This window comes from Mizuhopecten yessoensis, unplaced genomic scaffold, assembly GCF_002113885.1.
Source record: "Mizuhopecten yessoensis strain PY_sf001 unplaced genomic scaffold, ASM211388v2 scaffold3459, whole genome shotgun sequence".
NCBI lineage: Eukaryota > Metazoa > Mollusca > Bivalvia > Pectinida > Pectinidae > Mizuhopecten > Mizuhopecten yessoensis.
Window position 1 is genome coordinate 1,052,361 of NW_018405055.1, and position 124,881 is coordinate 1,177,241.

General features: G+C 35.2%; 5 protein-coding genes and 1 long non-coding RNA gene across 15 annotated transcripts; 1 reads left to right on the forward strand and 5 right to left on the reverse strand.

The window, feature by feature from the left end:
- Positions 1–42,107: 42,107 nt before the first annotated feature.
- Positions 42,108–49,042, reverse strand: LOC110447582 (BTB/POZ domain-containing protein 6-like). 2 transcript variants are annotated; one of them, XM_021493366.1, is made up of 4 exons: positions 48,965–49,042; positions 47,033–47,300; positions 44,644–45,239; positions 42,108–44,610 (listed from the first exon to the last, which is right to left on the reverse strand). In XM_021493366.1, the coding sequence occupies exons 1-4, from the start codon at positions 48,981–48,983 to the stop codon at positions 44,045–44,047; spliced, it is 1,449 nt and encodes a 482-aa protein (XP_021349041.1). In that variant the 5' UTR covers positions 48,984–49,042; the 3' UTR covers positions 42,108–44,044. The 2 variants fall into 2 exon arrangements, with proteins under 2 accessions (XP_021349041.1, XP_021349040.1); XM_021493365.1 differs by having other exon boundaries at positions 42,112–45,239.
- Positions 49,043–54,953: 5,911 nt separating this feature from the next.
- On the reverse strand, positions 54,954–61,573 carry LOC110447585 (vesicle-trafficking protein SEC22b-like). The gene is made up of 5 exons (XM_021493375.1): positions 61,397–61,573; positions 59,568–59,683; positions 58,827–58,987; positions 58,296–58,442; positions 54,954–57,875 (listed from the first exon to the last, which is right to left on the reverse strand). The coding sequence occupies exons 1-5, from the start codon at positions 61,469–61,471 to the stop codon at positions 57,721–57,723; spliced, it is 654 nt and encodes a 217-aa protein (XP_021349050.1). The 5' UTR covers positions 61,472–61,573; the 3' UTR covers positions 54,954–57,720.
- Positions 61,574–61,606: 33 nt separating this feature from the next.
- On the forward strand, positions 61,607–97,773 carry LOC110447583. 8 transcript variants are annotated; one of them, XR_002462614.1, is made up of 29 exons: positions 61,608–62,003; positions 62,830–65,705; positions 66,130–66,255; positions 66,975–67,125; positions 68,276–68,317; positions 71,406–71,510; positions 73,569–73,699; positions 74,366–74,573; positions 74,847–74,985; positions 75,176–75,421; positions 76,167–76,349; positions 76,832–76,949; positions 77,381–77,492; positions 78,316–78,421; positions 78,809–78,862; positions 79,370–79,456; positions 79,785–79,889; positions 80,157–80,565; positions 80,798–80,938; positions 81,631–81,839; positions 82,547–82,690; positions 83,620–83,706; positions 84,466–84,577; positions 85,165–85,242; positions 86,135–86,260; positions 86,958–87,061; positions 89,133–89,192; positions 93,320–97,463; positions 97,504–97,773. XR_002462614.1 is itself a non-coding variant. In XM_021493368.1 (28 exons), the coding sequence occupies exons 2-28, from the start codon at positions 62,831–62,833 to the stop codon at positions 93,464–93,466; spliced, it is 6,402 nt and encodes a 2,133-aa protein (XP_021349043.1). In that variant the 5' UTR covers positions 61,607–62,003; position 62,830; the 3' UTR covers positions 93,467–97,773. The 8 variants fall into 8 exon arrangements, 7 of the variants coding, with proteins under 7 accessions (XP_021349043.1, XP_021349042.1, XP_021349044.1 ...); XM_021493368.1 differs by having other exon boundaries at positions 61,607–62,003; positions 83,623–83,706; positions 93,320–97,773; XM_021493367.1 differs by having other exon boundaries at positions 93,320–97,773.
- Positions 97,774–99,004: 1,231 nt separating this feature from the next.
- LOC110447533 (P2X purinoceptor 7-like) lies at positions 99,005–100,831 on the reverse strand. Of its 2 annotated transcripts, none has more exons than XM_021493304.1 (3): positions 100,664–100,831; positions 100,034–100,273; positions 99,005–99,713 (listed from the first exon to the last, which is right to left on the reverse strand). In XM_021493304.1, the coding sequence occupies exons 1-3, from the start codon at positions 100,691–100,693 to the stop codon at positions 99,432–99,434; spliced, it is 552 nt and encodes a 183-aa protein (XP_021348979.1). In that variant the 5' UTR covers positions 100,694–100,831; the 3' UTR covers positions 99,005–99,431. The 2 variants fall into 2 exon arrangements, with proteins under 2 accessions (XP_021348979.1, XP_021348978.1); XM_021493303.1 differs by having other exon boundaries at positions 99,005–99,716.
- A 2,220-nt stretch (positions 100,832–103,051) lies between these two features.
- LOC110447545 (FMRFamide receptor-like) lies at positions 103,052–105,103 on the reverse strand. The gene is made up of 2 exons (XM_021493317.1): positions 104,178–105,103; positions 103,052–103,244 (listed from the first exon to the last, which is right to left on the reverse strand). The coding sequence occupies exons 1-2, from the start codon at positions 105,101–105,103 to the stop codon at positions 103,052–103,054; spliced, it is 1,119 nt and encodes a 372-aa protein (XP_021348992.1).
- Positions 105,104–109,795: 4,692 nt separating this feature from the next.
- LOC110447534 lies at positions 109,796–111,738 on the reverse strand. Its single transcript, XR_002462605.1, has 2 exons — positions 111,485–111,738; positions 109,796–111,073 (listed from the first exon to the last, which is right to left on the reverse strand). It is a non-coding gene; the product is annotated as an uncharacterized LOC110447534 (long non-coding RNA).
- Positions 111,739–124,881: the final 13,143 nt, after the last annotated feature.

The following is a 124,881-nucleotide window of genomic DNA, read 5'->3' on the forward strand; positions in this document are numbered from 1 at the left end:
TGAAATCGCAATTGCTGAGTCGCTTGCTCCTTTATCAAGACATGTACAAGAGACAAAGACTAACTATTCATTACAAAAATAAACATTAAAATATTAAGAAAAAGAACAGCGAGCTTTAGCAAAACAATGTAAGTCTGTTCACCAGGGATGAATCCGGGAATTCCTACGAAAAACTGGACGAGTCGTCCAAAAAAGTAAAACTCGTTAAATTCCGTGACGTCCTCGTTATAAATACAGGTAAGGGAGTCACACAAAAATGTAGTACTAGATATGAAGTAGTATTCAAGAACTGTTTAAAATTGTGTTCATTATGAATATGGTTTAGGTGGTCAATGGTGAAATAATTAGTCGAACGAAGTGACGAAATGATAAGTAAATACACATACAACTTCGTCCTTTGAGTCAGCCTCTGCCACATAGTCATGGGGTATTGAAGTATATACATATAACGAGAGATCACCTTTATCATGAAATCCCCTCTCCTAAGTGACTGCAGCTCTTTTTAAAGCAGTATACTGTTTATTACCGCTATATGGAGAGACCACTTTGGAGCCTCGTCTAAACTTAGACGTTCTGAATCAGCTACCGTAGATATGGGAAGTCCGGAACAGCTAATCTGTACGATGTTTTACGTTCGCTTATCACTACAGTATCTACCTGTGAGGGGGATAGCTATGTATTGGATCTATATTTCACCTATACAGGTGTGAAATCGCATGCGTTTATGTCTCTGCACCCGCGGATCTCTACCCCAGACAATGGAGATATGGATAAGTATGGGAGATATGTAGGTAATTTCTACATCGACTGCCTCGGATGAAAGTGAAATGAATGTATTTTGTAGCTTCAATAGGAGTGAATTAGGCGAATATGCCGTGATAATGATCATTGTCGGCCAAAGCATGGTTAGCTTTGTATGTTATCTTTATTTGTATATCCCGTCTAAAATCATCTTTATCACACGAACTTAAAAATCATTATATGATACTAAAACTAATGTATACGAGAAGTAGTGTAAAAGCATATACATATATTACATTTTATTACGATGTTTAGGAAGATATACCCTACATGATAATTACGTAACTGTATTTGAAGCTGTCAGGTCTATACCGCCGAGTCCCCGTCCTCAATCCTACTATAAATTATAATTTTTGGTCTCATTTTGTTACTTTATGACCTGATTTATCATCATGGGTTTTTTAGGTGTATAGACACCAGATTATGTGAATGGATTTTATTGTCATAACAGGTAAGGTTTCTATTATAACAAATCGGCATGCATCGTAAACCTTCGGATCGTGATGCCGCACAACAATGGGCGCCCGTCCTGTGACATCACCAGTCGGCCATATTGAATTAATTTCCATAAACTATAAATGTTTCCGACTTCACAAGATGCATCTTTTCGAATGAACATAGTCAATTAAAAGGTGAAGTCTTCTTGGATTTGAGGTAACATGGAAACGACGAAGTAAACACTGGATAGCAATAGTTTGGGAGATTTAATGTCAGCAATAAAAGAAGAAGGATAGAAAAATCGTTTCAGAATTTTAATCATTCACAAATAGTCGATAGGTGTTGTACTGGACGTGTCAATTGGTCGTCAATTGCAGATTTCATAAAAAAGGAGTAAACATAGTTTCGTTGTATTTTACAACATTCATGAGGTTTATAACAACATTGTCTTTCTGGACGTATTCCATGGATTGCGTTAGCGATTCTTGGTAAATAGTCCAGAAAGACAATGTTGTTACGACCTCATGAATGTTGAAAAAATAAATTTCATTCCTTATATTTACATTTTTAATTGCTTTGAATTTTCCGATGCAGGCATAAATAAAATTAATACCGGCATTTCCCTCTATTAATACATGGGGGCAACGCAGTAGAGAGAACAGCGTGTTTTCGCGGGAAAATATAAAAAAAAAATCCTGAGGGTCCTAGCAACAGCATGACAACAAAACAAACAGAATATATTTCCATTTTCAAAATTTAATTTGTAGAATTTACGCGAATCGGATATTATTATCATGTACCTTACACACCTCATTTAAGCCTATCATGTTAAATGTTAATCATTTAAGCATAACTAAACTACACCGGGGGCTGTTTCACGGTGGACGTGGACCAAGTACGCCCTGTGCTACGTCATTAAAGAGTACAATACGTAGTGATGAGGTCACCTGTGTTATGCAAAAATGTATGTCATTTTGCCAATGGGTCCAAGCATACAGAAGGATTATGTATAATTGTAACTGTGCCAAATGTGCCATAAGTTAAACATATGTGTCTATTTTATTTGTCATACACAAGATATTTCTGTGTATCAAGAACGGAAGCTGTCTTGATGTCCCTTTATAAAAACAGCACGCCTATGAAAACGTTACCACTGAACAAAAAGATTGTTTCATCAAACGTCAACACTTTGCACAGTGTTAACAACTGTATAACAAAAGGATCGCGTCATCAAACGTTATCACTTTATACAGCGTCAACACATAACCATAGGATCGTGTCATCCAACGTCATGACTTTATACAGCGTCAACATATAACCAAAGGATCGTACAAACAAACGTTATCATTTTATACAGCGCCAACATATAACCATAGGATCGCATCATCAAACGTTATCATTTTATACAACGTCAACATATTACCAAAGGATTGTGTCATCCAACGTCATCACTTTGTACAGCGTCAACACATCACCATAGGATTGTGTCATCCAACGTCATCACTTTGTACAGCGTCACCATATAACCATAGGATCGGGTCATCCAACGTCATCACTTTGTACAGCGTCAACATATTACCAAAGGATCGTGTCATCCAACGTCATCACTTTGTACAGCGTCAACATATTACCAAAGGATTGTGTCATCCAACGTCATCATTTTATACAGCGTCAACACATCACCATAGGATTGTGTCATCCAACGTCATCACTTTGTACAGCGTCAACATATAACCATAGGATCGCATCATCAAACGTTATCATTTTATACAGCGCCAACATATAACCATAGGATCGCATCATCAAACGTTATCATTTTATACAACGTCAACATATTACCAAAGCATCGTGTCATCCAACGTCATCATTTTAGACGGCGTCAACACATCACCATATGATCGCGTCATCAAACGTCATCATTTTATACAGCGTAAACATATAACCATAGGATCGCGTCATCAAACGTCATCACTTTAAACAGCATCAACATATAACGATAGGATCGTGTCATCCAACGTCATCACTTTGTACAGCGTCAACACATCACCATATGATCGCGTCATCAAACGTCATCATTTTATACAGCGTAAACATATTACCATAGGATCGTGTCATCCATCGTCATCATTTTATACAGCGTCAACATATAACGATGGGATCGTGTCATCCAACGTCATCATTTTATACAGTGTAAACATATAAACACAGGATCGTGTCATCCAATGTCATCACTTTGTACAGCGTCAACATATTACCAAAGGATTGTGTCATCCAACGTCATCACTTTGTACAGCGTCAACACATAACCATAGGATCGTGTCATCCAACGTCATCATTTTATAAAGCGTCAGCATACAGCCATAGGATCGTGTCATCAAACGTCATCAATTTATACAGCGTCAACATATAACCATGGGATCGTGTCATCCAACGTCATCATTTTATACAGCGTAAACATATTACATAGGATCGCGTCATCAAACGTCATCACTTTGTACAGCGTCAACCAATTACAAAAGGATTGTGTCATTAAATGTCATCACTTTGTACAGCGTCAACATATAACCATAGGATCGCGTCACCAAACGTCATCATTTTATACAGCGTCAACATATTACAAAAGGATTGTGTCATCCAACGTCATCACTTTGTACAGCATCAACACATCACCATAGGATCGTGTCATCCAACGTCATCATTTTATACAGTGTCAACATATTACCATAGGATCGTGTCATCCAACGTCATCATTTTATACAGCGTCAACATATAACCATAGGATCGTGTCATCCAACGTCATCACTTTGTACAGCGTCAACATATAACCATAGGATCGCGTCATAAAACGTCATCACTTTATACAGCGTCAACATATTCCCATAGGATTGTGTCATCAAATGTCATCACTTTATACAGCGTCAACATATAACCATAAGATCGTGTCATCCAACGTCATCATTGTATATAGCGTCAACATATCACCAACGTCATCACTTTATACAGCGTCAACATATAACCATGGGATCGTGTCATCCAACGTCATCATTTTATACAGTGCCAACATATTACCATAGGATCGTGTCATCCAACGTCATCATTTTATACAGCGTAAACATATTACATAGGATCGCGTCATCAAACGTCATCACTTTGTACAGCGTCAACCAATTACAAAAGGATTGTGTCATTAAATGTCATCACTTTGTACAGCGTCAACATATAACCAAAGGATCGTGTCATCAAACGTCATCATTTTATACAGCGTCAACATATAACCATATGATCGCGTCATCAAACGTAATCATTTTATACACCAACGTCATCACTTTGTACAGCGTCAACATATAACCATAGGATCGCGTCACCAAACGTCATCATTTTATACAGCGTAAACATATTACATAGGATCGCGTCATCCAACGTCATCACTTTGTACAGCGTCAACACATCACCATATGATCACGTCATCCAACGTCATCATTTTATACAGCGTAAACATATTACATAGGATCGCGTCATCAAACGTCATCACTTTATAAAATCATTTTATAAAGCGTCAGCATACAGCCATAGGATCGTGTCATCAAACGTCATCAATTTATACAGCGTCAACATATAACCATGGGATCGTGTCATCCAACGTCATCATTTTATACAGTGTCAACATATTATCATAGGATCGTGTCATCCAACGTCATCATTTAATACAGTGTCCACATAATCCCATAGGATCGTGTCATCCAACGTCATCATTTTATACAGTGTCAACATATTATCATAGGATCGTGTCATCCAACGTCATCATTTTATACAGTGTCAACATATTATCATAGGATCGTGTCATCCAACGTCATCATTTTATAAAGCGTCAGCAAACAGCCATAGGATCGTGTCATCAAACGTCATCAATTTATACAGCGTCAACATATAACCATGGGATCGTGTCATCCAACGTCATCATTTTATACAGCGTCAACATATACCCATAGGATCGCGTCACCAAACGTCATCATTTTATACAGCGTAAACATATTACATAGGATCGCGTCATCCAACGTCATCACTTTGTACAGCGTCAACACATCACCATATGATCACGTCATCCAACGTCATCATTTTATACAGCGTAAACATATTACATAGGATCGCGTCATCCAACGTCATCACTTTGTACAGCGTCAACCAATTACAAAAGGATTGTGTCATTAAATGTCATCACTTTGTACAGCGTCAACATATAACCAAAGGATCGGGTCATCAAACGTCATCATTTTATACAGCGTCAACATATAACCATATGATCGCGTCATCAAACGTCATCAATTTATACAGCGTCAACATATAACCATGGGATCGTGTCATCCAACGTCATCATTTTATACAGTGTCAACATATTACCATAGGATCGGGTCATCCAACGTCATCATTTAATACAGTGTCCACATAATCCCATAGGATCGTGTCATCCAACGTCATCATTTTATACAGCGTCAACATATTCCCATGGGATTGTGTCATCAAATGTCATCACTTTATACAGCGTCAACATATAACCATAAGATCGTGTCATCCAACGTCATCATTGTATATAGCGTCAACATATCACCAACGTCATCACTTTATACAGCGTCAACATATAACCATAAGATCGTGTCATCCAACGTCATCATTGTATATAGCGTCAACATATCACCATAGGTGTCATCCATCGTCATCATTTTATACAGCGTCAACATATAACCATATGATCGCGTCATCAAACGTAATCATTTTATACATCGTCAACATATTACCAAACGATTGTGTCATCCAACGTCATCACTTTGTACAGCATCAACACATCACCATAGGATCGTGTCATCCAACGTCATCATTTAATACAGTGTCAACATATTACCATAGGATCGTGTCATCCAACGTCATCATTTTTTACAGCGTCAACATATAACCATAGGATCGCGTCATCAAACGTCATCACTTTATACAGCGTCAACATATAACCTTAGGATTGTGTCAGCCAACGTCATCACTTTGTACAGAGTCAACATATAACCATAGGATCGTGTCATCCAACGTCATCATTTTATACAGCGTCAACATATTCCCATGGGATTGTGTCATCAAATGTCATCATTTTATACAGCGTCAACATATAACCAAAGGATTGTGTTATCTAACGTCATCACTTTGTACAGCGTCAACATATACCCATAGGATCGCGTCACCAAACGTCATCATTTTATACAGCGTCAACATATTCCCATAGGATTGGGTCATCAAATGTCATCACTTTATACAGCGTCAACATATAACCATAAGATCGTGTCATCCAACGTCATCATTGTATATAGCGTCAACATATCACCATAGGATCGCGCCATCAAACGTCATCACTTTATACAGCGTCAACACATAACCAAAGGATCGTTTCATCAAACGTCATCACTTGATACAGCGTCAACACATAACCAGAGGATATCACTTTGTACAGCGTCAACATATAACCAAAGAATCGCGTCATCAAACGTCATCACTTTGTATAGCGTAAACACATAACCATAGCATCGCGTAATCAAACGTCATCACTTTATACAGCGTCAACATATAACCATAAGATCGTGTCATCCAACGTCATCATTGTATATAGCGTCAACATATCACCATAGGATCGCGCCATCAAACGTCATCACTTTATACAGCGTCAACATATAACCATAAGATCGTGTCATCCAACGTCATCATTGTATATAGCGTCAACATATCACCATAGGATCGCGCCATCAAACGTCATCACTTTATACAGCGTCAACATATAACCATAAGATCGTGTCATCCAACGTCATCATTGTATATAGCGTCAACATATCACCATAGGATCGCGCCATCAAACGTCATCACTTTATACAGCGTCAACATATAACCATAAGATCGTGTCATCCAACGTCATCATTGTATATAGCGTCAACATATCACCATAGGATCGCGCCATCAAACGTCATCACTTTATACAGCGTCAACACATAACCAAAGGATCGTTTCATCAAACGTCATCACTTTATACAGCGTCAACATATTACCAAAGGATTGTGTCATCAAATGTCATCACTTTGTACAGCGTCAACATATAACCATAGGATCGCGTCACCAAACGTCATCATTTTATACAGCGTCAACATATAAACATAGGATTGCGTCATCAAACGTCATCACTTTATACAGCGTCTACATATAACCATATGATCGCGTCATCAAACGTAATCATTTTATACAGCGTCAACATATTACCAAACGATTGTGTCATCCAACGTCATCACTTTGTACAGCGTCAACATATAACCAAAGAATCGCGTCATCAAACGTCATCATTTTATACAGCGTCAACATATAACCAAAGGATTGTGTCATCTAACGTCATCACTTTGTACAGCGTCAACATATAACCATATGATCGCGTCATCAAACGTAATCATTTTATACAGCGTCAACATATTACCAAACGATTGTGTCATCCAACGTCATCACTTTGTACAGCGTCAACATATTACCAAAGGATCGTTTCATCAAACGTCATCACTTTATACAGCGTCAACATAAAACAAAAGGATCGCGTCATCAAACGTCATCACTTTGTATAGCGTAAACACATAACCATAGCATCGCGTAACCAAACGTCATCAGTTTATACAGCGTCAACACATAACCAAAGGATCGTTTCATCAAACGTCATCACTTGATACAGCGTCAACACATAACCAAAGGATATCACTTTGTACAGCGTCAACATATTACCAAAGGATCGTGTCACTCATTTCATGAGTCGTTGACTATCTTATTGAAGGAAAATATGGAGAGAAAAAATCAGTCAAACACTGTGCTAAACCTTGAAATCTTACCCTCGGGTTTATAGGTCTCTGTCTACACCAATCAGGAGCTATACATTCTTTTGGTCTGCTACGTTTACGACATATGTCGGTGTTATATGTTTCATTTACGACAAATACATCAGTTAAATGTATGATGTATGACATGCATCTTGAACTATGTCTCCTACTGTTTTCGTTCTTTTTTTTCCAAAATATATTTACATATGCACTGCAACCCACTATATGAACATTAACAGCAGAAGTGCGTTTCATTTGAGTATGAAACAAAAAATCTCGTGACGTAACACGTGGTTTACTTATGACGTCATAGATTAACCTTATTCAATGAGAGTGTTGTCGCGTCGCTTCGGATAACAAAGAAACACGCTCAAATGACTACGGTTAATTATTGGCGCCAATTTTAGTTAAATAGTGCTGTTCCGCCAATGTCGTGCAAAGGACGACGCATATACTAAACGCGGTAAATAAAAAAAATAAAAAATTTCTAGCGGGCTTTATGCAATATGGATGTAACCGATTTGCGTTCATACCGGCATGAAAGTTAATAAACGCCGTTCAATCCCTATATGTAATGCAATCATGTGGGGAAGATTCCAAACCGTCAGTAAATCGGACGGCGGGAAACCACCCATATATCTTCGCCATTGTCTTTCCATTTACAGGAATGTAGTCTTCCAGCTTTGGATTTGTCTATGTGCAGAATGTCTGTCACTTCCCCAACGATTACATAATAAAGTATATCAGACAAATCCTTCTAATATGAGTTTGAGAAGCATATTGTAGAAGTCGTTGGTATCGATTTATGGAGTAAATAAATTCAAACAAATAATAAATTTACGCCCATTAAATAGCCATCAATAAGATCATGTTATATACAGATTCGAATACAAATGCCTTATCAATGTTTAGATAATAGTCTGCGTTCCAAATTGGATTGTTATGTTTAAAACTTACGACAAGTTTAGGATTGCACCATTGTAAATTGTCAAACACTCTAATCACCATATGTTTTACACGACACACAATGTAGAAGTTTCATCAATAACTCAAATATGTAAATTTATTTGTTTCACATCCTGAGAATTATACCTGGAGATGGCCGATAGAGGTGTCACGCAGAAAACAATCCGGGCTTTAGTCGCAGCTATGTTCGTCGTATGTTGTTATACGGTTGCAGTCTGGTGTTCCGTTGATCTCGCGAGATAACGCCGCTCGATGAATTTATAAATAATGACCTGTACAAACAAAAACTGCCATATTAGATATGTGATATTTGTTCTGGTTAATTGGGCCATGAAATGTGCCAGATGTCATGTGAACGGTGTCGGTTATGAATCACTGATCACATGTCAGCTACGAATGTGTGTGAAACAGTGTAGCGCGAAAATGAGAGTCCATCGAACTGTCGCTTTCCAGCGATGATTCCCAAGGCGTTCACAAGTATATGACCAATAATAATAATAAAAAATACCATGTGTTTCCCTTTTGATGAAAAACCTTTATCCTAAATAAATTTTGTATTTTCAGAAAGCCCGGAATGGACCATTAATTTTAGAAATAAAGATTTTTGGTCCAACTAAAATATGATAATTATTTTTCAAAAACCGATTTTGATTTATATTAATTTTAGCCAATTTGATCAAAAACATTTCTTAAATATGAAAAATGTTAACTCGTTTTATTTACATGTATTATGTTTTTATGCCCAAAGTTTTCAAAATCAAAATACGTGGACGTTTACAGAAGAAACTGAAAGTGATATGTGAATGATACAGCGATGCCAATTTGCCTATTAGATGAGGAAGCACTGTTTGTACTTTTTCACCGTAAGGCCCCGAAGCCACACACATCATGACTACATCACCCCCCTAACCAAATACAGATAGTATGCCTGTATACGCATCCCGACATGGGGCAGGTATACTTTTGGAAGGGTTGAGCGCAGGGCCCCGGGATACGTACGATTCCTGCATCCTGACTATACCCGCCAATGTTTCCCTACCTTTCGATTCATGATGTTAACTCATTGTTTTCTTGAGATACTTATTTCATTAATTTTATTCGAGGTAATGTATCTTGATTGTTTGAATTGTCAAATGTCTCAAAATCAAAAACGCTTAAAAATGCCTTCATATTCAGTAAGCTAGTAATCGAATATCTACAGAAATTAAGTCAAAATATTCAAATGAATTTAGATTTTAGAGTAGTTTTATTTTTTGACTAAAATTCTAAAAGTCACAAGTGGTTATACATCTTAGATATTTTAGAATTTACTTGTAAAACTCATTCTATATCTATTGTAAACAAATCAAAAAGGTCTTTAATTGCTTTGCTTGTACCGTACAAAATTACAAAAATTACAAAAAGTTTAAAATATGCCTCGAATCGATTCATCTTGATAAACTAACTAAATTTCTTGTTTTATTTAGGAAAGACAAATACAACAGCAACATTCTACTTGGCTGATTAAATTTCACGATGTTAATTTAAAAAATGTCGCAAAGAATTAAATATGTCTCTAAAAACCGCAGATTAAAGCGTTTTATTTTGACGATATTTAGATTTTTGCTCATGCTATTTTCTTTGGTGGTTGTGTAAGATCAGCGGAGTTACTTCCCTTCCATAGAAAACTCTTTAGTTTGCAGAAACATGTTAGTCAACATCAAATGCTACAAAAAAATATTCGTGCCGTTATTTTATGCATGAAAAATATGAAGTCGGACGTACGTGATATTGAGAAGTACGACCAAGTTAATAAATTAGATAAAAAGTGGAACTAACGAGATAAAAAGTCGTACGTACGAGAAAAAAGTCGTACAAACGAGATAAAAAGTCGTACGTACGAGAAAAAAGTCGTTCAAACGAGATAAAAAGTCGTACGTACGAGAAAAAAGTCGTTCAAACGAGATAAAAAGTCGTACAAATGAAAATAAAAAGTCGTTAAAACGAAAATAAAAAGTCGTAAGGCCTATTTTTTTTCTTACTTGAAATAACACAAATAAGTTTTATTTAAATACAGAGCACCAAGTCATTGTTAAATCAGGGGTTCTTTTGGTGATTTTCAAATGAAAGGTGTTTTGTTTTCATAATAAATTCCTTTCTAATTTATATTTTGAGTTGAAATTTACAACTTTACCCATATTCACTACACTCTTTCCTTTATGTTTTATACTGAGTTATTGCTTCTGGACACATCTTAAACTTGGCAATTTCAAATACCTCTCTATCTTAAGCGAATTGATAGGTGTAAGACGCCCTTTATAGGATATCAAAATAAGATATTAATAGGTAATATTGTATATTGTATATATCTAATAATATATGCTGAACTTCTTTGGCTGATGTGAGTTCCGGGTCCTCGTTTGTTTTCTTACTTATCAAAGTTGACTTACAAATAAAAAATGGCATCTGCCACCACAACTACAGTAAAATGATTAATTTAACATATGAAGTTCGATTTGCTGGTAATTTTAGGTCTCCTAGTTTCAAGGAAAGGATATGTTTTAATCATTTATGTTAACCCAATTTATCGTTTATCAATTGTTCTGCCTATTTCCAGAGTTTATGCGCTGATTGTACAAAAAAGTCATTTTAGAATAAGCATGCAAATTGGCATATTTATTAGTTATTTGATAAAATTTAATTTGTGAAAGTTTCATACTTATCCCACAATGCCTTTTTACTTAAAAAAATCACACTTTCCTGTGTTGTGGAATGCAAGGACTAAAGTGCATCTCATTGCCCAAGACCAAATATTTCCTTACAATACAAGTCTATATGAATGTATGTAGATAACACAGGCTCAGTAGAGTGATTATTGTAGTCAGAGGTGCGTATGACATGCTAGGCTGACCAAAAAGCCAGACATTTCATGCTTTGAAAACGCCAAGAGAGGCTAAGTCATATAAACTGGTCGTTTTTTCATTTCAAAATATTTTATTAAATCAATCAGATTTAATTGGAATTGGACAACAGGCGAAGCCTATACAAGCCCTCTCCCAGGAGGTACATCTCAAACAATAGCAATATAATGAACTATGAATATTTACATACATGCTTTAGGAACATAAGAATTAGATCAGTGCCAATGATGATAGGAGACACCTTACATACACACATGCATGTATACATACACATACATACATACATACATACATACATACATACATACATACATACATACATACATACATACATACATACATACATACATACATACATACATACATACATACATACATACATACATACATACATACATACATACATACATACATACATACATACATACATACATACATACATACATACATACATACATACATACATACATACATACATACATACATACATACATACATACATACATACATACATACATACATACATACATACATACATACATACATACATACATACATACATACATACATACATACATACATACATACATACATACATACATACATACATACATACATACATACATACATACATACATACATACATACATACATACATACATACATACATACATACATACATACATACATACATACATACATACATACATACATACATACATACATACATACATACATACATACATACATACATACATACATACATACATACATACATACATACATACATACATACATACATACATACATACATACATACATACATACATACATACATACATACATACATACATACATACATACATACATACATACATACATACATACATACATACATACATACATACATACATACATACATACATACATACATACATACATACATACATACATACATACATACATACATACATACATACATACATACATACATACATACATACATACATACATACATACATACATACATACATACATACATACATACATACATACATACATACATACATACATACATACATACATACATACATACATACATACATACATACATACATACATACATACATACATACATACATACATACATACATACATACATACATACATACATACATACATACATACATACATGCATGGGTGCATCCATACACATAAACATACATACATATATACATGCATACAAAACATTCAAAATCTGTTGGTTGATTCTATATATCTCTGAACACACACAAATAGCAGAGTTAAGATCTTCACTAAGGAAACTACTTCATTGTAAGATGTTGAGCAAGGAGATACACTTTATTCCAAGAAAAATGTTTTTGTTTTGTTTTTGTTTGTTTTTAAATGAAAAGGTATTGTGGGATAAGTAGGGAACTTTCACAAATTGAATATCATCATATAACTAATATAATATAATTAGAAAGAAAATTCTTGAGAAAACAAGAAACTTTTCATTTGAAAATTACCTAAACGAACCCCCTGACTTAATCCTCCGTTAATCTTAATTTTCTTTTTGCCGATGCAGGGTTCTTTGCCAAGTGCATTACGTGTCGTGTTTCTGATATCACTAGTTGTTAATTATTGAGGGCATGATAGGTATTATGATATTTATTTATTTTACTAATTATGGTTTGCTGAAAGTTCGAAAGAATTTTAACAAACTCCCTCGGCTTATTTCCACAAAAACTATTTTTTTCTATCCCCCCACTTTTCGAAGAAAATCGAGGGATATTAATTTGGGCCCGTCCTTCTGTCCGTCTGTCACGTTTCAATTCCCTGCAGTAACTACGCTAATATTGATATGATTTCAACACAATTTGGTGTGCACATACATATTAACATGTCTAAGACTAAATTTGGTGTGCACATACATATTAACATGTTTAAGACTAAATTTGCTTGTCAATATCCTTCTCATTGCTGAGGATATGGGCAAAGGTTATGATCAAAGGGAGATCACTCTTGTAACATACCCATTTCGTATGGAAAATAATGTTTTCAGAGACCCTAAACTTTTCTCCTGTAATTGATTTCTATATATCAAATAGATGAGGACAAATAAATACACATTGTCTTATTCCCAGACTAGCGAAGCTCAGGATATCAATCAGTCAAATCTATATATGGTATCCAATGAAATTGTTGCTTCCTAGTCCAATGAAAAGTTTCCATAGTGACTTATCTCTTGCGATTTTTTTTTTTTATACATATCATGTCTTTATATTTGACAATAGTCCCCACATCATGTATCTCAGCCTTCTATTTCAATAGACAAACAAATCGAACGCGTTATCCACTGCGCTGCCCGACCACCCATTAAGAGCAAAAGAGACTTAAAGTTGCCGCTTTGAACTACATTATATGTATCCCCAAAGTCAGTCACATCCCATTAAAAGAAAAAAAAAAGAAAAAGAAATTAAGTTGAAACGACACGGTCTCATCTATTAATTGGAAGAGAAAACTAGAGTAACCGGAGAAAACCCAAGTGGTCGGGCAGATGACCCCATATCTTTTCCCGGACGCGAAAAGGGAAAGGGAAACGCGAACCCTGATCGCCTTGGTGAAAAACAAGTGCGTTATCAACTGCACTACCCGACCACAAATGAAAAGCATAATAGACTTTTAGTAACTGTATCCGCAAAGTCCCCACACTTACACTAAAATACAAAAAAGTTGGAGTACAAGGATTTGAACTATTGGAAGACAATGCACACAGGACAAACAACTTTAGTTTGAAATCAAAACATATCCAGTACAGTCGAATCTGCTCAAGCGACCATCTGTATTAAACGACCATCTGTTTAATGCGACCGCTTTTCATTCCTCCCGACCATTTTTACTTTGTAATTTAACTGTATTAGGCGACCATTTGTCTAACGCGATCAGCGACCTCAAAATTACTTGTATTTATAACTAAGACCATGAATATGAATCCCTTACGGAAACCATGGACAGAACCGAATAACAATTTTCTCATGGGTCAATGGAACTAAATAGGAATTCGATGTGAACAGTTACTCTAGACCCGAGCTTTTGGCCTACAGTGTTTACATGTATCTTATTAAGGATTGTATGGTCCTCGCCGTTATTACATCCACGTTTCCTTTATACGATATGGATGTGGTATAAAGGTGAGGATCATTTAATCCCTGATGAATTCCTCAGTCTGAAAACTTGGATCTACAGTGACTGTTGATATATATTTAATTACATTCTCTGTAGGAACATACATCGTTCACACACCGTCCGCACATCGTCCACACATGGTGCGCACAACTGTGCGGTTTAACAATCGTTCGCCCCGTAGTGCGCTTCTCTCCGCACAACAGTGCGATTTTGTAGAACTGATTGGTCAACCCCACGTATTGAATAAGAAACACTGCATATATAAATTTCTCGTCAAATTATTTGGGATTATGTTTAACTTTACAATGCGTGTTTCACAGTAACAGAGTGACCGTTAGACTGTCAAGAATTGGTTTGGCTCTCAGGTAACAGAACAGATAAATAATATTTTGATGAGTGACCGGAGTTTTAGCTGACGCCCTGTGTCTGACATAGACAACCGATATATGATATCGTATGACTGTTATGAAAACACAACTGGACGTGAAGTATTTGTTATTTGTATCCATTTGTGTCTATAGCTCCCCTTCACCTGGATTTTCACACATTAGTGAGCTACTTAAGTGCCCCGGATGGTGGGGAAAACTACGGTCCAGGTGTAGGTACACGTACAGTGGCCATAATTACCTGTATACGTGACCGTGTCGATATGTCTTATTTTAAATGTGTCGATTTGGGTCATTTAAAAAACATCGAAAACACCATTTATAAATTTAAGAAAGTATGGATAAAAAGATCACATTATAAATGTAGCTGGAATATGGAAATATACTTAAAAATCAAGTTTATTTGTTTAAACACGAAGCCGTACATAAATTGTTAGTAACACCCACCACGATATCATCGCATAACGTTCGTCCATCGTCCGCACAAATGTACGCAAGCAATAATCGTCAAGCTTTCAACCTTTCGCACATCGTGTAACGTTGTGCAAGCCCACAAATGTAGTCTTTCAGCAGCTCACACATCTTATTTTGAACAGTGGTTGTGAAGTAGTAAAGTTGTCGCCTCAATACTATACGATATTACAGCAAGACATATCGTTGTGGAAACTAAAGTACATGTTTGGTTCTCTCTACCTAACGATCCAACTCTCCAGCCGGACATTAAAGGAAGAAAATTAGTAAAAAATAAAATGTGAAATGTTGAGTGAAATGCTTTCCATTTAATATCTATCGGGAAACCCATATATTTTGAGGAAAACACAGACTAAAATGACTTGATTTCCGTTATTTGTCTTCCTTATGCAACGGTTTAGTTTCACATCGAAGCAAAACGAATGTTATAAACATGCAGATGACGGAACTTTTCCGACGTACGTTGGATGTTGAAACAAGTAATGTCTTTATTAAAACTTCTCCCATTAACACAGCACTTAATTGCTCAAGGATTCATAGCGTAAATGAGAAGAACAAGTATTGAAACAGCCATATTTGCCTTACCTAAGTACTCTGGTGATCCACTGAAATCAGTTGAAGTGTGTTGCTTTACACATCTACTCCTTCTCGACATACATAATTAGATTATTACATATACTAATGGAAAGCAACTATCATATATACGTGAAAAAAGCTTCAGTGTTCATACAATGTTCTTTCAATTCAACTTGTCATCCAGCAAAAGGCATTACAAAGTACCGAACCCGTGATGTTTCATGAGTGTACTGAACGTCAATGTCAATCAATACAAAGGTGTCGAATCTGGCTGACATCATTGTTGAAGAGGATAACATTTTTAACTCGTATGGCGTAGTGGCCCTCATTACCAATACACTAGCGGACAAGGCGGCCAAGGTCATACGGGATACTAGTATTTAAAAGGAGACACAACCCTAAAGAAGAGATCAAGTCTTCCTATTGAGTTCCTTTATCATTGAGTTTATACTCAACACCACCAATTTCTCATTCAAGTGCACAATTTACCAGCAAAAGATAGGGGCATCCACGGGGACACCAGTATCATCTATTGTTGCTCATCTTTTTATTGTGCATATGGAGCGGAATGCCATCACAACCTCTCCGATGGAATGTCGTCCCAAACTATAGAAAAGATATTATATCTTTGAAGTAGTCCAGAAAGTTGAGGTAAACAACCTATCAACTAACTTAAATCAGGTTGATGAATCATGCTCCATATTTACACCAGAAGAAAAGGCAAACATCACATCATACGTTGGGGGTTGTTCGCACTCTCCTGGATTGATGCATAACCATCCTAACTGAACAGAAAGACATGGATATTGAAAAGCGACATATCAAACAGACCCTGAAAACATGTGGATAACCCGAATGGTCGTAGGCAGAGTCTTTTATGGTGTGTAATCCACCAATCTTATAAATATCACGCCGATTTCTAGTTATACACAACCGATACCGATTGTGTTCTTAACACGAGGTAAGAACACAACAAACCCCACACCGACGTGAAAATCACAGCTACACTAATATCATTGTCACTTCTTCTCTTCTGGGCCACACACAGGTCGAATAGCTTCCACAGACATAGGACACAAATACACAACCACACATTCGGCCTCGACGAAAACAGACTCGCCCAACACGAAGAACACGACACACCACTCACACTATGCCCTGCATTATCCACACGTCTCAAACACAAATACACAAAACCAAGCAGTTCTTACATCTTCATTCTCCTACTCGCAATATCGTCAGACACTGAACTAAATCCAGGACCCAGAGCACCCAAATACCCATGCGGAACATGCAACAAAGCCGTCACATGGCAAACAAATGCTATATGCTGCGACACATGCGATACATGGTACCACACCAACTGCCAAGAAATGAAAACATCCTTCATTAATACTACACTGACATATCACGGGAATGCATTCAATGTGGCATGCCAAATTTTTCATCAACACATCAACACTATTGATACCACATCAATACACTCCACAAACAGATTTTCGGAACTCGACTCGAGACTCAAGAGACGACCCTACAAGCCCAGGACCACCAACAGCATAACTGTGTTTATCCTAAAGCAAATAATAAAAATAAAATAAAAAATCACTGTGCATAACAACGCACTACAGCACAAGACCCGTCGATATTGACGGAGGAAGGTTTATAGATGAAGAAGATGTAGATGAAGATAGTGGGTTAGCGTTTTGATGATGATGTCATACATTTTTGCATATGGTTTTTAAATATATTGCCATGAAACAATACTATGCTTGTTTGTCACTATATTCTATATTAAGATTGATTAAAGCTAAATTCCAAAATGTCCCCATAGCTTCTCATAGGGTAAAATATGGATGGAACGTGAAGTAGAACACCTGCAGTGCCGGAAAATGTATATCTCAATTGACGCATGTCTAGTGCTAACAAGACGTTAATACATTCACGTAGCATTGCGTCAAGAATGCTTATGAACTTTCACAAATGAACTGAAAACATTTTAAAAAAGAAATGGGATGGGACTGGTAAAGTAATGACATTTCAACGGTTTTGTTATATAGTACCAAATGTGTAAACTATTTTCGTCTAATCATAATATGAAAAGGCAAAGCCTTAAAAGAGCGTAGGTTTGGTTGATATTTACTGATTCAGAATACAACTTTCAGAATGAGATAAGATAAACTTTATTTAAAGTCGGCTAGTCGAGGAATAACAATTGAACACAAGTTCTAATGAGATTAAGACCGACATAACAATAGGGAGGCCTTTTTTTTTAAAGTTCGTTCTAGGAAGTATGGCAGCACGTCCGTTTTTGAACATTTTTTAACTTTTCCTGTCGGTAGATCGGATGACCGAACGAGCCCCGCCATGGGTCATTCAGGTAAGTTCGACCCCCATTAGAATCAGCTTAATTATGACGTCATAAAGCATGCAACGTCAGATTTTACCGCCAATTTTACGACTTTGTATGTGTTTACTACATGGGCCGACCTTGCCACGGAATTATTGGTCACCCTGTTCGGGCCCAAATTGATATTTCAATAGATTCATCGTACAGCAATATGGTAGTGAGTGATTGGCTAGGCTTTATGCATTATCATTTGAAGTTGTCAGTGTGGTACACGTTTGACTGTAAAAAAGTAGCAATTTCGTTTTAAAAAGTTCGCATAACTAGAAGCGAGATCATGATTTTCTTTCTACCCTCTTAAAAGTAATTTTCTCCTGTTAAGTCATTTTACATTAGAGTTTTCCTTGCTATTTTTTCGTCGTTGAATGCCCAGCCAACTAAACTGCTAAGATCCTCAAAGTTGTAAATATTAGCTCAAAAACTAAAAATATCAGGGATGGCCGATTTGCCCCGGTCTCCCGTATACATTTTTTTTTGTATATCATTGATGATTGGTAAAAATTGTATTCACATTATAATGTTTGCATCAATGACGCCTTTTTCTTCCAGTCAAAGCTTAAGTAGATATTTATTCTTGTGCGTAACGTATATGATGGGTTGGGTGGCGCAGTAGATAATGCGCTCGTCTTCACCAAGATAGCCGGATTCTATCCCTGTCACCTGCCCGACCACGCGAGTTTTCTCCGGATACTCCAGCTTCCTCCCATATAAAGAATTAAAGCCTTTGCGTGCTACCGTCAGGGCACAAAAAGAATGATTTAGATAAGCTTGGAGAAAACTGTTTGGTAATTGTTATAGAAAAAAGTGCAAAAAGTGCATATTACATATTTGACGATTAGTCTAAGTAAATGTATAGAGATGCTAGTTGATATTAAATTAATATGAAGAAAACATTGTAATTCTTTGATGTAATTGAAATTGTCTTATATCTTTATATATGTAGTCTCAATTACTGTTCCATCCTGAAACACAGGATTGAATTTCAATTTTGTAACTGTCACCGAGGTTTGACAGGTAACGATGCCAAATAAAATTACAGTTTCTTTCTGTAACTAGTAATAAATCGGCACGCGTAAGGTAATACGTTGCTGAAAACGGGCGTTGCACTTGGGTTGGTTGTCTGTAAAATTAGTGTTAATTTCGTCATAAATGCATTTTCCATTGCTTCTTTTACGAGTGGTGATGCATAAATAATGTAAAGATTATATACAGACTTTCAAAAATGTTAATTATTTCTTTCATATTTTCAACAAATGGAAATCAAAAGCTGATGAAATTTTAAATAATCTCTTTTTGAAGATAGGCCTATCTCCCGGTAGAAATATCAACAGAACCGGGTTGATGACAAAAAAGATCTTCAGAAAATATCCGCATTTTTACTTTTTGTGCCAGTGGAAAAGTCTGAAATAAAAAAAACGTCTTGAAGCACCGACAAAGAGATAAATCCTTCCGGAAATATCCGATGAAGGCCGACGGATTGTGATGTGCTTGTGACGTCATAGTATGATAATCTCTGAACGAAGTTTCATGCCTGTTAGTATCACATTTTATGTCATAAATTTTTTTCACTCAGAATGTATATTATTTTTTATCTAAATAAACAAGTAATAAAACATGAAGATTGTTTTCACTGTATGAAGATATTCATGTATGGGTTGAAACACAATTGTCTTTGCTTCAAGGATACACATCCTGTGTCCCACTGGACGTCTACTTCCGGACGATTTTTTTAAAGGCAAGGTGTAGAAAGGGGAAGCAACTCTGTTTACGCACGCATGTGTTACCCTTAAAGAGCTTCGTACGGGTGCCTTCGGCTACGCTCTTATTATCCAACAGTCACTGACCGGTACCCCGACCTTATAAAAAGCTACACATATACTTTTTATTTTTATTTTACAACAAGAATGGAACAAGTTATTTCACATTGTTTGGCCGGATGTTAGCGCGCAGTGATCTGAATATGGGAGAAAATTGGAGCACATGAAGAAACCCCAAAAGGTCGGGTAGGTGACCCCATGTTTTTTCACGTCTGCGAAAGGGGAATCGAACCCTGGCTGCCTACGCCACCCGACAACCCGTAAAAAGCAAAAGAGACATTTAGTGGCCACGTTGAATGATTATATGCCCAAAGTCACCACACTTCCAATAAAATGACAACAGAAAGTTGGAGTGACATGGTTTTGAACTATTGGTAGACATAAACAATATGCCACTCTTTTCCAAGCTTTCGGGCTTAGCCCTTCGTCAGGGATACTCATAGTCATAGTAATAGTCTTAGTTACTCATCATGTTTGTCAAGATGGGTGTGACATATAAGTCCGATGACAGTTAATCCCTGACGAAGGGCTAAGCCCGAAAGATTGGAAAAGAGTGACTTTGAAGTTTGTTAATAATATTTCGTTCCCTATATGAACATATGTTTATAGACAATTAGTATTGGTAGACAATAAACACAGGGCAAACAAATTCTGTTGGGAGATACGAGTTCGAATTATGTCCCGTAATTATAACTCGGATGAAGAATATGAATCCTTTACTAAAACCAAAACAGAACGACAATCTTCTAATGGAAAATCACTATCTTCTGCTCGTCGTCGCAATAGGAATTCAATGTCAACAGTCACTCTAGACTCAAGCTTTTTGGTTTATATCAAGTCGTTATTTACTCCTCTTTTACCAGTAAATTTCAAAACGACAACTAGGAAAGAAAAACAACAATGCATGCATTGACCACTGTTAATACCGCGAGACTTTTGAATTATCTATGTTCTGATGATAGCGAACATGTGTAAACTATCTTCTTAAGAACTTTATTTCGTTTTTTACACGACACAATGCATATAAAATAGAGAGAGTAGCACACTAATTCCATTCTCATTAATTTTGGATAAGGAGGGTTATTTCAATGTCCAAGCATATTAGCCAGTGATAAATCATCGACCAATTGCCTTTCTACGCAGCTCAGAAAAAAGCTGGTCGTTGACCTTTTTTAATTAGGGGGCAACTTCGAATATATTCCTAGCTTGGTCGCAAGAACACTACTTATTTCACCTCTTTTGAGTATTGCCAAGGTTCATGATATACAGTCTTCTAATGACCTAATTTGAAATAAACCAATACAATAACATTCTCAATTAAAGGGTTTTACGCACTGCCCTTCTGGTTTTACAGTGGAGTAGACGATTAGGAATTCCATCTTTTTGGCCCCTAGCATCACCGATGAGTCGGAAAAAGGCGAAACAGCTGTATAATACAGTGTAATTCATTTTTTGGCATACTGTATTTATTTCTAAATTCCAATGGTACCTCGCGTGAGTGTGTGTCACGTTCATTCGTCCACAAGGTCACTACACTTTCATGATATTCAGCATTTTGGTAAAATGAGTGTTTGTTTAATGAATGATATAGCCATCTTACAGTGAGCACTAGTGGATTACAACATTACAATAATGAGGCCATGATAATGATAACGTCAACAATAGGGTCACTTCATTTATAGTTAATAGTAATACCACCCAAAGTTAATAAGGCTTTACAGTGTCAATGGTATAGAGGGGTAAGTATAAAATGATAAGGATATAAAGTCACAGACAATCGGATTGTAGTGTGATGTTACGATGTAGACAAGAGATCTAGAGCAAATAGGAATGAACTTTAAATTTCCAAAACTGACTTCGAAAAGCGTGTTTATACATATGTATATTGTTTTTGTATTAGCGAACACATATTGGTCATGTGATGCAAAGACAATTTTGTTAGTTTTCATTTCATATGGTTGATGTCATCCGCCACGAAATTTGCATTATAGCTCGTTAGAGGCTACCTGAAACGAAAAGCAAAAAGTACTTAGTCTTGTTCATCAATCTCAAACGAATTGGAAACTGCAAATTTTAAAAACTGCAGATTTAATACAAAAGAATGAACACAAAGGGTTTCCTAGTAATTCCCTAGTTCATTCACCTCTTTAGAGAGTCTTCAAGGGATGTGTTTATTTCAAACAAATGAATAAAGACATCATAGAGCCATTTCTTTTATAGTTAACCATCACAAGGACTTTGGATGGTTTTTGTTAAGATTTGATATATATGTGTTTATATTATAATATTTATTCGTTTCATTACAGAGGTATTGATTAATTTCTGGTATGAAGGTTGGGAAATGTTCCATACCGTTATGCCTGTGTAGGTATACACGAACATTGTAACTAGCGGGCGCACCTAATTCATATCGATTGTTTTATATTGCCATATAAGACATCATACAGTCTCATTTCAAAGCCAACTCTCGTAAAAAACAGAAAAAAGAGCGGGGTTGTAAAATCTATATAAAGCGTAGAAAAGATTAATACTGTTGAATTAAACAATAAAAAGAGAAAAGAATTCAAATGTCAATCATTGTCTAAGGACACACTAAATCAATTATTGCTTAGTTTTAGTTTTTTCTTTCAACATTTTAAGGAATTCATTTTGTAATAAAATTGGTTAGCGTTAACATCGGTATTTCCTTACGCATGCTCTGTGGTCAACATGCTGGTGGAGGTGATTGCCACCATAGTCGGCAACACACATGCAGAAGAGCTGCCCCATAGTTACAAAGGAAACTGCAAGAGCAATACTGTTGGGTATATAGCATATATAGGTTAGCGTTCGAAGGCCAAAACACCTCCTCCTTTCAACGCAATATCCCTGCCCGATGTAGAATAAGACGAATATAGAAATAAATAAAAGGCAATTTATTGTAGTTGAAAATGAGGAAACTGATATCAAATATAAAATAACTTCACTTGTATTTTTTATAATCTAATTTAATTCTTAGAATGTCAAAACTTTTGCAAAATATGTATATTTTTCGACTCCCATGGCTATCATGGATCACCAAAATTGTACGTTCTGGATATAACTTAAAATGAATGAAAAGAAATATACACATTTTATAGTATATATGTATGTATATCTATATTGGTACATACATATGAACCGTGTTAGTGAGAAAAATCTATACAATTTCAGGTGTCGTCATCAACAAACCAATCTCTTATTAAAATGTTGTATAACTGCTTCGCCATACACACACGATAACTGTAGGCTAGCGGCCAACATCCAGACATTATCATGTTAATGGACTATCCGTTCCACAGTGGAGTAAACTGGATTTCAAATGAATGGTTATTTATTTTAATTCAAGCAATGCTAGGATTGCCAATGCCATCCAAGCGACACAATATGACGAAATTTAATGATTTCCGATGTTACACTTGTATAGCTAATACACGCAGTCAGAATTACGTTAGCCGAAGGTGAAATTCATTTTCTAATAACTTCTTACTCATTTCATTGATTGTAACTCACTGCCTATTTTTTCATGACGTCATTTACAAAGGTTTTTAAAACCGTGAATCCTTACGTTGTTCCGTTTTTTGGGTGTTTTTAAAAAAATGTTTCGATCTAATTATTTAGCGCCATTAAGGCTTATTTAAGTCATTATAGTTTTCAATTTTTCTCTTGTAAACATAAATAAATAAAAGCCATGACGTAGTTGTGCCATTATATATATCAGATGGTTAACGTAATATCTACAATGGTCTACCCTATATATACAATGGTTTAAAATACACACATTATTCTAAACTGTACAAACAATGGTCTAAACAATATCTACAATGGTCTAATCTATATATACAATGGTTTAACATGCAAACATGATTCAAAACTGTACATACAATGGTCTAAACTATATATACAATGGTCTAATCTATATATACAATGGTTTAAAATACACATATTATTCTAAACTGTCCATACAATGGTCTAAACAAAATCTATAATGGTATAACCTATATATACACTTGTTTTAAAATACACACATTATTCTAAACTGTACATACAATGGTCTAAACAATATCTACAATGGTCTAACCTATATATACAATGGTTTAACATGCAAACATGATTCAAAACTGTACATACAATGGTCTAAACTATATCTACAATGGTCTAACCTATATATACAATGGTCTAACATACACACATTATTCTAAACTGTACATACAATGGTCTAAACTATATCTACAATGGTCTAACCTATATATACAATGGTTTAACATACACACATTATTCTAAACTGTACATACAATTGTCTAAACAATATTTTAATCTGACTGGGAGAATAGGAAGAAGAAAACAAAGAAGATGTCAGGAATGTATGCAACATGTATTTGTGAACGGAAATTTTATTTTCTGTTAGTTCTCTGATGGTTTGCAATATGCTATCTCATTTTCAATGACGACTGCTTTTGCTGAGTAATATCATTTACAAACAGTATCCTACTTAGTGAATGCAATTCTTTCAAATCACTTTACGTTAACCGCTACGTAAAGGACATCCGACTCCCTTTCAACGTACTCTGCAGGCTAAATAGAATATAATGTGTCTCTTTCGAGTGAAACAATGTCCACAAGCGCCAACTCGATCTGATAGTTGGCGTCTGATGACGGTAACAATTATCATTAGGCCCCAACACACTGTAACGGTAGTTGTATCCACGGTTTTAACATTACACGATGTATGAAACCTCTAAGGAACACAACACAAATTCAGTAAATAATTAATTTTATACTTTTCCGACAGAATTTTCGACATTATGTAAGAATTGTCTTTAGATTTTATCGGCAAAATGACATATCCGTAATATTACATTTTGTACGTGTATACATATATATCAAATGAACTGAGATGAAGAACATTTTGACTTTGGTGTCTGAATGGTATATGCTCTTGCCCCTTGTAATGGTCTAAGTGGCAATTGCAGATTTAGAAATTTTGATATGAGAGGAACTATGATTAAACACCCCATCCTTTTATGATACCTACACAAGGAAAAAATCCGAGTACAATGTCGACACGAAAAGAAGTTAGGATCTGAACAGGCACCACGTGTGGGCCCGACCACGAAATCCCTTGATCTTTGTTTGTTAGAACTGGTATGTTGACAACATTATATTTTATTGTTTGATGTAATGCATTTCATTGGTTTATAATTTTGTCAAGTAATGGTACGATTGTATGATAAATACCACATTAATTACACTTAATACTGTATGATAGTTGTCTATTTCAAATTAGACGGTATTGCTATTGCATTTATTAATTGGATGGAATATTAAATGTTTCATAAACTAATGATCATAATGGCAAAAGCATTAAAAATAAGTTAACTCTACAGTTTTTAATCTTTTAATCAGACATGTACATTTAGTGTTTGTACCTGACTAAGGTGTATACTAAAGCGCTGCATAGTCTTTTTGGTATGATAAAGTTTCTTTCTCTAAATGAACTGGTCTTTTGGTCTAGCCTGATTGGTCTGATATGGCTACTTGGCCTGCTATCGAATTTTAAGTATGGATTTTTGGTCTTGTCCCAAAATGTTGGTCTTTGCTTATTTGATAATCATCCTTTAAGATCCTTTTCTTTTCATCAGGTCACATATTTTTGACAGGGCTTCTTCACATCGGTTCGAGACTCCCCATGTGTCATTTGATTTATGCAGTGCAGACGTGAATGATGTTGGAGTATACAATTATGTAAGACTTTTGTTTCAATAGAATGTGAACTAAGATATATCTAATGGAAAGAAAGAAGATTCGGTCGTTATATTGTTTGTGATAATGCCTACTTCCTGAGTTGGTGAATCAAGCGCACGCTATCAGTTTAGATAGTTAACGGAATAACAGAGATCCCTGTAAATGATGACCCATATATAATCACTTTCCGCTTTGTTGTATTTCGGACTGTTCCTATGTCGAAATCTCGGTTTCATTTCGGTTTTGTTTTTTATGTGAAAGTTACTACGTCATATGATCTGTACAATTTTATGTATATACTGTGAAAAGCAGGCGTATTAATGAATGAGTGAAGATGTCCTAAACATTAACAACAGGAGACCTATTAGTGAAGATGTCCTAAACATTAACAACAGGAGACCTATTAGTGAAGATGTCCTAAACATTAACAACAGGAGACCTATTAGTGAAGATGTCCTAAACATTAACAACAGGAGACCTATTAGTGAAGATGTCCTAAACATTAACAACAGGAGACCTATTAGTGAAGATGTCCTAAACATTAACAACAGGAGACCTATTAGTGAAGATGTCCTAAACATTAACAACAGGAGACCTATTAGTGAAGATGTCCTAAACATTAACAACAGGAGACCTATTAGTGAAGATGTCCTAAACATTAACAACAGGAGACCTATTAGTGAAGATGTCCTAAACATTAACAACAGGAGACCTATTTATGCCGACAAAATGTCGTTTGCTCAATTATTATTTCGATCCTAACAATCTTTTAAACGTAAATGAGCAATTAAGGAGGTAATGATAATGCTTTTTCAATGAATATACGACTGTTTTCAGATTAATTACAACCAAGATTAAAGCCGTTTATCTATTCTAAAAGATATTTTTGTTTTGCACCAAAGTATGTTATGTTCTTCCTTATAATATAAGCATTGGGAACGGTGGTGAGGTGAGGAAAAAAGAAACGGAGATTTCTCCTCTTCGAGCTTCTTCTTTTCAAAAAATACCCTATACCGTGCTCATAACAAGTATACTGAATAACGTGATTTTATGACAGACATTTGTTCAACACAATTACTTGTTAACGGTTTTGAAAAGGCTTTACATCGTGGCAATTAGTTTGATTTTAAGAATCAATAAGGTTCTTTACACATAGATATACATATTTGTGCTATTTCGTTGTTTCGTTATTTTTGCTTCTGCAAGAGTAGATTTAGTAACTTTCTTGGTGAAAAGACGAAACAACGAGAACAAATGTAAGTTAATCTCGTGTGTTTTGGGCGAAAAACGAAACAATTAGAACTCAGGGTTGCTTAATTGTTTTTATCTATGGAATCTGATTTGCATTAGAAGGAGTCTAATATAAAAAAAACACACGCGGCCTTCAATAATTACGGTTGCAAGGTTGAATGATAAGATATATATATATTGTGTAGTACAAATGCTCTACACCTGACGAGACCCGACTGATGAGACCAGAGCATTTCATAAATGTTTGTCAAGTTACCAGTTGTGGAAGCAGACGTAGCGTGTATTAATGTGATCGTCGTACTGTGATCCGCGTACAAATTAACAAAGTACTATATGCGAAACTACATTGGTAACTCGCTATCTTGGTTGTGCGTAATGTCTTCCTACACTAAAGGATTAGCACTAATTGAAATGTGCGCACCACCTCATTGACAACACCACCTCTTCGTGATCTGTAATAATCGTGAACATATGTATACGCCGGGAAATAACAGCGACAGTTTAACAGTTCATTGTTTTCTCTGAAGAAGGAGAAAAGGAAGAGAAAGAAGACAAGGAAAAAGAAAGGTAAGTAGGTTTAGACACATTTGTTTCTCAGCTAATATCCATATATATATATAATAACATAATAATAAGTTTTAATTTGAAAGGGACAATCAATGATGATGCATATAACAAAGAGATTATTTAAGAGAACATGATAGAAATAGGTGCATTTAAAATAGGGATACTATTGATAAAATTAACATTCTTATCAACTTAGCGTTTGCTGCCTATCATTAAACAGTGTACAGACAAACCATCGTACACTAGTTCCCTTTACTAGAGAGATCCTTTGTAAGTAAACACCTATTTCTGTCAATATACCGAGACACAACTTCATATCTGCCCCTTAATTTTATCACACAACACTGTGTTTTAAAGGGAACAAAATCACGTTTTTTTAAACAATTTAATGAATTACATGTATATTAGAAGGTGTATTATAATATAGTGCAATAATGAATGTTTCATATAGGTAAGGATTAAATTATGACAAAATGAGGACAATATACACGACTTAAGCAATTCGAAAGGGCGACGTCACAGGTTGGGAGATTCATTGAACAAAATACAGCTTGCGTCAGTTTTGCTTATGTTATTTTGAAAGAATCCTAAATGAATTCGAATTACTATTTATTGGCGAAGTATATGAAATTTGTTCACGATTTTTATATCTGCTCATCAAAGGATGGCAATGACAAATATATTTTACTTGTTTAAATAAAAGAGTTGAACTTTTAATTTTTGGTTCCGATCATGGTGATAGTAGTTGTTAGAAGCTACATATACATTCTATGGAAGATGAAAATAAAACAGAGGTAACTGCACCTTTAAAATGTGCTAATAGATACAGTATGACAAAAGTGAAATATGTTTCATCATACAGCTGTTTTGTCCTTCTAGGACTCATCGGTGATGGTTTATTTGGTTTGGTTTGGTATTGTTTAACGTCCTATCAATAGCTATGGTCATTAAAGGACGGCCTCCCCTGTGTGCAAGCTGCATGCGTGTAGTGTATGCGTGTGTGATTTTTGAGGCTGCGATATGTTCGTGTTTGTCTCCTTGTGATAGCGCGGAACTGATAGCGACTTTATAGTGCTACCTCACTGAAACATACTGAAAAAGACACCCAGCAGGACACCCCACCCTGTCACATTATACTGACAACGGGCGAACCAGTCGTCCCACTCCTAGATTGCTAGGCGTTAAGCAGGAGTAGAAACTACCATTTTTCCAGACTCTGGTATGTCTCGGCCAGGGGACAGAACCCAAAGCCTTCCTCACAGGGGCAAAAGCTCAACTAAAGGCCATAAATGAGGCATTGTCAAGAGAGACATTAAGAAGAAGAAGGTTGTTTGGAAAGAAGAGAAAAAGATCCCAAATTTAGTCGCCTCTTACGATTATGGAATGGGGCAGCAGGTACAATTCTTACGTCCTATAGCTACCTGCAGGGACTCATCGGTGATGCTACCTGCTAATAGGTTAGAAATCTGAATGTGTCTAAGCTACTGTTGACACATACACGGAGGTGCATACTTCCCGTTAACTTATGAATTTCAAATTAATTGTTAAATTTCAAAATTAAATCATCAGTAAATATCTTGTTTGTATCTTATTTCACCAACGACACCATGATAACAGAACATCAGGCGTTAGGTTTATCATTGTCGTCAGGCGCGTAGATGAGCCTAAAGCCTTGTGTAAGCCCAGGCGAGGGGTCTGGAGGCCGATAAGGCCCCCATCAGTTTCAGAGCAGGGCCCTGGTAGGGGTTCATGGGGTGGGTGCGAAGCCCCCAGACGGAAAAATGATTTGTCATAGACGGTTATTTAAAGATATATTTTAAGTGTTCAGTGGTTTAAATGAAGCACATGACATAGCTTATTTTCGTTATTACGTTTATTTGTATGTATCCATTCTATTCGCTATATATTTTTTAATCACATCAATGATTTTTAGTAAGTGTATGTAGTGTATGTAGTGTAACTGAACTGGTCGATCGATCGCCGGCGACTTGGTAAAGGGTCATTCTAGAGTTCATAGATCCCAAAATCGAAACCCTGTCTGACCCGTTGCATTTTCCCTTTCTTACATGAATTTTACCGACTTTTCAACACATTTCTCAACTTAACAAAATCACTTTTTTATTTTATTTTTTGAACAAAAGTTTTTCAACTCGATGATGTCATGTGAACTAGTCAGCAAGGGAGGTTACCAAACTCTACGTCACCTAAACCGACAAATGAACTTCAGAGAATGTGCCATTTCATAACTGTCTGTGATGTTGTGAATGCACTAGATTTGTTATAAACATTGAAACTGAAAAGTTTTTTAATGTTTATATCAAGTCTAGCTATTTTATAAAAACGTTAAGAATTAAGAAAGGACACTTTATAGAAAGTGTATGTGTTCAAAAACGGTCACACATGACCCTTGGTATTACATAAATATACCGGTAAAAATGTTACTCGGGCATTTTAGTATGGTTTTTGTGCATGTTTAGGCCGGTATGCCTCCCCACAGCAGCTTGTTTTAGAGAAATTAAGCTCCACATGACCTAGGTGTTTACATGCACTTTAAGAATGTCTTTTCATAACATTTAGTTGGGCTTCAAACGAGATTGACATGTTATAAGTCCGATGAACTATTTTGAAAAGAACGTCAGCCTTAATGTATTACATATGTATTATTGACTTTGTTAAGATCGCTATGGAAGATTTTAATAGCTAATGTAAAAGTCCAATATATTTAAATTACATACACTGTATATTAGTTCCATTTTTTAGTTTGGGTCTTTGAATATGCCCGTTCATGTAGTTGGAATATACGGTGACTATAACCGCTTTCAGGGAGCTTGTTGTACCTTAACTAAGATAAGCCGAAAACTCGATAACACCAAGAAAAATCGCCCAAAAGGGAGATAACCCACTCTTACATAAACCGAAAACTCTAAACGTCATGGCAAAATCGTCCGCAAGGGAGATAACCCACTCAAACATAAGCCAAAAACTCGATGACGTCGAAAAAAACTAATATTCCACAGTCTAACATGAGAAGAATCCTAAAAAAACAAAACTCTTCAACTGACAGACCACTTCAATCTGAAATAGACAGAGGTTACTAATTTTAATAATTCATAACATTCTACAGTTCCGTCACAGGGACACCCGCTACGCATGTCACAGTACCAGTACGCGGATACGGTCAACGCTTAGCGGTCTCGTGTCACTCCACTGTTAACCCTTAGCGGTTAATCCATTAAAGGACGTCAAAATGATGTAACAACAATCCACGTTGCTAAGGAAAACGCCATCTTGCAACGCCGTTACACCCCCCTCCCGCGTTATTACCAATATACATTAATGACCTGATGACGTGAAACATATTGAAAATAATAATAATAATAATTCGAGGTTCTTATACAACGCTTTATCACAATCTAGTTCGCAGGTCGTCTGAAAGCGGTTCACAAATTTTTATCCGTGGTTATAGGGCCTTTGCAACCAGCCAATATCTTTCTCAGCTCCCTGGGGAGCATACAATCGGTGCTGTCATTTCGGCGCTCACAGCTAGCATTCTACATTTCTATCACTGCCCAACCACGTACTCATTTACAGCTGAGTAGACTGGAGCAAGCGGAGTAAAGTATCTTGCTCAAAGATACAACACAGTGCCGTGCCGTGCCGTGACTCGAACTCGCACCCCTTCGGTCACGAGCCCGGCGCCCTACCACTAGACTACCGTTTTATAGCGTGATGTGTAATCGAAACGTAAGTTTAATTCTCACGATATCAAAATTCATATAAGATGTCTAAACGAAACATATGAAATGTCTAAATGGGAAATGGTGAAGTCATACATAACACAGATTCGAGCATAACAACTTATAACTTGCAACCTTCGTTCTTGAGTAGGTAACCACGCGGATTAGAAGACGAACATTGGCATTACAAGGCTAGTAACAATACCAATACAGAACGTAATGAAACATGATCTCGCTAGTCTTCCTGCCATAAATATATATCAGAAACGTTCTGTAGATTTTATGGTTATATTTAAGGTCTAATTCGAAAATGACGTCTTTTGTCACATAGCAAAAAGACATTTGATTTAAGAGATAGTACAACGTTATGTAGGCTTTTTTTCCGGAGACGATGATACGTCACAGCACCGAATCAATAAAATAGAATGAGGCCTCTGAATTCTGACATCAATATAAGAGACATTACAAATGAGTAAAAATATAAAGGTAAATAATTTTAAACTAGTACAATACATGTATATCTGATATTCAGCATTTTGACGTTCTAATTAATCTGTTGTAGTCTCGACTGGTGTGAATATCATCTATTTATTCAAGTTTTTACTGTTTTTCTTTCACGTGATTTTGTGTTGTCCATATATAATCTACAAATCCCCCATCCCCTCCGTCCCTCCGTAATCGAATATGGCAACTGATTTACGTCCTGTCTATATCGCATGATCACTGTATAGAAAAACGGGATTTGTAAAAAGTCTCTTTCGTGGTGTTTCCAGGCATGGAATTTCAGTATCAGATTGAAAAAAATCTTTGGTGCATATTATGATTTCATAATACATCAATATTTTTACATATACTACATTTAAAGGTACCTTCCTTTCGCTCTTCTTTCTTATCAGCAGTATAATGCTGTCATTTCTTAGTTTTCTTAAATAACAAAAGTGATTTACTTGCTGTTAGTCGCACACTTAGGGTGTGAAACGTGTCAAAGATATGAAAGCCTTTTGCTTGATTCTACTCTCGTGACATCTCGTGAATTCACTTAATATCGTTTGGTGAGATAAGTAGTAGTTTTTTTAGTAGAAAGCGTATATTTGACATAAAAATATGTCACTTGAATTTTAAATCTTGCATAACGATATAATCATAACAATTTTTTACCTCAGTTTTCTCGACATTTTGCGGCACGGTAATTGTATCGAATTGATATAATATTATGCAGTAGACATTAGTTATAAAAATAAATTGAAATCAATCAGGATTGTGTTTTTTAATTCTTGTATATAGAACTGGTAAAGGGTTATACTATAAATATACAATACTACCTTTTACTTATATGTTATCTTCTTTTGCATTGTTACGATTAATCGATAAAGAAGCATATTGTGTTGACGTAGATGGAAAGTTGTCAAAAGGATAGCGCAACAGGCATAGCCTATGATAGCTTTCTCTTTAAAAAAATATATAGATGGCTATAAATATACATATAATTGAAATATAAGTATGGATTACAGTAGGCAAATAAGTCCATATAGATAAGACTCATTAAGGATTACAATGAGTATATATATATTTTGAAAGGAAAACTACAATCTATAGATCAGCAGCTCCGGCATATCAATATGGAAATATACTTATTCTTTGAATTAAATTAATTTTACCACAGATAATAGTCATGTTCCCCTTGGATTTACCACAGATAATAGTCATCTTCGCTTTGGATTTACCATAGATTCACGCCAACTCTTTACAAATCAACTTGCTTTGTCTTACCTGTAGTGATAATTGGTTATTTTCCTTTCGGTATATTAGTGGATTTCTACCCTGATAAAACGTGGTGTTTTAAAGTTTTAGGGTCCCTTTCATTGACTACTAATAGTGGTAATATTTATTCGTCTGGAATGATAACGACTTTTAGTTATTTTCTTTTGATAAACTATATATAAAATACATAATATCTAAAAAAATATATATAAACATATTTATGGTGATATTTCAACGCAGCGTCGTGACTCATGTGAGGTTTGATGACACAAAGGAGTAGCTACATCCTATACAATTATTGTTTCCACAATTCTTCCTATGGGGTTGTGTTTAAAGATGATGTTTTTCACGGATATATGCTAATGCTAGTACTACGCAGTTTATATACGTAGTTGTTCATAACGGAACAGTAACCTCGAGATGTATGGCTATTTCAGATTTTTCCAATCACAGGTAATTTTATGGAACATATGGAACAACGTCGATGTTTCGAACTGGATACCGAAACATGTCTGTGAATGCGTTAAAATGACTGCGAGGCCTATTATTTTTCTCGTTCAGATACATTTTTAACATCGATTTATTGGTTGTTATTTCGAATGTTTTCATAACGAAAGGACGTTGCTTATACTTCGAAACAGCGAGAAATTCGACTCATTAAAGTTCGATTCGTGAATAAAATGTTAGTAGTGTAATATGAGGGAAAACATCGGGACTTTGCTTGCAGAAAAAAAAGAAAAACCGTTTTGATGATTTGATTTTGTTCAAAATAAATGTACAAAGAATTATAGAATAAATGTTTTCCACAAATAATGGTATCCCAAAATTTTATTTGTGTGTGGGTTGTGTTAACACATGCGTCATTGCAATAGTGTTACCCTTTAGTTTTCCGTCTCAGTTCAACACCGCGTGTGTCAACTACGTGTGGCAATCACTGGCTCGGCATAAACATCTCGCAACCGCTTTCTTACTGGGCGCGGATACAGTGGGCGTCTAAACCGTTGATTGGTGCGCACAATATTGTTGGACGGCGTGCTGTTACGTTTGCCTTTCTATAGGCAGAGCAATAAACCTTCCTCTATCTACTTTAAACATTCGCGGCATGTTTTTGTGCAATATGTGTGTACTGATCAAAACATCGTTTTGTTACACCTAAGAGTGTACGGCAAGGTTCCCTGATTAATCCTTACGGAGTTATCAGTAGTATCTCCTAGACAGTACCAGGTGCCAAGCATACTGCCAAATTACAATGAATTGGTTAACAAATAGTACATTTATACAACCAAAACATATTTGTGCTACTTTTGTTTTTGTATACTTATCAGGGGTTGAATGTTTGGAAACAATAGCATTGTTAGCATTAGCAGGTTGTTGAACCTTGACTTCATTACTTGCTGCATCCTATTGTTTAGGGTTTTAGTTCTTGTTTATTCGTGTTGTTCTGTAATATGAATTTTGACCGAATTTGCTGAATTTCATTATTTTGTTTTGTTTAGGGTATGACAAACCATCTCATACGGAAAATAAATGTTGTCCTCGTCATCTTCGTTGTCATCACTCATTCTTACTCAGAACACGTTACCAGGTCGTTGTGTGAGGAAAGATGCGAGTCGTCAATACCCCACTTCCGGCTTCTCAGGATTGTTTGGAAGAGAATGTCAAAGCGGATCGGCGCATTAGGCAAACAAGGCAAGTACCCATCATTACAAAGTCAAAATAATTAAAGGACAATTCCCTATACCAATGAATACAAGCCTTATAGATTACCTTTTAGTTGAGGGGGACTATTTTCAAAATGTAAAAGAATTTAAGTCTGGTAATTTTGTAACTATGTCTGATCACTCACCTTTATCTTTTAAAGTGAGATTAGATATAAATTTTTATGAAGAATTACCTGGAAATCAATCTCATGCTAGATGCGTTGGTGAAAATGTAAAGTGGAATGATGATAATGTAAACTCCATTAGACAGAATCTTAGTCAAAATATCAATGTATTAAGTGAACTCCTCGTTACACCTTTGTTAAACAAGTCAGATGTCGAATTATGTGTTGACAAACTTTGTTCTTTTCTAAATGAGATGTGTTTACCACTGTGTGATGTACATAGATGTAAGTCAACTATAACTGATAATGTCTCAAAGAAAAAAAGTATTCAGCATGAGGATAAACCCTGGTTTAATCTTCCATGTAAGCAGATATATAAGATATACAAAGATGCCTTACATACATTTAACAATTTTAAAACTGCTGATAATCATAGAATATTAATTGAGAAAAAAACTGATTATAAGAAATTTGAGTTAAGACTGAAGAGAGAATATCAGCGACAGGAGGGAGATATGATGGAGTATCTTAGAAAACACAACCCGAAACATTTTTATAAATACTTTTCGAAACGAAAATTTAAAGTTTCTAACAAAATTTCTCTTGACAAATTCTACAATCATTTTAAAGATTTAAGTTGTCAAGGTAATCCAGTTCACGAGATAGGCGAAACAACTTTAGATGAAAATAATATATCATGTGTATTTGAAGAACTCGACTCCCATATCACAGAAAAAGAAGTTATTTCTGCAATACATAAGTTAAGTAGAAATAAAAGTTGTGGTGAGGACAAAATGCTGAATGAACTTTTTATTGATTGCAATGATATACTTGTTCCATATTTAATCAAACTTTTTAATTATATTTTTCAATTAGGGATTTTCCCTGAAGCTTGGTCTACTGGGAGTATTACCCCCGTATATAAGAAAGGCGATATAGAAAATACAAATAATTACAGGGGCATTACTCTAGTCAGTTGCATGGGGAAGTTGTTTACCTCCATTTTGAATGAGCGACTAGTTAATTGGGATGTTAAAAATAATGTAATAACAGATGCTCAATTTGGTTTTAGACCCGGACATTCAACCGTTGATGCAATATTTGTACTTCAGACTTTAATTAATAGATATTTAAGTAAAAAAGGTGGTAGACTTTACTGTTGCTTTGTTGATTACAAGAAAGCTTTTGACTTAATCGACAGATCTCATATGTGGTGCAAATTGATTAAGCAGGGTGTTAGAGGGAAAATGTTACGTATAATTCAATCGTTGTATAGTTCAGTTAAGTCATGTGTAAAGCACAATGGTTTGTATTCAGATTTTTTTTCAAATACAATCGGTCTATTTCAGGGTGAAATTTTGTCACCCATTTTATACTCCATGTTCGTCAATGACTGTGAAATTCATTTTATAAAAGAAGGTTGTCCATCTATTGAAATTAATTTAATTAACATTTTTCTTTTAATGTATGCTGACGATACGGTGCTATTTGCAGAAACGCCAGAAAAGTTACAACATATTCTGGAAGCTCTGAAATCATATAATAACAAGTACAAACTCAATTTGAACACTGATAAGACGAAAATAGTAGTTTTCAGGAATGGTGGCGGGATACGAAACAACGAAAAATGGTTTTACGACACTAAAGAGCTCCAAGTCGTCGACCAGTTTAATTACTTAGGCATGCTCTTTAATTACAATGGTAAATTTTATGTCACTCAAAAGCATGTTGCAGATCAGGGTAATAAGGCATATTATGCGCTTTGTAATAAGTTCAAAAATCATAATTTTAGTATCAAAACACAATGTTCTGTATTCGACACTTATATAAATAGCGTCTTAAGTTACAGTGCAGAAGTATGGGGCTTTCATAAAGCTCTTGATGTTGAAAGCCCCATACTTCTGCACTGTAAAAGGCTACTCGGAGTTAAGAAGAGTACGTGTAATAATTTAGTTTATTGTGAGTTAGGAAGATTACCATTGTCTGTATGTAGAAAACTGAAAGTTTTTAAATATTGGTTAAAATTAAATACTTCGAATAATTGCATTTTAAAAACATGTTACGAGGAAAGAATTTTATCAAATGATAATTGGATTCTTGATATCCGCACAGAACTCAACAAATTAGGTTTAACTTACCTTTGGGAAAATGTTAGAAATGATAGAAATATCTATTCTTTTTATAAATACCATTCTATAAGTAATTCGACACTTACAACACGATACACGTTTTTTATTCTGCAATTGTTCATGGACAACAAATGGTAAATCAGAATAATCTTTTGTGTATGGACAATAAATCAATACAGTTTTCCTTTCTTTTCAGATATATATTTTTTCTTTAATAAATAACTCAACGGAAACATGTTGCAATTAGAATATATTTATATATATATATTGGATGAGGCAATGTAACCCAATTTAGACTTTGTTATTTTTCCCTATTTCAGATATGTCATTTGAGGCGTTTATAAAATCGCTGGTGGTGGCATCGGAGCGATATCCCTGGCTGAAGACAATTCGTGGTGGCGTACTCAGCATGATATCTAGTTACCATCACTGTGCCAAATCATGTGAGCATCAGCATAGCAAGAGGACTTCCGAAAGGTCATCGTATCCATACCTTCGACTATTGATATGTAGGTTGTCTGGATGTGTTTTAATATGACTACGGTTTATCTATAATTTGGAAGATTCCTTTCAGTACAACATTCTGTCGTTATCACTCATCACTCATGTATGCGTGGCCTTGTATTAAGACGTATTGCAATAACTCAGCAAGTAGGCTGCTGTTCAAAAATCTGTTGATATCCATACGTTGCGTTTTCAGTTGTGATAAATGTCATTTATATACATGTTGCCACTCTCATCTTATTTATCCTGATATCGTTTTGGTTTTCCATAATCAATTATAATCTAATGAATAATTTACAGGAAATCTTTATGCGAGTTTTGATCAATTTTACGTTTTTATATATACAGCAAATCTTTATTAAATATTCAGTTAATAATCAAATATATATATATATATATATATATCGCGAGGTTCAGTTAAGACCTTAGCCGATAATTCGATGATATAACTGATCGTCGCTATTATGATTACACTGTACTTCTATACATTTCCAACTTAACAAAATTCCTAAATATGTCCTTACGTGAGATTTTATGCAATACTATATATATATATATTTATTAATGGTGCATACAATGAGAGGGAAAAAACGAAATAAGAATCATTTTCTTAATGCTCGAGCTGTGTTAATTGACAGGAATACATAGGTGCTTTGATTAACAAAAGGGGATTATGTATGAGCCTAGTTCAAATCACATTTCAATAAACAGGGACACAATCTGAACTCTGGAAATAAACAACACGAACTGAGGAGACAACAATACGAACAAACAATAAAATTGAAACAAATAGTTTCATGTATCCATCAAATGAATTTATATAAAACTTTCAAGATGTTTGATATTTCATTTCGCTTCCGAATACTCTTCTGAATAAAAACAAAAATATAAAACGTGTACGATTATCGGATAACCTACATGGACCTACCTTTGATATAAAATAACAAAGCCGATAACAGCGAAGGAGTCTTGTAAGTTATACTGCTATTGTTTTTTGCTGTTTTAAACGAATCGATCATTTTACAGAAAGCTGTACCTAAGTAAACAATGATTATACAATGAGAAGTCGGATACATGCTGCCTCCAAGCCTAAAGCACTGTAGGCTCCAAACGCCCAATATCTTTACCGACTCATACTGGTTGGGTGTGGATTCTTTATCATAAGCGTAAGGTACTATGCTTGTTAACAATAAATAAAGATAAGATTCTTGAGAAGTATTTCAAGGATGACTGATGCATTACTTTATTTGTATTTGCAGGTTTAACGAAGGACTTCTGTTTATAACGGCCAATAACACACGCAAGTGAAGGATTTAGGATTGGACAAGTTTTAATTTATTGATATCTGTCGTCACCACAGTATCTATTTGGATGTACTGCTAGTGGAAGAAGATAAAAAGTTGTGATGAGTCACAATGTTTGGTTTGAGATTTAACGAGATTGCAAAAACAGACACAATTATTTCTTTTTTCATCAAGTTATGCTGGTTGGAATGTATACGTTCAGTTTCTTTCAGCTAATATTTCCCAATCTATTTTATTTGTAGTCTGGCATGTAATTATCTGTCTAATGATTTCTGTATGAAGAATGCTAATAATTTTGTATCTTTACCGTGGGTATTCTGCATGTGTCCTGTCCATTAACCTCCTCAATTGGAAGGGGTAACCAACACATTGGTGATTTCCATCGTTCCCTGTTGGCTCACTTATTTACAAATGTTATTGGTGAACGATTATGTTCGCTTTTTTCTGGTAAAGACAAGTTTCAAGTTTTCGATACATGAAATTTGTTATTAAACGGATTATTACCTATATAAGTATTGCCATGTAAATGCTAATAGCAATTTTTTATCATTTATATTGGAAAATAGGTCTCAAGAACAGAACATTGCGGAATTCCTGTATTTACGAAATGAAAGTTGAATTGTATCCATCTGTGAAAAAATATTTAATCTATATCAGAATTCTGGTACGAAAGAAATACTTTTGTTACAAAGGTTCGAGTTTGTATCTGAGGCTAACATACCTTGTCGAAGACATTTTTCGTCATTGTTTGTCACAAAATACAAATCTCAGTATATTCCCATGAGTAGATTTCTAACTGTCGTGTGATGTCTTGAGAGTTGATTAATTGTTAAGACAACTGGATGAAATATTACACTAAGTGAGAAAGTTACATCCATTTCGACTGACAGATATAAAACTACAGTCAAATTAATTAATGCGATTTTGGCAGTTCACTGATCCTTTTTTGTCTTTAAACTGTTGCAACACAGTCAAAATACTGAACTAACATTATTAATATAATACTAACATTTGGAAAAAATTGACATCAATTCTGTAAATAAAATGTTATTTTGACAAAAACAATTTGTTTATTTTAACTTGAAAGTAACAACAAAAGCAATGAATCATTTACATACTACTTGGGATTATCCTGAAAATGGTAGGATCATGGAGATCAGATCTGTGAAAGTAAGAACCAATCTCGTATCCTCCGTTGTGGCCGCTTACATGATCATATACTATAGAGCAAGCTTAAGGACACAATCAAATCTGCTGGATATATTATCATTTTTTATGGATATCTGAAGTAGAATCCTTTAAACCCTGCAATACGAAATGTTCTAACTGCAGTAAGCCAACTTTAAAAGAACCTGCACAGTTTTTTTCCATTCTCGGATTTACGGATACTACGTTCATTCACGTTCTCTGCTACCCTGGAATACGTGATGACAGGAGCGAAGTTATGTTTAAAAACTGACCAGTCGCTCGACTGATACTTTTCCTTTGAGAATTACAGAGGAGCGTCAGCCGATTTAGTTCAATGCCGATCAGTTTAAATGCTATATTGGTGAGACCGAGTTTGTGCCGACACTGATAATTAATAACGAATCGATCGCTAAAACGCTTTGTTTTTCAAAGAATGAACTAATCAATTCAAGTCCTAGAGAGATAATGGCCTCTTCACGTAAACAGTGCTATCGTGGGGATAAGTATGCTTCTTCCACAGAAAAAGTGTGGCTTTGGTATTCTATTTAGTAGCCGGCTACCAAATTAGGATCTTTCGATAGTTATTCCAATGGTCTGGTCAGAGGCGTGAGTTGTGACTCAATTATTTCCTGGAAATGATGTGTAGTAAGCCGTCAACAAAACCACAAATTAAGATTTGCCATGCTTTTGGTACATTTTATGTATCATTTGTATGTGAAAACCCATAACCCATAACGGGCCTCTTGACATTTAATAACATTATCTACGGTAATAACCGTATAGCAACTGCAGTTGAATGAGAGGTTTTATACGACTCGGGAGTTTTACTGTAGGATTAGTGAGTGGTCCGACGCTAGAAGATATCTAGCTAATATTTTCAGGGGCGTAAGAAATATTTGCTCTGCGATACTTACTATGTTAAAATTGACAAAACCTAATGTCATTGTTTATGAAAAAAAATACTAACAAACCAATAACATTGAACAAACTATCAGCTGAGATGTAATTTTATAAAACCAATGCCATTTTATAAATAGTCACTGTATACTTTATAAACTATTGTCAGTTTATATCAATTTGGCACTGTGCCGTAAAACAGTGACAGTTTATATAATTTTGACGCTTTAAGTTAAAACCGACATACAATTTAATATCACTTTGACTCTAGTATCAACCATATTTTTAAATTTGCAATTACAATATACAGGACATTTAATTATTACATACATGAAATAGGATCCAGAAACAAGTTATTAAACTTATATCAATCTGTTTCCTTAGCAGAAATAATAATTGATAACAGAGACTTGGAGTAGAAGAAAGAGAAGAAGAAATAGGAAGAGAAGAAAGAATAGCATTGGATGTATGAATTAAATAGTTAATAAACGTTTTGATTTAGTAATAAAATGTTGTACACAGTTAAATATATTTCGATTTTGGGCAGGTGAAAGATTGTTGTCACCAAACAGGAAGGTTTCTACTGAGGTATGATTTTGTATTGGCTAGAAACATATTTGTCTAATGTGTTCATAGTTACGACAAAATAATAGATAATGATCGTTTGTTTCGTTTGCCTCGCGGCTGGAACAGAGTGGACTCCCTACTAAATTTTTATGAAAAAGATGGCCGTTTAGTGAACCATTTCATTCTGAGCCTGGCATGGTATATTTGGCCTATTCTAGTACCACAGAAGTAATATGATTCTTTTTGTAGTAAGTTTCTGTTAAGATGTAGCTTTATTTTTTTTATGGATGCGTCATTCCGTTGTCTTCAGGGAGTTCATTCCATAGATTGACAGAAGCAGATAGGAAGGATTTTTGATATAAGTTTGTTCTACAACGTACAGGTCTAAATCTATTTGCGTCTCTAGTGTTATGTTGGTTTGACTCTGCAAATGGATAAATGAATACGTAAGACAACTTGATTATATAACTTATTCAAATGTGTATCAAAATGTTTATCAATCAATCAGACAAATTTTAATGAAACTGCATGCATGCTATTCTTCTTTTCACTGATTATGTTGTTGTCTACATAAACACTTAAATTAATATTGTTACACATTGCCGTATTATGAATTAAGAAACTGATTTGTAAGGGAGCCTATTTAGCCTACCGTGTTACTTATTCTGTATTTGATATCTAGCTCTTGTTTCTAGTCTCGAGCTCTAAGTCTATTTTCTTCTTACTCGTAAAGAGGTTTCCTCACGATTTACAATTTCGAATCATAATAGAGTAAAAGTGATGCATTTTTCTGAAGACTTTTAATTACAGCAACAAATACTGTTTCCAAGGATAAAATTTAATCGAAGATTTTAAGCCCGAGGCTTGAAATGTAAGATGACAATCGGGAAATGTGATCGTATTACGTTTCTCGCATAACCTGCTACCATATGCTGTGTCATTTAAAGAGCAAAACAAAAGTGATATTATGATTCAAAGTTGTGAATATCCATTCATTCATTCACTCATTCAAAGTGTACACATTTTCATTGACATTTTCATGATCAGCGGAAGCAGTTGAAAGTTTCAGTTTGCATATATATATAAATAACTCCTACCCGTGAAATAATATATCAGTACTGAAATATGGATATCTGTTAAAAAGATTTCGCCAAAATTTGAATAACAAGAGGACACTTTCTACGTAAAGTATACAATATATGTATATGTGTCTATGACTATTCAATGCTGTGTTTCAGACTCATATTTTTGAGTATTGTAGCTTGACCCACACATGCTAGGACAACAGTTAAGGTTCATATGTTGAAGCCAAACCTAATATTTATAAGGAAATGGTTTTATGTGCACTTCCTCTTGTCACTGGGTTCGGCAAATTAGACATAGTAACAATGACAATAAAGAAAAGAGCCGCCATTTAAAAAACATGGCATCAATAATGTACAACATCATGGGAAAATAGTCAACCTATTGTCTGATGTAGATTTAACTTTTAAACATATATCATTTACAATAACGATGTTATACAATATATATTACTAAAATATCAAAAATGGCGATCATCTTGGAAAAAACTCTACTTGGCCCAATATCCAAAATTTATCAGTACACCATTTCCTAAATTCATGCCAAGTTGCATGCTTTTACTAAAAAAAACACTATTATGAACCAATCTTCCGGACTATAGGTTACCTTACTCCGTATTTCTAGTGGTTACTTAATCTTTTATTTTGACAGTAATAACCCAGACACATACCCGTTGCAGTCGTCACTGAAGTTAATATTGACGTTATCAAATTTTAAAACCTTAGTAAACGTAGGCATTATCACGTTTACCTCGTTGTTCACATCAACCTTTATAACATTGTTTTCACATGGATTAATTGGGATGACTTTCCTAAACAGGACTTTAGTTGGATTATCACCAGCAACCTCAGAGCGGACAACTTCACCATTTACACTAACAATGATCTGGTCCGCTCTGAACGGAGTTGTGATTCCGTGAAGATATACACGAGATGTAGTTTGGAAATGTTCACTTACTACGATGATCTTAGTTCCTATGACGCAATTTGTTGATTTCTGACGAGTTGCAAGGGTATATCTACCCTTTCTATAGCCCACACGATAATTGCATCCAAAGCCACATATGCGACCACTTTGATGATGTTCTTCGGCATCTATTCCCTGTTTTAAATTACTCTGATTTATTTCATCCATATGATCACACTTCTTGGAGGATTTGTCATGGTTTGATTGTATCGAACAACAGCATTCCTTGTGTGTGATATGTGAGTGACTACAGCATTCCTTGTGTGTGATATGTGAGTGACTTCCAGATACCCCACCGTCTTGATGCACCACAGTTACTTGACTCGGGTTTAATTGTCCCTGGCTGTGGATGTATCTGTGTATTTCTACCAGTTCGTCGTTGCTCAGAACCGACTGTTGGAAAACATGACTACAAAAGTATTCAGCATTCATGACTGGAAATCTGACATGGTAAATGAGGTCACCCAAACACATCCGTCTGTTTTCGTCCGTCACCGCCACTTTTTGTCGACCGCATTCCGCTTCAGCCCACCGCGTCACCGCCTCGTAAACAACTTCTTCATCTACGGCGAGGTAATCAGATGCAATCAGCTCATGAACACAACCCTTGCAGAGATATGCGAACCCCGCTGATTTAAGCACATCAGAAGCAGATTCTTCTTCGACACGTTGACAATCTGCTAACAGTTTGTCGTTAGGAAAGCTATGGCACCGCTCCCTCATATAACAAACGTTATCTGGAGCTAGATGTTCTTCGATAAAATCATAGCATTTCTGTTTCAATATGTCCACCAAGTATTTGTCAGCAACTCTAAGGATGTCGGCTACATTATCGATATTGATATCAATGGTGTCTGTGTACATATATCTGTAATAAAAGAGCATGCAAAAGTAAAATACTCAAGTCATATCGCATTTGGAGCGTTTTTCAAATGGTAAGTACACTTGATTGATTCGGACCTATTTATAGCATTTTTTCAACCGACTCTTTTCACCCAAAATATAAGTATAACCTTTCGACATTCTGGCCACAAGAAAAACTGTTTCTTAAATAGTATTAAAATATTGAAAACACGTTATATTGTGGTGATATTTACACTGTTAGAATTACTTCCTTGTCCTGATATGATTCCATACATATATGCCAGAGACCAGTTCTATCAACTTATATATCACCTCATTAATACATCAAGTTAGGACCAAGGAGTCTTATAATGTTTCATTTCGTGATGTTTGTTTTATAAGAAATTTGTATATCTCCCTTTTAAAAATCAATGCAAAATTATTATGGTAGCAGTATACAATAACGTACAGGGGTCATATGTGATCTTTTTTGAAAAATGAATAACCCCTGTAATATAACATGTATATATATATTTTAAATCAGCACATACAATTGTCATATATATGATGAAGTGAACTTTGTGGGTTTCATCATTTTCAAGAAAAAATGCATTTGGTTTGAAAATACAGTTACGGCCATATGCAAATCAGTGTTTACACAACAAAAGCTGTTTTTTCATGTAGTCTAATTTTGAACTCTGGACAGGAAATAATTATTGTGAAAAATCAACCAGAAGAGGCTATTCTAAAACGTGAGTATTTCTGCTACTGAGAAGGTGATATTTGGTTTAAAACAGGTTTTAAGAAAACACTGCTATTTGCAGTGGTAACATGTTGGGTTTTTTTCATGTTGGGTTAAAAACTAAGTTTTGTTTTCATTTTTTTGACTTTGGTCACCATCGTTTTCACCAGACTGAAAGGAGAAACGCTTCTTGAAAAAAAATCATGTTTTCTAAACAAATGTATTTATCTAGTTTATATATGTATTTAGGTGTGATGTGCAAGATGAGCTCACTAACTACGTGTATCTCAGACAGATATACCTTTTAGGATCAGGCCATTTCTACCGTACACTGCTACAGTGTACCTATGCCTTTACTACAGCGGTAACTACGGAAGATAACCTTCGTTGTCACCTACACTCTATGAATCCATTTGTACAGATTTCAACATTGCGCTTATTTTTCGTTCTAGAATCTATCACAATATCATTTGTTAATGGTTACTTTTTCTATAGAACGTATGTGAACTACTTGCTCAATATCTGTAAGTCATATAGATCTAGTATAGTTTTTAATTTTATATGTCGGAAAAGACATACAAATAAATATTACTTGAATGACAAGACTCGAGGTTCGCTAAAGTTACAACAACCCCATCGTTGTTTGACTTGGCGTCGATTGATTGTAGGTGGTAGAAATATGGTGATTAAAGAAGTGCGGTTAAAAGTTGAGTGTATAGTAGCAGAAATTAAAAGGACAATCTACTGTCTAACAGATTTTTTCTCGTTGTGTAAAAAAGTTCGTAGTTACGGTACGATGATGGTCAGTAATATACAGCCAACATCTAACTAACTAATACACGATAAAATAACGGTCAGTAATATACGGCCAATATCTAACTTACTAATGTACAGCCAACATCTAACTAAGTAGTATACGGCCACTATTTAACTGTAACTAATGCACAATACAATGGTGCACGGTACAATGACAGTTAGAAGAATACGGCCAACCTCTAACTAACTACATGTAATGCTAACACGTGGCTGCGGTAGTGATAGTGATTAATAGTCAGGAAAAAGTATGATAATACAACCTCAAAAATGCATTAAAAGTTTCCTTTGATACATCAGTCATAGGGATATCCTTCTGTCCGGACATCTGGTTCTCTTGTTCAGACATTGGACCACAGAACATGGCCTCAAATGTAGGACTCCTGCTGATAAGGATGAATTTGTGGGCTTTTACTTTGCTGTCTTCTACAACAAAGGTAACGTCTGTGGCTACTTCAGTTCGAAGCATGTGAGTAATGCACTCGGAGAGTGTTTTCCCGCTTTGCCATGGTGTTTCATTAGCCATCCTTGCTACAATAGGTAAAACATGGTTACATTCTATAACTACCCTGTACTTCACCAGGAAATCACAACGTACGAAACAACACTCAGTATGATTATACTTCGTTGTTATATAACATATGCAATTATAACACACAGTGAATCAATCTTACTACATAAAAGTTGTTTTTGTTGTTTTGCTGGGATAAGTACAATTGATCAGGATTTAGGCTATTTAATTGAACAATCAGTCAGTTATGAAAAAAAGTTGTTAAGTCAGGATGTTCTTAATTGTAGATATCTCATTATTGTGCCTTGACGCCATTAAAGAACGGGCATTGATAATAAACATCAAACACATCAAAGGCATAGAAATGTTAACATATGAGAAAAAGTGAAGGAATGGAAAACGACATGGCTCTGAATTATTCCGTTAGGACAAGTGGTTTCGAATTCCTACATATGCATGATTTACGGTCACAGACAAACACATTACAAAGTTGTTCGTTCTTTGTAAAAAAAGGTGTCATCTGCATGTACGAATTTAGAATATTTCTTGGTTTAATAATTTGTCATTTTTCTTTTAAATAAGAAAATATGTATAAATACCTTTTATAATAATATTTTCTTAAACTAAAAATGTTATTTGGATTAAGAAGCAAACTCTAGCCATAATCTTGTTGTTATTATCAAATCAAAAAATAAAGCAGTCATGAAAAAGACTTTTTAAAATTACTTTTTAGTTGGAATGAAATGTTCATAAGGTTAAAAAATATATAACAAAAATTGACAAAATAAATAATTTCTAAATGTGTAATAAATGTGTTATTTTCTGCTGTGTGAACTTACGAGTTATAGTAGAACTTATTGTTATTGTGTTTAAGTCCAAATATATATTTGATATAATGCTATCAAATACCATCCAACATATCTATATATTATTCCAGGCACACACGAAGATATATGTATACCCCTTATTGGACCCCGTCGATAAGCCAACAAACGTTCAAATGAGTATGATTAAAGTCACGCTAAAAAAACATTAAGGCTACATTCGCGTATCCCGGTTGAAACGGTACGTGTGGCGCAGAAATTTTCCACGATAAACGAACACACTTGGACCGTTCTATAAGCAGAGCTAAAAATCCACAGTTTCGGAGAATAAAAAACAGTGTTTCAAGAATAGTATGACCTTCTTCCATCCGTCCACTGAATTACATAACGTAACTTAAAAACTACATGTGACTTGACATTGTTTTAGAAAGAAATAACGCAAATTGGCATTTTAGTTTCGGTCAGGCACGTCTGCACCCCTCAATCTAAACGTGCCAAATTTTCCTGAGGTCAGCCTCGGTCCAGATCTGTACCCTGTCGTTTTCTTTACAGGTTCAATCGGTTCAACAGTTTCAACCGGTAACGCGAATGTACCCCTAAGTGAAGTCCGGGCAGAGATTTCTAATAAACTAAAAATAAACTGCACATGACCATGTCAATAAGTTGGTATTTTGTTACATTGTGATTGTATGTACCAACACATTTATCTTGTGATACATAATGATATTACCCATGGCTGATTTTATTTCCAGTCTATCTATGTAATGTGGTAGTAGTGTCGAATTATATGGTCGGCATATTGATTATAACAGTGGATCTGCTAGCCGTATTGTGATAAAATCAGTTAGAATGATACTTACCGTAGGACTTTACGTCCATACACTTACTTCCTGCATACAGTCTGGTAACAATTCAGTGACCCTATTTGGGAAATCCATGTTATGATGTATAGAAACCGAAAGTAGAATCAAAATGGGGCCGTCGAAAGGGAACACCACTTACAACAATACAATACGACAACCGGATTTATTCAAAATTATATCCTAAATGTCAGAATAAAGCATGATATATTTATTAATCGTATAACATATATCATATAAATCAACTAAATTAAACATTAACTTTATAATAAAGCTTATAAACTATACACAAATGTAATATTTATTTAGTAAAATTTATTTAGATTGATTATAGTTTTCCATATATGTATATGTATGGCCTGTGCTCGTGGCTCTCTTGGTTATGATATCATATATGGGGAAATGCAGAACTTATTTCATCGGAGATAAAGGCTACAATTTAAACATTATTTCAATGTACTTTCATTTATTGTGTCCTTGTCACACTTTTTTAAATGCTGTTATTATCCTGTGTATATAGAGTATCATTATTTCCTGCTGAATAATTGAATAATATAACAAAGGATACTGTATCAAAATGTTACCATACATTTTACAATAATATTTGTTTTACTACAAATAGCATAAGCAACTCTAGGTCACAGGTCAAATTGGCCGAGACACCAGTCATTTGCACTCTTTGCTTGACAAGAGAAACAGACGTTTTCGAAAGCTCGCAATTCAACTTTCCAATAACTGTTTGTGTGAACAACAAACTGAGCATTTATTTCTCATTCCAAACTGGTCATTATTTTCAATCAGTGTGACATACTTTATATTTTCACACCCGATAACAATTTAAAGGTATGCCAGGTGTCAAGAAAAAAAGAGTAAACAAATGTAAAATGATATTGTTCTTTAAGTTAAGTTTTTGCATTATGAACCAAACATATCATCCACTTAATTGATGACTGCGACTTGATTAAGCATTATCTGTTGACTGACAATAACCTAATGGAAGGCTTCATGACACAGCTGTGGTGAAAGTCATATGGTCCCTATAGCAGCAAGAATCATGTAGACTAATAAATAAAATAGACACGCAGGTCTAAATATAGTCACATTAGCTGATCGAAAACTTAGAAATACATTACTTAGAAATATCACAAATGGATTTGAAGTTTTTGCTCTCATTGTACTATTGCTCAATTGAACATAAGCCACCAAAACAGTGCACTACAATACTATTACCTGTGACATCTAGCCGTGTTTAGTTTCTTTGCTCAGATTTCTCAAAAAAACACGCTAATGAATAAAATGACTCTTTCAAGACCGTACCAGTGATCGAGCGATTTTACCCAGTTTACAATTTAATTAATAAGTTACATAATCTATGTTCTAATAAACATATAGCCACGATCTCACGAGTAACCCACTTATGGTCAAGATATATAACGTACTGCTTGTTACGGGGGATGGGGATGGGGGTGGGGTATTATTGCATCGAGATTGCATTAAATCGTTCAAACAAGGGAAAATAAACTATGGCATACATAGATACATAAATATAAATACATAGAAATTTGAAAAGTAAAAGGAGAATAAGACCATAAGTTCAATGAGTGTAAGCAACTTCTGCTTCATCGACGGTATTGCCATGTACACTTATGTCTAATCCAAATAATATCGAACTCCCAAAGAGAAAAGCGGCGTAGAAACCACGAGGCACATAATTGGACGTTAATAATAATGTCGACCTTATCAGTCAGCATTCGATATCTATCACGATATTCAAAGTAAGTCTGGAAAATAAAAAATGGTCCCGGTTATCATACAGCTTAGTAGTACTAAGCCGACCATGTTTGTCATGTTAGTAAAGATTGGGTAAACACCTGACGCAGACGAGTCTGCAGTATCCATCATTTTATAAGGCATATACTATCGACGTGGCCCATAAAGTTTTAGTTATTTAAGATAACATATTTTGATATATCTAAAAGTGAAATTGAAGGCCTTGTCCTGATAAACTCTTCGATTGCAACCTGACGTGTGGGTCGACCATGATAGGAGAACAGCATAAAGTTACCGCAGTCTTCATTCTCATTATATTTAATCTCAATCTTTATTGTGTTACCACCATGGATTTGAAAGGCTTTTGTTAGAAAAGCTTTCGTGATAAGAGAACGAAGTCGTTCCCTATAGTTGGTGTGAAGTTTATGGGAGTGAACAAAAACGTGTATTGATCAAAAACATTTTAAATCCATTGTTTTCACGGTTATGGTATAAGGATAGCGATCAGTAGTTTTAATAATGGTTTAGAAGCATATTTAGTTGACTAGAACTATACAACATTAAACACGGTATCTAGATATCAAACTCTCGGGCATGTATCAAGACATACAAGCTATTTTAAAGTTTGGTTTTAAATACGGCGTAATGGTTAAACAGTTTGGTTCGATAACAATATATCAGACTTCACAGTAATAAAGTAAGATTTGTAGCGATCAAAAGCTAGTTACTTATCAGAAAGGGATGGCGAAATTGAACACGAGGATCTGAAAGGGTTATGGCTTTGTTCTACTCTTGCTTTGATAACATTGTGAATAATGTGATCATGGGAAAACGATTGTACAGGTAACATAGACGTTTTTGCATTTTTATTTAAATGTACTTTTATGGTCGCCATCGTGATACCATAGGTGAATACACAATTTCTCTGTATATTATGATAATTATTGTTCTTTGTCGTCATTACCCCAGTTCTTCATATGAGGACGTCACATTACCTGGATTTGACCCATATTTATATGACGGGTGTCGTCAATGAAACAGAAGACACTTACCCCTCCAGAACACCTGATCTGATCCTTTTTGTAACTTTGTTTAAGTGTATCAATGTAAAGCTTTCCTTTATTCATATGCCATAGAGTTCTCGTTACTGTTCTGCTGACACTTCGGTAATCTTTTGGGCTGTTACAGGTTAAGGAATACAATTGTAAGAATGTTTTTGTGAAGACGTGTGTCAGATATAATTATATTACCCGAAATTTTCACCACAAACAAAATGAATAGGCAGAGAAAAGTAGAAAACAATATATATCACCGTCAATACACACGGACAAGATGAGAACTCGGATTCGATTGTTAAGAGTACAACATGAACAGGGCTCCAACCAAACAAAACGACACCAAGCAAAGAGAACCGCTATATTAATGAACCGCCAAAAAAACCTTATATGAAAACAGGTGCTCTGGAAGCTAGTCCGAATTATTCTGATGTTTTAGCGACTTTTTTTTATATCGGTCTGTCGTCGATTAACCGACGACAGACCGATATTAAAACAAGAGGCCCAATGGGCCTGATCCGCTCACCTTGTATTAATCTCACACCTGTAATCTTAACCGTGGACTAAAATACAGCTAGAGGCAGAATGACAGTGTTTGATTCATAAGAACCTATTAAAAGATTTAAACATATGACGACTGTGACCTTGAATGTCAAACAAGGACATTAGGTTAAACAGATTTTACAGTCTTCCAACCCAGCATGCTTTTGCCAAAATATCATTACCCTGGACCTTTTGGTTATACAGAACAAGTCATTTAAAGATTTAAACATATATTGACCACTGTGATTTTGAATATGGGCGAAGGTCATTCATTTTAACAAACTTGGTAGCCCTTCATCCCAGCCTGATAATGGCCAAATATCATCACCCTTGGCATTTTGCTAATTGAGAAGTCGTTAAAAGTTTTTTTTTAAAACATATTTGACCCCTGTGACCTTGGATATACTTCAAAGTCATTCATTTGAACAAACTTGGTAGCCCTTTATCACAGCATGATACTGGCCAAATATTATCGTTCTATGGCTTGCGGTTATTGAGAAGTTGTTTAAATGTTTTAACATATTTGACACCTGTGACCTTGAATATAAGTAAAGGTTATTCATTTGAACAAACTTGGTAGACCTTCATCCCAGCATGCTACTGGTCAAATATCATCACACATTTGGTGCTTTGGTTATTCAGAAGAAGTTGTTTCAAGGTTTTAAACATATTTGACCCTTTGACCTTGAATATAAGTCAAGGTCATTAAATTGAACACACTTGGTAGCCCTTTATCACAGCATGATACTGGCCAAATATCATCGTTCTAGGGCTTGCGGTTATTGAGAAGTTGTTTAAATGTTTTAACATATTTGACACCTGTGACCTTGAATATAAGTAAAGGTTATTCATTTGAACAAACTTGGTAGCCCTTTATCACAGCATGATACTGGCCAAATATCATCGTTCTAGGGCTTGCGGTTATTGAGAAGTTGTTTAAATGTTTTAACATATTTGACACCTGTGACCTTGAATATAAGTAAAAGTCATTCATTTGAACAAAGTTGGTAGCCCTTCATCCCAGCATGTTACTTGCCAAATATCATTATACTAGGCCTCTCAATTATTCAGAAGAAGTTGTATAAAGATTTTTTAAGACAATTGACCCCTGTGACCTTGAAAATGGATGAAGGTCATTCATTTGAACAAACGTGGTAGCCCTTCATCCCAGCATGCTACTGGTCAAATATCATCACACATTTGGTGCTTTGGTTATTCAGAAGAAGTTGTTTAAAGTTTTTAACATATTTGGACCCTGTGACCTTGAAAATGAGTGAAGGTCATTTATTTGAACAAACTTTGTAGCCCTTCATCCCAGTTTTCTTCTGGCCAAATATCATCACCCTAGGACTTGCGGTTATTAAGAAGAAGTTGTTTAAAGTAAAATATTGACGCCGGACGACAGACGCTGGACGGACGGACGACGGACGCTGCACCATGCCATAAGCTCACTTGGTTCTTCGGGCCAGGTGAGCTAAAAAGTCGATAAAACGTCAGATTAATTCAGACTATCTGGAAGCGTGAACATTTCCTGTTTTGCACCATGTGTTGAAGTAACAGTGATGTCATCCGTTAAATCCAAGAAAGTGTGAAGCTTCTCGACGATTTAAGCCATAGTAAATATCATTTTAGACACTGAAATCTTATAGTAAGAAATCAGACCATGACGGCCAACTTCAGTGTTAACAACGTAGATTGAACACTCAATACATTAAAATAAACAATTGATCTCTAGTGTTGATTTAGAATTGTTTGCTTGAACTTGCAATGATTTTGCTTTTGTTATATAACATAATTTCCCAACGGAACGGTGAGTTTGGGTACTTACAGGCACTAGCCTTGTCTGTCAATACACCCATAATATAATGGGTGTAAGTAACAGATGAGGCTATAGTACCTGTGGGTTACTACCAATATTTCTCGGGTAAAATTGAACAATCCCATCCTTGGGCTAAGATTCTCATCATCCAACCTCGGCCTACACCTCAGATGGATTATGTTACAGAATTAAAGCCATCATCTGGGAGGTTCCAAATGAGCGTTGGTTGGTTATAATACCTATCAAGCTCGAAAAAAATAATTTTAAAATGCATAAATACATGAGGTTAATCTCTACAACCTTGAAATTAACTTGATAATAGTAAAAGAAACATGATAGCCAGCCATAACGAGTTTAGGGATCTTTTTCTGTCGTAACGTTATATCTAGAAAATCATGTATCCCTTGCAAATTACATTGAATCATGATGTAATTATGACAGATGGCAGTGCATATAGTGGTGTAACGGGACATCATTCTACTGTAAATGATTTACCAATGAAACAGTGTCCAGGCCCCGGTTGATCATAGTTTGGTACAGTAAAACAGTGGTTAGGGGGAATTTCAAATAAATAGCACAAAGCATCTGGTATCATTTCACTGCTATAGTGTTTTTGAGAAAGATCAGATCAGATGATTTTAAAACTTTAATATTTTGTTTAGAAAGCCCTAGTTTTTTAGTGGCAACAATTTCAATATTTTACTCACCGGGGAATAAAGTTAACCAACTTTTGAGCAACCAGGGCCATGGTGTTACCCACTATACTGGGTTACCAACAACGACATGACTTTTAACACTCTTGAAAGATTTTATAATGCATTTTTATTGTTTGAAATAAATATATATTTCTTCATCAACATACACAATCATTCAGTTATACACATGCATGGTTACGATAAATTATTTGTACATTGTTTGATCGGCTAAAACCATGAACTGCATTACAATGTAATTTCAAGGTAAGATAAGTTTCAATCTTTGGGATATCAACAATCCATTTAATTTCTACCTGTGTATTTATGCAAGAGACTTCCCATACTTAACAGATCATTTGACTGAAATGACAAAATAATTGGAATACATTCTCTTTTTAAAGTCTTAAAAATGACACATTTTCATTATTTTGTCATTAAGTAAATTGTACAAGAATATCTAAATTTTGAAATAATTAACATCTACAGATAACTATTGCTTGAACTGAATGTAGTTTTCTCAGAAAAGATACAGTTAGACTGAACACTTCACTTAACAATATCTTTTAACATTGAGTGCTATCTTTTAAACTATCAGGAGTCCACGACTGATCTATTGTGTAACACATCAAAACATTTCAACAAACTTCAATACAATTATCTATCTATCAAGAGTTTTAAATGCCATTACCACTTATCAACCCCGGCTGCTACAAATATATGCCCGTATTTGGAAAAATATGACCAGAATACTGTATTCAGTATGAACAACGACCGCGAAAGACCAACAAACAAAAAAACAAACAGAAACAAAGGACATTTTCCGTTTAATGTTTTTTTTATATTTTAAACAGAAACCTATAAATCATCTGATATTATGCTTACAGTCAATTGAATCGTAGGATTTTCTGTAAAACTAGATGACAGAACTAAATACACTTTTCCAGTATTGAGCTGTTAAGGTATTAATACCACATTTATTCAAACAGACTTTATATGATTTGCCTTTTCTTCAAACCAAATGTAATTGTTTTAAGCTGGTAGATGTATAGTGTATACCATGAAACTTTTGCCTACTCCAAAATTCACCTTTCACCAGTAAAAATCCACCTTTTGCCAGGTGTGAAATTTGCCATTCACATATAAAAACTATATCTTGTATACTGTGTACAAATATTAGCTGTCATGACAAATTTGCACTCATTATAGAGGGTGAAAAAGGCAAAATTAACCATGTTAAACTCCAGACAATTATCTTGTCTACTTGCAACCTTTTCTGGGATGTCAGATCGATAGAGTTTGTTTTTCAGCTCTTTTCTGATCTCAAATAGATTACTGTATACATTTAGTAAAAGGGAGTGTATGTCATAAAATTGTGGCTGGCAAAAATACACATGAATAATAATGAAATTCTGAAATATCAAGAGATTATAATACTGGATTGTAGTATCCACATCAATACATTGTATAGCGTTCAGATGAAATTTTAGCTGTGGTAATACTGTTTATGAATCTGTTTAACCTTAAATCATAGCAATAATCATATCTGTTGTAAATTACTAATAGCTTTATATAGAATCACCTGCCTATTAATATGGCTACAGCTAAGACATGAAGAAACAAAGTGTACAGCATGATTCAGGCAGCTGGAGACTCATTAAAGACTAGATAACATCATTTACCAACGGAGAATATATAAACATGTATACACTTAAGTTTAGGATACAAACACAACCAGTGTCATCCACGAAGGTTTCATACAAATTTATGGTTAACTTGTATACATAAATAATTCTACATTTTTAAGTAATTCAGAAATAATTGCAGGATCAGAAATAATGTTAAAAAGCAACACTCCACACATATCGTTGAAAAGTAGAATTTCAAGTGAGTTTTTTTTCCCCAGGCAAGTCCTGAACATTTTTTTCAAATGTTTATGAGTACCATTATAGTGGGCTTTCAAAATACTGATTAGTCTCACATGGAATGCACGAGCCCAAGACTCATATATCCGACTCCCAAAAATTACTGATCTTAAAATTGTACATTCTGCAATTTACCATATACATGTAGACATTTCAGTTGGGTGAATATATGTTTGTTTGCAAACTTGAACGATATTAGTTTCATACATAATATAATATACCATGAGAACAATGTGTTAGGTCCATGGAACTACGTAGTGTTATATGTTATTTAATAATTTATTGATCACGTTTCGATGTACAAACAATATCTATGACTTAAGCTAACATGTTTCAGCCATATTTATTCATCACTTTAATCAATGACATGCAGGACGTATCAGAAATTTAGATATCATCTGACAGCAATGGCACAGACTGGAACAAAAAGCATTTATCAGGTGTCATATTTCATACAACATCCGTACATTCTCTATAGGAAATGAATAGAGAACCAAAGAAGGAAATTTTGCAAGATTTGATGGTTCAATTCTACTTAGGGAAAAATTAAAAGCAGTAAAATGGTTGAGAGACAAAAGTTGGCAATTTGTAGGGTAACTCATTGGCCTTGTATAAAGAAGATGTTTCAACAATACATTGGTCACTGAGATGTGACTAATCTATTGACAGCTTTTCCTCATGACATATCGGTTAGCTCCATTGGCCCTGTTCGATTTATAGATCAGCAAAGATATTGGTTTAACCTGGAAGTCACTTGATTGGTGTCATTCTGTTGCTGATGTGGAAATCAAGAGCCTGTTTATCTCAGTCATTTGATCACACATCAAACGGAACACAGCCACGGCATCCAGAGCTCTTGCTGTACCCTTATTCCCAGGGAGAAAGGAAATGCAAGAGTCTTTGAAAGGTTCATGTCATGTTTCACAGATTGCACTAGCCTGGACGTCCTCCTTCACCACCACCAATACCGCAGGAATAATAAGAACACAATCACTATAATTAGTACTGCTCCTATCTTTGCATATGACGACCGCAAATTCAGATTGTGAGCATCTTTTCTGTAGGTCTTTGACATATCTGATAAATCGCTGGCTTTTGAATCCAATTCTGAAAGATATTTTTTAGTATATTACACACACATGCAATTATTTATGATTAATGACGGAGTAACAGAAAATATTATGTTAAAATGCAAAGGGACGAAGAAATCCTAGCAATATTACCAACAACTAAAGTGACACCAAGGACCTAAGACTATAATTGTAATACAGGTTTATAATAAAAATATTTAATATCAAGTAACAAGAATGAATGTTTATGTTAATAGCAAAGCAAACAAACCTTCAGCTTACAATTACAATTCATTACTTGTCAAGAAAATTCAATTGGAGTATCAAAAGAAAGCAATGACTGAAATTTTGCATAAACTTAATCCAAACTAAAACCGACTGTTCTGTCATCATGACTTGCTGTATTGACACCTTGAACATGTTTATAAATAAAGAGGGCAATCTTATAGAAAATTACCTGACAGCTTCTCTCCACGACCAAGAACGTCATCAATATTTTGGACCATGATTCTGTGAACATCTTGTAACTCTGTGTTAATTGAAGAAAGGTTTTTTCTTGCTCTTGAGTCCATGTATGATTTTCTAGCTTTCTGTATGTAAGTATCTGTTCAAGAAAGGAATTAGTTATAACACATCATACCAACACAAATTGATAATGTTTCTAAAATCCTCTTCTCCAGGGAAATGATCATGCATCAAATACATAATTGGTTATGACAACATTTACACCGGCTCTGACATAAAACCTACTAGTACAGGCTATGTTCACCGGCTCTGACATAAAACCTACTGTTACAGGCTAGTGAATGGGTCACCCTTGATAACAGAACATATGTAGGAATATTTTCCACTTAAGAGTTGATTTTACCTTTTAATTCAATGATGAATTGGGTGAAATATCTTCTTATCCAAATATTAATTTTTCAGCAGTTCAATTTCTGGCACTTTTCTTCAGGTGTCATCTACTTTAAGTTACAAACATACTTACCAAATTCAATAAAGCTGTAAGGCCTGGAAACAGTTTCGACTCTTTTACCATAGTGCGAATTAAACTCTGTTTGTAGATCCTCTAAGTAGGAAAACGCAAGTCTTTTCGAAAATGTTTTTTCACACAGAATGAGAAAACACACTCCTCTTTCAATCAGGTAGCTACAAAAGACAAAACATACCATAGTTAATTTTATTATACATAGTATCATGTCCTTTAAATATCACCCAAATGCTTTAAACTTATAAGATATATAAGATACGAGGAAGAAGAGAACACTCCATCTTTAACATTATTTCAGCTTTAACACTGTTACTCTACTTTGTACCAAGATTGTTAGTTAGCAGTGCACATTATGGAATTTTCTCCAATCATGATTTTGGTGTCATCCATAAAAATTGACATCAAAAAGCATGTTTGATGATGAATTTTGCAAAACATTATTATCAGCTACATCTTACAGATCTACATGTATATTTTAATATTTGATCATATTTGTGATCAACATTTATAGCATTTGGTATCTTCATATGTTCAGATTGAAGATTAAAACAGCGTTATTTTATCCCCAATGAAATAAAGAATGTAACCAGATAATTTAGGATTTGTTTCATTTACAGGTATTTTTATGTTTATAATTATAACAGCAACTCTGTATGTACATAAGCTGGCTGTATATAAATATAATGCAGGGATGCCAGAGTTCTTTTTGCATTGTAAGTGGACCACTGGACAACTTACTGGAATATAAATGGTCCTGTCTCCAGACTGCATCTAGCTGGAGGTTGGGGGTCTGACATTATTTTCTTGAATAACTGTTTAGACTGCGTCTGGTAATCCATCAAACTCCTTCCGGCCTGCAGAAATAAATCCATTTTGATGAAAACTTGACTAATTTAAACTTTTTGAAAAAGAGCTAATATATATTTATATATATAGTTACAATGCGCACCATAGAATATGTTTGTTGCCAACTGCATTCATATATTGTATATGCCGTCAAAATGAAGGCCATTCCTTACATAAATTATTTTTCATCAACCTAGGCTCTGTTTTCATGTTTAAATCATAATTTATTTAGAATAGTAGTTAGTTTGCTTGTGTAAGTTTTGTGAGTAAGACTTAATTTTTTGGAGTGATATTTGTTTTCCTTTACTTTGGGGAAATCTTTCTCATGTATTAGAGAAATGTTTCTTGATGGACATTGCTATTATATTTAAAGGTGAAAAGACAGGTGCTGGGGAATACATTTATGTATTGATCCCTGTAGGCAGAGCTCAGAATACATTTTTTTTTGACAAAAAAAAACAAAAGAAAAAAATTCTTTTTGCTATGCTCTAAAGTTTAGAACATTTCCTAAAATTAACTATTAATATGTAGCAGAAATGATCATGAACGGACAGGGGCAACGCTGACAAGACACCACTATAGATCAATTGGTATATATATAGTGTACATCTGATTTTAGAGGTCCCTGGTTCGAAAACCGGTCTGGCTATGCATTTCTTTTTTCCTGGAACAATGTTGTTATGATCGACCATTGTTTCAAGTACACCGGGTGAATACTTGGCAAAGGAATAGAAACTGGACTAAGTAAAATTGTTGATGACCAGCTGGTAGCTCAATTGGTAGAGTGTCTGTCTAGAGATCTGAGGTCCAAGGTTTGAACCACAGTCTGGCCTTGCATTTCTCTTCTCTTGTTACATTTATGCAAATATCAGATGCATAAAGGGGCCTGAATTTAATTTGAGACATATTTCATTTCGTAGCGGAACTGAACTGGGTCGATCATTTGGTGGACAAGGTACGTAGCTCAATTGGTAGAGCATCTGTCTTGAGTTAGTCCCAGGTTAGAACAGTATTACTGTGGAACAACCTTTCTCCAGATACGACCGGAGCGTCTACCTTGGATGAATTCAAGGCGATGTTGTCAACCAAACAGCAGTAGACAGACACTGGTGTGTACACATGGTTTTACTCAATGAACTTTTTTGACACTGTCATTATCTTAAAATTAAGTACATGCCACACATGTGCAATCAGCGTGATATCCAATAAGACTTTGCTGATTACTGACCAGAACCAGGTTAGAAACCCCAGTCTGTCTGTTGCATTTTACCATTTGAATAACCACGAATGTGTACACATCCCTGGAATAACTAACGAGCTGAAGTAAATTAAAGCAACTTTTGTATATCCATATTACAAACATCATTTGAATTTCTTATCTACTAAGTAGAGAAAGCGTTTATACTGTCTTTTATGGGATATGCTTATTGAAAATTAAAAAAGGTGGAGATAACTCTACTAATCTTCTTTTTATGGTACTGTCATTTTCCTTATCTCGCATATTGAAAGTTAAGATTTTAATTTCCTTAAATTCTTAAACATGCTCAATAACAAAACTTAGTGACACATATCACGTCCACATCGCCATTCAAATATACCGGATGGAAGGTAATCGTGTCAGTAAAATATCTTGAAAGAGCTGGACATTGTGAAAGTAAACACATTATTAAATGCATGTGGCAACAGAGTTAGGAAAATGTCCGACTCGTTGCCTTTTTTACCGTTTCATCTTCTTGCATGGAAGCAGCTAGGGGTAGAGCATCTGCCACCCTTGCTATTGTTGTCATAAGTACCATCTTCTCGCATCTAATGTTATTTTTTTAAAACGAAACGATAATATAGTCACTGATCATGTACCGATACACGTATATTGCTGTGACGTGTAACGTGACGAGTGTGGGCATGACAGGAAAGAGTAAAATACCACTTCCGGTCGGTATTTCTGTTTTTGGCTATTAGGCACAGGATTTAGGAATTGTTTAGCTATATAGCCATCTTGGAAAACCAAATTACTTAGTGTCGGTTAATGTAACACACTTCTTTATATGTTTATAAGCAGTTATATTTGAAGTGTCCCGAAACGTTCAAAAAGGGTCATAATATTTTATAATATGTGAGACGTTTCAGTGTGCGCAACGTCACACGTAACCATTACAAGCAATATGGCGGCGCTCTCTGGGTCTCTTGTGGTCGACAGTCTCTGATGTTTATCATCAATTTTCCTCATAATTGTTTGGCTACAACTTGTCTCAGTGGTGCAGAAGACAACACCCGATCATAGAAGTGGACGAATTCGTTCAACTCTTAATTCTGGGGTCAAATTATCAGGTAAATGAGAAGACATTGACAATCTCGCTGTTTATGACAGGATTTTAAATACCCGGTGTTATTAGTGTCAATCAGCTGTTACACGAACACAGACTTAATGTCCTCTTAATTGTTCAATTTAATCATAATGTTCAAGGCAAAACAGATTGAAGTAAATAATCTAAAAAGACACGTAACTGTCCAATATTGATCAGTGGTCAAATAATGATTGCTCATTTGTGACAATAAGAAACACTACACGGAGCATATTTTACAAATATATACTAATAACAACTTACCTTTCAAGTAGACCGATTTGTTAAAATAGTGTCATGATTGACAACAACAAACATCTAAGTACACAAATGGTTCAAGGTCTCAGTGTTGTTCCTGGAAATTAAGTTGTTATTTGCACATTTTATATATTCTGACACTGGCTTCATATTTTGTAATGCAGTGCTTGGGTTAAATGTATCATCACAATGATTACAGATATACTTAATCAATTAAATCTTTTTGAAAGCACACTCAACTGGAACTACCCCTTTGAAGTCAGTATGTTAACAACTTATTTTTCTACCTCCTTTCCACTGGGGCCTGCAACTTCAACTTTGGGAAAATATTGAACCAAAAAAAGGAAATAGGGAAAGGCCAAGGATACTGTGTAAGCTCCCAAATTTACCCTAAAATCATTGGTTAATGTATATGTGCGCGTATACCTAGTTTGTAATGATCATGACTGTGTGTTCATTATTGGATGTACATGTGTTCTGAATTGTTTCATGCACTGTTTATGACCATAAGGATACTGTGTACATTACTGATGAACCCCCTTTAATGATTTCAGTATGAGCAATTCCACTCCCTGGCAGTATCAACAGGGAGCACAGACAAGCACAGGAACAGGAGCTGGAGCAGTAAAATTATTTAACCCTGCAGGTTTTGGAGCAGCTACATCTCAGCCAAGTAACTTTGTCAACAATGCTGTTCAGGATGGCCAATTACAAGCCAATGGCCAAAAGGAAGCAAGCACCATGAACAGTTCATGGGACTGGAGCCCATCACAATGGCATTCTGGTGGAAATGAAGGACACAATAACCAACAAAGCAACGCTAATCAAGGTCAAGGCCATGATGTTCCAGGAAATGTTGACACATCAGTGTACGAAGGTCAGGCATATGACCAGACTCAACAACATCAACAATATTACAACCAGCAGCAGTACTGGGATCCTAACCAGCAGCAGAATCATCAACAAGTGCTGAATCAACAAGCTCAGGGACAGGATTTTCATGGTCATCAAGATTGGGCTAATCAACAGTATGACTATAATCAAACATGGAATAATACTGACTATAGTCAACAGCAAAGCCAGCCTTTAAATAATCATTATGATGGCCAACAAACCTTTCAACCACACCAGGAGAATAGTCAGCCTTACAATATTATCAATCAAGAGCAGACACAGGGACACTTTAATTTAGAACAAGATCAGGATCATCTTGCCAACCAGGGACCTAATCAGGAACATGTTTATAATCAACAAAAAGTAGAAAATGATGGTCTTAATTCATCTGCAGCTTCAAACTATAGTGGAAGTCTAAATCAGTCTAGCATCCATGAGGATCAAGGATCTACCTCAGGTTTCTACCAAAACACAGATCCTGAAGATGTAGGTTTTATGGGACAAATTCATGTAGGGGAGGAGCCTGTTGTAAGTAGTGGGATTGTAAATCCTCCAAATGTTGTACATTCCAGTGCCAATGACAATGCACCATTACGCATGGGTATGGTTGGTGGTGAACAGTTAGAAAGCACACAAGATAGAACTGATATGATTGATGTGATATCACAAGTCAATCACATGAGAATTCAAGACAATGAAAGTTCTGGTGGGGTAAGCTATAGTGCTAAGTCAGTAGATAGAGCACAAGAACAAGGGTTTGGTATTGGTCAGCCAGTTACTTCAAATGACCCACCAGCTAACCTTGTACAGACTAACAGTGGTATGATGGCCACTGCTGATGATCAGCAAAGCTTAGGGGACTGGGAGGTGGTACCATCCCAGAATCTTGCTGTACCTGGGAATCATAGTAGACAGAGTTCCACTGACAATAATGTCCAGTTTTTTATTGGCTCCAGCAGGAACTCTCCAGGTAGTGGGCGTGGCACAGGATCACCCTGCTCAGTTATACAGGGGCAGGGGGAGGAAAAGACTAATCTGTCTGTCTTCAACCCACAGCCCCCACAAGTATGTCAGCCTCCGAAACCATTCCAACCTGATTCTATGTTGCCAAAGTACACATCCTCCCCGAATATTACACCAGAGACTACTGTGTCAACAGAATTAGGAAAATCATCTTTATCAAACACAGGTCCACCCCCTTCCATAGGTACTCCACCATCGGGCAGAGGGGGAGATAACCCATTTAGAAAAAATGGTCAACAGCTAGCACCTACTGAACCCCAACAGGAATTAAGGCATGGAATTACTGGAAATGTGTCCTCCCTTGAAGGTAGCTCCTATTCTGAGGGTGTGTTGAGTAGCAAGGATAGTTCACTTGAACCACCTAGTCCAATTCTGAATACTGAAGACCCATCACAGACACTTGGCAGTCGTTTTGGCCAAAAGATGAAGCCACAGAGCCCAATCATGCCACGGAAAGAGAGCCCGTTTCAACCTCCAGCCAGACGCAGGAATATATCGGGGTCTAGTGAAACTATAGAGGAAAATGCTCGTATGGAGGAGGTTTCTCGACAAGACAGTCGAGAAAGTCTAACAAGAGGCATAGAACACAGTAAGTCAATGGGTTCAGATAGGTCATTTGGTGCAGGCAGTAGTAGGAGATCTTCAGGAAGTGATTCACAGGGTCAATCGGATCGTGACTCTTCTCACAGCCAGGACCCCCACTGGAAGACACGGACAAATCTGGACAGGAGATCCAGACCTCCGCCAGGTCCTAGTGGAAGCTCCAGAGCACGTGCAGTAATGTCCCCTAGGAGGATGGAAAAGCATCTCCAGCATAACCAGGAAAGAAGGGTGAAACACAACATGTCACCAGCAACAACTCTATGGGCAGACAGTGGTGAGCTGCCGACGGCAAATATTTTGCTTGCCCCTGCAGGTCCAATGCCTTCACTAATGTCACCTGTCTCGGTGTCTCTGCCACTGAAGGCAAAGGATAGCAAAGAGACGGAACAGGTTCTGTCTCCTGTAGAAAACTTGATAACATCCTTGACAGAACACATATCAAAGGAGAACACGCCAGAACCTGAAATTGTGACAAAAAGTAAACCTGTTGTGTTGGCTGATGCACTGAGTAAAAATCAGGAGGAAAGGAAAAGACAGGAAGTGGTTAAAGAACGGGACAGACATGAGCGAAACTCCTCTATAGACCGTGAGCTAGAGATAGTACGTAGACAGGAAGAGGAGGAAAAGAGGGAGTTAAAAAACAGAAAACACAATGATAACCATGGAGAACACTATAGTGTGAAGGACCAGTATCAAGACAGTCGGGGTCATGACCCTAGGGATTCTAGAGATCAACGTGAATCAAGAGATCATCATGATTCTAGAGATCGTAGGGATGATACTTATGATGCCTACTATGATAAAAAGGCCAGGTATGGCTATAAAGGAGCAGCACCTCTTAGAGATCCCAACAGGGATCAATACCATGGAGATGAACGATATGACAGGCCTAGGTCAAGGAACTCGCACTGTAAGTATTTTCATGCTTTAATAATTTATCTGATTTATGTTACAAGATAAGATAATGCCAGGCAGCATCTTTCCTTCTATTAAAGCTAGTAAATGTAAATTTTATTGTTGGCTGTACAAAATTCAAGTGAAATAATCATGATCGTTAAAAGTCGCAACAAAGTAAAAGTCTATTCTCCGCATTTCACTATGAGGTCAACTGATTTCACCAAATATCGGCGGCCTGTTATATTCAGCAGTTAGATGTATATTGTTTATTGAATTTTTCAAATAAGAGAAAATATAATGCTTCATTACTATAATATCTGAATTTGCCAAATTGCACAATATATTATTCAGTGTATTTTTATGCTAACACTGGTAATAATATAAGATGTAATATAAATTGTAATACAACAGGTAACTTGTTTTGATATCTACAATAGATGATGGGCGACCTTCATCTAGGCAAAGTCGTACTGAGACAGATTCTGAACGCCCACGTTCCCGCCAGGAATACAGTCGAGACCCAGCCTACAAGGACGGACGATATAGTTCTGCATCAAAAGGAGGTATATATGTGGTAGTTTTATATAATTATTAAGGGTCTAGAATGTTTGTCAATGTAAGCTCAAGAGGATTAATACAGTGAGTGTTTTTATGTAAACATATAAACTTTTACCTTTACCTTGTTATTGGGCATGGGACCTCATTTGTAGTACTTCAGAGGTAGAAATACTGCATGCGCCTTCTAATTTCGTGCAAAGAAACCTTTGATCTGTTCAGGAAAAACTGGTCAAACTTGCAATTACATTTACAAATTCAGCTCCTTTGCTTGTGATTTTTTATGCCTACTCTTTGTGTACCCGAGTGAGGGACAAATGACCCAACCTACGGCATCGGCTCATGGTTGACCACTGTAAAGGTCTCAGTATCATATAGTAAATGGTACAAAAATATCCAACAAAGATCCATTAGGTGTAGTGCAAGATTGCTTGCTTTAATCAGTTGGTTTAAAGTAATTTGTCCTTGACCCTCTGAAAGTCACAAAGGTCCAATGAATTTGCCTACAACATTCAACATATACTCATTTGCAATATATATACATATATATATAATTTGTTTACCAGTAATTGACATGTGCCGCAAAAATATAAATTTAAGATGCTGTCATATTTTCCATTTCTAATCAAGAATAAAGGGAATGCATTAAAACACTCAGATCATATATGACATGCTTTTGATTATATGTGTATACCAATATTGACCTAATCATGGTTTACTCTGACAGGATACGACTACGATTACTACAACCAGCAAGGTTATCATGACAGTCGGTATTACAATCAGGGCTACTATCATGACAGCCGGTATAATTCAGCTTACTATGACGAGTACTACCGTCAGGTCCAAGGACAGGATCAAGGACAGTACAATGAACAGTAAGATATCTAATGTTTCTCATTATGCTTTGCTACTCAAATGAGATTGAGGGGAACATCTCAGAAAATGCATGGGGCAATTCACAGCAAAGGAGCATGCTTTCTGCCACAATTATTTACTTGTTTATTCTCTTTAAGAAAATACACTAATGTAGTGTAATATGTATTGATGATGTGTTCTCTGGCTGTATGTACTATGGCCCAATATACTGGGGGAAAATTGTACCATTGCATGCCCAGAAAAAGAATCCTAGGTAAAACACTGCTAAAGCATCAGTTACATGTAAGTATTTCGTTAAGATCTGGGCCTGTATTTGGTACAAATTTTTCAATAGTTTGAATTTGATATAATTCAATAGAATATATGAAGTGAAGGTGCAGGCAGCTTGATTCACAGGAAATATTTTCAGCTTATATAACTCAGGTGATATACCTTTGATATGATAAATGTGGATGGATTAATCAGCAAGAGTTCTCCCACATACATTATGATCATGACTTTGTGTATATTTTCCACAAATATGTAATGTGTATACCTGCATGTTGCTAATCAGTTAATCCTATTCTTTACTCAGGTATTATTAATGAGATCACAATAGTGTCACTTTAACAGTAACTTCCTAGTAATATTTAAGTTATAACTGATTTGTCATGAAACACAAATGTTTGTATTTCAACTGGCAATACGTTGTACATATATGCGTGCATGCAACTTTTCATTACAAAATTTTAAAAAACCCAGAATTCAGTCTTTTATATGCAAACTTAGTCCAAGACATCATTTGTCAGTAATTTCCTTGACAAACAGCTTTGCCTCAATGCAGAACATAAGATGCTAGCTGTTGCAAGGACGTTAAATCCCAGACAAACTCATTATTCTAAAAAATAACTTTCGTTCTTTTAATGAGGTATTTATGATAAAATTCATATCTCAACAAAACAATTAATGGTCAAACATGAAACAATTGCATACTACATTAAGTTAACCTTGATTTTCCAAAGTGATCAGTAAAGTTATATTAACATGTACACATGAGGCATCCCAATTAACATGCTTCCCCTAACAATATACAAATTATAGGAACCCTCCCTATTAAAAAACATTACTTTGTCACATGTTCAATGTATGTATTTCAATGATGACTTTCAGCTACGATAAAATGATGGACCGGCACTACCATCCATACTACGGGTAAGGGAGATAACTCTTGTTTACTGTGTGTGTTGATATTTTTTCCATCATGTTTGCTGACTTTGGAATTTTTACCCTGCAGCCTTTAGTTTCCCTTGTTGCTGTTGTGCATTTTTCCTGTCTGTGTATAGCTGATCTATCACCAATGTCACCACAGTCATTTAGTTATGGATGAATCTTTACAATACTTGGTGGTAGCTCTATTGGTGTTTCCCAGGGTAGATTTAATTGCAAAACACTAGTTATTTCCTCAACATGATAATCGTATCTGCTCTTATTAATTATGTTTATTTACACTCTACTCCAAACCAAATACATTTAGTCAACTTTCTTTTCAATCTCTTTGATGTATAATTTGGATAAGAGTGTGATTAAGACATCAAAAAGAAAAATCTTTGGGAAGCACCAATTTAGTTTTTACGATGTTGTAGAATTTGAATTAAGACTTTCTGATTGTGTGCACTGCATATCTAATGAGCTCAATAACTTTCCTTCTATAAACTAATCTCAATATAATACATTTGATCTGTATATTGCTTTGTTTGGAATGAATTATTATTTCATTATTAATTCATTAAATACACTTTACTTTTGTGCTAAATTTAGATGTAATATTTAACATTTTAGATTTCTTTTTATTTCAAGACTTTGAAAAGACTGAACGCTGTTCATGAAAATCTTCATGTTTCCATTATCCGAGATATTTGTTGTGTGGTGGCCTGTTCCTGTTGAGACGTTTGCATTCCTTATCTGTTCTTACTTTCTCATCAACACCCTATTGCTTTGTGTTAAATCCAAATGTCTGTTCACTTCCTTACCTGTTTTTATTTCTACACATATTAAACAAATTCCAATAAGTGTCATTGTTCTACTCTGATAGTGATAATTTGGTTTCAGAAATCTGTTTAAAACTGTTCATCATATACATACAGTATTAATGTTCTACTGCAATAGAGATAATATGTAATAATGTATAAAAAATCTGTCTTAGCCTGTCTATACATGAAGGGGTTGTCCTTTGTATACACATGAATGCAACACTTAAACAATATCTGAACTTCACTATCAATCTCGTCTTCCATAAGATATTTACTGTTTAGTGGGTTAGCATTTGTGTGGACTCCATTTCATTATATTTAATCCTTTTACTTCCACATTATCCAATCTTTGTTAGGTTGTTAAACTTCCTTTTTATTTATTCACTCTTTTCAAAAGATAATTATATATTTGATTCAAAATTTGTACATTGCTGTCATTTTTTTTTTTTTTTTTTGAATATTTTGTACATTTATTAATTCATGTAAAATCTCAAATTCTACTCACAATTGTTATAATTCCTACACTAAGTAAGCAAGTTGTGCCAATTCTAGTACATGTATCACCCTGCTATTCTTACACTGTTTCCCAAAGCTTCACCTATTGATGACCACAACTTTCCCTTTGTACTGAAAAGTGTAAATGCCAAAGGTCCCAGGACATTCCTTTGTGTGCTGTTCTATATCTAGGTGCCTGATGTGTTTTCTACATTATAGGGCTTATGTATTTCCTTGTTTCAACTTTGTTTATACAGATAAACCACATTCCTTTCATTTTTATGTTGTGATGTTTTGATATTTTTCAAACCAAATGATCACACTATTTCTGTTTTTGTTCAATCTCATAAGAAAAAGTATTTAGCCAGCTTATAAATTATCTTTTTATAATGTACAAGCTTCAGGCTTTTTATGATAAATACTCAATTCCTCTGGATCGCTCTATATACATGTACCTTATGCTTTTTGAATTCCATCCTATAAATAATTATGACCAAGAATATACATATTTGTGCAAGATTAGATATTAATGTATATACTTACCTTCAGGTCTGTGTGAAATATATCAGTCAAAGTATTTCAAGATTATTGGATGGAAATTTGTTTGCAGTGATATTGTGTTGGTATATTGATAAAGCTATAGGGTGTAAGTTTGAGTTACTGACAGCAAGGAGGCTGTGGATTAGGAGTTGTTCACAGTTGCTACATGTATTTGCTGTGAGTCGCAGTCACTACATGTAGGTATATAGGAAGTGAGGTACTTGCAGTAACGAAAGACTTTGAGTTACTCACAGTAGCTTTATGTAAAGATGCGAGTTACAAAAGCTATTTGATGTGAAATACTCATATTGGCTATATGCTGTGAGTTACTTGCATAACTAAAGGTTTTAAGTTACTCTCAGTCAATTTTTTATTAAGTGAATTGCTTACCAGGGGCCTGTTCTTTTATCCGGAACAACCAGTTCGTCCGTTTTTAAAATGTAACAATTTTGGGTATAAATCCTTGCAGACCGGCAAATGTTTATGCAGGCCTGAAAGCAGCATCTGATTACTAGGTCCGACCTTATTTATTTAATAAACGAACAACTGTGGTCCGACCAGTTTCACCGCTGAAACGAAAAACGGCCTTAGTCTATACATGTATATGAATTGTACATTATACAGGTCACTCTAACTAGCTACGTTTTTTGAGTTATCCATATGACTATAGGTTTTGAGTTACTCTCATCATTAGATTTAGTAAGTGAGTTGTTTACTTACAAGCTATATCATGTAAAATGCAGGTCACTTTAACTGGCTATGTGTTTTGAGTTACTCCCAGTCCTAGTAACTATATGCTGAATTGCAGTTACTGCTATAGACTGTGAGTTACAAAAGGGCAGATATACTATAGGGTGTGAGTTCTAGTAGCTATAGGCTGTATATAATTCTTATTTATTACTGTGTCCTTTATTGATATAATGAAAATTAGTCTTCACTGTGACTTAGCACCAATGTTTATAGGCAACAATAATTTAACAAACGTAACATCTTTTGCACTTCCTTTTCTAATGGGAATAACTTTGCATCGTAAATGGCATAGGCTCTCAGGAAAATGTGTTGCATTATAATAGAGCCAAAAATCAAATATAGTCACCCACACAGTCAAGGACAGATGGAAACGTTAATGAATAGAAGTGTGAGAATGCAGTAGCTAGTGAAGGCGGTGTTCTGCATCATCACACCTAACCGCCATTCAGCATGCGTTTATGATGATGCATCATGGCCTGTTCCAGCTATCCATCCGAGTACTATAGCCAGGGTTATGAGGACGACCAGTACAGTCAGCGCAGTCAGTCACGGGGAGCTCACACCCCAGCCTCCTTACTGGAGGACCAGCCGTAAGTGTTAAACCTACCGCCCAAACAGTTGTCTCTAACTATGATCATTTATTGCAGTGATTTCAGAAACATCTGCAGATTTCAGTATGCTGCCATCGTTGTTATATTCCAGGCCATTATACCTTTGCAATGCCTTAACATGGATGTATGAACCTGATCTATACTGTATATGAAAGTTTATAGGTTTAAGGTTCAGTACATAGATAAGCACTTTCATGCCAGCAGCAATTATGATTCTGTAACAAGTCACTGAGCTGGTACTTGATTTTGAAGTCACTAGTTTGACATTTACTGATGTCATTGCTCAATATTTGACATTAAGGGTTTGACGATATTTTATATATTGTCAACATTTAACAGAAAAAAACATTTGTTTAGAGTATATTCATCGCATTTCAGATATGTGACATCTAAATGAAATTGAGTATGTGAAATCTTCAATAAAAATTCTAACTAAAAATCAATCAAATACCAGTTATGCACACAGTTTCAGTCAATATAATAGGTAACAAGTTTATTTTTCTTCTATATTTCATGTATCATTTACAGTGAATTTCTACGAAATCAGGTATGCCATACTTACTATTGAAACAAAACAGTTGCATATAAATGAGAATTTTCTGAATTTTTCTATCATAATTATTCCATAAATTTCAGTTATTCAAATTTTTACTTGAACTGACAAAAATAATTTCCTTTAAATAATTTGGCACATCTTTTAACCGCTCAACATAAAGAACTAAAAGTAAATCATGACAGCAAGTTTAGATACTGGAATTCTCATTTAGGATGCTTACCCAGGTAGTTTGTTTCAATAGCATCACCATTGATTTCAGCACTATACACTGAAAACATGTAGAATTACATAAAATACAGAAGAAAAACAAACATGATGGTGACCTTTAATTTGACACAGAACTGCATTTATCCTATTGCTGCTTTGAGAGCTAGGTTTTCTGCAGTTAGTCAGTTATACCACATAGGGTATTTGGTTTTTGGATTCACAAATGCCCATATGTACAATTATACAATATTAATATTGCACTTGGTTAATATGGCAACATGCTTTATGAACATGTTAATTGAAGTCATACTATTCATTAAGGTTACTTGTATTGATATATCATTTTTAATCACGTATTTATGTAGTATATTCTTGTTTATATCCTTACTAATATACCCAAAAATGAACATGGTATTGATAGATGAGTCCCTGTATAACACATAGGTGTACTAAGTTATATCTGCATACTACCATAACAATGGTATTGGCGTTAATGCTGGATGTGCATGAGGTGTACTGCATGGGGAACATGGAACTGTATCGTGTATCATAAATCATTTGATTCCAGGTGTTTTTTTCCAGCATATTTTTTTCTATTAATCAAGAAGTGATAAGACTCCTATTTTGGTTTAAAAGTAAACATGTTCGGGAATATATGTAGACATTTCATGGATTAGAGATAATTAGGGGACAGTAAATTTGGATATCCTCACTGTTACTATATATTATGCTCTGCTCTGCCACTACTCATGTATACATGTATGTAGACCTACCAAAGTCAGCTGTAAGTTATGATACCATGTATTGTTCCTCTAGAGTGAGGTTCATTACTTATTGCAATGTCACAATAATTAAAGCAATGGAGTGTCAGCTTGCAAATACTGGTTATAGGCTATATTCCATAAAATGAAAATTTACCTCAAATTTGAAGAAAAAAAATGCATTTTGAATATCAATTTAATTTCTAAATCAATGAAAAATATACAGGTATATATACAGGAAGGAAGAGACTAAATATGACCTAGGAGTTGACTTAGATTATGATGTTACAGGGAGTAAATCAGTGTTGCTATAGATAATGTATATATATATATATTGATAGAATTGTGTACAACAGAATCCGTCTAGTAATGTATTATATACTGGTTTGCTAAACAACATTTTAATAAGAAAGCAGATATATTATTCTGTATGAAAATATTCAGGTATATGAGTAAGAGTGGAGTTAAAGTAAGGTATCATTATTGAAAACCATCATTTTTGTATCTATCTAGAGATGCCTATGGATATGGGGCTAGGACCTCGAGTCGTGCTGGATATGATGACTACCACAGGAGCCATTACGACCCCTACTATGGGTACAGACAGGGAGGGTACCATTATCAGGACCAAGGGGTCACAGAAGGTAAGGCAATTTACAATGTCCCTATGAATTCTAGCCTAATATAGGGGCCACCATGACCCCTACTGTCTATATGGCAGTAAATCTAGATAATACGACAGTATAATTACCATAGTATGAGAACCTAGAGTGCACAGGAAGTATGGTGATCTATCTCTCTATACAGGGTCATTATGGGCCCTAGTAGAGGGCACAATGACCTCTATGTGTGGATGTATGTGTAAGTGGAAATTCAGACGTATCTAGTACAGATACGAGAATTGAGGATCCTTGAGGTCACTTCCAGATCTAATACAGGCCACTTTGACCCGCTGCTTTATGTTTGTACATTAAGTTAAATCTGGAGGTTTAAACACATTCCCTGTAAGTACATGGTAAGAAGAAGCAAAGGAAAGATGTCTCCTAATATAGGTTTAATTTACACTCTATCCATCTATCGGTCCATCAGTTGTTTTATATAGCTTGACACCTTGTATACAGTATCCTCAGGTATTGCTGCATCTGAACATGCAACAAAAAAAGAAATATGATTATGAGTTCAATGTTACCAGGTAGACAATTTATTTCATTGCCTACCACTATTTTGAAGCTGTAAAATGAGATATGTTTTTACCAAATGCTTATGAGTAGCTATAGATTGAGATATGTTATATCGTTTTTGTTGAACAGAGACAAAACCTGGCAGAATAACTCCCAAGAAACACACAATTCCACATATGAAGGTTTGCTTTGGCCCTGGAGGTCAACTGGTCAAGGTGCTGCCAAATAACCCAGTGTACGGTCAACCTGCAACAGTTGAGATTCACGAAGTAGATGAATTGTTACAAGAAAACATGGAAACTGAAGAGCTCAAATCTTTCCCAGGTCCTGTGATCAGGTCAGTACTCCTTCTCAGGTCCTGTGATCCTATGAGTAATCTAGATCTTTGTTCCATTTCCTGTGGTCCTATTACAGATCTAGGTGTTGTGATCTGATCAATACTCTCTGCTGTAGGTCCTGTAATCCTATGAGTAGTCTCTGCCCTAGCCCCTGTTATTTGATTAATAGTCTCTACCCTAGGTCCTATGATCAGGTCAGTTTTATCCATTCTAGGTCTTGTAAATATCAAACGATGCATAATATTTGAATTATCTCTTTATCTTTATCACAGAGGTGATACCCACAAGAATGATGTTCTAGCCTTCTGCCAACGTAAGGCCAGGGCCTGTGCAGAGAACATCAACATGATCGATCGTGAATCAGCTGAACTCATCTGGAAACTTCTGGAACTACTCATCAAACAAAATGGGGTAAGAGCAGATTATCAGTTATTGCCTATGATGTTATCTTTAAATTGAATTTGGTAAATGTCATGATTTCAGTTTGGCAATTTTATCCTATACAGGGATTTTGGTGGCTGTAATATTATCAAGGATCTTCATCTAGAAGTAAAAAAATAAATATCAGTGTTGAAAAAAAATGGATTTGTTTGTTGTACAGACTGTGATGGGAACAGACATTGCTGAACTGTTGTTGGAGGGCCACGAACCTACCACAGCCGAGTACAGCATGATTGGACTCAAGATTTCACAGAGCATGGACAATCTGGACCAGGAATTGGATGACACAACTGAAGTCAATGCCTCTACCTTCTCTGTGACTGACCGCTCCATCATCAACAGAGGTCGGTCCCAAGAGGAAGCTACTGACCGCTTCAGGCATCTGTTGCTTTATGGACGCAAAAAGGTAAGTGCATATGGCTGTCTGTTATCTGGTACTGAAGAATTTGATGGATATCCTGATACAGTAGTTCTCATACATATTGATTCAGTTTGTAACAGTTTTTCAAAACTTGAGTCATCATTCATAAAAACTTAATATTTTCTTTAAAAAGAAATTCACAAAATAAACCAGAACAATTTAAGTGGTACAAATTTGATGGTGCACAATACCTAAGTTGTCCTCCAATGTATCCCATTGATTATGATTCTTTATAATGTTTTGGCTACAACAAAAATTCCCGTGGATAGTTCTAGATTGTCTTCTTCTAGAGATCAAGATATTAATGAAGTAATAATGTAAGATATTTACCAGAAAAACTATCAGTTGACGCATTGCAAGATATAGGACTGAGGTTTCAGATTTGAATATTACCATCGATAGTATTAAAATAGTAAAAATTCTTGAAGAAAAAGGAATTTTGTATTTAGCATCCATTTTACTCAATAAAAGATATTCTCAGTGCTGTCACTAACTTTTGAAATAGATGGTTGACTGAAAAAGAATGGCTGGTTGGATGGTCACATGCCATAATGTTTATTTATATGTATCTATTTAATGAGAACACTTGGTCAGTAGCAAAAGTGTGTATACTTGTTTTATCTGGTATTAGACTGTCCCTTATACCTGTTGTCAGCATGTACATGTATTGGAATGTCTCTTACACAAGTTATCACGATATATCAGATTGTGACTTTTGACCTGTTTTCAGGATGCTTTAGAATGTGCCATGAAGAGAAACCTGTGGGGACATGCACTGTTCCTAGCCAGTAAGATGGATAGCCGGACACATGCTAATGTCATGATTAGGTTTGCCAACACAGCAATGAAGATGAACGACCCTCTACAGACTCTTTACCAGCTGATGTCTGGGAGACAGCCAGCATCTGTAACTGTAAGCTTACCATGAAGAGCAAAAGCTAACCTGATACTAATAATTAAATTAAGTTATAGAGAGTCCTACATGTATATCTTTTGACGATCAAATTTATTCTGCGGTTGAAAACCAAATTGCCTAGAATTTTAGCATGGTTAGACTGAATAAATGTATTTGAGATATGTAGCTAGCAAGTTCTTCAAGGTAATTCCCTCTTGAAAATTGAAAATTTCAACATTACATATGTCAGTATGTGTTGGTCATTGCTTTAGCTTCCTTAAAATGCTTTGAAATCAAATATCGGCCTGTGTCAAGGTGTTCAGTTGGCCCACAGTTTTATTGTGATATTTTTGTGTCAGTAGTACTGGCTTCTTTGGCATTTAACCAAAACATGTGAAAAGTCTCTTATTTTGTAATTAAGAGGCTCAGCTTACGTTTTGTGTTTTGAACATCTACTACTTTTCAGCATAAAACTTAACTATGACCATTATTTTGGACAGAGTATAGCTAACGAACGTTGGGGAGACTGGAGGCCTCATTTGGCTATGATTCTGTCTAACCAGGGAAGCAAACCAGACCTAGATAAGAAGAGTATCATGTCTATGGGCGACACACTAGGTACGACACAAGTCCTGCTGCTCCAGGATGTGTGCAATGTTTTGTTTTATTTAAGTTATAACTGCTTGTAATACAGTGTACTGTACAGGCGATTTAAGGGCCTTACATGGTATCTAGTCCTGTATAGATTATTTATTTAGATCTGTTGAAATAAAAAATTGAAAAAAACCCAAAGTTTTTCTATCCTGATACCTCATCCATTTATCTATATTAATTTTTATCTAAATAAATATTGACTTTTCATTAGCTACACAAACACTGAAAAATTAGATTGTATTCTCGATTAACAATTGTGTTGCCAATCATTATCAATTTACTATGAATATTTATAATTACATAATAGATTAACTAACTTATTGATTTCTGTAGCTAGGACTTGTGTGGAATATCATTGAATGGATAGATAATAAATCCAATTTATCTAATTTCAGCGTCGAAGGGCTTTTTATACGCTAGCCACTTTTGTTACATAATGGGTCAAGCTTCGTTTGGCTCTTATTTCAAAAAGACTGCTAAACTGGTGCTAATTGGAATCAATCAAAGGTATGTGACCTCAACCCTAGGTTGCTTTGTCTATATGTGGCTGTCATGGATTGTATAAAAAAATCTTATCAAAAGACAATTCAACATTGGTACTTGCCTTTGCCAAAACCCTCCCAAAACCCTCCCAAAACCCTCCCCTCCCAAAACCCTCCCAAAACGTCTGTAAGACAACCAGATCAGTTCTATATCTCTGTTTCAACTGTACAGATACCTTAAATAGAAGTACCCCAGTTTAACTGACTCAACTGTATAGATACCTTAAATGGAAGTACCCCAGTTTAACTGACTCAATTGTACAGATACCTTAAATGGAAGTACCCCAGTTTAACTGACTCAACTGTTCAGATACCTTAAATGGAAGTACGCCAGTTTAACTGATTCAACTGTTCAGATACCTTAAATGGAAGTACCCCAGTTTAACTGACTCAACTGTACAGATACCTTAAATGGAAGTACCCCAGTCTTACTGAAATTGTATGTTCACTGATTGGTATTGTATTTCATATAGTAAGTTGTTAAAAGATGTATTGAAAGGTTTTATGATTGTCATGATACTGTTACTAGTAGAAAGGTTTTCACAAAGATGTCACACATATACACTTACTGGTTGTGATACATACCTTTTCTACTAGTCATGCTTACCCACCTGAAGGAAAAGTGTAGAGTATGATACTGTTACATTTTGAAATTATGTTTGTGCGTAATCCAAATGTTTATTATATGACTGTCTACTATTTAATATGAAGGTTTATTGAACCTTGGAGCAGTTTACTTCAGAGTAGGATATTTGTTGTTATTATAATCGCTTGTTTCTGTATGACAGTCTACCTTTGGAGGAGTTCACTACAAATGAAGCTATCCAGTGCACAGAGATCTATGAGTATGCCATGTCATTGGGAAATCCTTCATTTTTTCTGTCAAATTTCCAGGTAAAGTTTTTTTTCTACTAAGATACTAATGGAATTCAATATTTTATTGAAATATATGTAATTAATATGAAACTCTAGGTAAAGTTTTTCCTTTTTTTTTTGGAAGATGCTTAATGGAATCTTGAAACAATTGTAATATTTTGTTAATGCATGCATAATGAAATTTTATCAATTTGTTTTTCCTTGCAATTGTTTAAGCACTGATCAAATTCAAATTACCACTTTTGAGTTTTGTTTTCCGTTTTGAAATTCAGGTAAAAACAAAGATAATTATTTAAGAGTGCTAAAGGTGTTTTATTGAATGTTTACCGGAAATGAATAAGAATTTAGTTATCATAAATATAATTTAATATTAAATAAAATTCATGTTTCCTTTTTACATTACAGGTCTTCAAGTTTTTATATGCCTGTAGATTAGCTGAAAATGGATTTCCTCAAGAGGTAAACATCAAACTATTTTGTGTATTCAGTACACTAAAATTACCTGGTATACGGCACCTTGCCAGAGACTGGGAATGACAGCAACTAAGAAGCATATGCTTACCGGTATTCAAAAATGAAATATTCTATAACAGTTGTGGGAATTAAATTCAAATTTAAAGGAATTAATGCCTGTATATCGATTTATAAGAGCTACCTCATCAAGTTTAGATGTAGTTGGAAACTGGAACATGTCTATATTATTGTTAAGCCTTACATATCAATGGGATCTGTACAAGATTGTATGGGGCATAGAAACCAGTTGCAATTGAGGCCAATTTTCCATCATATAATTGAATATTGATTGAAACAATTTCTTTAGAGTAAAATAGGAAAGACAATATACTAAATGTTGCAAAAAAACCCATAACATCCCTGTATGTTCAAGTGTTAAGATGTCTAGGTATTGAGTAAACCTTGCATTACTTTGAAGCGAAATGTAAATCTGAAATTTTCATTTTGTTTCAGGCTCTTCAATATTTTGAAGTGATTTCAAGATATATTCAGCGTGCTCCAACATTCTTCCAGCCAACTCTAGTCAAATTAGTTTATAACGTAAGTATTATTACTTTGAGCAGTAAAGGAAATGATTGTCAGATTTTCAGTACCATGAGGTAGGATTCTTTCTTAAACTTCTCTTTACCTATGAAAAAACATGAAGTATCATGACAATTCATACCGAATCAAGGCCACAACAGAAAATTACCAAGCTTTGATCCAGAAATATATTTTCAGGCTTAAAGTATGTGTTTTCATATTTCAAATCCTCTCGCTACCTCCCGTGTAACTGAAATAAACTAGATAAACTAGAAACCATAAATGTTAAGTACTTTGATACCAGGACAATGTACCAGATATTGCAAGTGTTTGTGTATATTGACAGTTGGCGGACCGGTTGAAGCACTTTGACCCCCAGAGAATGCATACAGCTGACGATCAGGACCAGGCATGGCTGTTACAGCTACAGAAGATTTCCCAGGGTTTTCAGGTCAGTACAGATATTTTCATTTCATCATTTTTCTTTGCTTGAAAATGATTTCATATATGACATATAAGAAAGATTGTTTTTATGACTTAGCAATGTTTTGATTGGTATTATATTGATTCCACACAACTGTTTCCCATTTTGTTCAAGGTCTTCGAAAATGTAGGAAAAATAATATGGCAATATTGATAAAATAGGTAATTCTGGGTAGTTTAAGTTTGGTCTCTTAGTATAAACATGATGTTGATGCTTAAGTCTGGTGTTTTGTAGGATGGATCAATCCGACCCCTGTCAGGTAGTGTTACCCCTATGGGATATGGAAGTACGAGGGCTAGTAGTGAAAGTGCAGAGGTTGCAGGTCTGACTCGCCCAGGATCTGACCTGATGGGTCAAGGTCAGATGGACTACAATTACCAGACAGGGTATACACAACAGCAGGGGTACGGCGACAGGCCAGACCAGTCACAGAGCGAGGTGGATGGTCAGACTGAAGGACAGACATTTGTCGGACAACAACAGTACAACTATAACTATCCTCAAACTGGACAGCAGACACAGGAGCAGTCCCAAGGGGAACAGCAAGCCCAACAACAGTACACAGAGCAACAGTATACAGACCAACAACAACAACAGTACAACCAGGAACAGCACACTAACTACAATAATTACTATCAACATGGTATAGTCTTCTTCTCTCTTACAAGTATAATCTACAAACTTACAGTACAAAATTGTTGTACTCTGGCTTTAAAGACAATGGCTATGTCAATACAACCACTTTAATGTATGAACATCAAGTTTTCCCTGTTGTATGTTTGAATAGATTTTATAGAAACAATAAAACAAATGCTTTGTAAAATGTTTTTGTAAGCCCTGTATGACTGTTTTTTTAACTGGCTTTTATCTTTCAGGTTATGTACCAAATAATACAGAAGCTCAGCAAGGTGATTCAGGAAATCAAACAATGTCAGCTGAGGTCACCAGTCAGTACCAAGGGTATATGGCTGCTACCTCTGATACTGGCGTGCCACAATTAGATGGTACGTATGTAGGTAAGTTTACCAGTAAGATGACACCATACTGTTGTACAGGCAAGCTTGGTTAGCCACATATCTTTTTGCCCAGTAATAAAGTTGCTGGATCTTTGGAGATCTGTATGCTTGATGACAGGTTTGAAATAAGAGGAGGAATCTGTCTCTAAAATTCTGACTAGATTGTTGAGCATCCATATTTATTGAGTATTCAGATTGTTGGCAGAATTCATAAGACTGTACGTATTTGGTTACTAAGTTATGTTTCAGACTGTTGTTCCTATATTAATTCTTTGCAGTGACTGTTGCACAATTTTACTATAAACTCCCATTGTATAACATGAAACTTCTGCCGTGTATTTTGCATTTTCATAGTTTACAGTGCAACCACAAATATAAACTTAAGTGATAGATGAACAGTTTACTGAATTCAGTATATATGTGTCCGTAGATTTGAAACTTTAAACATCAACTAAATAGTTTGTAAACACAAAACTGCAAAGGAAAGTACCTGAGAATTGAGGTTTGTAAAGGTTTCTGATGACATACGGTTCAGTTTAGATGAATAATGATGGATCAGTAAGATTGAAAAAAATATTTATCATGTTACTGTAAAATCTCAGTATAGTTCCCTCCTTTTTGGGTCTTTTAACCAGCTGACCATTTTGTTGCTTTATTTTTGGATTTACGTTTTGCTATTTCTGCTTGTGCAGCTGGAAGTGTACAGGATCAGGCTTCTGTGACCCAAACACACACTCACAACACAGCATCCCAACCCTACAACCCAAACATCTACTCCCAGACAGGCGAGTCTTCACAGCAACAAAGCATCACATCCGACAGCAGTCTGGACACGGAGGACGACGCGAACCAGGAACAACAGACTGATTTTGATTACTTTGGGGCAGCCACTACCCAAAAAGTATGTGACAAAGTTGATCACCACATGTTATGCTGCTGTACAAAATTGTCCTTTTCCAATCTCTGATTCAAAAATTCAAACACAACCTGTAATCCATTATGTTATAACAAGATATCATTATTGAATACAATTTGTAAGAGATATTCAAGAAATTGATGTACGGTAGGGAAATAGGGTGGAGCAGGGAGGCACATAGAGTTGATACTATATATGGCTGCTTAGGTCTCAGTTGTTACCATTTGTTAAGTGGGCTTCAGGAAAAGCAACAACTTTAGGTTCAGGGGGGCACAGAAAAGTGCCTCTGTAAAGTAAATATCAAACAGCTGTGTAGCCCCCATTATCTTTTTAATAGTCTTGTTGTAATACCTGCTTATGTGTTAATGAGTCTCATTTGATATCAGTATGATAATCAGGCACCATTACCTACTCAGCCTTGTTATATCATCAAATCTGTTGTGATATCAGTCCGAGACTTCGTTGATATTTTCTAGGCCCGTTTCTACTGACGTACCTGCAAATGTTCATGCAGCCTGCTTTGTCAAGGCTCGCCTGAAAGCAGCATCAGATTACTAGGTCCGACCATATTTCATAAACGAACAACTCTGGTCCAACCGGTTCCATCGTTTGGCTCGAGATAAACGAATGCAGCCCTAGTCGGATCCATCTGTACATGTATATCTTTGATCACCTGTTTATTTACATTATAGATTGTAGCTCCACGGTTAAGGAAACGCACCACATCAGAGACTAGTCAAGGGAGTGGTAATCGATCAACCTATCCCGGGGAACAAGCCAAAGATGACAAAGCAAGAATGCCTCCTCCTGCTGCCAAAACAGATCCATCCAAGAAGGTATTAGATTAAGTAACTACTCTGGAAGTAGGATTTCAGTTTCGGTTAGTCTGTATTACACTTCAGATTAGACCAAATTATTTGCAATGGTAAATTTCATCAATAATTGATAAATGATTAGGTGCTTATTATTACAGCAATGTGAATTTAAATGACAGATTTTGGGCTTTAGTAATTAGTTGTAATATATCAGCTTGTTGCTACTGTCACTGTACACAAAACAGCCAAGAAATTGTCATTTAATGCAAAGAAGTACTTTTATGTATACAGTTTTCATTTGATGATACTTTTCATGACAATTAAACTGTATTAAGTTTTATTGGCTGATGATTATCATTACATGAACAATTTAAAAGTAAGAAAAAATACCAAAACAAGACTTTCCTCCTCATTTACGTACCGTGCGTTGCTATTTATTTGGATATCATTTTCAAAAGTCTATTTCATCAAAACTAATGCTAGTTTGGAGAAGAAATTCAATCAAAACCCTCATTAACTCGAAGATATTTCAACTATGCATATTTTCTGCCGATATTGATCGTTTATCCCCAAATATTCGCCAAAATACCGGAAGTGTGCCCTTTCAGGGTACAGTAATGCCGATTCAAGGGCCTACATAATTACTCTTATGGTTCAAATTGTGATAGAAATGAAAAGTGGATAGTATTTTGATATATTTATGGAAAATGAACACACATTTTTGGAATCGATAGTATGATATAAAGAACATTTATATCTATATAAAAAGTGTCCCGATTTGGGTACAGTTACGTTAGAATTTCAAAAAGAGGAAAATCCAAATGCAACTTTTTTAAAATTTGTGTTTTATTCTTGCAAATCTTCTCAATCAAATGAATATCTTGGAAAACCTTGAATCATTATGAATACCAGACTGTATGAATGTTTTCACTGCCTCTCAATGATATCAGCAGGGAAGCAGGTTAGGGGGATGGTTCAGTAAACTCCTACCCAAACCCAAGAACGAGATGAAGCTTCCTAATGATGATAAACCAAGTGTGAGTATATCAGCCTTGTTATAAACAAAATCAGGACAAATTTGTTCTATTTATATCAAAATGTTTAAATTTTCACAAAGTAGTTGAACATGCTCATCATTCAATTAACCAATGCATTGAAATGAAAATAACTTCTCGTAGAGTCAAATGATACTGTATGTTTAAGGCCTCAGACCACAATTAATTCTACCATATGTAACTACCAAAGGAAAAATGAAATTAAAAGGTTTTAAAACTTTGCACAGGGTCTGGTTCCTATTTCATGTTGTAAATCTATTTAAACTGAACCTACAGTGAGCTGGAAAGTACCTCATGACCGGCATTTAAGAAAGATAATTTCATTTGAATGTCACTACCCCGCATGTATAGGGGAAAATACTAAAATTCACTAAACATCAATGCGCAAGCCTCATCACTCATTGTGTCCTGCTGTGAATACAAACTTGAAAACTGAATAAAAATTAAATAACTAGCTAGAATGGATATTGTTGAGCGTTTCTGTGGGGGAAAAAAAGTATGTATCTGTCATAGATCAGAAAGGAAAAATAATCTAGTAACTGACCTGAAATGTCCTTATGCACTACATTCGTGTACAACGACCCGGAAGTGTTATTGTGGTCTGAGACCATATGTATATTTGCTTACTTGATAGTGATTCCTATAATGGATGTCAAGATCACTCAAGACGACAACTTTTTCTCTCTATTGAATAGACTGATTCTTGGTCACTGAACAAAATGTTTTTATTTGTGTTACCAGATTGTGTGGGACAAGGATAATGAAAAGTGGGTGAACTTAGACGGTACCGAGGAAGTGAGTAAACCAGTGGCAGAACCTCCAAAGGACTCGGACATCTTCAAAACCCCAGCAGGTACCTCCCCAGTTCTCTATACTTACAGGGTGCCAGGGAACACTTGAATGCTATCAATGCTATGTAACAGTCTCAAGAAATGTTGACCTTTAATTTCCTATCACGGAAGATACAAGTTATATAGTTGAAACAAATTATTCAGAAACACTGAATTAGCGGCCACACCAGTCCAAAGTTTGTGTGGTGATGCGCTATGAGAATGGATAACAAAGTAATGCCAGATGATTGAGTAAATGTCAAAATATGACACAAGGAAGTTCCAATCATGTATTGCTGAGAGTGTCACCAGTAATTTGTTACTTAAGCTTAAAGTGGTGGCTACTTCAGGACAAGTTCGACACCAAAAGTACTCTAAATGGGGTTGCTGAACAGCTATGAGTCAATTTCTACTGTACTATATAGTGAGAAGGTTTGTGAGACTGAAGTGTCCATATCTTGTTTTTGATATTCTGTCTGACTGAAACATCCTATTAGGAAGCTTGGAATCTGGGACTAGTACTGTCAACACAATGTTCCTCCAAAATAGTCCAGTACTGTTTTTTTGCTGCAGGCTTACACAGCTCTTAATGTTTGTCATTGTCTTGTAGTGCCAGCAACTCCTGAGTCAAGTTCAGCGTTAGGGGCACCCCCTTCGGGCAACAAGTTTTCACGTCCTAAAGGTAGAGGTATGTGTCATATATATCAGTGTATAATAGAGAGATAAACATCAAGTTGTTAATGTTAATTATATTTACATTTCCTACTGAACTTGGACTTATTATCATTTGTGTTTATTACAGTGTTAAACACACGTAAGTGATGATGTTGCATCCTTTCAAAGGTCCAATGTTTTAGAAATTCTCAAAAGAACTCAGAAATTGCACTGAATGTAAAACTGTAAGGATTGATTCCAGTTCTGTTGAGGTTTATTGGGTATAAACGTCAATGGCTCTTGAGACAAACTTGATATATAGCAGTTTATTAAATTATCTCAAAATCCATTGAGGTTTATACCACATAAACCTCAAAAGAACAGGATTAAATCCTGAATTAGCCAGAAACCTTGACAAAAGTTATTTGCCATGGGAGATCTGGAACTTGACTATATTGTGTGAATTAAGCATTTTCTAATGTCCTGCCAGTATTTCATTTAAAAGATAAAGCACATCAGATTTTGACTAAGTTTCGTTTGGAGCATACCTGGGTCAAGAGAACATAACTTTGTGTATAGAAATGGTGTGGCCTCCTATTTGCAGAAGGTCGTCGCAAAAGGGGAATAGGGGTCAATTATTTCCAAAACTTTCTTCTGTATGGATGGATGGATTTTTACTTAATTTGGCATAGAAGATCTCTGTTTCAAGGGGATTTAGTTTTGTATGCACAAAGGTTGTACTGAACCCACAACTCCCCTCTCGCAGCAGGGGGCAAGAGTGTCTGGGATGAACAGGGGAACACACTATGCCCAGTATGTGGACTTATATAATCATATACACTAATGTATGACTTGATTGACAGGAGCTCGTAACCAGTATGTGGACTTACATAATCATATACACTTATGTATGACTTGATTGACAGGAGCACGTAACCAGTATGTGGATGTGATGAATACTAGTGGGAGTAGTACTAGCAGCACAACAGTGCCAAAAAGTCTGTTCAACGTGATGCCGACTTCAGCCTCGTCACCAGCAATATTTAATCCACGTATGTATTTTCAAACTTCTCAACTTAAAGTATGTTGCTGATTAAATTCATTTTGTTTGACTTGGAGTTCTTCTGTTCAAAGATATTATGTCCATGACAGCTAACTTTCTGATGATTCTGATTTATTATCTACTTTGCATCTAACATATGTTTACAGTTTGCGATAGGTTATCATTTTACAAACAGTATTATACACTGTTCGTAACAAGACTTTACAGTTTCCACTTGTATTTTTTTGTCCAGCTATGGACAGCTTGGTAAAGATATCAGTTGATACCAACTTGAAGCATTGGTATCATACTGTGGTATTAAATCGTTTTTGATTTTGAAAAAAATGATGGTTGCATTTTTGTATCTATTCCAATTAGAATGTATATTCCTGTCTTTAAATGTCATATTAAAAGCAGTTGTCAGTTATAATCAGCTTTCATTATGTCATGAGAAAGTTTACATAATATTATGTCACCGTTACTTAAGACATTGCTGGATAGATTTAAATGATAAAACAATTGGTGATCAAACTCTACATTAGTTCTATTATTGGTAAAATTTATAAAAAGCAATCATTTAATATGTTGTACAAAATTTTGACTGCCAAAACACTGTACAACTTTCATACATTTTGATGTTATTCATAAAAAGTGTCAGCAGTTCAATGCTATTCAGATTATGAAATCCCAAGATTTACTGCTTGCAGTTGGAGGAAGCGATCAGTCTGACTCAAAAACAGACCCTCAACCTCAGCAGTCAATAGCGCCACCTGCTGAACAAAACATGAACCAGTCTCTGACACCAGGGGAGGTAAGTGTTATATGAAGCTCTACATTATGATCAGTTCCATGTGTGGCTGGAGCTTGGCAATGTTTAGGATCTGTACTCAAGGTTTTCGTAGAGACAGTTAACATAGTTTTTGCTATATTTGAATGTGTACTGGAATGTGTTGTAAACAAACATATATAGCTGTACTTTGTATACCTGTGCAACTTTGCGAGGTATGGCGTATAGTGTTACTCACGTTCATTCTGTCACATCACATGGTCATTGTTAATCATAGAGACTAACAAAACATTGAAACAAATTCCACATGGCCATGGGGATATTCATATCTTGCAGACATTTTCTAGTTCTAGAAGGTATATTAGATAGCATGTGATAGTATTGATTATGACCCACTTTTATGTCAAAGCCAACTTGAGAATATGTGCCACAAAATTCTTTTTCGTTTCCAATTGTATAATACACTTTAAAAAAAAAAGGAAAATGTATGGTAAAAAGAATTTCTTTTTTTTGGTTGATCATGTTGTTTTCTCAAGACTATTTAAAAACATTCTGTGCTTTATTGTTTAAAGCAACACACTTTGGAATGTTATCATAATTAAACCAGTGTGTGGAGGTAAAATTACTAGAACTATAGAGGAGATGGACTTGGAGTAGTCGACAGTGAGAAAATGTTGACTATGCTGGTAACCTAGTTTTGAGATAGCATAAGGAGAACATTATTTGGTACTAATTGAAAGTTTGATCTCTCTAATGTAATAGTTGGATGCTTATCTTCATAGTGATTTCAGTGTGTTGAAAAATTACTTACAATTTATATACAGAGAGTAATATAACATTGACAAGTGTGTCTGTTGTGTAAAAACAAGATAGTGATTATGATATACTATTTGTTTTGGAAGTTACCTTTATTTTTGAGATGCCTTAGCAATGCTTCGTTGTCTATGGAGTTCTTTATTTGTATTTTTTCTCTCCATTTTGCCATTGCATTCGTGCAGGAAGACTTTTACAGTGAGTTGGTGTGATTAAATAGTAAGGCAGTCACCGGTTCATGTTTTCTTTAGTGTATTTGATGTTTCCTTGTTTAGACACTCAATTTGAACACAGGAAGTATTTCATAGTATGAACAAGTGTTGTATACATACTGTTACAGATATAGTGACGTATCTCAAAAACTGTATCTCCGTTCATTATTCAAAATCTTTTTGTAAAATTTAAAATGAACTCAAGCTTCTGTTGTTTTGTAATTGAAATCTTATTATTTTCAAAGCAGGAGAAATCTTGTTAATGGTAATAAAATATTTTATAATTCAAGATTACCATACATTACAGTGTACATATATTACAAGTAGTATACTTATAAATACCCATATATATGTATTTACTTTATATACCTGGTAAATAGGCAGTAATTTTAACATTTTAATTAATGCACCACTAATTAATTATTGGACACATTGTTACGTTTGATACTGTGACTTGTGTAATCAAGGAAGATGAGTTGCCACACTTTTATCCACTTTATTTTGACCTTGTTTTGGAAGTGAATTTCATAGGTACTTAAAGCACATTATTAGCTTGTAGTGAACCAAATTTTGTTTAGCATGATTACTCCTTAAAATAAAACAACAATGTCAAGCAATGATATTTCACTAGAAACAAAATTATTAGAAAAATGTAAAGACAAAAATTATTAAGGTTTATATATATCATTTAAGTTAAAACAAAATAAAGTATGATTTTTTGTGTTTTCCAGCAGATTAATGTTAACTGAACAAAAAGCTTGTACCCACTTAATGTTTGTTCTGTCCCTTGCTCCTGGTCAAAACTTTTGTCCATTTGATTATTCTCAGTTTATCTCTGGCTCTAGGTCTTCAGTCTGGTGGCTCTCTAGACATTTAACTTATTTAAATGTCTAGGGGGGGGGGGGGGCAAATATTTTTGGGGTGATTAATAAATAAAAATCTGAATTGGAAAATCTGACAGTTGATCAGTTGTTTGAAATTGCTGTAAAAGATGATTTAGTCAGAACAAGTGATAACGGAACTCCTTGAAGTGTTGACTAAACTGATGAGTACTGATTTGCCATTTACAGTTGTCTAGGACAAGCTCTATGAGCTCTGTATCATATGAGGTCCAACAACTAACTCGTCAGGTAACTGATCAGGATGTTTGCTTTAGCCTGTTAATTAACTGCATGCCAGACACCGGAGCAGACAAGCTAACAATGTTAACCGAAAATGTTCAGTCAAAGTAGTTTTATTTTACAAATACCATATAAGGAATTTAACTATAATGCATGTATGAGATGCGACTCCAACTGCTCTTCATGCTCGTAATAATAGATAATCTAGTTCATTAGACCTTTCTGTAAGATTTTAAATTTATCATATATGGAATTAATACCCCAATGATTTTAAGTATCTTTTGACACTTGCAAGATAGTAGAGGAGTTTTAGTCTTTTCTACCCGTCTCATCCGTTCATATGTCTCTCCTTCTGTGAGATAACTGGTTTGACTATAAGATCCATTACGCTAATACTGAATTCCAACAGCAGTCAAACTTCATGTTATAGATACAGCTGGACCCTTTTGACGATGAAGACACACTTAAAGTAATCATTTTTCATAATTGAAAACTCACTGTCATGTTCATTATAATATAAAATCTTCATGGTGAATACTGAAGGTTTGCTAAGGAAAAGTAACTTTGACTAAAACATTTTTGCTAACATGCATACTAATACTAGTTTTACACTAGTGTGCAACTAAAAGTTCCTCATCGCTTCAGTGTTGTTGATTGTTACTTCAGAATTTGACATTCTAAATTCTTTTATTTTAGTCTCTTAAAGTAATTTGTTTCTTTTTATAATGTGCTAAAATTCATTCTCTTCTTGTAGATGTATGAGCATAGTATCTATATATAATTGAGTTGCCATTTCACATGTGTTGTATTAAACAAATTAAGTAGTTTTCATTTTAGCTTAGCTCTGTCAATCTGAAGAAACCTTCACCATTGTCAAGTCTTCGATGTTATAATCTGGACTTTGTTTATGGCTTTCAGTATGACAACATTGTCTTTAAGTCTTTGATTTCATGTTTATTATTCTGACATCTCAATATTATGAGACATTATATAGCCATTCACTTTCACCTAATAAGCTAATCTTTTGTCCATTATTGACATATATTCCATTAAAAAATACTAGTCCAAAACAGAGTATTTGAGTTTTTAAATTTTAAATTTGAACTTAAGTTTAATAATACCATCAAGCTTAAAATATTGGGACTATCATGAAATATTTGTCCATTCCCTACAAGCATATTCTACATAGAATATATCTTGTGATGAATTTTACAAAGTTACATTTGTTTGTAATTTGAATACATTTTGTGTTTGGAATCAAATCAAGAACAAAAACCCCCAGAAATTACAGAGTCCATCACTGTCAGTCAATACCAGTGTATCTAAGTGGAATTACAAATGCAAAGTATCAAAAGGAAAAGTAAGAATATCTTGCCAAGAGAAGTAACTCGAAGCCAGAAAATCACCTCTTGGTTGATTTATCTTCTTTACACAAAGGAGTAAATAAAAAGATCTTGATGAAAATATTATCTTTACTCTGTTATGACTTTTATGCAAGTACTGGCACAGTCCATTTGATAAATTTAGTATGGGTTATCACCAAGGAAATTCATTGGTGAATAAATGAAGGGTGCCCACCAACCACCAGGATGGAGGGGTGTGGCCCAAAACAAGCAAGGGGAAGGAACTTTAATCTTATTTGGCATAGAACATCCCTGAGCCAAAGGTATTCAATTTTGTGTAAATGAAGGATGTGCCACATGCACACTGTCCACTGAGCATGTTTGGTTGGCTGAAACATTTCCCATTAGTTCCTAAGTTTGACCAGATAAATGTTCACCAAAATTGGTACAAATTTTTCTCTTTAAGATTGTTAGAAACACATTAATGGTACAGAGCCTATGGACCTCTTGTTGTATTAAAATTTCTAGCTGCTTAACTAAATTACTGAATAATTTATTAACTTCTCATTTCCATTTTTAGGTCACCTGAGCTTTGCTCAAGTGACCTATTTCGATCACTTTCCGTCCGTCATCGTCAGTCGTCAGAATCATCCTTGGTAGATGAGGCTACACAATTTTAAACTTGGGATTCCTACCCCAACCGCTGGGGCCAAGGTGGGGCCCCAAAGGGAAAATTAACCAATATTTCAAAAATCTTCTTCTGCAGACTCAGAGGTACTAGTCATTTTCTCTGCATGGATGAAAAGATCATCAGGGTCTTTATTTAAATGGTAAATTTCAGGATCCCCGGGTCATCCCTTCTCCCTGTGGGAGGGGGTAAAGTTTACTAGTTTAGATAGGGAAATAACACTTTTGTGTATATTTTTACAATTTTCTGTAGGAATTTATTCTTACTTGGTGAAAATTATCCTTGGAGGAAGATGGTTCTAAAATGTAAAATTGGGATTCCCCAACCCTAGGGGCCAGGGCGGGCCCCAAAGGGAAAATTTACCAATATTTCAAAAATCTTCTCTTCCAGACTCTGAGGTACTACAGTCAATTTCAGTGCAGATCATCAGGATTTTTTTATTAAAATTGTCAATTTCAGGACCCCTGAGCCATCCGTTCCCCCTTGGAGAGGGGGTAAAGTTTACTATAGTTTATATAGGGAAATAACACTTTTGGGTATATTTTATCCATTTTCAGCAGAAAAATTATTCAAACATGTTCAGAATCATCTTTGTTGGATGAGGGTGTTACATTGTAAAATTGGAATTCCTACCCCATCCCCAGGGGCTAGGGCAGGGCCCCAAAGGGAACATTTACCAATATTTTCAAATTCTTATCCTTTGATGACATGACAAGTATTGTATTTCACTTAGTTTACATGCTGATTTCCACATCACATCTAAACAATAAAATAAAGCTATCAGTACCTATGATATAACTCAGGTGACCGCTAAGGCCCTTGGGCCTCTTGTTTTTAATTGCCATCTTAAAAAAAGCAAATATTATTGTTTTCTACACTGTTATGATATGTATTTATTAGACTGACATTTCTTAACTGCTTCACCCACTTGGGGACAGTTACACAAGGGAATGTAACTGGATAACTCTTGTATTGTTAGTGCACTGCACCAGCTCTTCTTACACTGTACATATTTAGAAATAACATCAATTCATCATAAGAAGTGAAAAAAATGATTGTTGATATCATATGGGATTACATAAATTCCACATTCTGTAATTTAAGCATTGAACTGCTTTCAGTTGGCATTCATAGACAGTATAAATGCCAGTTGGACAAAGGCAAATTCAATGAAGCGCACTTTCATTTCATGTTGGATTTGCCTTTGTCCAGTTGGAATTCATACTGCCTATGAGTACCAACTGAAAGCAGATCAGTACTTACTTATATTCAATATTTTTGGAATCTGTTCATCTCATAGAAAATTCAATTACACTTATTATTATTCAGCATTTAGTTCAAATAATGTATGTATTGTGCATGCTTGGTCAATGAATAGAACAGCCATCACCTGGGGAGAGTCAGTGGTATCCAAAGTAACAATTATGACATCATAATAATGATGACGTCAACAATCGGTCCATGGCATTCATAGCCTTACTGAATGCCAACTGAATTTGATAGGCTTATATAGTGGCAATGCCATACGATGGTAAATATTCAGTCAACAATAGCATTGAGGTCAAGGTAAAAAAGTTGGGCATTTTCAATTTGAAAGCTGAAATTAATTACAATTAATTACATTAAATACACATATTGAACTACTTTAAATGAAAATACTGGTACAGTAAAACTTCATTGCTAAGCACATGCTTGATTTAATTCTTCTTTAATATATCTCCTACTCTTGACTGTAAAAATATAATCTATTACTCCAGGTATGCAGATAGACAAATCTCAACCATCTATTGAGGTTTAGCACTCAGAAAAGCATTGTGTTGAATCTCAAAATCTTATCGGTGGGTAGAGATTTTCTTTTCTATACACACGGGAGGGATACATTTTATTGGTCTTCATGATCAGGTAAAAAAAGTTAAATGAAAGCTAAATAAGTTTCAGTTAAACATCTAAACTAATTCTTAGGTTTGCTGTGATTTGAAAATCGAAAGTTATGAAACTTCTGGGTTTTAATGAACAAATGAAACTTCTGGGTTTTAATGAACAGGTTTTACTGGTTCATTTCCTGGTGGTGATATAACATTGATTATGGTGTTTTTTTCTTACAGGATGGGAAACAGACCCAAGCACCTAATTTGACCCCAGGGGGACCCCCCATGTTGTTTAATCCTTCTCAATTTAAAACTGGTCAGCAGAATGCAGCACCTGCCGGTGGTCCAAAGCTCTACAACCAACGAAGGGTTTATCCTAAATGATGATACAGCCCAACACTAACCTAAATGATGGTACAGCCCAACACTAAACCAGGAGAATGGATGTAGCTGGATGTTTAAATATTAATATCCAAAGTACACACTGGACAGTTTTATTGTAGATTCTTAATCTCATGCTCATACAAGTCCAAATAATTTTATTCTAATAAAAGAAGGTTAATTTGATTTTAATGGAATCTTGTGACCAGATCTTGAACTGATTATGGTAGTGGCAATAATAACTCATGTCTTTCACAAGTGTGCTTCGAGAATAATGGTTCTGTTTGAGAAATCTTCAAGTGATGGACTAATACCTGCCTCAAATGAGGTAAGACAGAGAGCCCCCCCCCGGCAAACCAATAGTCTTGTTGATGTGGTTTTGGTGTTTATTTATTGTTTTTAGAATTAGGAGAGTAGGCCTTCCTGTCTAACAGGGAAAGTATAAAAACAGGTGTGTTTCACATCTGGTTTACTGTCGTATGATGTGGGTTTGATTTTTTTGATGACCATGTCTCCATCAGACTTCATGATATTTATCTTATATTGTCTAGTTTGTTCATCTGTGTTCTGGGAGATGTAACCCTGTGATTTGTACCATAACTTAATTAAAAATTATGTATATTTACTTTCATATTCTTTCACTTGCATTTACAAACTTTGCAGCTTTTCTGGTCTTGGTTCAGGTATTAAGACCTTCTTAAACTTAAAAACATATTGATGTAAAGTTCTCTTCCCAGATTTTTCTGAATAGTTAGAAGTTTTCTGTTTGATTGACTTCTTTTACCCAGCTTACGATGTGTTTGGTTGTTTCAGATAACATAGTGGATAGAAATTTTATTTGAATACGTTGTTAAGATTTAAAGCTTTTTTAGATCTGGACCATGCTTTGAAGTCAAAACATATTTATTGTCTTGAGTTAGAATTTGTTTCATGCTAAGATTGATATACACCATCTAATCATTGATTCTACTCATTGACTAATTACTTAATGTGATTAAGTGATTGGTTTCATGATCTAAGGTGCTAGCTATTTGAGTAAATGAGACTGTATAACACTGTGAAGTAGGATGAGTGGGGAGCTGGCAATCATTAACCTATCCAAGGCATTGGGCCATCAACTAGATTCCATCACCTTCATTTTATATTCTCTCCCTTTTCTAATTGATTACTCCACCCTCTGAAATGATTTTAACGATGCTTAGTATTGGTAAGGTTTGAATGAATTAGCTCATTCACCCCTGAAATTAATTTCATGATCAACCATGTTTCTTCAGGGGTTAATGAGTTAAAAATAAGCGAGTTCATTTTAAGGTGGAGTTTTAATAATTTCAATCTATTACCTGGTACTATGCTACATACTTATGGGTAGCTTTTGCTGACAACGTGTAGCATTCTCTCCTCCCTAATAAAACAGTACAGGCTGAGTGAAGTCAATCCTGAGAATCAGAGGTTAACTCGAGGTCAGAGGACTGAATATACAGAACAGGAAATCTTTACAATAACAAATTTGTGAAAATATTGAAAACGAAACATTTAGAATACAAATTTGTTATCTGTTGTTGTGTAGCAAAAATATTTCCAAATGAAAATATTATTTGTTACGATGTTTACAGGACAGTGGATAATGGACTGTCTTTCAGAGAGAGATTTCTTTAGATGTTCTAGGATAGAGAAATATTGAGTGACGACATCAAAACAGTGATATGATATTAGGACATTAAAGTTTACAATTAATATTTGTAACATCTGTGATAAAAAGTTATTTCTAAATATACCAATACTTTAAATATACAAAGCGCTTTAGAGCGGCTAATTATTATTATTATTACTTGTTTACTGATATAAATGTACAAACTTTAATTTCTATAAATCTATTTTATGTGATATACTTCAATTCCACTATAATGACAACATGTCATTGATACAGTACCCATAGTTTTCCGGTATCTGGTGTTTCTTTGTGTGCCATGAAAACGTCTACATGACTGTGAATGGTAGATGAGTGCATGGCAGTGTTGTGTAAAAAAGTGCGTTTGAGAAAGTGCTACTACAGAAAAAACTAAGTACCGTTATATACTGTTCAAATACAAACTTGATGAGGATAAATGATTGTCATAGTTGATTTTGAATATGCTACAGTAAACATATTAATGTTAAAACTTTACAGAACCCCCAATATTGACTGTACTTATGAGACATTAAAGATGATTGTTTGATTTGTTGAATTTTAGTTAGGGTACTATTAATCAAATTTCTCCAATAGCCACAATATGCTTCCCCACTATGGAGGCAATGGATAAACCTGAAAGGAGGTGGTACACATGTCTTGTTACCCACATCTGGAAAATGTGCAGAAAAGCATCTTAAAATATTGCAATATATATATAGAATTATTGTCTACAGTTTAACATGTCAAAATATTTTACTTTTTAATTGACAATTATTTTTTTTTTTTAATTTTCAAAGATGTTTTGTGTGGGGTTGCAATACACATGTTGAATTTAGTTTGTTATCAAATAGTTACAAGATAATTGTCACATATTTAACAGTATACAGTATTTCTCCATTTATTTTGATGATAAAGACTCGTTGACATTTATATTATTTATTTAGAACATCAATAGAAGAAAATGGTAACCATATAAAATATCAAGAGACTTTATCATTGATTGATATTGAAAGTAAAATTAATATAGATTGTATGTGTATTCAGAGAGTAAATGAGATATTCAAACCTTATTTATTGATTTGTTTTTATGCTGTATAAAGGATGTGAGAGAAAAGATTGCATGTACATATATTTTATTCTGACGAAATAATAGACGGATGTTTAAAAATTATTCTCGAGTGCAAATTATGTTGTACGATAGAATTATGAATTGTAAGTAATAGAAGGGAAATGGTCAACCAGAAATGCTGGGATATCGTCCTTATCATGGTGTTATTTCCCATCATTGACTTGAGTGTGGCCATACAGTTGACTGAGGAATGCTGTTTAATTGATGGTTTAAATTATTGTGCAGTACCCTTCGACTTTTTATTTGAAATGAAGTTGTTAATTGTATTTTTGGGAAGGAAAAATAAATATCTCTTTCAGCAGACTTTTCTGTTTAATTTGACCATTCTAGTTTTGCAGGGTATATACTTTGTACACGTAGACAGTAATAATATGGTCAGCACAGACATCCCGCCACAGTGCATGATATAGGACTGATATTAGCTTTGTTTACAAAATTTCTATCTGCCATATGCTTTCTTAAGTGATCCTTATCAGAAGACATGCTTGAATTGTTGATGCGTTTTAATAAATAAGTTATAACAATATGCATAATGGATAAAGATTTATGTATATGTGTCAAGGTTATAATTTTGCGATTTAAACAAATAAGTTTGTCAAAAAAATCTTTAAAATCAACTATTCAGTGATAAACATGGCCTATACATTGTGTTTTTCTCAAGTTAAGTGCAATGCTATTTTACCACTTTTGTACATTTTCATTTGGAATATCAGCTTTTAGCTATATCAGACACATATATCTCCTTTCTGACTTTAAAGTTCTTAACCTCTGCTGCCATACAGTATCATGCCAAGGGGATACCAGTAGGTAGGGAATACCTCTGTTATTAGAAGAAAATCATTTAAAAGTATATTTCAACAAACCTTATAATGATTACTTGATCTCAAATAAATTTCACTGCCACTTGATTCTATTACGTATGTAATGTTCACACCCACACCTTATTAGGAATGGAGTATTTCACTGATTTCATCAAAACTCAAGTACATTTGTGTAAATATGTCATAAATATCCTTTTTATGGTTGATAGACCTTGTCTGTTATGGTGAAACCATTTTAATTCTAACTTAACATGATTGACCACTTCTTGTGTTCATCTGTTCCCCAGAGATTTGCTTGTGTGTCAAACCACATGTATATAGTCTGTTCTATTCTGAATAAGGTGAGATAATTGGCTACTAGTCAGCTCTATTCTGAATAAGGTGAGATAATTAGCTACTAGTCGGCTCTATTCTGAATAAGGTGAGATAATTGGCTACTAGTCAGCTCTATTCTGAATAAGGTTTTAGTCGGCTGGTGAAGGTTACAATATATTTTCTGTTCAAACTTCATTCATCATATCAGCATGAACCTACGGTAATCCCATAAAATCCTTGCATAATGCAGTATCTCTTGTGAATTCTGTTGTTTTAATTATTTGCCAATTGATCAGAGGGGAATGTCATTACAACACGAAATTGAATTACGCGAGTGTCAACCGAATTATTGAAAATAAAATATATTTGAAATCTATTTGACTAGGTTTTGTTTTATTCTATCAGACATCATTCTATTAATGTTCAATATAATATGTTGACTTATTGTAAATTAACTTGTGAATATTGGTTTAAACAGAAGATTTTACTCCTTGTGTCGTGGTTTCTTTTTTAAGTGCAATCATGTTAATCTTTAGATACAAGCCGATAGATTATATACTGGTGGATTTCTCGGTCCCCTTGGTGTGCCGTGACCTTGATGGCCAGTCATCTCTGAGTAGTGGTACGTCGATTATATACTGGTGGACTTTTTAGTCCCCTTGGTGTGCCGTGACCTTGATGGCCACAGTCATCTCTCTGAGTAGTGGTACGTTGACTATATACTGGTGGATTTCTCAGTCCCATTGGTGTACCGTGACCTTGATGGCCACAGTAATCTCTCTGAGTAGTGGTACGTAGACTATATACTGATGGATTGCTCGGTCCCCTTGGTGTGCCGTGACCTTGATGGCCAGTCATCTCTGAGTAGTGGTACGTCGACTATATACTGGTGGACTTTTTAGTCCCCTTGGTGTGCCGTGACCTTGATGGCCAGTCCTCTCTGAGTAGTGGTACGTCGATTATATACTGGTGGACTTTTTAGTCCCGTTGGTGTGCCGTGACCTTGATGGCCACAGTCATCTCTCCGAGAAGTGGTACGTAGACTATATACTGATGTATTTCTCGGTCCCCTTGGTGTGCCGTGACCTTGATGGCCACAGTCATCTCTCCGATAAGTGGTACGTAGACTATATACTGATGGATTGCTCGGTCCCCTTGGTGTGCCGTGACCTTGATGGCCACAGTCATCTCTCTGAGAAGTGGTATACGTAGACTATATACTGGTGGATTTCTCAGTTCCCTTGGTGTACTGTGACCTTGATGGCCACAGTCATATCTCTGAGTAGTGGTACGTAGACTATATACTGGTGGATTTCTCGGTCCCCTTGGTGTGCCGTGACCTTGATGGCCACAGTCATCTCTCCGAGAAGTGGTACGTAGACTATATACTGATGGATTTCTCGGTCCCCTTGGTGTGCCGTGACCTTGATGGCCACAGTCATCTCTCTGAGTAGTGGTACGTAGACTATATACTGGTGGACTTTTTAGTCCCCTTGGTGTGCCGTGACCTTGATGGCCACAGTCATCTCTATTGAGAAGTGACACGGTTCGTAACATACACACATGACTCATTATTAATTTAAAATTTAACTATATTTTATTTCTATTTCAACTGTAGACCGATTCACAGGGACCTGATAATATTTGTTACAGGTGTATTTGAATCCAAACTATGGTGAACAGGGTAATTTTTACATATTTGAGGTTTAAATCAATTTTCGGTAAAAAAAAAAAAAAGCCACTCCAAATGATGATAATATATATAGTCGATCTGAACTCCTAAAACCTATGAAATTACTCTTATCACCTTAGTTTGGGTCCAAATATAACTCTAACAAACTAAGTTCCTGTGGTATGTTACAGTGTAATTCATTTTTGGCATTTGTATCAATTAACAGAATTTTTAGGCGCCTCATGTGTGTGTGTGTGTGTGTGTTGCGTCCATCTTGATCACACCTTCAAGATTGGATGAACGCCAATGTCTGCACACACTCACTTAGTCTCTAACTAAGAGTTCTAAGAGTATTTGAGTCTCTAACTTAGTGTATTTGAAGCAAATCGTTTGCGGAAAAACCCAGTGTATCTTTTGTTGCTGTCCGGAAATTTGTCCCTTATTCTCCAAACACAACAACTCGGCACCGGCTTCCTATTCGATTTTCCCAAACGTCCTTCTTGCCACAAGGTAAAGTTCCTGTAGGCAGCTTGCCTCATATATCGGTGCCTGACGTCTGCTTTATCTGAAATCATTTCCAGTAGGTTGGCCTGACATACATCTCCAATATAAAGCACTTCTGGGTCCAACACCAATTTATCCATCTGCTGTAAAAGATATATTGTAGCCCAACAATTTACACGGGACAGAAATATCCTAGATCTCACTTTAAATGTAATGCAAAAATGTACTGCATATACTCATTGTCAATGACCTCATATCTGTTCATCCTTTAATTTCTCAGAAAATAACTTCCTTATGTCTTAAGATGGCGCAGAATAAATGCACCACAAATGTACCTCCGTTAAATACTTTTAATTCCCACCTTTGTAGATTGACACCCGAATTAAGATTTCGCAATCATGCTCTCTCCACTATTTCAAACACCATTTTGCCATTTGACCATTCATAATAAACTAGGTACCGATCGTTTCGAAACACAAAGCTCCGGGGTTTTGCCGCAACATTTCCTCTCCACAACTTTGGGCATCTCATCACAGTGGTGACATATGCACCATGTTGGCGTGTTACGGGGAGGACTGCTTTCCCGATCGTCACGTTTACCACTTTGTAAACAGAGGTAAGAAAACGGGCTAAGGTCCATCTCCACAAGATTGTCAACCAAATGTCTAAAGGCTTCTAGTGACATTTTATGGCGATGCTTCTACAAAACATTGATTGATTGATTGGTTTTACGTCCGCTTCACTACCGAGTAGTTCGGTTAATCAATTCCCACAAATATATAGCGGTAAACAGTTTTAAACGTCCATGTGACGGTACATATATATATATAAAACAAAACACGAAGACTTAATTTCGCTAGCACTTTCGCCCATCTTCGGTCTCTTCATGCGATTTGGATTGAGCTCCAAGCTGGGCAAAAGTGCTAACGAAATTAAGTCTTCATGTTTTGTTTTAAATATGATATATATGTCACGTTTAACATTCGCATTATGCCGACATAGTATACTTACAATGCTTAGTAATAGGATGATTTGTACTTTTTGAAATTGTGAATCTTGTGATTATGGAAGTATGTTTAATCATAATAACCTGTTGTGTCCACAACTCGGTCTTTTCCATGTCCTCGTCACCTCTGTCTAAGACCTGATGGTCTGGACCTCTTCCCTTGCTTCCTCTTTCGCAAACCTGAACTCGATGCAGTTATGAATACGGCTGTTCATTTACTGATAGATCTGTGTGTTTATTTACATTAATCTAAAAAAGTCGGTCAAAGTATATACCAAGTAGAGTTAGACATATCTTATCTTGAGGTTTAACAGTTACGTAACAGGTATACAGGTATTATATATGTATTGATATTTGTTTATCTTATCAAGGGCCCAACAGGGGAAAAACAAATTACGGAAAATTTCAAAATTCAGATGGCAAAATAAAAGTGTGGATGGGAGAAAAACACCACAACACCCTGGCGAGGAATATAAAGCATTTCAGACAATCATTTAATGGTTAGTAAAAGTGCGCCTATTGCCACTGGGTCATTAATTACAGTTTCCTTTTTAACCCGCAGTATCCCCTGACTCCCTATAAGCTAGTGGCGCCCCCCTTCGCAGGACTTTACCGATTGCATCACGTTTAAAAATACCGAAACCGACTTCAACCGGATCACGTTGAACACGGGCCAAGAGCCATCCCCACGTCGATTTTAACAATGATTGTCTACTCGATCATGAACAGTATCAATATTTACATCTACATGAGAGTCAACTACCACCTAATGCTAGAGTGATATGTGTTTGCTTGTACGCTAGTGTTCATAACATAAAAACTTCAGAATGGACTTCGTAGGGTAGTTCACTCATTATTTTACAAATTGCCCCCCCCCCCCCCCTCCCCCTTCCCACGAGGCAATCAGAGATGCACGATGCACTCATTTCGCAATATTAAACTGTGATTTACCAATAACGTATATGGCCACCTCAGCAATATAACTCGTTTCGGGTTACGTCAAGTCGATGTCGCACCCGATCATTAAACACGATTCGCTGCAAAATTATCGACTTGATCCTTATCGGCAAACGCTTGTTACATTTCCTGCTTTCAAAAAGAACCAAGCTTGCTTGATAACTAAATTTTCGAAAGACGAACTACTAGCAATTGTCATGCTTCTGTTCCGAGTACCGGTCAATGATAAAGATACGGACCTATATCTAGCTGCCTCGTTTGTACTGGATAATGAAACCACAAGAATCATGGTGAGCAATTGTATTGCTTGCTCAGCTAATTGCCCCACAAAGCCACCATCCCCACTTCTTACTTCCATTCTTAGTAATGTTGGTCCAGATGCGGAATTAATGGTGTATAATTTTTGAAGAATTCACAATATCTCTCGTTTAAACTTGAACACCCTTTCCTCAAACATGTTTATACCCCTCTCACTACCTACCTTATACCAATTTTTCGGAACACTCCTTTTCTCTTATCATGAGAGCTTTATTTCAAAGAAAGTAAAAAGGCGATACAAATCTATAATGTTTACTATCTTGGAGGAACCGATAGTGGGCTCAGGATGGGTAAGGTTTTGGATTTAATACTTGTTTCTGAAATTAAATGTTCTGTCTCTTTGTGGTGAGGAATGAAATGACATTGCACGTTTTGATCAATACTTCAAACTCAGATTAGATCGTGGGCAGCATTATGAATTATTCAAGAATTTGCCTCGGGCAATTAGCGTATACAGGAACTGGATGTTACATGATTAGCAACTCAGTCAGTTATATGATTTATAATCATGATAATACCATCCCTAAATCCAAATTAATTATGAACTAAATAGATAAGACAACCGCGTCCGTGTTCGTCATAGATATGGAAGTTGAACACTAAACACTTACTGTAACATAGACATGTATTTATTTAAAAATGTATAAAATAATTAAACAAACGCCAAGGAATGATATACTTTCTAAGTACGATTCATTCATTCTAATTAAAGTCATCTTTCACATGACTTTGTTAACAAAGCCATGTAACAGATTAATTTAAACAAATAACAATTCATTGTGTATTTTCAACATGAAAATAATTTATTTTCATAATCCATGATATTTTGAAAAATATTTATGGTGAAGATTTGTTCATGTTGTTGAAGTTTTGAAGGACACCCCTGTAAACCCATTCACATGGAACTCCTTCCGTTATTTAATTAATAAACACAAATTTCCAAATATTGAGGGGATGATAAAAATCAAATACTAAAGTGTTTTTTTTTAGTTTTCACGCATGCTGCGATATCCATCTTATAAAACTTAGTGGTACCACCTCTTGGCGAAAAAAAATCATAAATTGGGCTTCAAATATTTCACTACAAATTTTAATTGCAAAACATATGCAGCCCACAGTATTTTCAAATAATCTTCTTAATGTTTTCTGTTGAAAATAAAACATGCTATCAGTCACATTAGCAAACACGAAAAACAATCAAAATGTTTCGAATGAAGAATCCTCTGTAAATGAAAATTTCAAAAAGTGAATGTGTCGCTTGAGTATTATAAGAAAGTGATAATCATCTGGCACAAACAACATAATGTTTCCCAATAAGACCATGTTGGCGACCATAAATCTGTCCACAGCTGTCTCAAAATCCTCTATTGTAGGTTTGTCCAATCGAATTCTAGAGTGGAAATAATACAATACAATTTGGTAAGATTATTGTGTGGTTCTAATATGTATTTAGGAATAAAAAGGAAGAATTGTTGACATAATTAAGCCAATATATACAAGTTCACAGTGACCTACTTATCAACCATGTGCTGCTCTTTTTGGCCATTTTCAATATTTGCAGCTTAAGTGTTACGCAATACACCAAAATGATGAAGAAACTTTCTAAAAATAACATGTAGTTTTGTAAAAAAAAGAGACCATTTGTAATTTTGATCCCCCACCTTACCCCCTCATATCTCGGGATGATCTCCAAGCTGATCTTAATTTCATGGCATATCTTGATGGCATAACCACAAGGTATGTATATACAAAAAATCAAACTTATCGATGATAGCCACTAGAAGGCCCAAACTGCCACCCTCCTTTGCCATTGTGTATTTGCATAACAAAATGGGCTGAAACTCGATAATCTTAGGGAAGTTATTGGCCTGAAACTAAAGCGTAAAAGACAAACGGACGGACGGACACACCCACCCACCAAATAGTATCCTCCTTTATAAAACAAGTTAGACATTGCAAAAACTCAGCTATTCTTTTAATTATGATAATCGTGAGCTGGTCCTACTTGTATCAAACATATCAACTCCTGAGTGTTCCTAAACTTTGAAATTTTCTGAAATGCCTAATTTGTTTTTCCTTTCGCATAAGTGGGCCCGGTTATCAATTAATCGTAACCAAATATTAAGTTGGAAAATAAATGATAAACCTGTTTTTTGACATTGCAAGTTCACTCTAAGCAACTGAGTATGCTTATGTATTTTCTTTTGCTTTGTTTAGGCAACAAACACCAAAGCAATGACAAATGAGTTTTGAGAAATTTGCTCGAAACGTTTTTCCGACGACTATATAAATAATAAAATTGATGCTTGAATTTAAAACGTACAAAACGTTCACAGTGTCAACCAAGTATGTTCTCTTGTACTCATAATCCTCCTCAAACATGTACAGATGGTTGACCTGATTGACGAGCCCTAGAGTCTGTATCAGTGTAAATATTGCCATGATAAGTATAAGTACAATCGTGACATTATCCTTGGCACTACTGACCCTCAGTCCGAGCCGTCTGCGCTTCAGACGTTTTCTCACCAACTCTCTGGCGATGAGGACGTTAAGGATTATCAGGGCTAAAAGAGGCACCACAAAATTTATCACTGCGTATATCCATATAACATACACTTTCTGATACAGGAAACTTTCTCCAATTTCTGTCAGATAAACAGAGTAGCAGGTTACAGTACTACTGGCGTTGAAGCACATCGACTCTTCTATCTTCATCGCCACTATTCGGGGGATGTTGTAAATCGCTGAGAAAGACAGCACTGCTACAATGGAGGCAAGCACTCTGACCCTTGAGTAGACCTGGCTGTGTGTTTGTGGGTGACATACAGATAGATACCGGTCAATTGACACAAGGACTAGGATGTACTCGTTACACAATTGCGTCATCATCAGCAGGTAATTAATTGTTATATATCCAAGGGTGTTAAACACATTCAGACCTATATCGGGGTCCACGAATTCGGCTATTAATATGGGCACAGACAGCGCCATGAAGGCGCAGGTTATGAAGGCTATGTCGGACAGAACAAGTGCCTGTAGATACAGGTTGGTTATTGGCGCCATCGACTTCTTCCACAGAACCACTGCCGTCATAACGTTACCTACGTATCCAAAGGCTACCACAAACGGCACAATGACTCCGTACAGTATGAAAATTATGCCGTCGTCTGAAGATGGACGTCCCAGTGACCCATCTATGTCACTGTTGTTGACGAGAAGATATTCGCTGATGTTAACACGGTGGTTCATGGTAACGTGTGAACATGAAGTTATGATAAGACTGAAGATACAATGTTCAGCACCACTATGTCGAGTTCCGAAGCTGTTTAGGTCAGGTTTGCTGTTGCTCGATGACTTACATGTACCGGACAGCATGGGCGCTGTTTCTAATAAACATAGATAATTCAATATTACTGATTGAATTTACTCCAAGGCATAAGTCGATCGGAATGTGTTCGAATGACTTTAGATGCTGACAGGCAATATTGATATTGTATATAAATATTTAACCACCATGAATTATATATTGTTTATGCTGTTAGTATAATGCAAAATAATCACTAAAATTTGATCACGATTTTACTTTAGAAAAAAAAGATTATGCATTGTAGTTTATTAAGTTTGACGAAGAGATCAAAATAAAATAAACAGTGTTTTAAATAATGACTTCATGCTTATTTGTGGTAGTTTAAAGCATTATAATCATGTTATGAATTTAAAAGGAAACTAATATTACTATAATTATATTAACATAAATTTTAAGTGAAATATTTATATTTTAATTAGTGGGAATCTAACTTTAAACAAGATGTTGGTTGACTTATTTTAGAGACAATCACTAAAATTTTCAGCGTCACTGCTGCTTATGAAACGAAAATACAGTTATAGTAAAAGTGCATGTATGTCCACAATTTTAACACTACTTCCGTGCTACACAGTGTTATCTTATTTGTGATTTTAACGTCCATGTCATACAGCGGCTCAAACAATGCCATATAAGAGAGACGTACGAACACGAAAACAACTAAACAGGATGAGTAACTGTTGAATTAATGAGACAAAAAATGACTTAGCAGACACCCATCAGACACCAGAAAAGGTATAAAACTTCCCATGAAGGGTCAAATTTTGCAACAGTGCCAATGGCACATTACAAGGATCATCTGAAGAGCATTTTAAACATCGCTTTATAACCGGATAAATCCACGTACATACCTACGGTCTTTGGTGTCTCTGATCATTATAGATGCTTGACTTTCCAGATCTCCTTCCAAATAGATGAAAGATGAGCAATGGCATTCCCGAAAGCTTGATCTTACTAGCAACCAAAATCCGCTCTACCGTCATTAGGAAGGCTATAACAGTTAAGCTACACACACAATATTATATGATCCACAGTATCAATTGTGATTGAAATCTTAACAAATCTTACAAAGCAATGTACTAGTGCTACATAGGCGAGACACGTATCGAACTTTTACTCATATCAGAACATCATGATGCGCTCGTCTAAGTAAGTGTACATTTTAATTAACAGACATCCATTCCTTGTTGTGCCTCCAAACATAAAGGTGCTTAGCAAAGCTATAATAATACTAATAATAATTAGAGGTTCTTATATACCGCTTTATCACAACCTAGTTCGTAGGTCGTCTCAAAGCGGTTCACACATTATATAGCTAACCAACATACTGATTCAGTGTCCTGAAGAAGGCGTGACGTCACGGATCATGCTGATAGCTAGATGTTTGTCTGTTTAAAGTATTTATCAGTGTTAGTATGTATTGGCCATTTTCCAGTTGAAAATCATTGGAATATTTTCCATTACCTTATATATTACGTTGTATTGTTTATAAAGATAACCCCAATGAGGAAACGTTTGACCTTTGTGTGTTTACTTATAGCTCGTACTGACACAGGAAGCCGCATTGCACAATACATAATAATAGAAAACCTTTCTATATGAAAATGAGCTTTGGTTGGCATTATCGAACGGAACTGTTAGCTAAAGATTACAGACCCATTCGGTCAAACTATAGCGAGTGTCGTTTTGTGTACATGAAACAATGCTATAAACGATTTTTAAATAATGAATGGGAACAAATGAAACATCCTGTATGTCAAATAACGTCAGGTTATTTTGTGTGGTGATAACGCTTAATTATTTATTTTAAATGCATTGTCACAATATTGTAAATTGCTCTCAGTCATAGAACCTTTTGCTTATGGAATAACAGGATGTGGTGTAATATAATTTCTGTTATCCCATACCCAGCATGTTTTATCCCATACCCAACATATGTTAGCACACGCTAAGGTCATTGGGTATTTGTACAAACGGTCAAACCGTATTTTTTTTTGCGATATACAGCACGTTATATATGACCTAGGAGTGATGTGATTGGTCGTTAATTTGAACTTTGACCAAACTACTTTTTGCCATGTGCTCGCCAAGCGGTAAGGTTAACATCTGTCTCATTCACAAGCAGCGCGCCTTTGTTTGGTGGTCCGATTTACGGAGAGACATTACATGTCAACATACACATTGGTCATCCGTGAGTGATTTATTCGTACTCCGATTCACAATAGACAGCAATCAGCTGGTTATCCTGCATAAAAGTAAAACTGCGCGATAAAAAATAGTTCTTGCAATAAAGTTAAAAGTACTTTTATAAAACACTGATGAATAAAGGGAGTTCCTTTTGTGTTTATAGCCGAAGTTAAATAAATTTTGAGATATAGTGTTTCATTTTGTTATTTATTTCTTCAGACACGAATACAAATAGTGTTAAATATTAATACGCGTGCGCGACGTTTGACACGCCGGGGAAAAAAAACCAGGAGTCTGCATGGCTTAATGGACAGAAACACTTCACGAAAGGGTATGGGATAAATAGGTCACACAATTCGTGCCGGTTTGATATCGTATTTATCTCATTCTCGTTAGATAATTTTCGAAAGTCACAAAAGACATTCGCTAAAGCTCGTGTCTTTTGTGACTTTCGAAAATTATCTAACTCGAGTGAGATAAATACGATATCAAACCGGCACCCGTTGTGTAACCTTTATTTATGACGTCATTATTCAATATTTTTGCTGAATATTTATATCAGTTAGTTAACATTCCATTTCCCGGCCATGGTCACTGTTATCAAATATATAATGGCTCTATCGAATGTAATGCTCTCTCTTATCCATATGCTAAGTGATAAAACTAATGTAATATATGCATTGTATTATACACGAAGTGATTATATCTATTATAAGGAAGTGTTTTGAATGATCTATATACGTTTATACAGAAGGATGTACCAGACACAATATTTAGCTTCTCCGATCGGGAAAACGTTGGATGAGAGACATGATATAATAATGCAAATGTAACACCAATTCATGTGAAGTTAAAATAACACATGAGCAAGGACTGATTATATCTATAGCAGGTAAGGGATTCTTAGTGTGTTCATGACTAGTTAACTAGTATATGTAACAGCCTTTTACGTTGTTGTTTTCCTTCCCAAGAAGTAAAATACCAGCCTCCTCTGCTTATGTTTTAAAAGTAAATTCGTCTTTTCAAAATATCAGGCTTTCCTGAAAGGCTGCCTTATGTTGACCTATACATAACGTAGGCGTTTTTTTTAATAAATGCCTCTAAATAAGCGGTTGCGTAAATACCAATATTGTACACATGCTTTCTATGTCTTGCATCACTGATGTCCTACACATCCCCCAGCAAAGGACCTCGTGGAGGGTGTCGAATGAAACACTTACCGTTCCGAAACACATTGTTTCACCTCCGATCATGTTTTAGGATTCATGTCGTCTTCCCTTATGTTTTCGAAACTTCACATATCTCTTTGTTGTCTATTTGCATCGGTTTGGAGTTCTTACAATAACCCCTCGTGTTTTGGTGTTATGGTATGGTGTTAACATCCCGTCGTGTTTCGACGTAATGGTAAAATCTATTGCTAAATCTATATTTTCGTGAACAAATGACGTAAGAAATGCATGTTGAATGAAATGGGAATCGGGTCATCACGAACAAATAATGAAATGTCAGTTAAACGAGTGAGCAAAATCAGGTAATCTACAGAAATTTACATTGTACATCCATGAATCCTAGAAACAAAGAATTTGATATTTTTTTGTAATTTCGTTCTTTCATCATTCCTTTTCGGGGGTTTAACTTTCACGACTTTCGCGGTAACATTTTTTTTCTGTTTTGAAAGAATTTCGCAAAATTAATATCAAATTAATCCTTTCTTGCCAGGGGCCACTAGACCTGACGTCAACAAAAAATAAATCCTGTGAAAGTGACCATTACGGAAAAATGCGAAAATTAGGAACAGCGAAAAATTGCTTCATAATATATAGATTACAATACCATTTTACACGCGTGTGACATAATTATAGGGTCACTCGACAGCGCCTTTTCAGCGAGTCTGATGCAACAGGCACGCTTTATAGTATTGCTGACATTTACGTGATTTATTTAAGTGTTTTACATATATATAATAAAAAGGCGATAATGTCTTCAACATGAGGACGATTTGTACAGATGACATGTAATGAACGCGCTTGTTTCTCATCCACTTAATGCTTTTAAGTTCTGTCAATCTTCACTTGAAAATAGTAATAATTACTACTCATTACTTACAAACCCGTTTAAATATATGCATGTTGTATTGTCGTCGGAAGATGATAAGTATACTATCACTTCAATATAATTTATGCTCAATATTAACAAAAAATAATGGGATTTTGAAAGTTATACACTTCGACTTAAAACATTAAAACCGGTTCCTCTATTCCAACTCTCCGTCATACAGTATGGTTTTAAGAATCAAAATTTTAAATTTACATTAGTGCAAAAAATGACATGAAACATATGACGAAAATATTTTCAAACGTGCTAGATAAGAACAGTGAATATGATAATCGTTTACATAGGTTTGCATTTTTATTTATTCGAGGTAGATAAATTTGACATATGACACATAAATTTGATCTTATGTTATATAATGAAACAAAAGTTGACACCAAATCATTTACATTCTATTAACGGCGGATGACATTTAACGTAAAGGATAACAAATTATGGATCAGTTGTAGAGCAAACAAAATACAAGTATATCCCTAACATGTGTGTAATAAATAGCTATTAGAATGATGAACTGTACAAACATCATTGTAATCAAATGACAATATTATTCATGCTGATACTGGTATTGCTGAACTTCGAGTAAACAACCTATTGTAATGAAGCCAAACCTTTGAATTAGCAAAAATGCTGCGGGAGGCAATTAATAAGCAACAGCGCGCAGTATCGTACATTTCCATATGTCGATGACACATTGCGCTCTGACTCTTCCGAGATGTTACAATATCAGCTGCTGATAGAGCCAGGGGTCACTCCTGATATCAAAGACGAAATTTAAATAAAATAATATATCGCTCAACTTTGGAATAATTTATTTTCGTTATTGATTTTCATTGTAATCACAATTACAAGCGAAATATTTAACATATTTCTTCAAGCTTTCTAAGCTATGATACAGCTGAGCACATGTCATTTACGGTTGTCAAAACACAGTCCATCACCATCAAATTTTACAACGATATGGCAAATATTAAGCGAATCAAGCACTTTTGTCCTATTAGCATTTTCATGAATGTTTCTCAGGAAAATCACAAGGAAGTTGTCAGGACATGAAAGCGATCATTCCAAACATCTCTGCTTCATTATCAGAAAAACAACAATGATGTAAATAGTCTTCGTCTGCATTGTTCACCTCGATCTTAACTGTTGTAAGTTTAGGGTTCTGGCATGTTAGGAGAGAACACGCCTTAACTTATATCGGCAGTTCATCATTTCCTCAACATTCGTTAATTAGCGTTAGGTGTATGCAGGCTGTGTTGGAATCAAGAACAGTTCTGATACTGTTTATATACATGTTACAGAGTTCGCGATTACACATTTTCAACAGATTCGTGCTGATGAACATCTCCTGTATCTGGTCAGACAAGAGAAGAAACACCATCGACTTCTCTGACAGGTCCGTCGGCACACGTAGTAGGACCTCAAACACTTTGTCTCACATGGTCGGCGGATGTGTCTCATTGCCATAAGTCTGGCTGACAATCGGGCATCGCTTTCTGTTACCAGAAGAGAAAGACACAGCACCAGCCCAAGGACCATCAAATACGTCGGCTTCATGTCTGAAAGATAGAAGAATGGAGGTCAATGTATCATACATAACAACTTTATAAGTGCTTATAACATCACTGTTCAAATGTACGAGTATATTATTTCCAGTCGGAATTACTATCAATTATACATATGCTAATTTAAAATGACCAATTTTTGGGAAATATCATATGATTACCATAAATGTGTTCTGCATAATTTGTTTTAAATCAACAACATTTAAAAAAGAGTTTAATGATTTCACATTGACCATGAAAATATTCATATACAAAAACAATCAACATGTTTAGTTTTAGTGCACAAGAATGTTCTGTCTTAACGAAATAAAGTTAGGTTTTGTTTTAATATATACTTATATAGGTTGTATGCATTAAATAAAAGCTTTGTTTCTCATAGTCTGTTACGAATCATAAATAGCTTACCTGTTTTGTGTGTGAATATTCCAATGTAAATGTCTTGATAGCCAGTGTTGTTTACTCTTATAAGGTAAACAGGGATAGTTATATCACGATTAGTGTATATTAAGATTCTCTACGTAATACAAATAAATAAATTACGGTGCCAGTATTAAGGCGGTAGATTTACAGTCCTGGGAAACAAATAAGAGTTTACTCTGCTATCACAGCCAAATTAATAATTTACGTAATCGTAATCGCGGGGGTTTATATAGTTTACTTTTGTAAATGACCATACACGTCATCACCAAGGAATGAAATACGTCAGATTGATTAATGATACGAAAAGAAAAGGCAGGCATTGGTTGGACATGGTCCAAATAGCGCCATACCTATCAATTGTCTTAACTGACGACCATCCCTTTTTTGTTGACAGATAGGTGCACAGACTCTATACGTTACGGTATTAACCACACGATGGTACTACTAGGCTTGCTTTCAACCTCGATTATATTTTATTGAAAAATAACAGGATAACATAATATAAACACATGTGTTGTTGAGAAAAAAAATATAAGATTTTTTTCTCCATTTTTTAAATTACTTGTAAAAGAGAGAACAGATAGAACCTGGTGATTTACATACATCCCTATATGTGTTTTTGTAAAAATGTGGTTTGCAAAAACCAAATAACGATGCAGGAAAAAAATACTTTTTTTAAAATAAAAATCACGGAAATTAGCGTTACGTACATATCCACCTCTGTTTCCACGTTGTGAATTGTTAAAGGGCCACCAATGAGGATATTTTGTGATGCTGTACCTGTAATAAACAAACATGTCTGCTGACATGTTGTTGTTGTCAAGGTTTGTCTTTATGTTAATAGGTCAGGTTTACTGTGTTTTAATAACACGAATGCATTAAATGTCCGACTCTCTACGTCATCAATTCAACATAAGCAAAAAACCAGCAGACTCATCGTATATCGCCGTATCTTGTTAAATGAAATGACGCATGTATGTGACTTTCATACATTATTAGAAACAGATGATATTTAATGGCTTCCCATTGAATGTATGTACCATGTATATTTCACAAGCATGGCAGACTACCGATACTGATACTGTATAACATATTTGTATAAATGTAGGAATACACCGCCATTCTTGTGAATTAGATATAGTATGCAAAGGGAAATCAATATGTTCTATTTGAAATGATACTACGTCAAAAATACGAAAATTATAAACGTAATATTCCAATGACCTCGCGCTTAACATCAGTCTGTGTGCCATTTTGAATAGGCTACTGAACGAAATTCTACTGGTTTTTGTTTTTATCTGGAAAGATTGACTTTCGAAAATGTTGAAATTGTGTAGTGAGGTAAATACTATGCCGAAGTGTAAACAGCAGAGGCGCATCAAAAACCACATACAATGCCGTCGGTTAATGTGCATATAAAAAAGAACAAATCTGCGGCTTTGGTGACATTTTGATTGGTCTATATAATTGGTCTATATCTACACACTTGAAGATATAACATTCTGTAATATATTAATTTACAGGTAAAATGTGATGATTAAATATATGACCCCGTTGACCAAATGGATTGGGTACTAGTTGTTTGTTTGATTTACTTTAGTATTGCAAGAGTAAAGAACATTCGAGTATGTGTCTAAATCCTGGAAACATAAAAGGTTGACCTGTTTGAGGTGTATCTGGTGTTAGAATGTCTATAATCAGCCATCTAATCGACCGAAAAAGATTGAAATGTACAGGTGAGCTCTGTTAAAGACCGCATTCAACTAGAATTACTTTGTTTGATGAGATATATCGTGTGCACATGGTATTGAGTGGGTGAGCACAAGATGCAATTGTGCACTCGCTTCCGAAACCCGAATAAATAATTGTTCGTCATTCAACCATTTTTCGCAAATCGACCAATCAAATACTATTGTTATGGAGGGAAGACATAATTGTCTGGTTAATGAAGGTATCAGATATATATAGACATGTATGATAGACTTATATGATCGTTTTCTTTGTGACACGTTTTAATTCATATGACAATATAGTTTGTTAAATTACATTTTATTTTTTCTTGAGTCCAATTTTGCTACATGTGTTGACTGCTAATGAACAGTTAATCAATATTTGATTAAAATAAAACTCCTTAGCGTTTTCCTTTTAAGCACTTCATTTGAAATCGGATTTTTACTCAAAATAAATCTACATAGGATAAGGCATTTTTAATTCATACCTACATGGGCGACATAGGAATTTGCTATTTATAACCGTGTTACCTATTTTGCCCCTTTATACACCACATCATATTTAATCGAAATAAACATACCTTAACGTCATGCGAGTTCCTGGAATGTGTAGCCTATCCAAGTTGAGTCGGACATTAATTATGGCCATGTGTTAGGCGACGTATGACAACTTTCCTGCTATTGTTTTAATAAATAATAAAAACAGCGAATGTGTTTTGCACTTTCATCATGATTCAAAACATTCCTACGAATTCGGCTAATCTAGCCGGATGCGTAGTTTGTTTAATACAAAGTTATTTCGTGAAAACCGGATCCACTATTTCAACATGTCAGTGGTACTTACCTGTCTGAATTAAAAAAAGACTATGATCATTCTGATCAGAGCAAGAAGCACTACAGTCTTATAATATTTCGCAAATTCAACTTTGTACTAATTCGTGTGTTTCTACATAAAAGTGAAAGCGTCTACGTCTATCAAGCCTGTTTACAATACCTGTACAGGTATTCTTCATTCTTCGTGAACACGGCACGGTTAATTCATTTCATTTCAACAAATTGTATTCATGATGGTATATGAATGGGATCGAACAACATGCTATGACTTTATCAGTTCTCCCCAAAGCAGCACGGTTAATTGAGTGTACCAGTTATTACCAGTTGGAGGTTCTTATAAGAGTATATGTAGTAGTTTATTTGCTGGTTATGTGTGTTTAATGTTTAACAGGCTATTTATTCGATTATGATGTCATTGAAAAAAATGTACAAATCGACAGATTACAGAACCTACTGCTTCTTTAATCTCATACAAAAGTTTGATTAATTCCATTCTGTTATCACGCTATGCATGTGCATCTAATGTGTGACTTATTACACCATTCTCTACTATTCCCGATATCAACCACTATCACCAAAAGCGATATACAAATATAAATTACTACGTTTAATATCAATTACCTCAAACAATCACTACACTACCGTTTTATGTTATATTCAGTAATTTAGATATAACTACTGTTTGTAAGGTTAACATTTTTTAAAGTAAAAGTCCGAAGTTGGTATTGATTTCCTGTTGCTTGTATATTTCAATAAACATTTCATTTCAAGTCAGAAGATACATAATTGATTGTGTAATTGAAGTTCAATGTATTCATCTGAAAATACTTACGAAAACACTTTTATTCTAGGAAAAAAATAGATTCATTATACAATAAAATTATTTATATATGTCACTAAGGTAGGTTGGGATTAGTTTTACGGTCGTGAAAAACAACAGGAAGTGATAAAATACAGGTATTCCAAGAATGTTCATTAATTAACTACTTTCATATTCATTACTTATAAGGTCCATTTTTGGATGTCATTCATGAAGTAGTTCATTGGTTTACGGCAAGAATATAATTATGCAAATTGATATATGAATTTGTAGTGATAACATTGAATGAATTTTTCTTCGGCACGAGAAGAGTTAAAAATAGTTCATAAGATAGTACTAGACATAGTTGACTGAGTATTACTGTTCATTCAAGTATGTTTACCTTGTGATACACATACAATGGCTACATAGATTGACGGTGATTCATATAAGTCTAGTTAGACAGGCGTAACAGGTAGACGTTCACTGAAAATGTCACAGACACTATTTGTGAACAAGTATGTTATATTAAAAGGGCAACGAGCATTGAAATGATTTTTTTTTAAATCCTTCATAATCAGTCATTTGAAGGTAATTCATATTGTATTAATCTTTCTATGATAATAATCTCGTAATGTTGATATTTTTTAATGAGGTATGTGTTCATACAATTTGCAGTCTGTGATTATCAAGTGTCAAATTATGATATTGTGATAAAGCAGCGATTAATCTATATTTCGTAGTTAGAAAACAACTGGAGGTCCGGCCATCCTATTTTGTGTGTGTATTTGAGTGTTATATCAGTCCCGTGGAGATACTAACATTGTGTTAGCGTCACGCAGTAAACATATTTTGAGGTATAGCATAAATTTACTGATCTTTCTTCTTACGCCACTATCTGTGATAATGATTAAACTATTGATCAACATGATGAGAGACATTGTAGATAAAGGAACTGGTGAGCTTTTGATGAGAGACAGTGTAGATAAAGGGACTGCTGAGCGTGTATGCGACCACCCTCTTCTCCTGTTCTTATGACAACAACAACACAATATCATTTCGCAAAGATTTTCTAAAAATTCCGAGAAGACTATCCGTCACTCAGAAATGTCTTGATGACAATTTAGTTATGAAAACAACATCATTTTGCCACTATAATTGACATTTTCCACACCTCCATCGATACCCAAGTTTTAAATGGCATATTGGCTATAACGGCATTACGAAAGAAAAAAATGGCAGGATATGATACACTACCTCAACAAACCTCTTTACTATCGAACAAATCTTGTTTCCATTCCACTATCACTATTGAGATTTAGATAACCTGACAATATAGTCAGGAAAGTCCTTATAATTATCGTGTGTTATTCAAGAGTTTCAGAGTAATAGATTTTCTATTAATGGATCAGAAGGTAAAATCCCCATGCTAGACACTCTCATAACAGGAGGGGATAGAGCTACTCAATCTAAAACACTCACTCACCAGTACCCCTGATTCTAACAACCTACTCCATCACATTTTGGCCGTGATTAGGTATATTAGCTACAGAGCAGGAACCGTCACCAACGAAGAGGCAGGAAAAGGCGGACTGGACTACTGGCCGAAAGATTCGGTTGATAAGATGATAACAAAACTCTTTTGACAAAAAAAAAATACCGATTAAAAGGCGGCAACTATAATTCCGAAAACATTCCGATGGTTATGGTTGTCTCCGGTCTACACTCCTCTTTATTGAGTGATTCCGAACTGTCGTTTCCCGCTATCTAGTGCCATGGATAAAACACCACTGTAAATGGAGCTTGCGGTGTCGCTGTAGATTTTGTTTCTTACTACAGTAAGAATAAGAAATGAAACGGTTATTACCTCAACTATCTACACTCTCTCAAGTCTAACTGTCTGCAATACATCTACACAACCGAACAGATTTGAATAACATAAAATACTCTTTCGTGAAATATTGATTAAATGTGCTTGCATGAACACAAAATAATTCAAGCTGTAAGGTGTAATTCATTTTATTCAATAACATGTCTAAATCTAATGTACTAGTAACACAATGGGGATAATGTTCCTTCTGTTTATTTGATTTATTTCGTGGTGTCTCCATTCACTCAGTATAACATTCATTGGATACTTGGAATAGTTCTACACAAGTGTGTGTATTACATCCAGATCAATTCGCGGTTATATATTTACATTTGCGCTGCAATTCCACTTTATGAGCATGGTTACCTTCGTTTCGGGTTATAAGACTATAAGTGAACAAAAAATACAGACATCATGTTTGGCTCGCGTTTGGACTTTTTGGGCTAGAAGTTGAAGTTTTACCATGAAACCATGGCAACACCATTCAATTTTATAAAATTACCATACTCTATAAGTTTAGGCAGAAATGAAATGATATTATTAAAAATCACAATGAATCTTGTCGTCGAACATGCTACAGGTCAATGCTGTTAAGTAAGAAACAATCTCTCACTAGCTCACTCTCCGGTACGTCTGTTTCCCGTTTCGTTTAAAATGAATTGTTGCTAACAGTGTCACTCGATTCGAGTAACACGACCAGAGAAAAATCTGTCTATCATGCTTTCACAACTGATTAAATCTACAAGCAATATCTTGCCTACTCTTAGTTCCTTTGCAAACTCAACATTCGAAATGTTTCTTCAATGACAAAAAAAAATGGGACGGTGACATGCTTTCCGCGACAACCGCATTAGTCAATTTGCGAATTTAGTGGCTTGACGCCATCGACAAACGATGTCAATAGTCATTCCTTTATGCTTGTTTTCGATACGAAATGTGTCATGAAATTAGTGCGAATTGACAGAACAAATAATGTTTTTTGTGTCCACAGATATATTTAAAAACTTCAGTCACAGGAAAATGCACGTGCTTTGGGCTGTTTCACCAGTAGAACATTCCATTGGATCTTGGTGTTATTTTTAACTATTAAATGTCGTTATTATTTCTTTTAAATACATGAGGATGTGAAAATGAAAATATAAGCATTAAATTGTTTGCAGCTGCGGTTCATGGGCATTCATGAACCGCATCTAAAAGCAGTTTTATGCTTAAATGTATAACATACAAACAAGAGTCTGTCACGAATAAGAACCAATCCAATCAAATTATCAATGATATGTATTACAGCTAATCAAACCAAACCAGATTATCAATGATATGTATTACAGCTAATCAAACCAAACCAGGTTATCAATGATATGCATTACAGCTAATCAAACCAAACCAGGTTATCAATGATATGTATTGCAGCTAATCAAACCAAACCAGATTATCAATGATATGTATTACAGCTAATCAAACCAAACCAGGTTATCAATGATATGCATTACAGCTAATCCAACCAAACCAGGTTATCAATGATATGTATTGCAGCTAATCCAACCAAACCAGGTTATCAATGATATGTATTACAGCTTAAATCTAACCAAACCATGTTATTGATGATAGGTATTACAGCTAATCCAACCAAACCAGGTCATTGAGGATACGCTAGAACTGCTTAATAGAACAAGAAGTGGTTTAAATTCGATAAAACCGTTGACATGACATCGTTTAGAAGACCAGTTAATTGTCGTCATCATTCAAATGGAATTGTCTGTAGTCTTCTGCGTCTATCGAGCACCTACGCGAATCCCGCCTACGACAACTAACTGTTCAAGTTTGTACAAGTACAAACACTTCTAACATTTTATTTGAAAAACTTGGTGTCAATAAGTTGATATAATACTCGTTGAATCGCGTGAGAGATAAAGCAGAGACAGATAGTGATGCATTTTGTTTACCACAAACTGAGCTCATCAGACGGTGTCGTGATTTATCGATGTGAATTTATGTGCAGATATATACGTCATCCTTTTTCAACAGAAAAGAAAAGAGAGAAAAAAGGAAAAGGAAATACGTATATCCACATGAAATTAGCATTCTAAATAAATTACAATGACTGCATTTCTATTACAACTTCTACTTTTATTTAAATATATTCAATTCACGTATTTGAACATTTTGTATTGCACACAACCTTATTATTAGGAACATGGATTTCATAATAAATATCGAACAGACATTAAATAATAAATAGAATAAATATTCATTACAATGGAATACATATCAGATGAGATCGATATAATGATTCAAAACTAAAAACAAAATATTTTCTTTTAGTTTTTAAAACAATACCTGGAATACTCGGCAGATTCGTTACCAATAAAAGTACAGCTTATCTAAAAATCATTGCCAACACTTGAATTCACATATCATTTCTTATCTTCAAATAATTGATAAAGACGAGTTAATTTCAACCTATCGATGTAAATGTAGTCATCCATTAACTATAAACTATTTATAGCTTCACGTATTTAAGCACCACTTGGAGTTGTTGATCACTGTCAATAAACTCTCTCATCCGAAACAATTTGTGTCGTCAGTTAGCCTTCGGTATCTATCCTGTAGTTTGACAAATGAGAACGTTCAATGACATTGATCATTTGTGCCAGCTTTGCATAATCTGTGTTTTCTGTAGCATATCAGTGCACTTGTCGTAAAAAGTTTTCCCAATCAGTTATCTGTATTCATTCTGTTGTCAGCGTTAAATTTGTATGTTGGACAGCCACGCCTACATCTTATAAACTTCCCGATACATATCCTTCTACAGAAGAATATCTCGTCCGTCTTCAGGCAAGCGTCTAAACAATCGTAATAGGAGTACGCGCACGTGCGTGTACAGGAAACCTGATGTCTGGCGGGAAGACTTGACACTGTCGTTGTTAACAGGAAAAGTATTGTTAAAACAGAAAGCATAACAATAGAAGTCTTCATCATCTTCTGTACAAACCGGCGTTATCCTGGTCTGAAATGAATAGTAAATATGATTAAACGATATACTGTGTTTATGGTCTACAAACTCTATTAAAGTCAAAAAGTAAATGGTATATGATTTATGATGGAATCATGACTTTACATGAAGGAAAAAAACGTGAATTCCATTGTTTTTTTTAAAATTGTTAAGGTGCACATATAGCACAGTTAAAGTGTATGGTACTTTTAAACAGATTTTTTCGTATAGGCATAGTATGGTTATGCTGCAGTTACATGCTACACATTAATTAACATTTGATATCATTATAAGCAACTGATACATAATCGTTCATAATTACTTAGTACACAGAGGCTATAAACACTTACTGAATGATAGTGGCTGTCGTAAATGGTATGGCTATTAGATTTACAAAATCGAATTATATATCAAGCTTTCAGTGTTTTCCCATACGTCACGCGCACGTCAGCTGACATTGCGTGCATTGATTATGTACACGTTCCACGTGCGCTGGTGCCTACCACATCCGGACGGCTGCCATACAAGGAAACTAATTAGCATAGAAAGTGGTTAACCTATCATATAATGCGTTAGTATGGCTGATTTATAAACAGTTATGGCCAAATACTGTATTCGTAATCAAACAGAAGCATACGCATAGCTTCATTTATCATTACTTGTAACAATTAGTCAGCTATACGCACTCAATTTTGTGTGGAAAATCCCAACAATTTTAGTGACCGATTATGTTGTATAACTATAATCGCAATGAATGTATTACAACTTTCTAATTTAAACGTTATGTAACTTACAAATTATAAACAGTGAAGGGATTTTTTTCCATCCTTATCGTATGCACACAATAGTATACTAATACAGAGTTCAAATAATGTTCACACTTCCAAACAAACAAGACCGAATTCAACATATGATATCTGACATCATAAGCAATCAATCAATCAGTCAATTTTCCATTCAATACTTAGCATCATCATTTGATATACAAATGTGAATAATCAACTAATACATCGGTTATAAAACTGCCTTACTCAAATTATATTGGAAGAACGGTAACTACAAAAGAGAAAAAAACATGACTATAGTGTAACCTGTTTCTGCATAGTTGTTTTAAACTGAGCTTATATGTAAATACAAACGTTATTGTCCCACAGAACTGTAGCTTGAGATAGCCTGTTATATAATAGTCAATCGTCCTCTCACTGGACCAGAAGTCTACGTCCTTCATTAAGGTGTTGGTCATTGAATAGCAGTGTGCATAAACTGCTGCCATTGTGACCGCACGTTGTCTCAGGCTCATCAATACTGCATGCTTGTTATCCCCCGCTTTCACTGACACGGGGGATATTGATTTGGGTTTTTCCGTCTGTCCGTCTGTCAGTCTGTCACGCTTCGTTTCCGTTCGATGACCACTTTCAGCGGACTATATTTGGCGGAGTTATGGTCCCTTGAATAACGATAAACGTCATTATCTGCCGTTTCCGTGCAATAACTGCAACAAATGTTAGCCGATTTTCTTCAAACTTGGTAGCAGGGTTAAATGCCTTAAGGACTCGGCCAAGTTCGATGACCACTTACAGCGGACTTTATTTTGCGGAGTTATGGCCCCTTGAATAACAAAAAAATACGCTATACATTATGTCTCAACAACACGATACTCACATGTTTAAACCTAACCTCGATAATGTTTACCTACAATATATGTTCTTCAAGCGGGGATATAAATTCATGTTTAAACCTAACCTCGATAATGTTTACCTACAATATGTTATTCAAGCGGGGATATAAATTCATGTTTAAACCTAACCTCGATAATGTTTACCTACAATATGTCCTGCAAGCGGGGGATATAAATTCATGTTTAAACCTAACCTCGATAATGTTTATCTAAATTCATGTTTGAACCTAACCTTGATAATGTTTACCTACAATATGTTCTTCAAGCGGGGATATAAATTCATGTTTAAACCTAACCTCGATAATGATTACCTAAGATATGTCCTGCAAGCGGGGGATATAAATTCATGTTTGAACCTAACCTCGATAATGTTTACCTACAATATGTTATTCAAGCGGGGATATAAATTCATGTTTAAACCTAACATCGATAATGTTTACCTACAATATGTTATTCAAGCGGGGATATAAATTCATGTTTAAACCTAACCTCGATAATGATTACCTAAAATATGTCCTGCAAGCGGGGGATATAAATTCATGTTTAAACCTAACCTCGATAATGTTTACCTACAATATGTTCTTCAAGCGGGGATATAAATTCATGTTTTAACCTAACCTCGATAATGTTTACCTAAAATATGTCCTGCAAGCGGGGATATAAATTCATGTTTAAACTTAACCTCGATAATGTTTACCTACAATATGTTCTTCAAGCGGGGGATATAAATTCATGTTTAAACCTAACCTCGATAATGTTTACCTACAATATGTCCTGCAAGCGGGGATATAACTTCATGTTTTAACCTAACCTCGATAATCTTTACCTACAATATGTCCTGCAAGCGGGGATATAACTTCATGTTTTAACCTAACCTCGATAATCTTTACCTACAATATGTCCTGCAAGCGGGGAGATAAATTCATGTTTAAACCTTACCTCGATAATGTTTACCCACAATATGTTCTTCAAGCGGGGATATAAATTCATGTTTAAACCTTACCTCGATAATGTTTACCTACAATATGTCGCGCAAGCGGGGGATATAAATTCCACGAATGGGATTGTTAGAAGTAGTTCAGCAGTTTATACACTAGAGAATGTTATGGCATAATTCTACGATTGGATCGTTCCTCTTACACGCATTTAAACATTGCCATAGAACAATAAATTTCCTGACTTTATCAACTCCTTTTAGACCCCAATATTGTATGTCTGTCTACAATTTATACAAGACGGCGATTATTTCACTGTAATACATGCAGGATAACAATTACATTGGTGTAACATAAGTCTTCCATTAAGTGCATAGGAGTACGCATGGACTTGTTTTCGCACCACACCGAAATCTACAGATATCGCTTGAAAGAAATATTATCAATACTAGGAAGTGCATAAACCGATAAAGTGAGTTTAAAATGCCCCTATATTATCGTCACACATTCTGGAAACAGTTTGGTGATACAAAACGTATTGGAACATTATCTACTGCCAAAAACAGTTGGCAACTGACATCGCCTGACAGAAATAAACAGCTGTTGAACAATCTTATATGAAGCGTTTGCATGTTTTGATTTTTTTTTTTAATATCAGAACGCTTTTTCCCCCTGCCATTTTCATTGTTTATCTGTACATTATCTAGAAAATCTATAACATTCGTTTTGTAAAAATTTTGCTCCAAATTCCAAAGGTATACTTATTAATCATTATTTAGGAATCGGGGATGTGAAAAGTCTATCCTGGGTTGTAGAGTACGGGTTCTAAACCTCGGCCGACCTTCGTTTTGACCCAAAAGCCCTCTACGGTAGAGTACCCATACATTGGAATAACATAATCTGTTTCTCTTTCCTAGTAAACAACATCACTAAAACCATTATCGAAACACATCACATATTTATAGTTAGTATACCAGCTTCCTACATGAATACAATTAATAAATTATTAAAAAGTTTGAAAATCTTTTTAGTCGGGTTTAACTTTTAAAGTTTAACAAGGTTTATATAAAATCTATTACTGATTAACGACATCAGTTCATCAGGTGGTTAAAATTAAAAAACAAACAAAACAATATGAACAGTACAATGGTAGTCTACTATAGGTACATCAAGACAAACGGTTTTCCCGTGACTAAAGCTATCAATCTGTAGGTATCCCCGAGGGCTTTACGTGTCAAACACTGCTGTGACGCCCACGTCACTCATCTTTACACATTTACAGCCCCTACAAAGTAATCTACAGTTCGGGATATCACTTAAACCATGTAATGCAAAGCAACCTGAGATGAAGAAAAAACAAACTATGGTGACCGTGACACAAGAATTTTGTTTTTTCCTGAACGACACTGATTTCTCAAAACAAAAACTTGAACCATTGAGATGCACCATAATATAGGGATTTTCTCAAACACGAACAAATTCCAATGTCATAACACAGTCCATCGTTTGTTTCGTTCTTGATACGGGCATTTTTATATATACAATAATTGCAAGTTCATTTATGAATTGTAACTTCCTGTGTCGACATTGATATCAAGGGCGAAATAGTTATAAGTGGGAAATTCGTATCAGGCGGAAAAAATAGTATCGGTTTTTAACTGACGTCATCATTTCCGCCGAATGATGTCAACATACAACTCCCCTTCCCCCAGCATCACCATAAATACACATTCAGAAAGAGAACTGCCGATCGTACGTCGGTTAGGACGTCACCGGAATTGGTAGAAAAGGCTTAAATTTAACTGAGGAGTGAAACAGAACCAAAGACCAGCGACTAACAGGAGATGACGGGTATTTTACTGTGAAACCGACCATGAGTGAACGATATTCACTCACTTATTTGTGTTGTTTCAGCCATCAAGCTTAAAGTACTCGGGGCCATATCGTAGTCTAGATTTGAAGCAGTTTTGGATATGAATAGTCAGACTCTCTTTGTGGGTTATATCTAAATAAATAACTAAGACGATAGCACAACATCCCACTGATATATTGAGACGATATGAAGAGAATTATATAACATGAGCATGAGTAAGTGCGGTGTTAAAAATCAAACGAGCTTTTACAACACCACTCTCTTATAACACATCCATAGAACCCACATAACACAAAACAGGAGCATTAACCAGTACGATTAAAAAAAGCTTTATTATTGATCATTACCATATAGCGAAAACTGATGACGCAACCGTCAACATACAAAACAAGACAAATGAATGTCCTTTATCAACCCTAGCTTACCCAACAAGGACTGTAGTTCCTTCCTTGTCTACCCATTCTTATCTCAGTGCCAATGTATTCTATAGTCGCTCGCTGGCATTTCCTTCGAGTCCCGGAAAAGGCACATTCCTACAAGGACGACGGAAGGCTTGGAACCTATATTTCGGTTCTAGTCACAGAGAGTGCTTCAGAATCCTATATTTTTCTGCATAAGCACAAGAACATGAATTTATACGTTAATACACATTTACATAAACGAAAAAAAAA

What these genes read in the sequence shown, in the direction of transcription:
- LOC110447582 (XM_021493365.1), bottom strand. An exon ending in ACTTTTAATGCATTTTTGAG is followed by an intron (nt 45,240 to 47,032) that starts GTTGTATTATCA and finishes CTTTTATTACAG; the next exon opens with ATATATGTACACAGACACCA.
- LOC110447585 (XM_021493375.1), bottom strand. Translation starts at nt 61,471, where the DNA reads ATGGTACTTATGACAACAATAGCAAGGGTGGCAGATGCTCTACCCCTA. An exon ending in CCATGCAAGAAGATGAAACG is followed by an intron (nt 59,684 to 61,396) that starts GTAAAAAAGGCA and finishes TTATTTCTGCAG; the next exon opens with GCCGGAAGGAGTTTGATGGA. An exon ending in TCGTGGAGAGAAGCTGTCAG is followed by an intron (nt 57,876 to 58,295) that starts GTAATTTTCTAT and finishes AATATCTTTCAG; the next exon opens with AATTGGATTCAAAAGCCAGC.
- LOC110447583 (XM_021493367.1), top strand. Translation starts at nt 62,831, where the DNA reads ATGAGCAATTCCACTCCCTGGCAGTATCAACAGGGAGCACAGACAAGC. An exon ending in GGGCAGCCACTACCCAAAAA is followed by an intron (nt 81,840 to 82,546) that starts GTATGTGACAAA and finishes TTTACATTATAG; the next exon opens with ATTGTAGCTCCACGGTTAAG. An exon ending in ACCAGCAATATTTAATCCAC is followed by an intron (nt 86,261 to 86,957) that starts GTATGTATTTTC and finishes TACTGCTTGCAG; the next exon opens with TTGGAGGAAGCGATCAGTCT.
- LOC110447533 (XM_021493303.1), bottom strand. Translation starts at nt 100,693, where the DNA reads ATGGAAAAGACCGAGTTGTGGACACAACAG. An exon ending in CCGAGTTGTGGACACAACAG is followed by an intron (nt 100,274 to 100,663) that starts GTTATTATGATT and finishes AATGTTTTGTAG; the next exon opens with AAGCATCGCCATAAAATGTC. An exon ending in TTTGTGTTTCGAAACGATCG is followed by an intron (nt 99,717 to 100,033) that starts GTACCTAGTTTA and finishes TATCTTTTACAG; the next exon opens with CAGATGGATAAATTGGTGTT.
- LOC110447545 (XM_021493317.1), bottom strand. Translation starts at nt 105,103, where the DNA reads ATGAACCACCGTGTTAACATCAGCGAATATCTTCTCGTCAACAACAGT. An exon ending in GTTGACACTGTGAACGTTTT is followed by an intron (nt 103,245 to 104,177) that starts GTACGTTTTAAA and finishes TTTCCACTCTAG; the next exon opens with AATTCGATTGGACAAACCTA.